The sequence below is a fragment of the Canis lupus genome, chromosome 37 (assembly GCF_003254725.2).
Source record: "Canis lupus dingo isolate Sandy chromosome 37, ASM325472v2, whole genome shotgun sequence".
Taxonomy (NCBI): Eukaryota; Metazoa; Chordata; class Mammalia; order Carnivora; family Canidae; genus Canis; species Canis lupus.
In genome coordinates this window covers 14,643,972-14,787,638 of record NC_064279.1, presented here as the reverse complement: position 1 = coordinate 14,787,638, position 143,667 = coordinate 14,643,972, and the positions used below count along the sequence as shown (strand labels likewise).

General features: G+C 48.2%; 1 protein-coding gene and 2 long non-coding RNA genes across 3 annotated transcripts; 2 read left to right on the top strand and 1 right to left on the bottom strand.

Annotated features, from left to right (window-relative positions):
* Nucleotides 1-26,835: 26,835 nt before the first annotated feature.
* On the bottom strand, nt 26,836-142,173 carry NRP2 (neuropilin 2). The gene is given in 19 exon segments (XM_049106453.1): nt 26,836-30,178; nt 32,221-32,271; nt 57,140-57,160; nt 58,363-58,459; nt 60,025-60,287; nt 71,566-71,706; nt 74,599-74,629; nt 74,631-74,717; nt 78,025-78,131; nt 78,970-79,114; nt 81,208-81,557; nt 82,655-82,799; nt 95,675-95,830; nt 97,656-97,825; nt 99,457-99,612; nt 101,200-101,430; nt 107,707-107,888; nt 127,038-127,215; nt 141,628-142,173. Coding segments are annotated over 19 exon segments (2,889 nt in total). The 5' UTR covers nt 141,701-142,173; the 3' UTR covers nt 26,836-29,873.
* On the top strand, nt 48,749-53,520 carry LOC112656695 (uncharacterized). The gene is made up of 3 exons (XR_007409015.1): nt 48,749-48,862; nt 50,174-50,438; nt 52,897-53,520. It is a non-coding gene; the product is annotated as an uncharacterized LOC112656695 (long non-coding RNA).
* On the top strand, nt 131,799-136,464 carry LOC112656696 (uncharacterized). The gene is made up of 4 exons (XR_003134587.3): nt 131,799-133,152; nt 133,303-133,443; nt 134,056-134,192; nt 136,329-136,464. It is a non-coding gene; the product is annotated as an uncharacterized LOC112656696 (long non-coding RNA).
* Nucleotides 142,174-143,667: the final 1,494 nt, after the last annotated feature.

Here is a 143,667-nt window from a genome sequence, read left to right as displayed (position 1 = left end):
TGCTGAGGACTTGTGGTGGCTTTTCATTAAAATAGTATCTGAGAGTTAAAAAAAAAAAAAAGAGGAGGGTTGGCTGAACAGATATCCAACCTCCCTTAATAGATGCATCTGAGCTTACATTTTTCCTCTCTGATGTGTCAGCTGGAGATTCTCTTCCATCTCCAACACACATGGGCACTGCTTAAATCACTCTGATTTCTCTCCCAGGCAGACTTCTGCCGAAGAAACTTTTCTCACCTTAAGATAATAAAGCCCCCAGTTGAGAGAGGTGGAAATGGCAACCGGCTTGAAATTTCAGGGGAGAAGACTAGGTCACTGCAGAGAAAGAAAGAACTTGCCAGCTCCGCGAAGCACAATGAGTACTTTGGAAGTATGATTTTTTTTTTGAATTCATTCTGTCTTTTTTTGGCCTTGGAGGTGTTAACAGCCTTGTGGGCCTCACTTTGCCTTTACTCCCATTCAGGGCGGCTGTAATGAGGGGGAAGGTTGGAGAAAGAGTGGGAGAGAAAGACTTTTGTGTCCAAATCACTTTGATTACATTGCTTGTTCCATCTTAAATTTATTCAAGGTGACAGTAAAAGTCTAGGGAGCAAGCCATTAATGGAACGGTGAATTATGTAACATGTATGGAAGTCTTGCTTCCCCAGGCCAGACTTAAGTGGAGTCAAGGCTTTTGTCATTTGATGGTGTCTGTCTCTAAGAACTCACTCCTTTTTCTTGTTTGGATTCCAGGCCTTAGAATCCTGTAGGTCAATGATGCCTCGAATGCTTTTTCTTTAAGTTTTGGTGTAGTTTTCTGTTCCTTTGAGCTGATTCGTGTTCGTTTTATTGCTGCTGCTGCTACTTTGGCAGCTGTTCAATGTCCTCAAATCTAGTGCCAGGACTCTCCTCTATTCCTCCAACTGGGAAGAAGTGGTCCCCGAAACTCCCACAAATAAAAGATTCATACTTTTTAAAGTCAACTTCAGATGGCTTGACATTCAAGTAAAGGCAGCTTGATATAGAATGTGGCAGAGACTAGCCAACCATTCACTTCACTGGTCTCCTTTTCCCCTTGGGCACACGGCCCCATTGCATTTCCCAGTCTCCTTTGCAGCCGTGAAATTTGCAATCAAATGACTCAGGCCTGACCAATAGAAGGTAGAAGCGGGGTTTGCTACTCCCAGGACTGGCCCATGAAATTCCTCCCGGGTCCTCCAGGTCCTCTCTCTTCCCTTGAGGGATGGTCAGATTTAAAACCTGCCACTGAGGATGTTGGGGGACCTACACACCTGAAAATGTGTAACCTGATAGCAAGCACTTTGTAACTGCCTTGGAACCCATTGATTCCATCTGCCACCCATTAGCAAAGCCCAGCTAAGTTTATAAACACACACTTTGATCTGTGTTTTCTACAATTAATAAGAGTTACCTTGAGTGAGTTGGGTCAACTTAGGTGGAGGACCTTTGCTCTAAAAAGTTATAAAAGTTGGTGGGAAAAGTATGGAGGAATTTTTGCCATTTAGGAGAACAGAAGCAAAAGGTCTTCTGTGTGGGGAAAGAGCTGTGATAGATTGGATTATAGCTCATAATTCTTTACTCTTTTCTTTGTCATTGTGTTTCATCATTCAATTTTTAAAATTATTCTTAATGCATTTATGTATTTCCATTTTTTTATCAAGGTGTGATTAACAAATCAAATCGTGCATGTTTGGGTTGTACAATATGATTTTTTAAAGAGGTGTACAATGTGATGATTTAATGCATGTATATACTGTGAAATGATTGCCACAATCAAGTTAATTAACACATTTGTCACCTCACGTATTTGCATTTGTGTGTGTGTGTTAAGACTTACTCTCTTGGAAATTTCAAATGCACAGTACGGTATTATTAACTATAATCACTATGCGATACATTAGATCCCCAGAACTTATTCATCAGATAACTGAAGGCTTGTACTTTTGACCACCATCTCCACATTTCCCCCACCCATAGCCCCTGGTGACCACTGTTCTAGTCTCTGGTTCTATGAATTCAACTTTTTCAGACTCCCCCTCCAAGTGAGATCATACAGTATTGGTCTTTTTGTGTTTGGTTTTTTAACTTAGCACAATGTCCTCTAGTTTCATCCGTGTCGTCTTTCAACTTTGCAGTTCCTTTCACCTAAGGGTGGGAGTGTGCCTCCCTGCCCTTGGTCCTCAAGCTCAGCTGTGTGACTTGCTTTGGCCAATGAAATGTTAATAGACACGTTATGCTGACCAAGGCTTTAGATATGTTCTAGTATTGGGTATGCCCTCTTGTGCTTCTGCTGTCACTATGAGAAGATGCTCTGCTTAGCTTACCAGTGTGAGGGGCCTGAGAGACGTGGGAGGCAGATTTGGCTCCAACTTGTACCCCAGAACAAAGCCCAGCCTAGCTCACACTCAATCACTTTATCCACAGATGACCTAGAGATAAATGACTGAGTATAAATGATTTTTTTAAATAAAGGTTTTGTTTTCTTTAAGTGATCTCTACACCCAGCAAGGGGCTCACACTTACAACCTAACATCAAGAGTTGCATGCTCCACCGACTGAGCCATCCCGGTGTCCCACGAAGGTTCTAATGTCTTTACATCCTCACAAACACTTCTTCTTCTTTTTTTCTTTCTTTCTTCCTTTCCCTCTCTCTCTTGCATTTTTAAAAAAGAATTTTTTACAGATAGCCATCTTACTGGGTACATAGTGGTATCTCACTGTGATTTTGATTAGCATTTCCTAATGACAATGATGTTGAACATCTTTTCATGTGCTTTTGGGTCATTTGTGTGTCTTCTGAGAGATATCTGTTTAAGTCCTCTGCCTATTTTTAAATTGAGTTGGTTGTTTTTGTTTGCTGTTGAATTTTAAGGGTTCTTTATATATTCTGGATACTAGGTTCTCATTAGATATGTGATTAGCAAATATTTTCTCTCATTCTGTGGGTTGCTTTTTCACTTTCTTATTTTTTTAAGATTTTATTTATTTATTCATGAGAGACACAGAGAGAGAGAGCCAGAGACATAGGCAGAGAGAGAAGCAGGCTTCCCGTGGGGAGCCCGATGCAGGACTTGATCCCAGGAACCCAGGATCATGACCTGAGCTAAAGGCAGACTCCCAACCACTGAGCCACCCAGGTGTCCTGATTTTTTCACTTTCTTGACAGTGGCCTTTGTTTGCACAAAAATTTACCCATTTTTTTTCTTCTGTCACTTGTAATTTTGGGGCATCATATGTAAGAATCCATTGCCAAATCCAAGGTCATGAAGATTCACTCATATGTTTTCTCTAAACTCTTTATAGTTTTAATTATTATAGGTGTGTCTTTGATCCATTTTGAGCTATTTTTTGTATATGGTATGAGGTAAGGGTCCAAATAATTTTTTTTTTAACATGCTGATATTCAGTTGTCCCAGCAAAGCTATTGGGTTTTGGGGTTATTTGTCACACAGCTTTGTTGTAGCAATAGCTAACTGATACAGAGTTTATTTTTTCCACTTCACATTTCACACATTCTTACTGCTGGCATATACCACATTCTGAAGTACTATGCTGAGTGCATGTTTTGGGGGCTCCTTACGGATGAGAAAGTGAGGTATAGTTGTCTTGACAATTCCCTCACATACCTCCTTATACATGTTATTTTTTTTTAAGGCTTTATTTATTTATTTGAGAGAGACAGAGAGGGAGAAGGAGAGAAAGAGAGAGAATGAGTGTCAAGGAGGGGCAGAGGGACAGGGAAAGGGAGAAGCAGACTCCCTACTGAGCAGGGAGCCTGACCCAGGGCTCAATTCCAGGACCCTGGGATCGTGACCTGAGCTGAAGGCAGACGCTTAACTGGCTGAGCCACCCAGGTGCCCCCTCATACATAATGATAATTATTGGATGCAAAAGCAGCTCTGTTACCTTTAGGTGAGTTTGCATCATATCTCTGGCCACTTGGATTCTCTTGCTTCCCCACATGCAGCCCAGAGCCCAGAACAGAAGTGAAGATGGTGGTGCCAGCCCTTCGTAAAGCTGGTGACTAACTGAAGCATCTTTGGGTATCTTCATCCACAGCTGAATAAAATTGGGCAAATTTCTCAATCATTTTAATCTCTTCACCTGTAGAATGGAAAGCATAATAGAACCTCCCTCAAGGGGACACTATGAGGATATGAGTTGGTATTTGAAGCACTTAGACAAGTGCCTGGCACAGAGCAAGACCCATGCAAATGTTTGTTAACTGAGCTTTAAAAAGTTTTGCGATAAGAAGTCATCTGCATTGAAGGGCCTGACTTGGCTTGAGTTTCATTTCCTAACTTGGTCCTCTTCATCCATAAACTTCTTCCATAGCCTTCCTGGTTCTTTCTGACTCCAGGAGACATTGGAGTAGTTCTTTTACCTATGGCCTTTTGTAATGAGTCCTGCATTATTTTGTCCCTGAGCCTTCCCTTCCTCTTTCAGTGGAGCTTAGGGAGCCAAGGTGACAGGTCCTTCCCAGTGGTTCTTTCACTGGAGCTGGGATGAGCCCATGCAGGTGCCTGAAGCACATCAGAGGGTTGGCATATGGCATTGTTGGAACCTGCAAAGTGAGTCAGATAAATCCCTTACCTGAGGGAAAAACAAAGGAAAGGTTTTCTTTAGAAATAAAATTAAGACACTGTTTTCTCCCCAGCTCATTCATTATGCAGTCTGTTTAGAGAACTACAAGGAAAGAAAACAAATGGTTCATCCCCCACTTTTTCCATTCCTTTTTTTTTTTTTTAATTGTCAAAGTTTAATACAGCTGCTTTGCTTTCCTATTCCAGGAGTGGCATCTGATTATGGCAGAACTGATTTATGGTGGGAAAATCTGGGGGTGAATTATTTATTCTCCTCATGTAAAGGATTAGCTATTTCTACTTTTAATGGATTTTTGTTGCAGTGTGTTTATGTATTTTTAGATGGATTAAGAAGTCCTCTGACCTCTGATATCATATCACACAAAGCTATTTGCAAATCACATTAAAAGTCTGAATTGAAACTGATGAAGGCAAAGGAATAAAGAGTTATAATATTGAGTCTGTGACCCAAGAGATTTCTCTTAATTTATACTCTTGTGTCTCAGAGGAAAACATAGATTTGAGAATAGGACTATAGCCCAATAGACTGTGTTAAGCTAGCTGACACAGGTGTCCAGTTTTCCAGGCACAGTGGTTCATCTCAAAGGCTGCATCATCCCTCAGTGGGTGAGGGAATAGCCTGGAGGATAGGGAACAGACTGGTCAAAATGTTGAACTTTCGGGGCATCAACTTCAACTCTAGAGCACTGGCAGATAAACATGCTCCTTAGATTGTTGTAAGACTAGGTTTTCTTTTTACTTGAAAGAAAGATGGGCTTATTGATCTATCTTGAATTGGTAATTTAAAGGTTTACAGTAAAAAGTTTTCCTTTCAATCCTTACCCTCCCCCCACCCGTCTAATTCTCCTTTTGCTGTCATGACAATTATTCTTCTCAGTTTCCTTCATACCCTTCCAGAGCTTCTTAATGTAGAACAAATGCAACTTATACCCCCATCACCACTTTAATACATTTGGAATGTTTTATACACTGTTATTCTGTGCCTTAAAAAAAAAAAAAAACTTAGCAATACATCTTGGAGATCTTCATGTAAAAGTACGCAGAAAATGTCCTCATTGAAAATTTCTTCATTACTAAATAATATTCAAATGCTATGTTTCTCCCAAAATTTATTTAATGAGTTCCCTATTGATGGATGTTTATTGTTTCCATTTTGAAATTTCAAACAAATCTGCAATGAACAATCTTGTACTTATCATAGGCCACATGGTTGTGAGTTAATCTATAGGATAAATTCTCCAATGTGACCTGTTGGGTTGAAAAGTATTTGTAACTTTGATAGATGTGTTAAAACTGCCTTCTGTAGGAGCTGTGCTGCTTACATTCCCATCAGTAGTGCTTGACAGACCGTACTGTGTGTGTGTGTGTGTGTGTGTGTGTGTGTGTGGTGGGAAAGGTGTGGTTTCAATTTCTTTGAAAGTTATGATATTATTTGAAAAACAAGGGTGGAGTGAGAGAAGGAAGTGAGAGAGGTTCTTCTGGCTTCCCAGATTGTAAACAAGGAACAACTGGGACTCAAGATAATAATAACAGCATTAACTGTGAATATTTTTATAGTGGTTACTGTGACAGTAAGTGCTTTACTATGTTCACTCATTATTGGATTAGGATGGTTCATTTTCATTTGATTTTTTTCTGATTTTTTTTAAACAAGTATTGAGTCTTTATCATGTGTAAGACATTCTGCTAGGTGTTAGTTGATGTAATGTTTGTTGACAGAAGTCCTGCCAAATGTCAACAGAAAGGAAATTTAGGGGCAAGCTCTTACCAACACCAACCAAGATTGTATGGAAAATACGGCGATCTTGTTTGGGGCACCATGTAATGTCTCCCAAAGGATGTTTGCCTTGGAAGCTACCACACAGGCAAGCTGTGTGGTTGACTCACCTGGTATAGGCCGAGACAGAGCAAATTCCAATAGTTGCTTTACAATGATGGGCACTGACGGTCTGCTTTGTTTCATGCCTCTGTGTAATAATTACAGTTTGGGGTCGGATGAGTAAGAAGAGGGAGGGAGGAAGAATTTGATTTTGTGTGAGTGAATAAGTATTTGTGTGTGTTGTAATACTAAACTAAGAAATAAATCCAGTTCAACTACATATCAGATTTAGTCGATAGCTGGCAGTTATAATTAGAACATGCAATGTATTACTTCAGAGGAATATTGAGAAGGAAAAAAAAACGCCTGAATGCATATAGATGGAAAATATCTTCCAGACCTGCAGGCAAATATTACTGGTACTGAGTGGCAAAAAATAAATAAAATCAGAAGTCAGATTTGATTAATATGGAGAGCTAGTGCATCTCGTTATTTTCTAGTTTTTCTCACTTTCTTTTCTCTGCCCTAGGCCACCTTCAAGATTACTCTAGAACTCTGTTGTTTTCACTCCTGCCCCTAGCTTCCGGAGACTGTCTCTTCACTTCAGCTGATCCACCTTTGTGGTTCCTAACCCAAGTTATCCTACCCTACCAGGAGATGATTAACCTTTGTTTGCACACCATGGGGCTATAATGCCAGTATTTCCCCTGTCTTCAGGGTGGATTTGAATAATGGAGGGAGTTTTGGGTAGACCATGATTAGAGTGTTAGGTGTTAGATAATAGTTTTAAGGATAGTACTTATAGCTAGGGAGAGTGTTTGGGAGTAGAAGAGCAGTCTTCTGGGGGTATCACTGCTATATGGAAATAAAAAAACAGGTGATTTAGTAGGAAAATAATTTACAGTAGTTGGAGATAATTTACGAGTCAGAAGCAGAGAATTGGGTTCTGATTCTAGAAAGCTGGGTTAAATACCATTTCAGTCAATGTCCATTCAGGTTCATGTAAACCACAGTAGCTACTTCAGCCAGTTGGAGACTTCATAGAGAGATATGGATACAAGTATCATATCTGGGAATAATTTACCTAAGCTTGGAACCAGCTACACCCTTTATTTTTAAAATTTTATTTATTTAATTTTTAAAAGTAGGCTCCATGCCCAGCATGGAGTCCAATGTGGGGCTTGAACTCATGACCCTGAGATCAAGGCCTGAGCTGAGATCAAGTGTTGGACACTCAACTGACTGAGCCAACCGGGAGTCCCCAACTACACCCTTTAGATAGGACATGTACTTTGCTGTATACCATAGTCCCTGCTTGGCCCATTTACTGAGTATAGGCTGGCTAGACCCCTGAGTTTGTGATCCGGATTATAGAGGAGTTTGTAGCAACAGAATCAGGATATGTTTCTTGGCTAAAAGCATTTTGCCTTGTTGATGTTTTTTAGACAGACAAAGATTACCTTTCAGTAGCTTTTGACAAGTGGGCCTCTGAATTCTTAGACCTGCACTTTACATGCCTTAAGAATAGGCCCAAGGCCCTCTCTTCTTCTGAGGCTTTTTGTCCCTAAGAAATCCCATTCATAGGATGGCTTCAATTGTACCAGGACTATTTTGTGCCTCTGGCATAGTCTTCTATTCTGAGCTCCAGTCCTCCTGGATGCTTCAAAGGTAACTCATTTAACACGTGTGAGACTGATCTCACCATGTCCCTACAAAATCTCATTTTCTCCCAGTGTTCTTCCAGGGACAGACATCACCATCCATCCAGTGCCTCAACCCAGAAACCTGACAGTCATCTATGACCTTACCTCATTTCCCCACATCTAATTCTTTGCAATATCCTCTTACTTTACCTCCTAAATATGTCCTGAGTCTGTCCTTTTCTCTCCATCTGCCCCTCCCACCCTAGTGTAAGCTACCATCCACTCCCTCCTGAAAAACTCAAATTGCCTCCTCACTGGTCTGTCTCCATCTATTTTGATTTCCCTCTAGTTAATTTTCCAACTGACTCTCGTGTGCTCTTTTCAAAGGCATATCTCATGCTAACATATTTTTCCCTCAGGGATGCTTTCTCTGCCCTTCACATCACTTATCACGGTGGCAATTTTGCAGTTCTGAGTGTGATTCCTCAATTACTGCCTGCCTTTCCCTGTGGACTATCAGCTTTTGGAGGATAGTGGCCATGTCTGTTTTTCTTTACTTTTCTGATGCTCCAGCCCCCAGTGTGATAGATAGAACATAGCAAGAACCCAGCAAATATTTTCTGTAATACTTAGCACAGAGTTTTATACTTAGTGCTCAGTTAATACTAGATATTTATAAATACCAGATATCAATTGAGCAAATTGACTTTCGGTTTCAAAGACGGATTGATAAGCAGTTATCAACCTATCTAGGAGTATAAAAGGAGGTCTGGTCTGTGAGCCTCTATTTTCCAAGGGTTATAAAGGAATACTTGTCAGGGAGTTTAGCCGCAAGTGACAGAAGCTGAGTCTGGCTGATTTGTTCCAAGGGTACAGAGGAGTTCATAAGGTCATCGGGAGAGCTGAAGAACCAGGGTAGAGGCTAAACCTCTAGAGAGATGCCTACAACTATGCTGTCAAAATGGTCTGTTGGGGAAGCCACTGCTGCCACTGCCATGCACTTGACACTATAATTTGCTCTCTTGCAACCTCTTTACCAGGATCTAGACTTGCCGCTCCCACCATTGCATCTGATTGGCAGAGCCTGGGCCACATGTCTGCAGATGTCTGCACTGTAGCTGCAAGGGAGATAGGGAAGTAAGACCTTCCCCAAACATGAGAAGCATGAGTGGGGCACCTGGATGGCTCAGTTGGTGGTGCATCTGATTTCAGCTCATGATCTTGGGGTCCTGAGATCCAGCTTAGAGTTGGGCTCCATGTTCAGTGGGGAGTCTCCTCCCTCTCCAACGCTCTGTCCCTCCCCCAATAGTGCCCTCTCTCTCTCTCTCTCTCTCTCAAATAAATAAAATCTTTTTTTTTAAAGAAGCATATGTGAAAGATGTCAGGCAGCCACCAACATGTCCAATGTCCTCTGCAAATGGACAGCCATAAAATAAAGCCGTCACTTGCTTCTAGCTCATAATTGTGTGTCTGGATGTTGGCATGTACCAATAAGCATAGTTACATAGATAAACAGTCAGAGCTTGACCCAGTGTACTCTAAATTCTTTTCCTACCTTTGCAGCTGATTTTGCCTTTCACCATTAGATGCTTTAGCTTAGCCATCTAGAAAATTAATGTAACACTATCTACCAAATGCTGAGAATCAGCAGTAATAGTAATGTATTTTGAGGTCCTTGGATAAAAAGCACTCCAAAGATTTGCTGTATCATTATTTAAAATAGATGATTTCTGATGAAAAAGCTAAGTTCAAAGGGCTCGATCGCTTCTCAGGATGCAAAATGGGCAATGCCTGGCACATTCACTTAATAAACCAGTCCCAGAGATGTGTGCCTGACTCTCCTTCCTGCTCCTCCATGGGTTTTCCAAGGCAGGAATATGCAGGAATGGTAATGGGCATAATCGGTCACAACACGTGAGCTTATTATATTGGCTGCTTGCACAGTTGGAGCCTTCTGAAACTAATCACAGCTTTTTTGCAAAGTTCAATGGGTTGGACTTCCTAACGCATCCTCATCTCAGGTAGGTTGAGAAGCAGAGAAACTCCAGATGAGGCCCCTGAGAGCACCATTTACTCATGTGTGATGCAGTACGAGAGAATCACACATGATAAACATATCTTTTCTTTCAGTTCTAATAGATCTGAAATCTCTTCCAACAGGATAGTATCAGCAGTTGAATTTCTTTTATGGCTCTCCTTCCTTTTCTTTTCTAGTTCTCCTCCTCCTCTTCCTCTTCCTCCTCCTTCTTCTATTTATTTTTAAATATTTTATTTATTTATTCGAGCAACAGATAGAGAGAGAGGCAGAGACACAGGCAGAGGGAGAAGCAGGCTCCATGCAGGGAGCCTGACACGGGACTCTATCCCGGGTCTCCAGGATCAGGCCCTGGGCTGAAGGTGGCGCTAAACCGCTGAGCCACCCAGGCTGCCCTTCTTCTTCTTTTAAAGCCTGGTAGTCTTAACTCCCTTCTTCCCTGAGACTGCCAGCCAGTTCTTTGTCATTGACTTTTCTGCAAAAAGTGGCTATTCTAGTTTCTTAATCCTTCCTAACCTCTTGCAGCCTACCTTCTTTGATACAATGCTCTCCACCCCAGAAATGCCTTCATGGATGCTCACCCTTCCCCTTAACACTCTTTCCTTCTTTTCTCATTCATTGGTGTAGTGTCCGTGGATTTCCAATTTAAGGTCCTGGTGCATCTATGCATCTCTTCTCTCTTCTGGCCTGCAGTGAGCCCTGGTCTTTCCCCCTTTACTATTTTCTCTCATCAGCCTGTTCTTCCTGTAATGACAATGGCCTCCATGTTATGGGGTGTCTTATGTGGACCGCAGCAGGTTCTCTTTGCTTGTCAATAACACGAGGCACATAGAAGGATAGATGCATTAGGTTCCTGTATCCTGTCTACCAGCTAAGCTGATCTCAGCCTAGGAACACTTTAGAGAGACTCTACCAACTCCAGTACACTCACACTTATTTGGTAGCAAGCTTTTTTGGAGTGAGAACAGCATCAAGAATTCCTTTTTTAGAGCAATCATTAGATGCAAGCACTAAAGAAAGGTTTTTTTGAGCTAAATCTGGCCTCTGATCAGTTGGTGATTGACTATGACAAGAGAGGGAAAGGCACAAAGCTTCCCCAAATGGCATACAAATTATAGTGGGGTGGCCATAGACTGAGAGGATGTTGGAGAAAGATTGAGTATTTATTAAAATATCTTTTGTCAGCCAGATTTATTTTCGTCTTTCTTCATAGGATGTGATAGTTTTGCATCAGCGCATCTAAATGAAATAATTTGCTAAAGGTCAAATGCAATTCCCTCCAGCCAGCTTTCATTTACCTTCTAATTAATAACTAAATGTTCACACATACATTAGCCTGAGGCTCATGCATAAAATAATAACTACTATTTATTGAACACCTATTATATCCCAGGATTTTGAATATATTATCTTAAATTCTCACAAACCCAGAAGGTAGGAATAGCCCTTTAATAGAGGAGGAAAATGATGCCTGGAGAGGCTAAGTAATTTGCTGTTGGTCATGCAAATTAATATCTGATGCCAAATGCTCAGTGCATTTTCATTCCACACTGTAGGGCAGTGGCTTCCTGCACAGATTTGATGTCTTGTGCAAGCTGCTGTTATTGATGAAAAGGAAGATGAGAGACTGGTATGGAAGACTGATTTTGTGAGTCACACTTCCCCACTGGAGGATGTCGTGTTGCCCAAAGCTTGTAGTCCTTGATGGTTGTCATGGTGCTAATAGCTGGGTAACTGAGGTAGGGACCTTGAGGGAAGGGCCAGAAATGATGAAAGCTTTAGGAAATGTGCTCTCTGACAAATCCTTGGCTCCACTGAGCCAGTATGGGCTGAACTTCTCTAAGAGAGGATGTGTCTTAGTATGTATTAGCTCATATTTCTTCTCTGGGTGAATGAGTGCCACGATGGGTCAATGAAAAACAGATCTTCCTCGCAGAACCCAGGTAAGAAGCCATTCTTCTTACTTTTCTATTGACCTATGGTGGCCATAGGCTTTCCACAAAGGGAAATTACAAAGGTTCCTGTATTAGGGCCACCCTCCCCTATGGACTTCTCATACTGATGGAAGAAGAGAAAGAAGGAGGTATGTGCATATTTGGGAAGGAAGAAATGCTGTTCTGGGCAGGGTGCTTTTACATTCAGTTCATTTTTTCCCCCCATGTCCTCTCAGTTGAAGGAAAGGTTCCAGTTAAATCAGAAGAACATGCTTTGTAGTGGTAAGGCAGTTTTGGACATGCCTCACCTGGAGAGGTAGGTTGATAGGTCAAAATGGAGATTTGCAGCCAAATGGTGACTTCTTAATGCAGACATTAACAATTTAGCTTGACGTGTATTATGAGGTCATTACTTCCAGAGAGACGCAGGTGGAACTGAAAAGTAGATAAAGCTTTTTTTTGTAGCTCTCCAGCCTGTTTCTTGACTCCTGTTTCCATGTGTCGTGGAATCCCAAACTCTACTATATATTAGCCATTTACAAATCTAGTGCTTTCTTTTCTTGCACATTACTTTTGGTATTGAACCAGTAAAAATCATCTGAATTCCTTATCATTCTCTTAATATTTTAAATTTGAACGAGCCAAGTAAGCTTTGAAATATTTATTGAGTCATTACTTGACTACATCACATTTAAATGACAAAATCACTACCTTCTGACCTCTCACAGCTCTCCTTTCCCTTATGCCTGTAATTTTGATAAATTTCCACCTGGTGGTGATTCTTTGCTTTAGCTGCCTCAATCCAGGACATTACCTGGTACATAAATCCTAAGAGTAGCTTCTCAATAGTGAGATGTAAATCCCTTGCATCAAATTACCTTGGGCTTATTTCCTGTCCTTTGTTAAAACACAAATTCCTGAGCCCCAACCTTTCATGTATCTAATTGGACTTTTTAGGGCCTTGGGTTCAGGAATCATCATTTCCCAAAAGCTTCCTTGTGATTCTGATGCAGATAAGTCTTGAGAATCACTCATTTTGAGAAAAATAGAAATGCAAATAGGAAAATCTCATTATAACTTTTTAAATAGTAAGAATAGTATAGAAAGTGACACTCAACTTCAAAAAGCATACAACTAGTATGCAGAAATCTACATGCAGCTTATGTTCTTTGTCTCACTAGACTTCAATTATCAAGCAGAGTTTGTGACTCTATTTTTCCTTCCTTCACTTTAAGTAAAACTTATCTATTTTCGATTATTCCCAGAGTGGTAGACCAATTCTCTGGTCTCCATAAGTTGCTGGCAATCTTCTTCATCCTATAGCTTTTACTAGATACCTTCAGTAATTTGGCCTCATCACCTGGCTGAGAGGTTCAACTAGTCTCTTTCCCAAGAAAGACTGGCTTTGGTTTTGCTAGTCTTATAGAAGTCCCCAAACTACTTTCTTCCTGTGCATTGTTCTGAAGAAAAAAAAAAAAAAAGACTGCATGGCAATTTGCATAAAATTAAGATTTTTTTTTTTTTAAATAAGGAAAATGTTCTTTTGGAAATCAAGCCACACCTTCCCATGTATAACTGGTTCCTCCAGATGTGGCAGAGGGATTTTTTTTTTTTTTTTGGCTTAGATGGATGATGGTTCTTCAACTAAATTAGCAACTACACAAATCCCAGCTGTTTTTATTTCCTTCCATACTACCTTGGGTATTGAATTTGTAAAACTCAGCCAAACCTCTTTTCTCTTAATATTTTACATTTGAACAAGCCAGACAAGATTTAAAGCATTTATCGAGTAGTTACTTGACAATATCACACAAATACATTTAGGCACTCAAGAGCAATGTATTAAGCTGATCTGCAAAATGTTCCTCTTTTACTATATTCAAGAGATTTTGTTTTCACTTTCCAATTCTTGATGAAGAAATTTGACATCGGTTCTGTTTCATCTCCAGCTTCTGCCTACTGGGAATAGAATTTCAGCAATTATCGCAAAGTGTCAATGGAATAAAAATCATTTGAATATTTTATCGGTTGGCTGCAGGGAGGGGTGGGATTGTTATCATGAGATATTTCTTGTCTAACCCATTTTAGGGGTTGACCGATGAGTCATTCATTCATTACTATTTCCACAAACATATATCAAGAACCTATCCTGTGTCCTGTAGTGTTTCAGGTGCTAAAATGTTATGCAAAATTGGCTTTTCCATTAAAGTCATCATGACAGTGGGATAAATGCAAGACAATATAGATGGTACAGGTATATATATATATATATTTCTCTTAAATAGATACTTGTTCCTGGTGTCCCAGGCAGTTCAGAAAGGGAGACATTCCCAAGGGAATGTTGGGGTTTGGTCCAACCTGTAAAATATTTTTACAGCCAATTTGAATTGAGTCCTGGAGTCTTCTTTTCTTCAGCTAAGGGATGCTAACATCTGCCTCTGATCTTCACCTTCTGTGACTCTGGATTATTTTACTGATTTATTTGTATTCTTGGAAGTAATTCCTCATCATGCTTCTTAACTGCCTTACCACTTATGTCACTTGGAGCACTTACGGGTAAGTCATGAGAGAGTTTCTCCCAAGAGGTGTCAAGTTGTCAAAATTTAAGCAATGTTTCCCAAAAAAGGGAAGTCCAGGGCTGTACTGAACATCGGCGTGAGGCTCAAACAATGGTGACCTGAGGGTTCATTTAACTTGATGGCGTGAAAGAATTCATAGCCAGATCTACCCAGGTGAAAGTAGGCAGCCTTTACTTCCAAAGTAACCCTATTGCGTCTGGATGGAAAATCCTGTTAAGTGGAACAGCTGAGAAGTATTATCACACTTTAGTTCGATATCACATAGATCATTTACATTGAATTTGGAGCTTCCCTCCTATGTGGTTAATGGTTAAGAGTGTGGGCTTTGGAGCTAGGATGTCTTTGTTCCAACTTGGTTCTATCCTTCACTCACAGGGTAATAGCAAGGAAATTACTGTTCCTCTTCAGACTTCAGTTTCCTTATCCACAAAATGAGAAAAAGAGTGGAATGTGCCTAGCTGGAAATCATGAGGATGAAATGAATAATTCATTTAGCACTTTATAGGTACTTGATATCTGTAAACTATGATGAGTATTTAGGGTTCAGGAGCATCTCAGTTTCCATTTATTTGGGTTGCACCATTCTAGAGACACATGGATGTGTCTTTTTAGTTAAAGACATATGTCCATTTTGTTATTACTGATTATTACTGTTATTACTGATAGATTCAACCAACCCATGCATTTGATGAGATTTGGAGTCCCTCTGCTCACAGGAGTAGCACTTATTAACCTGGAGGACACCTGTGAAAGTAAATGCTGATCCCGGTGCCCCAGGCCTATCAAAGTTCAGGAGGCCGAGGAACCCTCACAGACACTGCACATACAGAGATAGAGAAGGAGAGAGAGAGAGTGTGAGAGAGACATTTTCTATTTTATTTGGCTTCCAGAAGCCCGAGTCCAGTGGCAAGTGAGCGAGTGATGAGAGAGAGGACAGTTGTGGTTTTCGTCATTACAGTCGGATGCTGCTTTCTCTGAGCTTCTTCCCATTCCTGGGACTTCCACAGAGCAACATGGACTCACTGAGAAGTGTGAACGGAAACCTGTGTATTGCTTATAGTCCCTGTGGACTTTTGTAGAGCCCTGAAAACTTTTTCTTAATTATCTGAATTTTTGACTAGATAACTCATCCAGATGGCTCAAACATTAAAAAAATAGAAATAGTGGAAATTCTTTCCCTTTCTCCTAGTTCTCACTCACCTCTCAGTAGGTAAACCTTATTCCTTATTTAGTATTTCAGGTTCACCACATGATATCATACCAGCAGGACTGGTGATGTGGGTGTGGAGAATGCATGCGTAGTCACACAGGACCCTGGGTTCAGGAGGGCCCTGCCTTTGATTTAATGCTCTGCTATTGCTGTCTTGCAGTTCTTGGTAATTGTTGACTCCCCTGCCCCTCCATTTCATTTTGCACAGGGCCCTGCAATTTATATGGTCGGTATTGAATTCTTGACATGGTTCTTCAGTTTGCTTCTTGGCTTAACTATATGTCTTGAAGATCTTTTCATATTTATACATAAAGAACTGTCTTGCTGTTATGATTTTTTTTTACAACTGCCTAATAGTTTATCCTTGAGGATTAAAAATACAAGTGATATACATGGCTGCTTTAGAATCCCTGTGCCAGTATTCCAGTCCTTCGATGCTTCCAAACTTGGGAGAGAGCAAAAAGATTGATTGAGAGAAGTAGCAGAAAAATCTTCCCTCTGCCTGGACCCCTCGTTCCACCCGCCTGATTTTAGAAGCCCTCAGAAGCAACTCTCATTTCCTTACTAGCTTCCTGAGCAGCAGTGTCCCCCAGTCTCCAGGGCTCTTTCCCTGCCACCCCCCACCTCACTTTACCTTTCAATTCATGGTTTCTGAAATTCTTGACAAGAATCATCTGGGCTCCATCAGTCACGGAGAACTACTTCTGTCTTTGCCTCGATCTAGAGACAAATACTTTGGGCTGAAGGACATAGTGGTCACCAGAGACACACTTTTAAAACTCCCCTTCCATTTCTTCTTTATTCTTTCTAATCATTATTTCTGGATAAATCTGTGGTCATGGCCCAACAATGTGGCTGCTTTTCAGAAGACAGCCTAAGCCTTCCCTCCTAAGGAGTCTCCCAACTGTTGCAAGGCACCAGAGTAATGTCCTGAAGCCCATAACTCATTCTGAAACAGCCAATAGCTCTGGCTCCATTACAGACCTACATCCTTGAAGGTCTCCCTCAGAGTTCGATAGGACTGTTCGCTCATTCAGGAAACAATCCCCAGTAGTAGGAAGTGTACTGTGCCATAGCCGTTCCGAGCAGCCATCCCTTCGGAGGAGAACAGAGCTTTCTATGAAGTCCACATTCCCTGGAAGACTAGTGCCAGGGCCTTGGACATGAGCACATGTCCTGCCTGTCACTCCTCTTCTGGCCACGGCTTGGGTTTGAGGACCTGGATTTGGGTCGCTGTGCCAGGTTGAACTGTTCGGGTGTACAACTGTGCCAGCAGCATTTCTGCAGAGCTGCACAGAGTGCTGGCCACCCAAGGCCTGCAGTGGCCACCTAGGCCCTGGCTTGCACAAGAGCTGGATGGTGCACCCACTGGCATGCATTCACGTGGGGTGTAGACACATGGAAGGGAGCGGTGGAACAGGTGGGTGAGACAAAGGCCACAGTCTAGTTATGTTACCGCCTCCGTTCCTTACCAGGGAGGAGAAACCACAAACCACTCAATGGCTTACTGCTCCTTGTTTCAATCAAGCCATACCCTCGGCACCTGAAAGGAAGATTAACTAGATGCTAAAAATGCACTTTAGGAGTCCAATTCCACTGCCAGGGACAGCTTCCAGGTACCCTGAGACTCCACCGGGAGAAAACAAGGCTACACTTCCAATTAAACACCATATTGAGTACTTTGGTCTCGGCACATTCTATTTGTTTAGTTTATTTGAATATTTGATAAGAGGAGTGCTGGGGTGGCAAAAAATTAATTAAAATAAGAAAGGACGATCTTAAGAGAGAAAGGGGGCGGGGAATGCTAAGAAGCCGTAGATGGCTTCTCCCCACACCTGCCAGCAATTAATTAATCGCTAATCCGTTCATTATTTCCAACTTAGGAATCTCTGTCCCCTGGACAAAAAAAAAAAAAAAAAAAAAAAAAGGTTATTATGTTTTAAATGTCTAATTAAAACATGTAGAAAGAGAATCTTTGAAATGGGTTTGGCCACTGCTAATCACATCTGTGATATGGCTGGAAGTTGTTCATGTGCAGTCTTGGGGCTTTCTGGAATTGGAGAAATCCTTTCTCATCAAAACACTGAGCCCTTGAGGCCTCTTTTCCTTAAAGCTCACCGTGTGCTGCTTCTCAGCCCAGGTATCAGTGGGCAAGGACAGGCTTGACCATCAACAGCGAGATCTCTTCCGTCTTCCTTGCGGTAGGTGGAAGGGGAGGAGGGAGGATTTCTACCGCAGTCGTCGGGACAGCTGGTTGGAATCGATGTATTTATAATAGCGTTATGGAGACATTGACGCTCTCTAAAGTTCACCCTAGATTGTACTTTAACCCTCTGCAACTGACTCAGGACAGTGCTGTATCTGTGCTTGGTCTGAGGAGCGATGGATGGAGTTGTGAGTTTTGTGCATCTCTATCCAGGGCCGAGCCCAGCGTCTTTATCCCACAGCCCCAGGCCCACACAAGTGCTTGTCACCCTATTTTTCTATTACCCGCTCCCCCTTCTTCACTCTAGCAGCTGAGAATCTTTACCCAAGGTGATTTATAGCCGTGTGTGTCAGGACGGGTCTGACACTGATTGAGTCCCTTATCTCCCTCCTGTCCTCCCTGCTGACAGCCTCCCCCTCAAGTATCAATCAGGGCATCAGCTCCCTACTTCTGGGGGAGCCAGGGGCTGTCAGGGAGGCATTCTAGCTGTCATCTTCATCTGAACTGCCACCTGCCCTTCATGGCTTAAAGGTACACACGCTCTTCGCGACCAAGCTGCATGGCTGGGGAGGATTCCACGTGTTTTGGACAAATTTGGGGAATCTGGTGTCTAAGCGGCAGCACAGGGGACTTTTACTTGCATCAGCTGCTCAGCCTCTGAATCCCCGGCAGGGTGTTGATGGGGGTGGCGACAGCCTCACCTGGCAAGACCAGCATGTTGTCCTCCTGGCAGGCCCAGCCCAGGAGCCTGGTGAGTGCTGAGGCTGACGCTCTGGCAGAGTGCGGACGGGCGGAAGGGGTGGCCACCAACGCCAGGTGATCCAGGAACCAGGAACAGGCGTGGAGGTGCAGGCCCTGAGGACTTGGCTGGGGAGAAGAGCTCGGGGGGCCGGGGAGTGAAACAGAGCATCCCCTAGGCCTGGCTTTTGCATCGGCCCCAAATGCAGTGACATTTTCTTTCTTGGCTGCTTTGAAAAAGGAAGTGAGGTGAAAACGGGGACTCTGATGTTGAAGATGGATGGGGCTTAGCCCAACAGAACCGCTTGGAAGGGTCCCCGGCAGGAAAGGGCTGGGGCGCATGTCCTAAGAAAGCTGTGGAGAGATCGGGCAGCTTGAGCCTGGCCAGCGGGGAGCGCCCCGGCCTCATGGGCGTCGTCCTGGGGTGCCTGGGGCTCGCTGGGCCACCGCGGGGTGACGCTGGCAACAGGAGCCCCGGGAACCGGCTGGGCCGGGCTGCGGTGAGGAGCTCGGCGCAGGGGTGAGGCCAGGGTACCCTGCTCGGTGGTGGTGTGTGGGGGCACCCGCCTGGGCCAGAGCCTGTCTGTCCCTGGCCTGGCCTGGTGGCACATTTGACTTTAAAAGCCGATTCAGCGGGCTGGCCCCTCGGCACGTGAATGGCATCTGGAAGGAGCAGAAATCCCATTAAGGAAGAACTATTGACCCATCTGTCTGCGTGCTGTTGACTCTCCGCTAAGCTTCCATTTGTGACCTGTGATTCTTGCATGTGGGGAATGCTACTTGGAGAAGAGGGATTAGAGAGGAATTGGGCAGTGACTGTGTGTGACACCGGATGGCCAGGCCTTGAAGGCCGCTTGACCTGTTGAGTCCTCTTGGCCGTCGAAAAATGGAGACTCCCTGTTCCTGGTGCCCCAGAACTTGTTGGTCCAGAGGGGCCCCAAACACAGTGTGTCTTACTCACCTTGGTCATCCTGCTGGTCTCCTGCACAGGTTCTCTGGCACCTTCTAGCTCCTCACCGGTCTGTGTCTATGTCGGGAAAGGCTGGAAACGCAAGCAAACCAGGGGACCAGCAGGGACGATGGCCAGGCACATTTTTAGGGATGCAGGTGCACCCAGGATGAAAAGCAAATTATCTGACTGCCCCTCCTCCGAAAAAAAACCCACCCTCACCCTGTCTTTTTTTAAAAAATATTTTATTTATTTATTCAGGAGAGACACAGAGAGAGAGGCAGAGACATAGGCAGAAGGAGAAGCAGGTTCCATGCAGGGAACCTGATGTGGGACTCGATCCCAGGACCCCAGGATCACTACCGGAGCCAAAGGCAGATGCTCAACCGCTGAGCTGCCCAGGCGCCCCCTGACCCTATTTTAAGGCCATAGATAGGTGTCAGACACCGCAGTCATAGTTGGTGTTTCATGTAGCATGCAGGTCGAATCTGCTTCAATTGGCTGTGGCTGCCACCGCGGCCCCCCTTCTGATTAGTATTGCTGAATTAACTTCCCCGCCTTTGGGCTCTGCTCTCACCATGCAACACAAATTGCAATAGTGGGGTGGCAGGCAGTGGTGGTGGGGGCTGTGGTAGGGAGGGGAGCGCGGGGACCGTCCACCTTGTTAATGTAACGCTTCCTTATGTGATGGGAGCTGAGAGCAGCCTGTAATGAATTTCTCCTCTGGTAATCATTCACCAGTGCATTGTGACCCGTGTGTTTTTGCTGTGCTACACATTTCCAGACTTTCCGCAGTGACTTGTCAGCACCTAGTAAAAATGAATTGGACACGACCCATCTTCGTGAAATGCCCTCCCCAGCTGCCTTTCGTCTCGGTTGAGAGAAGGAGTAGGTGGGACCACCTGGAACGGCAGCCGTGGACTCCAGGGCTGTGGTCTGATTCCAGGCCCATCTCGCAGGCAGATTAATGCAGGCGTGCCAAGTCCGTGGGCGCTCTTGTTATACTGAGCCATGTTCTGTGGTCCAAATGGTTCCAAAGTGGCCTTTGCCTTTTGCACCTGTTGTTTCTTGCTGCATGATGAGCTGTGCAGGCAATTTCTTTCATCGAGAAGACATGGGTGCAAGCGGTGGTACAATTAGGCATCTGGGCACCCCATGGGTTCTTACCAACTCTGGTGTGAAGACGCATTGATGGCGGGGGACAAGGCCATCGTCTGAGTCATACGCTTGAGCGTCGCCATCTGCAACTGTAATTCTAGCCACGTGGTCAATCATAAGAAGGGGTTTACAACCAGCTTTTACTGCATTTGTAGATCGTGATGATTAAACAACAGATGGGAAACCCAACCAAGATTTTTAATCTCTACCTCTTCGCTGATGGAGCGACGGAGGGCTGAGGGAGTCACTCATGGCCTCTGTCTAGGGCTGAGTCTATAATTGTGGCAGGCATCCTCCTGATTTCCTGCGCCTATCTTGTACGCTCATTCTTATCAGACCACAAGCACAGAGTGTGGTTTTGAAACAATGGTCTCTGAATCCTGGGAAGGTTCTGGGAAGCTTATGGTGAAGATGAAGCCCCTCGATTAGGGTTGAGAGAGAATACAGGATACCCAGTTACACTGAAATTTCAGATAAACAGTAACTTTTCAGTTTAAGTATGTCCCAGGTATTAGACATTTAAAAAAAAATGAGACTTTTTAAAAAAGACAAGTTGCATTTTAAAATTGTGGTAAAATATACACAACATAAAATTTACTCTTTTAACCATCTGTAAGTGTACAATTCAGTGGCATTAAGTACATTCACAATGTTGTGCAACCATCACCACTATCCATCTCCAGAGCTTTTCAATCATCTCAAATCCTGTACCCGTAAAGCAGTAATTGCCTATGCTTCCTGCCTCCAGCCCTTGGTAACTTCTAATCTACTGTCTGTCTGTCTCTGGATTTGCCTGTTCTGGGTTCCTCATCTTAGTGGAATCGTATGATGTGTCCTTCTGTGTCTGACCTAGTTCACTTAGCACGGTATCTTCACGTGTCATCCCTGTTGTAACATGTATCAGAATGTCACTCCTTCTTAAGGCTGAACAGTGTCCTCCTGGATGGCTCTACTCAATTTTGCTTATTTACTTATCTGCTGATAGACATTGGGTTTGTTTCCACCTTTTGACTGTAGTGACTAATGCTGCTGTGAAGGTTGGTGCACAAGTATCTGATCCCCTGCTTTCCATTCTTTTGGGTAGAGGTGCTTAGACGTGGAATTGCTGGATCACGTGGGATTTCAATGTGTGACAGTTTGAGGAACTGCTATATTGTTTTTCCGCGGTGGCTGCATGGGATATTTTAATTTGTTAACTCTGGCAAGCGTCCGACTTTTTCAACAGCATTTTCATCTGAATATATTTAACCTAAATCATCATATTTAAATGGAAGCAGATAGTGCCCATCTCCATGGTGGAACTTGTGGGCATAATTTCTCAGGGCAGACTCTAGGAAACCTACTTTCAGGGCTTCCTCTAGAGTGAAGCATACATGGAAGTGAGGGGAAATGAAAACCGCTTAGCCTCTGGTCTGTACACACTGGGCAGCTTGAAGCCCATCACAAAGGAGAACGTATACACGTCATTCATTCATTCAGTGAACATTTCTTGTGTTTGTACAGTAAGTGCCAAGTATGAGTTGGAGGTCCTGATACAAAGGTGAACAAGACGCTTCTCACCCACCCCCCTTTTTCCCCCCTTCCCCCTGCCAGGTCTCCCTCTGGCTCTGAATCTCTGTGCATCCTGGCCCTTCATGCTCTCCCCCTGCCCTTCCCATTCATCTGACTCACCCTGAGGGCTCAGCTCCCAAGGGCCACAGTGCTCAGGCTTCCCTGACCCCTCACACACTCACGGCATTCCACGTGTCACTTCATAGCTCCTACCACACTTGTTCTGGTAGATTTGTGTGGCTATTTGATTCACTTGTGTCTTTCTAGACTGTAAGCTCCCTGAAGGCTGGGACCATGGCTGTTATGCTTATCATAGTCCCCAAGCACCTAGCAAGGCACATGGGAGGCATTTAATGTAAAATGTGTCAACCACATGCATGAATTCATGCATAAATTCTCTTCTCAAGAGCTAGTGGGGGACAAGCAAAGTACGTCCACGTCTATGTAAATTGCTGTGAGTGAGAGTGAGGGGCTCTGGCAAAGGGAGCACTTCTGCTGAGAGAGCTTGGAGCTGGGCCAGCTCCACAGCAGAATCAAGCCCAAGGATATGCTCCCCGCGCCTCTGCAGAGGGGAGCCGGCGAGAAGGTAGGGACAGGAGGCTCTGCAGAGCTTTACCCTGGCAGAGCTGTGTGATGCACATTCAGACAACCAAACAACTGTTCCACCGGCCAGGATGTCAGAGCTCGGGGCTCGGAGTTCCCTTAGCCGCAGTGCCCTCTTCCCAGATGTGAAAGCCAAAATGTGCATGACCTTCCCGAGGTCACAGAGCTAGAGGTGGAACTGAGGACCCTGGTCTCCCAAGCTCTGGGACCAGAGCTCTCGCTCCTCCTCGGCATGTCCATGTTCAAGGGGATAAGAGCCCTGCTGCTTTCGAACCCTCTAAAGGTTTTTTTGACCTCCCCGAGGATTTAAGCCTCGTTGGCTGGGAATGGAAATGTGAGTGCTCCGGAGACGGGAGGTGAGGGTTGGGGCTGGTGGGGGAAAGGTTGGGAAGAAGGGCAAATCTAGAAAGGCCGCCTGCCGTGGCTCTGGAGGCAAGGCCCTGCCAGGGCGGTTGTGTGTGAAGCTTGGCAGGCAGTGGGGCGGCCAGCGGGCGCTCGGAAAGGCTGCGCTTCAATTCCCAGGGGAGGCAGTCAAGGGCTTCAGGATGGAGATTTATTAGCAGGGCTGCGCTCCAAAGCAGGCCAACCTGGCCCTGCAGACAGCGCTGAGCAGCCTGGGGGCTGTGGAGGCTGCAGCCTGCACTTCGCAAGCACAACTGCTCGGGGTTCCAGGGGACTTGGTTTGAATGGGGGTGGAGGAGGGTCCACGCCGGACCAAAACCGCTGGGGCGTGCTGGTTTGGGGATGGCCCCAGGGCAGAGCACCCCAAATCTTCACGTCCCAGGTCCTTGGCCCGGAGCCTTACCTCTCCTCTGATGGAGGGTTTTCTGGCTCCCTCTGTGTGCACACGGGCCTGGATGGCCCTCAGGACCCCAGGGCCTTTGCACCCTGTGTAGGACCCGCTTGGGCCGGAGAGGGGGACCCTGCTAACCTGGTGCCACAGGGCCGGAGCGGGGATGAGGGAAGGCTCAGACCCCTGTGCCAGGGGGGGCATGAGGCCTCACTGGAAGGGTCTCTTTTTCTCATAGCTCTTGAAAGCTGGCTGTGACGGGAACTGTGCTCCTGCACACACGTGTCCTAAAGGGTTTTTGGAGGGGAAGAGAGAGGAAACAGGTGTCATTCTTTGGAGAAGTGGCAGAAACAACTGCAGAGCCTCCCTCCCAGGTCTCCGGCCCTGGTCTTCAGGAGAACACAGAAGGCACATGCCCTTTCTCCAGGAGCTCCTCTTAGAGTCCAAGGAAGAAAGAAAAAGGAGGCCCAGCCTTGCAGGCCTGGGATTCCTGAGAGGTGGGAATTCAGAAGCAAGCTGGGCCCCTGCCTCTCAGTCCTTAGGCTTCTCAGGGCCCTTCCCATTTTGTTGATGGGAACGAGAGTCACAGTTCCTGTGAAGCCCCCGGGTGGACCAGAGGAGTCTCTGAGGACCCCCGAAGGTGGCGATTCCTAGTCTGACTATCACCTCCTCATCTTTCGCTCAGTCCCCTGGCGGTGGGTGTGTGTCTGGTGGTGGAGGGGGCACATTCCCCCAGGAATTTGTTTAGTTCAGCCTGGGATTAGAGCCTGAAGTCTGCAAGACCTGGAATAGAGTCATCTTTCCATTTCTTCTTCAGGCTTCCCTCCCTCCCCCCATGGCTACCACCAACGTTGTAGAGACAAGGGCACCTCAGCATCCAGATGGGTCCTGTTTCCCTCAAGGATGGGCCTGTTCCAACTTCATTTCACTCCCTCCCCTGAGGATTGTATAAACATTTCCAGAAGGATGCAGATATGGAAAAAAAAAAAAAAAAGACCTTATGTAAACACTAGATGGCTAGGGACCAGGAGATATTATTAGTTTATTAGGGCTTTAAAAATCCCCAAAAGCTCAACTAAAGGAAAGTAAAAATTTGCTTTCATTTTAACCTCTGGTATGGTTGCTAGGGTCAGTAATGTGATAGAAGCAGGCATCTCAGGAGACACATGATACCGTAAAGATCACGGAGGGGCAGGGAGGGAAATTGCAGAAATTTGACTGCAGTGACCTTACTGGCCAGTGAGGAGTGGGAAGGGGGTGGGGTGGGCGGTGAGGGGCCTGGGTGGGGAGCTGTCTTTTCTATAAATTTTAAGGAATGCCAAGAGTGATAAAGATTAGAAAGTGCCTCCTCACTGTGCCTTAAAGGACCTTCCCCCACTCCCAGCTCCGTACCTTTCCCTTCTCGTGATCCTGCTTTAACCAACCACTGCTCTGCGTTCCTAGGGGCGCAGCTAACTCTCTCCCACAGTGGGGATCTCTCAATGCTGTTCCTTCAATTTGGAAAGCTTCTCCCAGGCACTTGGCTGAACCGACTCCTCCTTATCTCTTCAGGTTTTAGCTTAAATATTACCTCCTCAGAGAGGCCTTCTCTGATGAACCACTTTGTGGGAATGACCCTAATAATTCTTTTTAAAAGGAGTTTTCAAGAGCTCTACTGTATTAGATTTCAGATTCCTTAGGTTTCATTATGGTGAGCGTTGTTGACTACAGAAGACCTTGTATTTAATTACTGCAAATCCTATGACATCAGTAACCAAGAGCCGTGCTTTGCAAATACGAACTCAAGTAACACAAATATTACACCTTACTGTCTAGTAATTTTCCATCAGAGCTACCTGTTCACTGTCTTCATCACGTTTAAGTAACCAGTCCTTATTTTATGTGCTTGGCTGTTTGCTTTCCGTCCTCTTCACTGGAGTGTCCGCAAGCTCCGAGAGCTTACAGAATCAGGAAGTGCTCAAAAACATTTCCTGAGTAAATGATTGAACCAAATTTCTTTTCTGGGGTGAACAGAGCCCCAGAATGGGGGCAGATTTGGTTTGTTGAGACTCCTGTCTATGTGCGTCTGGGGGAAGTTCATAATAAAGCTGTTCCCTCCTCTTCCCTTGGGAACTTGTACTACCTAGAAATGAACTCGACCTCCTTCTGCTTTCCCTGGTCAAAGTCTAGTTTGTTTTGACTCCAAAAAACCCACAGGTGGAAAGATCCCTAACGGTTTTGTGAGGCCAGGCTACTTTTCCTTTCTCCTAGACCAGAAGTTCTTAAAACTTGAAAGTGTAAGGAAGGCTTACAGTGGAAGGCTTGTTAAAACACAGATCCCTAGGCCCTCCTCCCAGAGTTTTTGATTCAGTTGATCTGGAATGGAACCCAAGAATGTACAGACCTTAAAATCACCACAGATATTGATACACAAGTATTGGGACAGGAAAGAAGCAGTGAAGAGTCAAAAGTTGTAGGGCATTGGTGATGTCTTGGGAGGAAGAGGCTTTACAGGGATGACGATCTTGGAAATCTACCAGCAAGTCTTTGAGTTAAAATAGCCCACCTGGCCAGGTAGCCCAATCCCCATCCCCATCATATTTTCAATTTTATAAAAAGCCAGCCAGCCAATCAACCTACTAACTCCATAAGAAGTGTTAAGAAACATTGTCCCTGGGCAGCCTCGGTGGTGCAGCGGTTTAGCGCCGCCTGCAGCCTGGGGCGTGATCTTGGAGACTCTGGATCGAGTCCCACGTTGGGCTCTCTGCATGGAGCCTGCTTTTCCCTCTGCCTGTGTCTCCGCCTCTCTCTCTCTGTGTGTCTCTATGAATAAATAAAAATCTTAAAAAAAAAAAAAAAGAAAGAAACATTGTCCCTGGAGAATGACCAACCATCCTTGTTTGGCTGGGATTGTGGGGTTTCCAGGGACATAGGATTTTCAGCGCTAACACCCAGGAGAGTCTTGGGCAAACTGGGATGACTTAGTCATCCAATCATCCAAACTCTTTGTCTCCAATAAAAAACATGCAGAAAAATATCTCTGGTATAATGTTTATTTAAATAGCAATTTTAAAAAGGCTTTATACAAATCATATAAACACAGTTTGACCTTGTTGTTTATTTTTTACATTGAAGAATCACAGTAAAAGCTCTCAAGTTCCCGTGATCTGGCTCAGCCAGCGAATGGTCAAATACCTTTAACTGCAAACCCTGGAAAAGTTAACCTTCTGTGTGACAGTTTAACTTTTCCCCTTGTTTTCTTGCATTCATGCTCATTCCTCGGACCCTCATCCCTGTCAACTCCCCATCCCCACCGAAGAGAGAAAGCAACCCTGTGGCCCTGTTGACTGCCTAGTCCGGGAGAGCGTGGAGGTAATGTGTCATTCAATACAAGGCAAAAAAGGAGATCAATACTGTGAGTTGGGTTTCCCAAAGGGAACGACTCAAAGAGACGGGTCAGCTAGCCTACCTGCAGATAGAGACCACAAATGCACCAGGGTGCCCCCTGGCCGAGTTAGAACCAGGCCCCACTGTCTTTCTGTCTTCCAACAGACCAGCCTCCAGTGTTGGTGAGGTATCTACATGTAGCCCTGGGTAGTCTGCTTTTGTTTAGCAGGGCTCATCCAGGGCCTCAAGCCGGCCAATGGTGAGTTTGGATCGAGCACTGTCAGCGGGATGCGGGTTGGCTTGCGCGTAACTTAGAGGCGAACTGCAGGCTGAAGACAGGACTGGTCTTTGAGGAACTGTCAAAGGACCCATGGAGCATGAGAGGGCCAGGAGTCCCGGGGTAGGCTTTTGAACTTCCCTTCTTCTGCAGGCAACCTCTGGAAATCCCTAGGACTTGCTAGCTTCCTGAAAACTGAGCTACGTGGGAAGGCGAAGAGGAGAGTGGGCTAATTAATGACTTGGTTTCGATAAAGTGTAAAAACTTGCTTCTGCTGCATGCCCAGCTTGGGGGGGGTCCTAAAGCTAAGCCCTCGGGCTTGACAGCTTTACTTTTCACCTCTAACTACCACTGTGCCAACGAGTGCCGAGATCAGCAGTTACACTCGGGCCCTAGGTCAAAGTCACAACAACATCACGGAGTCCCACGTGACCATTCACATACACAGTAGATACAGAGAACTCAAAGGCTTGCAAAGACACACACACATATGAATAAATAGCTGTCGGTTTGGACTCTCCCTCTGCGCATACAAAACACTGTGACATTACCATTTGAACTAGCATTTCCATAAGTTAACATTTAAAGGAACCAGCCAGTCCCATTCACCTTTTTCCTTTCACCTGGGTATGAGACAAATGAACTTGTGGGTGACCATAGCAGCAAAAACCGTCTGACAGTTTACCACTGATAAGCGATGGGCTGGGCATCCTGGGTTTCAAATGTATTTCCAGCACCCAGGTGATCTTTAGGCATCACTACAAAATCAAGATTGGGATCTTGACGCGGACAATCTTAACCTTCACACAGCTGGATGCCTCCCCTCCTAGAGTAGCTGAGAGTCATCTAGGGCTATGACTACCTCTCCGGCAGCAGGGCTCAATCCATTAGTAGGATCAGTGATGAGCTGGGGAAACTGGCAGTGGAGTCACGGGGCTTAGGGAAGAAGCGATGCCTTACTTGTATGATACTCACTGATTTCTACATAGAGGGGAAAATACAGGTTTTCTTCATTGTTTCAAGGCACTTAATAAAAAACACATAAATTGTGTGTGTGTGCGCGTGTGTGTGCATGTGTGTGTAAGAACATAGGTCTCTCTGGGGTTGAAGCAGTGTTGTTAGTGTTTTGGTCCATAGTACTTGCACACTTGTGGTTAAGATCAGCTCGCGTACATCCTACTTGACTCTCCTGAAATACTGAGGTGGCGGCTGTAACCCCGAGGAGAACTCAACGTCTACCAGCCTGTCAAAGAGACTAATTCATCCAAATGTCTCTGTACTGTCAGCTTAGCCTGTGCCATGACGTGATCACAGAAGCTGGACTTCTTATTCCCTCTGCACTGCTCTCCTTTTAGGTCCACTGGTCACCAGTTACATCTCACTGGTGGAGAAGACCTACAAACAGCCTGTATTTGCACCCACCTTCCATCTTTGAGAATGTCAAACAGTGCTCGTCTTGGGGATCAGACACCTGACGGATGTGCGTGTGCGTATGTGTGTATGTTTTAGAAGAACAAGGGGGAGGGGAAAGAAAAAGCAAAACCACCACCAGAGGCCCCTTGAAGTAGCCTCACAGCCACAACTTCTGGGTCTAGATTTAATGAATGGCTCCTAGTCACGAAGCACATTAAGGCTTGTCCGCTTTTAACATGGAGGTGCTTCTGTGGATTTTGACGTGTGAAGTTTCCTTTCTGGTTTGTCTTACATCACATATAAGAAAGAGCTATTCATGCTGACCCTAAAATGGCAATTTTCCCCTGGATAAAAAAAGTTAAAGGCAACAACATCCTACTTAAATGCTAGGACTGGAAACGGCAGCTTGTAGGGTTGGCTGGTAGATTGGACACCACAGCAAATCCCGTAAGTCATAAGACGATCAGAGGACAGGAGAAGTTGGACGGCTTTTTTGTTTTGTTTTGTTTTGTTTTGTTTTTTTTAGGTTTTTTTTCCCCTAAAGATGAAAAGTCTGAAAAGACCTTTTGCTTCTCAAGTGTTGACTATCATGAGAAAGCAGAGTACCATGACCACTCCTCTGCTTCCAACTTGGAAAAGTCATTCTCTTCTTCCGCCTCTTGGAGTTGCTCACAGACCAAAGAAGTAAGATATAATAATAAGAACAAACTCACAAACAAAATAGAACTGTGACCCCAAAGAGATGAGCTCCCGTCTTAGTCCCAGCAACGACTCAGCCACGGTGCTCCCAGGTGGGTCCCAACACGCACCCCCCTCCCCGGGGCAGCCGCATCTCCCCACCTCCCTCTACTCGTCCGTCTGTTCTGTCCACACCTTCGGTATTCTGGATCGGTTTGATCGAGATTATGGCATTCAGTTCCCAAAGGGGAAAAAAAATGTAATCTTCCCTAGCCCCTCTTGCTGGAATGAAACGTCAGATGTGATTTGGGTGCAATCCGTCATGCTTCGGAGCAGCACTTCTGGTGGTTCATCTTGACCTTGTGCTTGAGGCCGTCGTAGAGCTCAAAGTTGTAGTTCTCCAGGGTGGTGCAGCTGCGGGAGCTCAGCCCTGAGTAGGAGCAGGTACAGTAGAGCAGAAGCCCCGCACACGTGGCCCCCAGGAGGACTCCCAGGGAGCTCATGGCGATAATGGTGATGAGGATGGGATCCAACGTGTAGAGCCAGCTCTTTTCTTTGTCGGCCGAAGGGGCTCCAGATCCTGAGGTTGGGGAAGAAGAGTTGGTCCAGTCCACCTCGTACTCATCTGTGACATAAAGCACATGAGAGATTGTGGGCGCTGCCTCTTTCAAGGTGATATAACTGAGTCTTCCCACATCATTGCTGTGCAACTAAGTTTATTTAACCCCCCTCGTCTCAGTCGTCTCCTCTATAAACCGGGGATACTGTTAAGTCTGCCTCACTGGGTTACTACAAGGATTAAATGAATTAACATTTGCAAAGTTCTTGGTGTCCAGCACACAGATGGTACAGTCTAAGTATTTGATATTTAAATAATTTGACTCCTACTAGGTAAGTTTGGATTTTGACAGAAACTTCGGGGTGTCTTTGGAGCACTGGGGTGGTCCCGTGTTCTGGGCACGCTTCTTTTTTGCCCCCTCATCCCCCACTTCCACTTGCTTCAAGTTACACCAAAGGATAGGCTGAGACTATTTTTATACGACAGGTTTCCGAATTTAGCATTCTTGGCTGTCGGAGCAGCAGACTTTTTTCGAACCACCACACCTCACTTGATACACATCTTACCTACTATTGTGGGTTGAATTGTGCCCCAAGGTTCATATGTTGACGTTCTAACCCTTAGTACCTTAGAATGTGACCTTATTTGGAGATAGGCTCTTTAGAGAAATAATCCACCTAAGGAGAGCTCATTATGGTGGGCCCTAATCCAACATTAAAAGGGGAAATTTGGAGACACACACAGATGGGAGATTGCCTTGAAAACATGGAGATAACCATCTATAAGCCTCATGGTCCTTGGGAGGAAGCAACCCTGCTGACACCTTGATCTCCAGGAAGGTGAGAAAATACATTTCTGTTGTTTATGACACCTAGTTTGCGGTACTTTGTTATGACAGCCCTAGCAGACTTATATACTTAGGTTTCCAGAGCGTGGCCAAAGCATGACCACATCCATAGCTCATTTTGTGGAATTTCCTAATAATCCCATGAAGAAGGCAGGGTGCTATTATAATTTTTTTTTTAAATAAATGAACAAACTCAGGTTTTTTTTTTTTTTTTTTTTTTTTTTAGAAATTAGGTGGCCAGGTAACTCACTCAAGGTCCCGGAGTTAGCAAGCAGTGAAACTAGGAGTAGGATTCAGGCTTTCCGCATCCTCGTGCCCTGCTCTCTGTCCCCATCTGCTTCTGCTGCTGCCTCTCCTTGTAGGCGAGTTCCACAGCTTTGCCCATAAAAGGAGCGTTAGCTGGGGCTTTGCAGGGAGAGTCTGAGCGGAGTTAACAAGGTGCTGTTTGGGTTAGTCACTCTGTTTCTATAACTACACTTGAAGTGTTTGATTAAGGTCAGGTTAAATACAGCTGGTTCTATAAACTGCTCTTCTTAAATGCATCAATCTTGGTCTGAAGTTGTTCTTTGAGGGAAACCTTGGTGATCTCTCTTGGAGATCAACTCTGGCACTCAGAGAAGCCCAGAGAGACCTGCGCTGCTCTGAGTTGATGGAAGAAATTCTATCTACGTGTTTGTTCAGCGGCCCTCCAGTTAGGGCTCTTGCTTTGGCCCCTTAAGTATGTGTATTTGAAGTAGAATAGAGCTTCTAATAAGTATGAGAATACAAGATGGGGATTGTAGCAAGGAAACCTAAATCTTGCAATGGGCCTCAACTTGGAGTCTTGGATAGTGTGAGAAAGGCTCTGTCCAAGCCAGGGAACAGGAAACCACAGAAAGCCTAGGAGAATATTCACGTTTATACTCATTGACTCAAGGTCTTTTTGGGAAGAGGTCAATGGGTTCAAGTAGCAACACATATAAGGGAACCTGGCTTTTACTTCTAAAGGGTTTATCCAGATTTGAAGTCCATCAATGTCGAAAGTTGCCTTAAGTAGGGGACCTGTTTCAGATTAGGCAGAAGCAACTCAATAAGCTTTCTAAATTTGACCCTGACAAAGCAATTGATGGTTCCTTCATTCCTCTCTAGATTCTTTTCTCTTATATTTCTGACTGGTAGTTCTAAATTCTGGCCTTCTAATACCCCAGGCATTATTTTTGTTGACGTCTTTATAACCAAACTTGAATTTCGTGATTATCTGCTAAATCATAGCAATACTCACCATCAATTTCATCTTCATAGCCTTCTCTCCCATGTATTTCTGGAATGTCCACTATAACGAAAAAGAAAACAAACAAATCAAGTTATAACGAATTTTATCGCTGTGGCTAACAGGCAGAGATGCAACTTTTCTCAGACTGACTCCCCGGTACAGTAGGCAGCAAAAGATTCACATCTGCTTCTAGATCATTTAGTATGTACATTACTGGATTCTTTCCCCTTCAGAAGATTTGTCTTTTATTTCCAATAGTGACCCAAAGAACAGAAACAAAAAAGGTCTTCAGCACCCATAAATCCTTGTGCCGTTGTAATGACTGTAGTTCGTTGCCAATATAGGTCTACGTTTATCCAAGGCAAAATGGATGGCATGCCCATCATCAGTTGCCATCACTGTGATATTTATCTAGGATAACTGACCCTCCTCATATGTGTGCATCTAAGTAGACATATACTGCGAGAGTTTGTCCTCTGGATTTCAAATAAACATATAGTAATTCAACAAAGTGATGTTTCATTATTTTATATTTTAATGTAGAACTGGAAAGAATGTCATAATAACCTGTCTACCTCCACGTATCTGTGCTAATATCTCTCATCTTTCCTTCTCAGCCTTTTTTTCCTATTGGCTTTCTTTACGGCTTAGAATAGGTCAAACATGGGCATCCAATCTGACTAGCCCAGGCTTGAATGGCGCTAAGTTAATTTACTGTGAATTTTCTCCAGCATTATCACTGTCTATCTTTTCTTTTTTTTATGATAATTTTTTGGGGGAGGTGGGAAAGACTGTCTTCCTATTCACGATGCTGTCCATCTTACAGAAATCAGAGCCAATGAAAACTTCCTGACTAAAATGGTAAAACATCAAAAAAGAGAATCAAATATGTACTGATTCATCATTTCTTTCTTTCTCACAAATTAATTATGCCTGCCCTGGCTGTCAGCTCAAGGTGGCGCCAGTGAATGTATGGGCCCTTTAGGAATTTTATTGAACCCCAAGTCAGGTGAACAACCTTGAGGTCAGCACTATAAATTGATAACCGAAAATCCAGGCTTAAGCCAAACCCAAATCCCAAAGAGCTAACACTCTCAAACAAGAGGAAAAAAAAAAAAAAAAAAAAGAACTTCGGACTGGCTGAACTTTTCCCTTATCAGCACTTCTCAGAGAAGATCTACTTGACCATGACCTGAACTGAGGACTGATCTATCACTGCCACACACAAAATTCAGTCCTTTCCTAGAGGCTGTGGTTTTAATCATGTTAGATAGAAGTCTTCCTCATTCCTGGCCAAGTGCTAAAGCACATTCTTATCCCCCTGGTCGCTAGAAGGGATACAACAAAACAACTTGCCAACACCCCACTTGAAAGGATCAACGCCATGTGGCACTGATTCGCCGTAAATCCAGCCTGTGTCTGGCATGTTTATAGCACAGCAACTGGCACCTGCAGGTCACACCAGCTTCCCCACCTCAATGCCCACCCCCTGCATTATTCTCCAGGCCCCTATGGCACAGGCTGTTTCCTTGGAATGAAGATGTGAATATGAATCAAAAAGAGGCAGGTGGTGTCTGTCATAGGGATCAAACTGAGCTTTTGAAAGGAAACCTGGAGATTTTTTTTTTTAACCTTATGAAACAACAACAACAACAACAAAAAAAAACAGAAGAAAACCATCACATTTCCAACAACTAATCGTTTTGGTGTGATGCTCATATATCTTAAGACCTTCATGGTTAAGAGATGCAGAACACTGGAAAAGAATATGTCTATCAGCCTAGCACAAAAACCGTGGGGCTCTTGCCAGTGACTTTTGGGCCAAATCCTCTTCTTGCTTTTAGGGATTTGGTCTCTGCCAAGGATGTGACAGATTCTTGGAGGCTAGAATGCCATTTTGCTCCATCTCACACCCTCAGGGAAGAACTCTTAGGACACTATTGATCACGGCTGGAAAGGGGGTGGATGTGGCATTGATCTTGAAAGAAAAAGGGTAAAAGGATGGTAATCAGTATTAGAACATTTTGCCCCAGGAGACCACACCCTCTAGTCTCTGGAGATAGAGGACTAGATGAGATGACCTCACAAGAACTGGTCCATTTCTAAGGTTCTCCGACATTGATTGGCCAGATGTGGCCGAGATTTCCGCACCTGGAGAACCAAAGGCTACTTGAGGTGAAGAAGAACACTTTAGAGGCTTGACTTGGCTTTTTGTGTAATCACTGCTCCCAGGAGTTTAGGTGAGTGGGAAGGGGTCGACAAAAGGATAAGTTAATCAACACTTTCAAAAGCGCATCTGTTCACCAAGCCTCAAAGAAAGAATGGCACACGGGGGAAAATCCAAATAAAGGGAACATTTGTACAAAAAGCAATTTACTTTGATAGCAATTTTCTCTGGTCCCCTTGCTAATATTATTGATACCTGTGTTTGATTAAAAGCTTTCTTTTTTAAAAGCCCCTTTGCCCTTCACGGGCCACTTTCCTTTCCTGTTAAGCTCAATAGGTAAACCTCAAGAGTGTTTCCTCAGGACGTTGGCAGGAAGGAGTGTGGTTCTCCCACCAGGTCCCTGTCATTCTAGAAAGAAAAGGCAAGAGTGGAGAGGAGGGAGAAATGATGAGCTCCAGACACAGTGGAGGCAGCACCTTCCTGATAGCAGAAGTTCTAGCAAAAGCATGGAGGGACCGGGGACTTGGAATTGAACTGAATTTTTCTTCTTTGTCAAGGACAAACTTGGAGAGGAACTTCCAGGACTCTGGGTCAGTGGGTGGGTGTGTCTCTAAGTGGGAGATGGATGAAGGAGAGTGGAATGGGCCACACCTATAGGATAATACAGATCAGGAATGGATCTTACCACCCACATGACTTCCACTTTCAACCTTTGTGCTCCCATGACCCTATTTCCTCTGGGATCCTGTGTGAACTCAATTTCAGGCCAGTTTGACTCCAAATCCTGAATTCTGACACTCTGTACTATGTTTCGGCCAGAGGAGACCTCCCACTGCCACCCCCACCCAGGTCTGCCTGCAAGTTCTCCGGGTGGAGGCAGGACACTGCAATTACCACCATATCATGACTACCTACCCTAACAGTAGGGATGGATCCTGGTTGACTGGATATACACTCTCTGGCTGTTTGCCTGCATTGCTGGCTCACCACTTGGATGGGAACTCATGAGGACTGCTCATGAATGTGAAAATATGATCTGAAATTTGAGGCTCATGGTTTCTGTGACAGCCATTGCTCAGAGGGGGAAGGCTGCTTTACCTCATTCTTCCAAGGGCAATCTTCATTCACCAACCAATCAACCAATCATCACTTATAAAGGGGATTCCCAAGGTGCCCAGGAACTGTACTGAGGACTATGAAAAATGGAGATGTATGGGACCAGGTGTCTACAGTCAAGGCCCTTCAGCATGGTTAGGAAGCAAAGACTAGTCCAAGCCAAAACAGCAGAAAAGAAAGTGGGGTATTATAGAAGGGACTCCAAGTGCTACTGATGTCCAGGGTAGGGATGGGGCACATGAGGCTGGGCCACTGCCAGGAAGGAAAACATGAGAGTGGGGAAGAGGATGCTTTGGAACTGAGGCAGCTTTGAGATGGGGGGTGGAGTTCTAGCTCCTTTATCTGATCCATAGGAATGGTTTCAAACATGGCACCTGAGCCTTTGTACTCATATACTGATCCCTTGGTTTTGGCTTGAATTCACTTTGATCTATTAAGGAATTCAAAGAGATTGCCACGGCTGGCTACAAATCTTCCACCTGGATTTCCCTACGTGAGAGTCAGCTGTCTGCTCCTCCCCTCTGGTGGAGGGGTGTGAACCAGCACCTCGAGAGGAAGTGAACTCATGCAGGACTGGAAAGGAGTCTAATAGTTTAAGTAATCTAGTGAGCAGAGTAGCCACTGCTTAAAAAACAAACAACTCAATTCAACAAAATCTGGTTGTTTTCATATCATCGTAGAAGCCTTAGGCTACAAAGTCCCATTTCCCCAGGAGTCCCTTCCTTTAGTATCATCAAGCAGTGGGTTAGGTACACAGTGAAGAGTGATTTAAGGTTCTACTCATGTCCTATAGTCCTGGTTTTTCAGGGCAAGAGGCCTGTAGGGGCTAGTTATTAAAACATTCACTCACTGTTCCAGGAACTCCCTCCACCCTAGAAGAGTCACAGATTTTCAAGTGTCAGTAAATTGCAACACTATGGCACGAAAGGTTAACGGCCATACCCAGTCACAAACCGAACCTACTCTAAGGAGATGTGTTTTCCCTGTGGGGTTTGGAACATTGCCTGTTCAGACCACACATGCTATGCAGGGGAAACACCCCCAATACTCCAACCTGCAGCCAGGAAATTCCCCACCGAGCATGATTTAAGTCTCAAATACGAAAGCTCTCTCTCAGTCTTTGCCCCTCAGTCTCTTGTCCCTGTCTTGTGTGTGTGTGTGTGTGTGTGTGTGTGCATGCACACACAAGCACAGGTGCACACGAGCCCATTATCTATCTTCCTCTCGTCCTCATTTTCTTCCATTTTTTTCCCTCTTAAATTAAGGCTCTTTGGGGTAAGGCTGCTTTTCTGCAGTTACTCATAGAAAACTTTCCACCTTCACTTTCAGCACTTCTGCTATGCTGTGGTCTCCTGCGAGTGTATTGGCACTGACATTGTTCTGTTTACTTTCTGCATCTTAAAAGGAACTTCACAAGATTGCTCAGAGAGTGAGAGGCCTGCCTCAGACCACTGGTTACTTTTAGATAAATTATTTAGGACAGCCCATTCCTGGGTCACTTGAACATAGATCATTTCAGGCTACCAACATACGCTGGTTTTCTATGGAGAGTCCCTTCCATGCCAATTCTGAGCAGTGGATTAAGAGGCCTGGTTGATGCTGATGACAAGTTCGCCAGCCAGAGTGTCAGCTCTGCTCTGTATCTGAAGGGAAGCAGCATGGGCTATGGAGCAGCACTGCACTGGGGATAGGCTGCCTATTTCTTGCTGAGTTTGGCTATCCACCCCAGGTGTGGGAGCCTGGGTGAGGCCTCCTGAGCCTCAGTTTGCTCCTCTGTAAAGTAACCACCAGCCTTCTTCCCTGCTCTAGTAGTCTTATGTCTTATAGGAAGAAAATGAGGAAAGTCAGAGGGCCTTTCCAATGAGGGCTCTCTCAGGTGGCTGCTGGTTGAAGTAGACAAGGTGACTCCCACAGAAAAGGGCCCCATACTACTCATTGCCCCAGCCTGCACCCCACACTACTTGTGTCCCGGGCGTTGCTCCCTGAAGGCAGCCATCTTAAGGTGTATATGGAAAGAGAAGACCACAAAAAGAACAGGTAAAGGGAAGCCATGAGGTTCTCTGTTTTCGATACTTGCTCATTTCCTTAGATACTAGCCCTGCTAACCTGCGATCAAGGAAGTATGGGGGTGTACTGTGCCCCAAGTTTTAAGCCTCTGCCTCACCTGATGCCAGCCTGATAAAACCAACCTAACATGGCCACTTAACCCACCAAACAGCAACCGGTCTTTAAAGCAAGGATTGAAGGGTCTCTTACGCACAGGAGATGGTCAAAGTCATTCATTTTCACAGGTACAAGTGTCATCGCTTCTACTTTAAAGAGGAGGAAATTGAGGAAGGAGGGGAGAAAAATGCAGTTAGTCATTGAACAAATCGGCGGTGAAGTGAGTAAGCCACATTTTCGACACCTTGTTTGGGGCTGTGATTTATGTGGGATAAGCTCTTGGCTACTTAGAACCCTTGCTGAATTTGATTCCAAGTTCCTGAAACCCCTGAGGCAGCTAAATCACTGGCCTGTTCAGATGGGAATAGTCTTCAGAAAATTCTCTCAGCCATTTTGTTTTGATCCCTGCAGGAGATATAACACCGAGACTGAAATAAATGAGAAATAATGAAGGACTAGGAGATACTTCTTGGCCTTTCAAAGTGTTTAATTCAGTTGAACATTTAGTATTGGCTGAAGATCCCCCCGCCCCATCACACTTAATTTCCCTAATTCAGTTTGTTCATCCCCAGTTGCTACAAGGAGCCAAGAGTTCAGATGTTGATGAAAACTTTGCCAAAGCTCCTCCATTAGAGAGTCAGGGTACTTGAGAGCCATTTATCCCTTGCTGGGTTTGGCTTCAGTTTAGAAACACCACCAGAAGATCCTTTATCATGGGTTTTTATCTCTTGGGCTGATAGCCAAATACATGCAAAGTCATGGAAAAATATTTTTTTGGAGTTTTCAAATGGTTTCAAGCTGGAAAACACAGGGGCCTTGGTTTGAGATATCTGGAGTCTGAACTTGAATTTAGCCAAAAAATTATTTTTAGTTGAATAACCAGGAGAAAATACTATAAGGGCCTGGAAATACCAACTGCAAACGAGGAGGCTGTGAAATGACCTAATAATATTTTCAAGTGTGGAGGCGGATGAGCAGCTGAGGCCAGAATGGCTCCACTGAGCCCCAACAATGGCGTGAAAATAAGAAAAATGCAGCCAGAGAAATATTTAGCTGTAAAGACAGGATTCACAATTGTGCAGGCTGGAAAAACCCAGCAGCGGTGATGGAGGAAAATTCTTGGATCTCTCCTCTACCCTCAGTCTTGGAAAAGTCAGAGCTAGTCTTCATGTCTATAAGTGGATATGTCACCAAGAAATAGGCTCTTCTTTTGTTGGCCACCTTCTTAGAGTAGGAAGGTGAGGAAACCAGGAAATTTCAGGGAAGAAGTGTCCCTCCCCATTCTTATCTTCTCCTGAGATAAAAGTCTTATATTTTTACATTTCAGAGAGCTCTGCCAGCAGGCTTTGACACTTCTCTCCTCCAATCCTGACTCAGTGAGTGTGCACACTGGGAACAGGACTGAGGTGGAGTAGTTTCCTATGACCTGGGTGAAAGGACGGAGTCAAAGAAAATGAAACTGCAACCACTCCCAATATGACAAAAGATGTCTTCTTAAAGCTCTCATCTTTTGTAAGTCCTTGAAAAAAAAAAAACACACACACAACCTATGTATCTCACCAAGGGACTCTGCTATACTTGAAAGCTGGGCTCTTCTTCAGAACACAAGAATGAACGACTCTGTGGGAAGATGTTAGGAGTTCCAAAAAGGTACCTCTCTCTAGCCATTCAAGAGGTGATTTCCCCCAGAAGCCTGCTGGTGACCAAGGACTGTAATTATCACTGAAGAGAACAATTTGGTGTCCAGTAAGAATGCAACTACTCGGAGGAAAGTAACCAATTGAGCTTTTGAGGGAATTTGCTCCACACTTTTCTGGAAAGGGGTTTGGTGAAGGTGTGAGAATGACAGAGGAGAGAAGGGGCCACCAGGAGAAGGGGATGATGCATAAAAGGGAGGCTGGAAGTTGGAGATGAACAATACCGGCACAAAGACAGAGGGGTGGAGACAGGGCCTGCTTGGGGAAAGAGGGGATGGCGGTCCTATATGGAGTCGCAAAGCCAGACGGCGATGGCGGGGTTGTGGGCCTGGACTTCCCGTGAAGGCTATTATTGAGCTTACACCCTTGGTCTACAGTTGGCCAAGGCTGGTGAGGACCCTGAGCGCTGCTTTTACAATCCATGTCAGCCCCTGTCTAGGTCCTAGTTCTTATCTCCCAACCTTCAGGCCAGCTGTTGAACTACTTAAGAAGACCTATGAGGAAGTCCACCTGGGGCCCTGGGGTCCTCATACCCCTTCTCCCAGCCCGTTGGTGGTAGTTAGGAAACACAAAGGGGCAAAATGATTTTTTAACATTCTGCTAAAATGCAGCCTCAATAACCAGCAGGCTGGCTGAGCATAGGACTTTGGTCAAGGCCACCTTTGGCTCAAAGCTTTCTCTGCACTCCCATCATTACTGGAGCTGGCTGCTGCTCTCTAGCAAGTAGAGAACTCTAGTCCAGGCATCGTGTTAATGAGTCCTGCTGCCTGACAAAGAAAGTGCTATTGCTGAAAGCCAAGACACGGTACACTATCATTCCCGCTCTGGATCGGAGCCCTTGCTTAGGGGTATGGTAGTTAACGATCTTTAAAGAGTTCAATTTTGCACAATTAGAAGACAAAACAAGGCTTGTGTGTGTGTGCGTGTGTTTGCAGTAACATATCACTAGCTCATTCATACCTTATGCTCATGCTGCTTTCTTTCTTGAGCCACTCACCCCGAGTTACCTATGTGAACCCCATGTCCAAGAGGCAGAAGTCCTGGATTTTTGGCAGGTTGGAGAAATATGCCCATAAAGCCCATATATGGCAGTGGACACTGTCCATTATACTCAAAGTCCTATTATTAAAACCCTTTGTCTTAGTGCATAGTAGACACCAGGGTAACACTCTTGGAAGAAATGGTGTTTTGAACAAACAGATCTCTTGGCTTCTCTTCCACTTGCCACTCCTTGCTGGAGCCACGTGGGGATAGCAGCTTGGCCTATGTATATAAACCTCCCACTAGACAACAACCTCACCTCCTGGTGACTTTCCTTGGGTCACATTGGCCCTGAACCCCCTCAGAAGAAAGCTGGATGACACCTTTTGGCCCAGAAAGCCTGTGTCTGCTCAAGGCCAGTGTGGGGGCTTTGGTCATAAAGCTCCGAGGATTGGAGACTTTCTTTTGGCATGTGGGCCTACTTGTGGCTGCTGGAATATTTTAGTCTGCAGCACAATACTGTGCACTGACCTTAAAGGATGTTTTTTACATGAATTTTTTAGTAGGAAACATAAATAAATAAGAGCAAGGCACAGCATAGTCACTCTTTGAAGAAACCAAGTGGAACTCATTAATCATGGAGAACAGGGCTGTGCCTACTGAACCCAGGGATGGAATTAACTCCTGGGCCACAGCGGCCACAGCTCCAGTGAGCTACCGCTTACAGCCAGGCCCACGTTCTCCACAAATTGACAGTTTGAAAAAAAAAAAAAAAAAAAAGTCCCCACAATTAAAATTCCCTTCTGTTAAAACTATCTAAAGTCTTCTCTTGCAAGTACTCCACCCACTTTAGGAAAGAGAGATAGGCACAGGGATTAAATGGCTTGTGCGGATGGGGCAGGGGAGAGAAACCAGGATATCCCTAGATATCCACCACCTCTCAAGGGGGGACAGGTTCACTGTGGAAGGTAAGCCTCAGCCATTTGCAGCACCTCTTAAAATGAAAACAGGCACCCCACTGGACCCAGGAATTCTCCTGGAGAGAAACGTGCACATGGAGGCAACTTCGGAGCTGTTCCTCACGGTATTGTTTATAATAGGGAAAATAATGAACTAGGCACAACCTGAATGCCCACCTGAATGCCACCAGTAGGGGAGCAGTTAATAAACTTGGGGATATCCACACAATATGGAATGCTATACAGGAGTGAAAAAGGGTGGGCTAAGTCTGGCAGTGTGTACGAAGTATCGTCAAGATTTTGTTAAAGGAAAAACAGGAGGCTGTCCAACAAAGGAGGAAAGGCGTGACGCCATTCACGCAGAACAAAACCGAACGGCAATCAATACAAGCCACACGACTGGACACAAACATCCTTGTTTGCAATGGTATAAAACAAGGCCTGGAAACAGATACCTCACACCGTTTCTCATGATTACTCTCTTTGGGGAAGAGAGTGGGACTTGTTAGCAATGAAATGGACTTCTGCTTCCTCTGTGTTATTTGCCCATTTCCAGGATGTAGTTGTGTATACCTTGTAAGTTTGAAAAAAGGGTTGGGGGGGAGAAACCCAACCAGTTATTATCCTAAAATTTCCCCAAAAACTTCTTTCAGGGTCAGTAACCACTCAGGTCATTAAGCCTCTAATACAAGATGTTTCCCTACTCAACCCCTCAGTCTGCCACCAGAATGTCCATGGCTGATTTTTCAAACAGCCTTTCTTATTTCTTGGTCTGATGCCTGCGGGTCTTTAGCTTTTTTGGGCTCTTGGAAGTCAGGGACAGCAAAGCCTAAGAACAATTACTTTGCCCAGAAGAGGGTGGAGTGATTCTGGATCTTTGCTCGCTGGGCTGGAGGCAAGATTGGTTTCTGCTGGTTGCCCGGAAGCACCTGGACTGTCCCTTGTGCCATACTATGCTAACGGGGGTTTTGTTCTTTGGCGGTCCTCCAAATCCTCTATCTGCAGGGTCTGGGGCCAGTCAGAACTCCACCGCATAGTTGGTGCAAGCGTACTCTGGCTGAGGCATGTGGCCCGACGCCTTCTAAGGGTGCAGGTCCCTGATTGTATCTAACCTCTAGACATACTCTAGGGCAACTGATCTATGTCAGGCTTAATTAAATCCTACACTAGTCCTAGCTTTTAATTTATTTATGTAAGGCGATTCTTTTCCCTGCCGATTGTAAGACCATCAGCTGGTGTTCCCCTCTCCCCTCCTTTTTCTCTGGCTGGATTTGTTTTGTGTTTTCTTTGGGCCATCATTGAAGTGGATGAAAGGCAAATTACAGCTGTGAGAGCCCCAGAGATGTGCACAATTAAAGAGAGAAAACAAGCTGTACCTACAGATCTGCAGTTTGGCTCAGATGTGTAGCCCACAACGCAGACAAATCAAAACTTAAAAACGAAGCTCTTTTCATCAAAGATTACAGAAAGGCCACAATGTTTGTGCAAAACAACTGCAAAGTCAGGGAAGAGGGGTGATGAAAACGAACGCAGCGCCACAGCAGATTGGCCGGGCTTGGGTTATCTGGGCTGGGAGGGTGGTATCTTGCTTCAACGGCGAGAACACACATTTAAACCATCATAAAGGGCCAGGTAGGAGCCAAAAAAGACATACTGGGCCTCGACATCTGGTATTTATGATCCATGGAAACACAATTTCTGTAACATTTATGCTTGGGCTCCCTCTGAAATACCACACTGATAACAGTGCTGTGTTGGACGCCTAAGATTAGAGTCCTAACAGTCTTTTGCCCTTTTGGGGAAGAGAGAATACTTCTAGAAAATGCCTTGGGACCAGAACCAAAGCAGGAAGAGCAACGATGAAATGCTCAAAGGTGGTTCCAAAAATGGTAATGCTAACGAAGCATAAGTGATGGCCAGTTTAATTTGGTCTGGCAAATGTGGATCCCAGGCCAGCTCAGGAAAATGTTGACTGAGCCTGGGTCTTTGCCTGAAATAAATACATTTGAGATGCTTTCAGTTTATCCTTTACTAAAGGGAACAAATGGCTTTGAGGAAAGCCAAAGGTTATTTAGACAAAATGGGTAATTAGGCTTGTCATTAGACTAACAAACAATGCTCTAATCATGGGCATTCTACTCTCTTCTCCTGCAGAGGGCAGACAGCGACATATATACCGCGCCATCTGTACTAACAGAGCTTCCTGTAAGATCTGAAAACCAAAAGCCTGCTTCCTTTCAGCACCACTTGGACACGTTTACGGATGTAAAAAGGTCTTCCTCCTGGATCTAGCTTTAGAGGGGAAAAGGCAGGACTCTGGTGGAAATAGGGTACCTGGAGACGTCCCCTTCCTTAGGACCTATAGAGATGGTTCTTGTAACCCCCAGAAAGGCTCACGGGTTGATGGAATGCCTAAAACACCCAACAAATGGGGGTGTGGCGGAAAATCCTTCCATCACTTCTTGACCACTATTTAGAAGCATTAAACAGCTGGCAGGTGGTGTTTCCTGTATTTCCCCCCCCAATCCTCCACCGATAGAAATATTTTATATAACGAATCATTAACTTCCCAAAAAGGAGAACCAAACAAAAATACATGTCAACACAATCAGGCTTTTCGAGGAAGTTTCCCCAAGCCCCTCTCAAAGTTTTTACAGAAAGTTCCTTTTACAAACTGTTCCAGCCTGATAGTTGCAGGTTCATAGTCATCATATAATTATCTTCATTATTTGCTCCAAAATGAAGTCTGGAATATTTTGGAGCCTTGAACATGCCATAAGTCCCCATTTTGTCTGGGAAAGTGCTCATAAACTAGAGATCAATGTCCCCATGGAAGAAATAATTTGGTAGGCGAGGGGTATGATGTCGCCGCTTCTTCTCCAAAGGAAGCTATCTGTCTCCATAGGGCCGAGTACATGATTCAGTTCCACTGGTCCCATTCCCCCTGGGGTCCCTTGAAAGTCGAGTCCAATCGCCAGGGATTTGCCATCAAGAGAAATTTTGTAGAATCACACTGAGCAATTTAGCACTTAGCAACTTTTGCAAAATCCCACACCAATCATAAAAGTTGGCTCAGCTGCACAAATTGGATAAAACTCCTAACAAGCAGTAATAAAAAATAAAAGAAGAAAAAGCTGGCATTTAGTTGCAAGGAGAAAACCCACCTACCTCCCACAGCAATGCCCTGTAGCTCAGAAGGCGATATGCAAACTTTGGGAAACATCAGTTTGTTCAAAGCCTACATTTCAACTTTGTTCTCATAGGCAAAAGGGAAAAAAAAGCCCAGATGTTTGTATAAAAATATCATCATTTTATTACATTCCACACAATACATTTTCAAATAGTTTCCAATGTCCACAAGTTATTTTGACACACAGGCAACTGAGCAATGCAAGAGATGTCACAGTTATAGGAAGAGGGAATAAGAATAGGAAGTAAAAATCTTTAAGTTTTCTCGTTTTGTTGTTGTTCTTTGGTAATTTTCGATTATTTAGGAGTTTGCTTGCCTGCTAGTTTCATTTTAAAGACAGGGTCTTTTTAAAGATAGGGTATCAATGTCAGAAATATCACTGGATTTCCTGTCCTATTCTGGCTTTAGTCCCAAAAATGTGGGATAAGGGAAAAGTCAATTTCACTTCACTTTATTTTCAGTGTCCTGTTTCGTCAATGGCGATGCTATGATTTTTTTTTTTTTCCTTTTTCTGCCTTCACCAGCAATTAGGGGAATAGCAATTGTGAGCATAATAGCAAGGAAGGGATTTTTTTTTTTTTTAACCCCAGAGATAAGGGTTTCCCTCCTGGAGCTGTTGATACGAAACCCCTACTAAGGCAAAAATGTTACCAGTCCCAGCTAGACCTTCAATTCATTCATTCATTCGTTTATATTTTAATAGTTGCTATCACCTCTTTGTCTTCTGAGAAGCAACTCTAAACACATGCATGCATGCATTCACCTGTCCAGTCTATTTTTCTTAGAAGAGAGTGATCCTTCCCCCCTCTATGAAATACAGAATTTTGCTTTCTAAAGCTGCAAAGCATGACTTTATGGAAGAGTTGCCCTTTGAGCATAGTACCTGGATAATACTATGAAAGTTGCTGGGCTAGAGAGAGAGAGAGAGAGAGAGAGAAATGTGACATCCCCAGCTGAACTGCATCGTGGGATTCACAAAGATTTGAGCAGCCTCATATTCTCAACTATGGCATGTACATAAAGATGATGCCACATGGGGCATCAGATAAAGACACAGCAAATGCACAAAGTTGTTGTCATCTTCTTTTAAAGAAGGGAAATCCTCAAGGGTATATAGTAACTCAGACAGTTTGCTACACTGGCTGGATTTTCCAGGTGTAATTTCCTGACACCATGCCTCCACGGGGCGCCTACAGGGATGTCAATCATTTTTGAGGCAACGGCTGGCCCCAAGCGCACAACTGGATGTGGACACCTGAGATAAAAAGCCCTTAGTGACTGGCATGGAATTCATCACACGGGATGCTGGGCTCTTGGCCCTCCTCCCTCTCCTGGCTGCTTTTTCCATCTTCAGCTGGGGTAGGACACTTGAAATCTCAAGGTGGCTCATGCTCTAGCCTTTCATCTTTTCTCTTCTTGGCAGGGCTGCTGTGGTTGAGACAGAGTAGCTCTTTGAAATAGAATAAGAGTGGGAGAGCACCTTCCTTTCAGAAGGATGAAACAAACCAGATGCGAAAGTGAGTGTGTGCTGGAGGGACCTGCGAGTACAATTCTGAAAGAATGCTAAAAGTCTCTCTCTCCCAAGCAGCCAAAAAAAAAAAAAAAAATAATAATAATATTTTGTTCTCAGAAGGTACCTGGAGGCTTTCAGCCCAGGCAACCATCTTTGGAGAGAATCTTATGCCTCCCCAGTGGGTTCCTAGCAGGAAGGTGAGAAATCAACACCCCCCAAGGCTGAGCCATGGTTCACTGAGCCTCTCATTAAAAATACGCATTTCCTATCAATGAAATCGACTCCATTATTGAATCTATCCTCTCTACAGTATCATTAGGCAGTTTATCTCCAACACCCCTCTCCGTGCGTTGCTTAGAGAAGACACATGGGCAGCAACAGATTTATTTTCATTATATCCTCTCCGATGCCGCAACATCTGGAAATGCCAGGCCAGCCTACGAGGGTGTATTTGCCAGATGCTACGAACGCTTTAAGGGGTAGCACACTGACACGTTACAAAAAAAAAAAAAAAAAAAATGACTACTTTTTGTTTATAATCTCATAATATTTAAATTAAGTCAGGTGGACAGTCTTATGTTTTAGCGGCTATAGATTCAGGCACACGTTAACACCACGAAAGGAAAGCAAACGATCCCCTTTCCCCCACATTTTACAAATGCGAATACAATGATCAATATAATACCAAAGAATGCGATTTTTAACCTTCTTACTCCATTCCATCCCAAGTCGGGCACAATAAACCCCGCCCCCCCGAGGGAGGAGACTTGTAAAAGACCCCACTTCTCAGTCCTTCCTTCTCCTCCCTCCTCTCCTTCACCTCCTGCTCCCAACTTAAAACAGGCTACTGCTTCTGCTACGCCAGTCTCAGATTTGTTATTCTCTATGACTTACTCCAAGATTGGACTTCACTGATCAAAGCTAAACATTCATTATGAGCTTCTCTTTTATAAGGCAACATGAGACAGATTTGCTTCAGGGCTGGAAGTCGAGATGGTTCTGCACGCACCCAATGGCTGCTATCTTGCTGCTTCAAAGACTCCAGGAGACGTGACAAGGGGTCACGTCTGAGTGCGTTGGGGGAACTTTCCTCTTGGGCCAGATGGGTTGGGAACGGGACAGGGACGGGAGGGGCCACATTTCATTTCACGTGGCCTCTAGTTTCTTAGGGACCTGGAGATGACAACGGTAGCCAACAGAAACCCAGCCAGAGCTAGATAAGGCAACAAAAAGCTTCAATCTCTTCTCCGAGTAAACAAAACTAGTACAGTATATTATTTTCTTGTAAAATGGACCCCCCCCCCCGGGGAAATAACACAAGAATTAAAGGGGGGGTCCTCTCTGAACACACCCACACACTCCCCCCCACAATGAACCAGGCTCTCTTTCTCACACTCCCCCCACCCCACCACCACACACAACATAGAGCTATTCACACGCAAGTGTATGTTATGTACAAACACACAGAGCCAGGTTTCCTCTCCAGTCTCCTGGCAGACTGCCCACCGGGGGGAGGCACGGGGTAAGGCCGGGGGAGAAACGGGGAACCAGTCTCTGCAAGGAAACCAGCTGAGCCTTCAGTTGTGAAGTGCTGAGGGGTGGATCTCTTCTCATAGTCCAAGATGCAGCATTAGAGTGGAGGGGTGGTGGGTTGGGAATCCACAAAGGAAAGGGGAAAAAAAAGAAAAGAAAAAGAAGGAAAGAAAGAAAAGAAAAGAAAAGAAAAGAAAAGAAAAGAAAAGAAAAGAAAAGAAAAGAACCCAAGGACTATGGTCAGGATGAAGCAAAGCACACAGGGTTCGGGCCCCGAGGGGGAGAGACACACACACACACACACAGAGAGGGAGAGAGAGAGGCGTCTGAGAGTTCACACAGAGACTAGGCGAGGAGAAAAAAGTGCAAAATCGAGGCAACGTGTTTGCAGTCTTTCTCGTTTGTTTTGGGTGCCGTCCTTGGCTTCGGCCCTCAGCAGCGCGAGCCGCGGTCTTGCTCTAGCTTAATGGTTAGGGTGGGCTCCACCGCCACAGGGGCCCCGTTGGTGTAGTGGGAGGTTTTGTAGGTGATGGAGTGATCGGTCTTCTTGGCCGCATAGCGGAACCGGTGGTAGTGGAGCACCAGGGCCAGCGCGACGGAGACCAGCACCAGCACGGCGCCCCCGGCGGCCATTACGTAATACCAGTAGGCTGGGATGGGCTGCACGGGCACCGTGTCCACTGTGGGCTCGGTCCCTGGTGGCAGGGTGCCCCCTGGTGGAGAGACACAGAAGAGTGTTGCTAGGCTCAGAGCATGCAGACGGATCCCAAAATTAATTAAAAAAAAAAAAAAAAAGATACACATACATGCTTTGGAGTGGAGGGGGCAGGGGACAGGGGGGTAAGATGGTACCGGGTCATCTCCTCGTGCCAAGCACTTTTAAAGGACTGTTATTTCCTACTCACAACCTCATGGGATGGGGGCCGTCGGACCCATTTCACAGATGCTGAGAGGTTAAGTGGACGCGCGGTGACGCAGCAAGTGGGCAGGTGAGTATGGGGTTGGGCCAAGAGCTGCAGGGTTTCGAGGCTCTCTACGTCTGCTAAAAACACAGTCACTCTCAAACAGCCAGAAGCGTCACCGTCCACACACGCGCGCACACACACACACACACACACACGCGCACACGAATGCACACAAGGAAGTGATGCTGAAGTGAGTTCCGGGGTTCCGCGAGGCTGATTCTCCGAATGGGCGGGAATCCTTGGTCGGGCTGGCCAGCATTCTCTTAAACAATGTGTTCATGAGGCTGGCTAGACGCGAAGGTGAGTTCCACTTTGGCTTGCCAAGGCCCCCGTGCCCATAGACATCAGCCTGGCCTTGTCTAAACAGGTCAGTTATCACTGTCAAGCCATGACTAACGCATCTTCATTTTTTTTTTTAATTGGACAGAGGGTCTTCAGAACCTGATTGGAAAGACGTTGCAACAACAACAAAAAAATGTGGGCACAAATGATAGTGGGGATGTAAGAGAGAGAGTAAGCGAGAGCCAAGGGAGGGAGATCATTCTTAATCACGGAAAAGACAGAGGAGGGAAGAGAAGCTAGCAGAGGATTTCGAAGGCAAACCACATTCACTGGCCGGCCTCTGGTTGCCATGGAGATGATATAGCAGATTTAAGCCCAGGGTAACTCTGGGGAAAGACTGGCTAGAGTCCCACTTGATGCAAAACAGTGCTACGACTTGATTCTCCCAAAGATTTACATCAGATGAGAATCTGGCCCAGAATGGGACTAGGAGCTTTGGAGCTTGCCAAAACCAGACATGATCTTTACTTCTGAAAAATGATGTATGCTTAACCTGTGAAAGCTTACATCCCTAGCTGCTTACATCAACTGGTGGTGGCCAGAAAGATGCCTCCTCTCTATCCCTGGGATCTCCTCAGGGGGGGCCACGGCTGGGAGGGGCCGCTGCCTTCTTCACCCATCACTGGTCCCACCCTGTGGGTGCATCGCTGCTCAAGATGCAGCCAGGGGGCGTTTATATTTTCATGCCTCCCCCAGGAGACCTGGAGCAGTGACTAAAAGACTTCCTGAGGTGAAGACTCCTCTACTTGTGGGTCAGTGTTGGCCAACCCCTCAGCCTGAACACCAGGGAATAGCTGAGGGGTGGATCAGACCTTCTGGTGTCTTCTCAGAAGTGGTAGAAAAATGGTAGCATTTTTTCTTGGAATATCTTTTAGAGCCTGCCCACCCTCCCAGCCTTCAATCACTGGCTCCCCCAGTTTGACGGATCCCTTTCCACTAACGTGTGGGGTCTGTAGGTGCCTCTTGGCCCTCAGGGGTGCCGCGGCCTTGGAAGAGCTTTGACAAGGATGTGTCACACCGCAGACACACTGGCAGCCACATCTACAGCCCCGCTATCTCCTTTCTACCTTGTCTTCTTCATTACCACCTACTCTATTTTTTATTTCCAAATCATTTCTATCTTTTAATAATTTCATTACTGTAGCTGAGAAAGCTCTTTATCTCCCTCTTTCTCTCCCTCCTCCTCCCCCTTCCTCTCCCCCCTCACTCTGTCAATCTTTGTGACCATATTGAAAATTATGCATAGAAACAGAAAGAGAAAGCAAGGCGCCGAAAACGGCTCCTTGAAATGGCCAGCTTGTGAGCCACAGTGAACCGGTGTCAACTCATTATTCAGGTCACCAAGAGTATCTGCTGCCTGGCAACCATCCTGCTGTTGGATTTTCATGTGGGCTCAGAAGAATGCACGAGAAACAGCAAAGTGTGTGGGGATGGGCCGAAGTTCCCCAGTGCCAACCACCTCTCCCCAAAGGGCATCCTTGGGTTTGCCTCTCATTTCGACTTGGTGCCACAGTGAGAGCCCTGCTCTAATGAGAAGAAAGGAAAGTGATACGTCCACAGGGTTAACCCTCCCACCTGAAGCACCCGAGCAGACCACAAAGGTAGGAGCACACATTTTTGCCAAGCAGAAAACAGTCACAACTGCCCACGTTCCCTCCAAACCATACAGTCTCAGGTTCAAAGGCTTGCTTTCCTTCAGTCAAAATGTTGGTTTTTGACATAAAATACACCCCACCCTCCTCACCAAGGCTCAGAGTGCCAGGGCTGGGCCTTAATGCTATTCCTAAAGTGTTTCATGTGATAGAGACAATATTGGGGCACAATGGGGAGGATCTAGGAGGCCCCCTGGAGGAATGGGAAACCACAATACGTGGATTACACATTCAGAGTCCGAGCTAGACCTCTGGTCTCAGAGTTCTGCTCTGCTCTGGAAGACACACTCCACGTGAGATGTAAGACCCGCCTCCCCTTTCCTACCAACGCTCTCCTCCCCCTGCATTATCAACACGAAGAAGATTTTTGGGACAAAAGCCATGTTATGGATGGTGATGGACTGCGCATTAGCTCCTTAGACCTTCTCCTTGGACATTTGTTTTGAGAAATGAGAAAACATGCTATGTTGAGTTTGTGTTTTCAATGTTAAGGGAGTTAGAAAAGAGAGGATCCATTTAACAGTTCTCCCCTCATGCCCCACAGGCAATTTTGGGTGACCCAGAGTTGGGGCCAGAGTTTCTCAGAACACTCTTCAGGGCTAAAGAGACTCAACTCTCACAGGCAGGTGGATTACTGGTTTGGAACCTGGCTTTGCAGTAGCCTTCAAGGGCTGTATACTAAGGCCCTGCTTTGCTAGATGGAGGAAGGAAAGTTGACAGATCGGTAGTGGTTAAACGCCCTTCCAAAGCACCATCCCAGACAATAGCAGCAATCCAACAAATGTCAGACAGATGGATGGATGTAAGTATGGGGGAACGTATTGGAAACAACATCCAGATTCCCTCGAAAACATTAATGACCCACTGGTACTTCATGTAACAGTTATCCTTGGAAAGTGCTAGTGATTTGGCTGACTCCTACTGCGCCTCTAGGTGAAGTTGCAAAAAAGGTGCCACCTTCAGACAGATGTCGCCAGCCCCAGGTGCCCAGGTTGGTGAGTGGCTCTTTTTTGGCCTCGCTTGTCCCCATATGGGGTGACTGGGCCATTGCTTTGCAACAAAGGAGCCTCCCCAACATGGGAGAAAGAGCGTGGGTAAGCCTTAAGCCTTGTCCAGAGCTGGCAGTGTGCTGACCCGAACGTTCCTTTTGACTGTATTAACTTTTATCACTTACTCACATCCCTCTTTTTTTTTTCCCTCCATTGGACCATGCTTTCAACTCTTGAACTATTTTCTTCATTAATTACCATCCTCTAATTCTCCACAAAGTTTTCTCATTGTGTGAGATAATGAGAAACAGATATTTGAATAGTCAATAACTCCAAGTGTATTTGCAAGGTTGAGCAGGCTTCCATCTGTAAAAGTTCTGAGCCCCCTGGAGAAAGGGGCAATGCGAAAGCAAAGAATCTGAATTGTGACAAACAGTAAATGTACAGGAGGGGACTAGGGGAAAAAAACGAGACAGTAGGCAGTGCTCCTCCCAGGCCTACTGGGTTATTGAATGAACGAGCCATCGGGAAATGTGGCCAGTGCAACAGCTACGGTGAGTGGTCATTTCCTGTGTGCTGCTTCTTGGGTCTGCATCACCTTATTTATGCGTTGGGACCCTCAGATGGGAGACTTGAGAATCTCAGAGGATAAGTGAATTTCTCCGGAGGAAAATTGAGGAAGAGGGCAGAGCAGTACGCAGTAAAACCCTGGAGATAACGCAGTGTCAGGGCCAGAAGCACGTGCACGGAATCCGCGGCCGGTGCTGGAACCCAGGGGTCAGCTAACCGCTCTAGCCCACAGCCTCTTTTATGTCCATTCTGGAACACAGCGACCCTTATTACCTGTTGCTTATGGCTACTTTGGTGCTGCAGGGTCTCATAAAGCCCAACGCATTGACCTTCTTGTCCTTCTATAGAAGAATTATGCAGACCCCTGTTCTAACCAAGCTGGGATGGCACAGAAGTGGTCCTCTCCCTTTCTGCCCAAACCTGTCCGAGGACTGTCTCAGTCAAGTTCCCACTGTAAAGAGAAAGCATCTCCCACAGCTGAGTTTATAAAATGTCCCCTGGACCTGGAGGAGTCACCCTAGTCTTCAAAAGAAATGTTTTGAAGGACACCAAAAAAAAAGAGAGGAAAAAAAAAAAAAGGCTCACTGCAAATAACTGTAGAGGCCTGGCCTATCTCAGAGTCTTCTCTGTACAGGTTGAAAATGAGGTGCTGCTGAAGGAGCATTTCAGATAAAAGGCTTGTTTAATTTGTGAGATTAAACGAACAACAACGAAAAAAAGGGTTGCCTCCTCTAGAAGAGTTTACAGAAGATAGTAGAAGAATGTGGTCACGCCTACAGATCTGTTTGGAAGAGGAATGTACAAGTACAAGATCTCCCTGAGAAATGACTCTTGGCTTTGCCTTACAGGCAGTGCACGGAGCTCCCTGGAAGGGTCCCCTGAGGCCTGCAGACCCGGCACTGGTGTCCCACATCTATCCCAGATGCCTCTAAATTCGGATCTGGGGCCGGCTGGAGTTTCGGACACTGCTCTTCAGCAGCCCTCTCCTCTTGGACAGAGGAAAAGTCGGTGAAAAAATTTTTCTTCTCCCCTTAGAGAAAACTGATGCTGGCAGCTGTTTAGATGAATGGCAAGCTTGCAGGGAGGGGGCGCGTCAGGCCCCTCTGTGACAGGAGAGGCAGCTTGCACAAGCAAACCTCACAAAGAATGCCTCAGTGTCCCCTTAGGCAAGCAATGGCAGCCAAGCAGTTCCACGGTTTACACACATCTGATCTCCATGCTTCCTTGCTCAGCAACACCTAGCCTCAATCTGGCAGCTGGAGACGGAAGGGGAGGGGGGCTATGGAGAAGGAGAAGGAGCCACACACCACAGCTGCCTATCTGGAACTCTGGCAGAGTTTAGGAATACTTCTCTGCCTTTCATCCTGCACCCCCTCTTGGAAGTGCTCCTGGGAAGGAGGAGTGGGGAAGCCCAGCAGAGAAGGAACTCGAGGTCAACCCCAGGTCCCCCTGGGATGGAGGGGCACTGCACTGGAACAGCTCTGGGAGGCAGCCCGTGGGGAATGAGGGTGGGGATCAAAGAGGGGAGGTGGCAATGGGAATTGGCAGAGATGGACCAGTTGGCACCCAATAAACAGAACTTAAAACCCGAGGCAAACCCCGGCCAGCTCTGTCGCTTCCCCAGAGTGGGTCTCTCGTAAGACTGCTCCTCTCTATGCCCAGGAGACTGACTGAGATGTTCAGTTTCTCCTTTTTACCTGGATGAAAATGGAACAGGACTGTGGAGAGTGAAACCCAGAGATGGGCCTCTGGCTCTCAGAACTGGTCCGACGCTTAGCACCCAAGCTCACAGCCATTGCGAGAGACGCTGATGTTCCTTCTAGCATCCATCAGTGGTAGACACAGCGGCTCTGAACCCTTTACCGTAACAACCACCCTCCCTGAGTGCACCAGTGCTAGCAATTTCCATGGGTCTCTAATGGGGAGGGAACCAGACCTAGTCTCTCTGCTCCTGCATCGTTTAAAGTCCCCAGCCCCTAATGTGAACAAAACCTCTTGCTTCTACTGTGAGCTGCTAAAAATAACCACCTGGACAACAAGTACAGAGCTCTGATCATGGGCTTTCCATATTTTTACTGGCTTCTTTCTTTTTCTTTTTTCTTTTATTGAAAAAAGACAGTATTGGTTAAGAGGAAATAATCCATCATCTTAATTATACCACTTTTTGGTTCTTTTTCTTTTCCTTTATATACTTTTTCATTTGTTAAAGCTCAAATTCTAGAAAAAGATACATGACTGGCACTATGTTTATAGCGGCTGCTAAAAAAAAAAAAAGAATGGAAGAAAAAAATGCACACCCAGGCCACATTGTTTAAAATGTGACTCATAACAACAACAACAAGCATCTTCTTACAAATCACATGACAATGCAGCTTATTCATTCTCTCTCTTTCTCTGCACATTCTCTTTTTCTCTATGGCTTGTTTCTCTTCATTAGGGACTCACCCCCTGGTTTACAATCAAAGTATACACGCTAAGCAGAAAACACAAGGTGATTGGAATCAAAAGAAAATGTTTCATGGCAAGAAATGCGTAAGAGACAGAGAATGAAAAGACACTTTCAAATATAAAAGATCAAGGATACCTCATAAGACCCAGCCCAGAGGCCACTTTTATTGCATTTCCTTAAAGATTTACCTAGTACACACTGATCTCTCCTAAAGAATGAGATTGCTTTTGTCTCATGGTTAATTTATAATAGAAAAGAAAAACAACCTGTATTCAAAAAAAAAAAAAAAAAAAAACCCCCCCCCCCAAAAAAAAAGTACTAACAATGTAACCGCCTATTGTCATTAGTGTTACACCATCGACTTTCCACATCCTGCCTGCCCAAACCTGATGTCTCTTTGTTTCCCTTTGGGAGTGAAAAGGCTGATTTCACCCCAGGACCCCCCACCCCCCACCAGGGCTGCGGCTGCCCCGACCAGGAGAGGAACCCTATGCCAGGCCCTAGGGGCGACAGAGCGAATGGTCATCGTCTTTCCTCTCCCCAGCGGAAGGCTTTGCTTGAGTCAAAACACAGAGTCACACGCTGAGGTCACAGGGGCCTCCGGCCAAGAGAAGACGGGCCCTGAGGTCATCTGCCTACCGACTCCCCGAGTTCCACGTAAAACTTGCCAATGTGATCGAAATGGTCCATTTTTCAATTCCAATCCTGCCCTGGCCTCTATGTTCCTTGGCCAAGTCTCTGCCCCTCATGACTTGGTCTCCTTCTTCCAAACTGCTCCTCATCTGCAGAGACAACAGCCGGGGCCCAGCCGGGCCAGCCGTGCGCTGCTTCTGCTTCACCCCCCGATCAGCCCATCGGGAGCGCGCGGGAGATGCTTACCTTCAAGTCACTAAGCCCTGTGTTTGTTTTGGCTAAATGAGCACTGCGGCTCTGATGATATTTTATTTATGTGTTTTTTTACAAGAGAACATGACTGGACTGTGAAGCCTCACGGCAGACACAGCATCAAGGAGAGCGCATGTGCCCTGGTTTGTTTGTTCTCTTACAGAAGCAAAGCACTTGGCCCCTGTGCTTGTCAGTCATGGACTCAGACACGCGTGCTCACACACAACTGTGTCTGTGGCCGCTGTTGTGTAAGCCTTTGGCCGGCCTTCCCGGGGGGCTTTGAGTCTTAATCAGCAGATTTGACTTGCCCACCAGAGACATTACCTTGGGTCCTGGAATTCCAAGAAGTTGAATTCAACTGTGATCCAAGCGACTCAGTTGGGATCTCAGCTTCCCTCCCCATACTTGGATCCGCATTAACATAAATCTCACACCCGAAGAGCACCAACACATGCGCACGAATACGCTTCATACTGGAAAATGTGCAGTGGGGAGCGGGGATGGCGTTCGGGAGGCCAGGAAGGGTGGGAGGGGAAGAAACTGTACTCTATGCTGGTCTGCCATTCTCTCTTTCTGCCACTTTCATCCCCCTGCTATGGTCTTAGAGGGTGACGGGTGGAAAATCAGGCCGGATGATTTGGAGTCAAAAGCGCATCTAGGTGGCAAACCGGGAATTCATCTCTTTCTAGCCGGGAGCTGGACAGATTCACGAGAGCGAAGATAACGAGTCTAGACCTCAGATATAAAAGTGACTTCCCTTATCTCTGGAATGCTGTCACCCGGGGTGAAGGCCCGCCAGCACAAGTAGGGCGCACCAGGCCTCGCAACTGTTCATATGGAAAACCCCAGCCGGCAGGTGAGGTGCAGTGGCGGGACTGTGCTCCATCACCCAGGCCAGCAGGGCGGGAGCCCTGAGGGTGGCTTCTCAGCACGGGGCACTGGAAAACTGGGTGGCAAGTTCACCAGTGACAAGTCCCCGGAGCGCAAGGAGGGCAGGAGAGGCCCGCTGCACCCTGCGCGCAGCACAGGCCTCACCACCACCCACGCTCGGCGCCGAGGCCAGCAGCCCACCTTCCCTCCTCTCTGCTCTGCTCTTTATTAGCGAAATAAATGTCCTGTTCTGGTCTTCAGTCCCGTATTCAAATGCTCTAACTCAGCAAATGCGCCTCCCTGTTCCCTTTACCAGACACCAGCTCCAGAATTCCGCAACTTTTCCTCCTCGGGATCATCAGTCCTTTTGTGCCTTTTCCCTAACTTTCGACCTCACAAGACCACCTGCCGCTGTACCTCCCTGAAGGTTCATTGAGACCGCTGCCTTGGAGCCCTGCGGCTGGAAAGAAACCATCTTCAGCCGAAAATAAATCATTGCCACCCCATTTCACTTGGAATTCTACTACTGATTTTTGTTGGTCAGTCTCCTCCACAGCCTCTCCTTTCTCACCACTCAGGCCATTTTCAGCCTCATTGCTCCCCGTTGGACAATGCAAGGCTGAAAGGTTTATCTGTAACCTATTTGTCTCTATTATAGGTTTCTAAACTTTAATTAAACAAGACACAGTGAAGATCTCAATCCTCCTTCCTGGAATCTACAGGTGTTGCTGGTGCCATCTAGTGGCGGGAAGGTGTGGCGTCTGTTTTCTCTCGAGGGATTTGTCAGGTTTGGAGGTTTCTTCCCCACACCAAATTCACATCACACGGGTGGTAGAAAAAGACATGCAAAAAAAAAAAATTTTTTTTTTTACCTTTAAAATTCTCACCTGCAAAAGCAGAGATGGGTTCTGGAAGAAAAAAAAAAGAAAAAAATACTGAGTTAGATAAGAGGAGGAAATAGTGGGGCAGGTATAGGGTGTGATGAAGAGGACTTCCAATAAGTTGCTTTTTTTTTTTTTTTTTTTTTTGGTAATACCCCATGGGAAGTGTCCCCATGTCCTCCTCATGCTGTAGACTGTGTCTAATACATCATCATGACAAGGGCCGGGTGGATGGGGAGAGATTCCCAAAGTCGCTTTGGAACCAAAGTCCTTTATGGAGCGATGCGTCCCTGAAGCATTGTAATCAGTCAGCTACCACTGATTACTTTCTCAGAGGCTGGATTACGTTTGGATGCCCAGGGCCTGAGAGCTGCCTGAAGGGACTGGGGTGGTCCCAGGTGCTTCTGACATCATCAGGCACACACATCCGGGACGCATGGGCCAAGAAAAGCACTCGGTGAGTGATGACAGTCGCTCTGGCGAGTAAAAGCAGGTCCTGTTCCTTCTCAGGATTCCCTCTTGCTTTTGGAAATGTGCATGGCTCTCCTGGGAGATGGTCAGGATACCCTTGGGGTGACCTGGGTAAAATGTGTGCATCTTCTCAGTGCGTCTGCTCAGCACTTCTGTCCAAAGGGACAGTCATGGTGTCCTTCCCATCTGGTCACCTGGCATGCAACGTTTAATCTTACAACTCTGGGATCTTGGGCACTGAAGGAATTAGCCTCGAAGCAAACTCTAAAATCTTACTTCCCCTGCCATAGTTTGCCCTTCAATTCATTCATGTAAAAGAACAACTTGGGTAATTGTGTTATCAGTCTGATATAACATATGTACTATTTTCGCTTCCCAGTGAAGGCTTCCATTAAAAACATCAAACCTTTGCAGCATGTAATTCTGACTGGCAGTTGCTCTCATCCTCTAGCATTTTCTTTGCTAAAAGCTGGAGTCTGATGATGGGGTCTTGGCACCCTGAGTCTCCATATACTTAATGCATGTCTATTTCTGAATGGGAACAGGAGATAGAAGACTTCACCTCATGTTACACTCCTCCCATCCTGAATGCAGCCTAAGACACGACGACATTCATACCTCATCTCCTTCACAGACTGCCGCTATTCTACCCATTGGGTGCAACTGGTTTTTAAAGGGCGCGCTTGTATATCGTCTGGTATATCCCTGCCCCTGGTGTCTTATTTGGAAGAGCTACGAAGAGACAGATATTCACGTACCCATACAGTTCTCCAGTGGGACGTCCGTGCTTATCCGAATGTCATCAATGGCAATTTCTCCTGAACGTCCTTTTCCTATGACTCCCTCAAACACAATCTGGAAGCCAGAAGAACAAGAGCCATGGTAAACCGAGCTCCTCCGTTCGAACAGTGCAAAGACTTCCAATTTTCTGTTAACTGCAGCTTAAAATGTGTGTGTGCGCACGCACACGTGCGCATGTTTCTGTACCTGGTAGCCATCTGTTGACCACATGGCTATGGGCTTGAAATCTTAATTTAAAAAGAGTTGGTTCAAATCAAATGCATATCTGAAGGAATTAAATATATATATATATAACAAGGTGATGGATACTGTTGTCCAGTAACTAACATGTACTGATTAAAAGGACCAGAATCGGGACATGTTTAAAGGAGGGTTGGAATGTCCCAAGCCATTTCTGTGGTTCCTTTCTCATAAATCTTTCAAATGCCCAATCCAGGCCTTTGGAAACTCAGAGGACAAAACAGGTGGGGGTAAGGTGAGCAACACAGTACACTGGGTCTGGATGGCCTTTGGCACAATAACATTGTCTTGCGGCTCCATTATTATAACGAGGAGGGAAAGGATTTTTTTCCTTCCCCAATACTTTACTGAACACCTACTACGTGTGCCAGGCACAGGGACAGTTACAAAATCTAGTAAGTAAGACCTTCTGCCCAGAGAATCTCACCAGGTGGCGGGTGAGACAAACACGCAAGCAGATACTTGCGATACAACGCATTAAGGTCTCTAGATGGGAATGCGGGCAGGGGTGGGGCAGGACGCAGGACAGCTCACAGCCGCCAGGGCGAACTGCAGGCTGCGCACAGAAGCCCCTCTGCTCTGGGCTCTTCAATCACTCCTCATTCTCTCCCTCCCTAGGTTCTCTCTGCAAACGAGCACATGTCCTCTGGCAAGCTGAGCGAGCAGTTGGCTGCCTCACCAGCCATCTGTTGCTGCCTCTCGTCTGGGGAGGAGCAGGTTAATGCCTTGGCTGGTTCTCAGTCACCTCTTCCACTGTGTGTCTACTCCTACCCAAGCCTCAGCCGCAGCTGTGCATACCCATCTGTGCCTCAGTCTTTCGCTCTGTGGGGCAGAGATAATAGAACTCAACTCCTGGAGCTGTTGGGAGAGAAGCCACTCCTTTAGGAGTCTTTGTGGTCTGCTGGCCACCGAGTGCAAACAGCACCCCTCCCCTTCCTGCGCTCACGGTCCCATTCCCGGGACAGGTCTGGCAGGATTTTCCCCTCTCCTTGGAGGGCGAGGAGGAGCTCAGCAGGCTTCCTCCCTCGCGTGTGGAGGCTGGTTTGTGTTTATTTCCCGGGCTTCTGTGTCCCTTTGTGCAGCCTACCTGATAGCAATCTAAACTAAAATGGAGAGAAGAAACATTTGTTGGGAAGATTTCAGCAATATAAAAGGCAATAGGAGGAACAAAGAACCAAGTCTGGGTGTAGAGATAGGCACATTTTGAATAACAAATAAGAGTGTCATTTAGTTGCCATGGCAATGTGAGAAACACAATGAAAACAGCAGCGCCGAACCACGTTCCCTAATGATGAATGGGCACGGCCCTTTGAAATATTGAAACACGGATCACAAAGATTCCCCTGGATCTCTGCACCCACCTGCTGGCCCCGCCCTACCTGATACTCCATGTCGTAGCTGGGCAAGATGATCCGCCCGTGTTTCCACTCATTGCCCTGGTCCTCGCGGATGACCCAGAGGAGCTTGCTCTCCTGGCTGGCTTCGCGCACCACCTGCAGCGCCAGCCCGCGGCCGCCCGTCGCTTGGTACTGGAATTCCATGCACACGGGGCTTCGCGGCAGGTGCACCGGAGGGCTGATGAGCCGCGCGTACTGGCCCTCCCTCCGGCCATCGCTCTGCAGCCGCAAGAAATTCCTGTCGTCTGTGGGAAAGACACCCAGAGGTTCCTGGTAAACACCTGGGGAAGAGCCACAGTTGGCGGCTGCAGCCCTCCCCTGCACCCCGAGTTTGGGGGTCTTGTTCATGCCTGTCCTTCTCCAGGCCCTGGGTTTCCTTCTCAAGGTTCTTTCAGACCTTGGCTCACGAGCTGCCTTTTCTGGACCTCAGGTGGGTCCTTCCTGCCTACTCCTCCGCATCAGTCTCTCTGTGCCTCTTCTACAGCTGGCACCTGGTGCGGCTGGCCTTGCGCTTGGCTGGCGGTGTCTGCGCTGGCCTTCCCCTCCCTAGATCCCAGGGTGCCAGACCCACGTCTTACTCACCGCTGGCTCACCCAAAGGGCCAGTGCAGCCTAATGAACTAAATAATAAGGGGATGAGGTGCTGCTGGACCGGGAGAGGATTCCAGCCAGGTGGTTTGTGCTTCACGTCTTTGTCATCTTGGCTGGGCACTGTCCAAACGGGAGACCTTTAAAACCGTCCGTCTCCACCAGTGCTAGCTACTAGGTGGGGCCTGGACTCGAGTGACTGTAACCCAGAAGCCAGCGTCAACCGCAAGCAGAAGAAGGGACGGTGGCCGTGTAGGGGTGAGTCAGCGGGCCTGACACCCTACTCTCTTTCCCGTCCGGCCTGCGGAGGCCAGAACTGGCCTTTTCCAGAAAGCCGGGCAAATGTCGCTGAGAACCGTCATCATCAGGAACGAAGGCGACGTGTTTAACAGCAAATATACACATGATGGGAAATTAAGGTCTCACCCACCCAAAGGCTGGGAGAATGGGCCTTCTGGCTGACGAGTTTTCAATTCCATCAGACACTATGCACAAGACTGAGTTCTTGTTGCCATTTGCGGAACTCATGCCCTGCAGACACGGGTATGGGGGCCCGTACCTGCAAACCCAACGTCCGCAGGAGATTCGTGGCTGCTTGTACAGAAAACAGGGTGGCATTTGAGAAGACAATCTCACTGCCTCCTTTTGGCCCTGAAATATCTTATGCTAAGCACTTCTGCAAGATGGCAGGGGCACTTTCACACCACACAGCCAGCACATCAGACACTTCAGGATCATGTTAATCTGAGACATGTGCACCCAGCGTTCTTACTCACCGGGGACTGTGAACATCCCGTGGTTGTCAGGGGAGAACAGGCAAGGAAGGGCTCCAGAGCCCTGAACCGACAGGTTACTCTCTGGACCACTGGTTTGCTGTTGCTACTCCTGCTGATATCATTGCTTTAGCAAGAATGAGCCTGTGATAGTCCTCCCATCACTGGCCCCCAACCAGCTCCTTCCTTCTTCCCCACCACCATCTCTCTCCCTCCTTCCTGGCTCCCGTAAGGCCTCCACTTAGATTCTCTAGGGTTACTGCTCCGGGAGCTACCCTCCCCTGAAGTCAAATGAGACCAGTTTAGGGCGCATGGTTGGGATTCCAGTTTGTCTCCTTAACCATCCAGAGCCAAAGTCTGTCTAATTCCCCCCCAACACGAGACCTCTTCAAGGCCAGATAACGAGGCAGCTGTTCACAGCAGACACTTTAAAGGTGGTGACCTGCCAAGGGAGGAGACCCTGGTGCCGCAGCCAGGCACTCCGAGATCCTCCACACCTACGCTCCTCCTATCAGATCTCATTACTCCCGCTAGTAATGATAATAATTATAAGTCGTATTTGCAGAATGCTTTGCAGGCTCCAAAGCACGTGCACATACGTTATTTCATCTAATCCTTCCTGAATGCTCGTGAGCTCTAGCTTCTGAATCTTATCTGCACAGGATGAAGAAACTGAGCTCAGAAAGGTTCAAGTGACTTGTCCAAAGCAGAGAGGGTAGCGAGTGGTACAGCTAGACCTGACATTAGGTTTTCCACCTTCCTGCGGTAGGGTCTCCACTTTAGCTGTGCCCCACAGCCGGGCGATCGGTCACACTCCATTCCAGGCAGACTGGGCTCCCCCCACCGCCCCTGCTCCCGCTTCTCCTTCCTGCCGCCCCTTGCTCCCCTCCCACTCCACCTCTCCCAGCGCTCTTGCCAGTTCTTCTCCTACCTACTCTGGCACATTTCTACTAATGCCTCTTTTCTCTCAACAGCTCCGACATTTACCAGCTGTACCACTGGTCCTACCTGGTTTTTAAAAAGACTCAAGGCCATTTCTCATGCATTTCAGCAGGTAACCACCCACTGCCTCGTGCTGTAATTGAACTGTTTTATGTGTGTTTTCCCCATCGCTCCGGTTAGGAGATAAGCGTCCCAGGCTTACACGTGTCAGGGTTACACCGCTTTTTCCCCCTGCCCCTAGACAGTGACATGTATATGCTGCTTCGCGAGAAATTTTTGTTCCCACAAATGAATGAATGACAAACACATGGATAAAGGAAGCATATGAGGCTCTATGCTCACAAGAGAGAAACCAGAACAGAGGGAGAAACAGCCAGTCTTTGGTAATCCCACAGATTCCGATCATCTCTGCACAATTCCCTCCCACTCTCCTGGGCCAACACCCCTTCCAAAGGCGAGGTGAGCGGATAATAACACGGTGGCCTGGGGACGCACCGTGGAGCCACCAGTGAGACCCCCCGCACCCCAGACGCTCCTGTGCTCCAGTAACTTCCAAGCCCTGACTGCTTCCACCTCAGATATAAAGGAAAGCAGATTTCAGAGACTTATTATTCAGCCTTCTTCCTTCGGTTTCACAAATAAGACCCACTTGCTGCTTGAAAATTGCTTGGCAGAAATACTGTCACTTGTGTGAATTTACATTCTTAAGCGGCAGGGGATTCATAGCATAATGGTTAGAATTTAGTAAGTAAAATGTGTGTGGAGGTGGAAAGAGCCGCGCTGGCTGGGTTTTACCCGGGTCTGTTCTGTTTACCCAGCCTGTTGCTAAAACTTTAGGCATCATCAGGCCAAAGGTCCCCAGGCTGCCACAGGCCCGACCCAGCCGCCCCCCCACCCCCTCGGCTCCCCTCGCCCCCTCCTCTGCGCGCTCGCTCTCTCACAATAAGACGATAATCGCTCCGCATGATGTAAAGGACCATTGGAAGACCGGGGAGTTAATGCTGGTGGCGTGCTAAGCACGAGCAGCTGAAGGATCATAATTCAGTGCTGACATCTAAGCTAATCCACTAGTTTGCAGAATCTCAAGACAAGCAGGCCTCTGAATTTCACTTAGTGAAATCATTTGTGCCCCACTTGTCTGTTAAGTGCTATGAGCTCGAGGGAAGAAAGATGATATGTAAATTTAAGGAATTAGCAGTAGACATCAGTCAGAGGGACGCTGAGCTGCAGAACGTCCCTGCCTGTCACGGAGAGGGGCCTGATTAGAACCAGGACGTCGCGAAGCAATGGCTTGGGCCAGGCAAGGTCCAGGGAGGGGATAGGAAGGGCCGGGGCAAGAGAACCGGTGTTTGCTGAGCACCTACTGTGTGCCAGCTGTCGCGCCAGAAGCCTTTTCTTACGTAACCTTCCCTGCGAGATCTAGGTCCGCGGAACAAGATCCGTTTTCTTCATTTTTACCAGAGAGGAAACGGAGGCTCAGGGAATTGAAGCCACGTGTCCGAGACGGCTGCTGGAATCATTACAGCAGCCCTGACCGGAGTGAGCAGGATTGCTGGGCATGGCCTCTCATCTGGGCTGGAGCCCTCATCTACTGCTCACTAATCACTTAATGCCTCAGTCTCCCCATCTGTAGCATGGATAGAATGAGGACGTTACTGGAGAGGGCTGTGAGAAGGAGCAAGCCATGCGAAATGCTTTGCCCAGTAACAGGGACGCAGTAAGTGCTCAATAAAAGCTATGATCTCGGCTACTACTACTATTGCGATACGCTCTGCTTCCTATGCTTTTTTTTTTTTTTTTTTTAAGAAAGAAAAAGGTCAGAAGACCACAATAACCTGGAAGACCAGTCCTAGATTCCCAAAGAAGTATGTTTTGGGCCAAGGGCAGTGAAGACGCTCTGTGGAGTAAGTCGGTTCCCCCATCCGTCCAAGCCCAGCAACCAGACAGCCCCTACTTGTGCATCATGCACTGTGTACCACGTCTTTCCTGTCACTGTACGGTAGATGAAATAAAATACTACACGGCTCTGGAATGAGAGTGGGACCTCAAGAGACAGTTTAGATCAGGTCAGTCCGGCTGCCCAGAGGAACCACACTGAGCACATCCCCAGAACAGCTGTCTCCCCTCTGCTTTAAATTCTCTAGAGAAGGAGCTTCCATAGGCCACATCGGCAATGCGTTTTCTGGGTCACAACCCGAACTGTCAGGAACTTCCTAAATTCAGTTTTAAGTTTTCCTGCTGTCATTTAGACACATGTCCTCCTTCCATCCCTGATGGAGCACAGCCAATTCCAGTCCTCTGACTTGGAAACATTTTCATTCGTGAAGAATTCAGACCCTCAGTCTTCCCTGTCTCAGGAAACCTGACCTTTGTCTCTTTAAATGTCCACTTGTTGGGCCTTTACTTATGGTGGTAGGTCTATACTAGCACTCCTCTAAGCTAAGTGCTTCAGTTCTTTTAAGTCATGGCACCCGTACATGTGCTGTGAGTGAAGCACATGTGCTGTAAGTGAAGTCTGTTCTCGTAGAATGTTCTAATTTATGGCCTATCACTGCCAAACAGAGAGGAAGTGGTAAGCACACAGTGGCTGTTGATTACTTGATAGAGCAAAGGGCTGGCATGGTGCGGGTGGACCACTTTAGCGATTTACTTTAGGGACTTTAAGGAAAAGCCCTTTGGGTTGTTAAGAGGTCCCCAAACATGACAACTGACCAGCCTAGTACCAGCTCTGCCTGCTGGAGACTGTCTTCTTGTTCTTGTAGCTGATGGCAACGATGCCGGCAATGGATGGCTTCCAACAAAAAGACAATAGAAAGGATATATGTTCAGTTGCTAAGAGAGAATGAAGAAATAATGTCCCAGAGATACAATCCCTCTCCTCCTGGACCTGACATATTTTGGAGGCATTTTGCTAGGTTCTTGACTCAAAACATCTGTTGTTGCCCATGACACGGGGAAAATAATCACATGGGAATCAACAACAAGAGTTCAAAAGGGCAAAGAGGACGTGCACAGGACAGTCGTTCAGGCATTTTAACCTGCTGCTGTCTCTAGAAAGAGTCTCTTGACATTTCACCTGGAGATTTACGGCCGCATCTGGCTTCAGCTGCATGAGTGCTGTGTGGACACATGACTGTGGTTGGGCCCAACAGCAATGGAATCGATTGTGTCCACACCTTACCAAACCCTGAAGTAAATCACCAGTCGGATCTTCCTGGCTATCGCAAAGCCAAACGCACCATCTGTCCAACACACACATCTCCTGGCTAGCATCTTGCCCTCCTACTAGAACAACCATCTGAAAGAATATTTAGTGCTGCAGGAGACGTAATCTCTTTGTATAGGTCATGCTTAAAACATGAGTCAGCCCCTCAGCTGGCCTCCCAAGGTCAGTCGAGCTCTGCTAAGGTCCTCAAATTAACAACCAGTTAAGGGAAACACTGACTTTGGATGAACTCAGCAGGATGTTCTCAAGGTTTACAATTGACCATTTTGTGGACATTTGAGGTTTCAGGTCTGGTCTGTGCAGGAGTCTTCCTAGAGCTGGTGTTGGGTTTTTTTTTTTTTTTGGTATGTCAGCTTTCATGAAGGTTTTGCAGTTGAGGCAGCTTTGCCATTATACTGCCTCTTCATTATCAATTTCCAGTTCCCCAGCCAATCATGACTTTCAGAAAAAAAAGGAAACAAAGCAGATGAACATAGGGGAAGGGAAGGAAAAACAAAATACGAGGAAAACAGAGAGGGAGACAAACCATAAGAGACTCTTAACCAGAGGAAACGTACTGAGGGTTGCAGGAAGAGATGGGAGGGGACGGGGATGGGGTAACTGGGTGATGGGCATTCAGGAGGGCACAGGATGTAATGAGCACTGGGTGTTGTATGCAACTGATGCATCAATGAATTCTACTTCTGAAACTAATAGTACACTCTATGTTAATTAAATGGAATTTAAATTAAAAATATTTTAAAAAGGAGTAAGAGCTTCTCTTTACTGCTGTCTTTTCTAGAAAGTCAGAGATATTTTCCTTCCTATTTTCTTTAAAGAAGAGTCTCTATGATTTCCTTTTCCAGTTAAAGGTATTCTTTGAATACTGGCTTTCTTTTAGCCAAGTTGCTCCTGGTCTTTAATTATCTACCATAGTCTAAGCCTAAGAAAGTCTCCTCTCTGTCTGTGCAGTGGCTGTGCCCCAGTCACACCACATCATCCTCCTTCCGAGGGCAACTCAAGCTAACGCCAGTAGAGTCTGGATCATTTGCTGCCAGTGGCCCACCTAGGCGGAGGTCTTCTGAGTTCAGAGAGAGTGGCTTTTTAATTCACAGAGTCACTACTCGTTCCCTGTCAAATATCAAGCCCATCACGAGCAAGTTCACTCATCACTTCTCTTCTGTAATTTCTTTGCAACCATCTGCACCCCGCCCCCTCACCACACACACACTTAATCTTCTTGTGTACATGTCCCCCTAGTGAATCATAGTTCTGGTCCTCTACTCTCATGGAGTTTATAAATGGCCCAAGCTGCATCAAAACAGCCCCATAGTACGTTAATAACCCTACCACTGACATTTGATGGAATAGCTACCATTAATAAAATTTGAGTATTTCAGAACATTGTATTCTTAGTCTGTCTTGAGCTTGTTTTTGAATCCAGAGTAATAGTTTTGTTTTCTCAATCCCATAAACATATAAGTGCCAAGCAACCAAAGTTCTGTCTTTTCATAATGGTATGACATTACAAAAAGGCATTTCCTGTTTCATTGTTTTCACTTCATTTTTATTTTATTATTATTTATTTATTTAATTTTAAGTAGGTTCCATGCCCAATGCGGGGCCTGAACCCAAGACCCCGAGACCAAGGGTCACATGCTCTAGCAACTGAGCCAGCCAGGTGCCCTACCTGTTTTCTTTGTACCACTTCCATGATTTGGAGTTACTGAAATGAAGTAATATCGTAACCATACCTCATGAAGTCAACAAACATATAAAAGAACACCCATTTAGGGAACCCACACCCTTGAGGATTCTGAAGCTGACCCGGAATGGTACGCTCTTTCTCTAGTCTTTTTGTCTCATTCTTGATAATAAGGATAATAATAACTATTGCTATTACTCTTATTGGCATTACTTAGTATTTACCTTTTCTTTTGATCCAGTGAAATAATTCCTACACTATCTAATGTTCTGCTACTTGCTTACTTTACTATGGTTGCTCACTGGGGTTGAATGATGCACTGACAAAAATAGCTGCCACTGGACACTCCCATCAAGGAACCACAGAGAAGGCACATCCACCTAATTACTTGCTTCTTGGTTTACACTGCCATCCATCCTCTCTGTGGGGAACCAGCATCAGCAAGGACCCCAGAGATCACACACGTATCAATGCCAAAAGATGCCTGAGCAGTCTGGCCAAGACAATTCTGTGACCATGGCCACGTTTTACATCTGTGCTGTCCAAAATATCATGGCCACCAAGCCCTTGAAATGAGGAACTAAAATTATAGCTGTATTTAATTGTAATTAACTAAAATTAAAATAGCTAGTGCCTACCATATTAAACAGTGCAGCGCTAGACACGTGGACTCACCATACCATCTCAGAGTTTTTACCTTGTCCCTTAAGCACATGAATCTGATCATCCTCAAAACTGGGTTTATGATCATCGCACTTGAGAATGTCTGTAAAAAATACCAAGGCTCCCACAAGGGAAGACATCTTCTGTGCCATTGTAGCTCCAGAAAAAAAAAAAGCAAAGTGGCTTCCCAGAGGACACGAGGCTGGCTCCTCTGCAACCAGCAGGGGTCACTGATTTCGGGACAGGGTCCTCAGGGGCTGTGGCATGAGCACACTCTGGGCTTCTAAGCCACAAGCAGAGAGCTAAAGGAAGGGATTCTGAGTGGCTCGAAAGATTATCTTGAAAAACAAAAACAGTGGCATGAAATCCATGGGTGTCTCATCAGCCTTAAGCAACCGTTACCACTGGCCAAAAGAACAGAACTAATTGCTGACTTAAAAGGAAAAGGAAAAAAAAAAAAAGACAAAACAAAACATGAGTAAAGAACTAAATCAGAAAATATCTACGGAATGTGAGTTGTTTCCACAGACGCTTCTCAGCAAACAGGCTGTGTATGATATTTCAACATGGCAATTCCGTTCTCCTTTTCCTCCCTGGTCTCTCCCAACGCCCTCCACCCTCAACGGAGACACCCCCTTTCCTACAGGCAATTGCTTTTGCTGAGCTATTCCGTAAGGGGATAAAACATATGGCACACTTCTCTTGAACAACGTCTCCTCTTTGTGGAGTGGTGAAGTGTGGGGGACACAGGGCTTTTGGGTTTGCCTGGGAAGGTCCAGCATCTGCCCTGCCCCTGATCAGGGACAGCTGTTTCCTCTCTTCCGAACGCTCCCCTCGGCCCCCAGCCTTTTTATTTTGAAGAAAGGACCACCCTGAACAGAGAGGGCTTTCTATCCTCCCCTGCTGAAAGCCACATCTCGAGCTTCGTAAGCAGGAGGGTGGCAAATACAGCAAGTGACTTTTAAAATCATCAGAGGATAAAGGAAGGGTTCTGAAAACAATAGTACGATTTTGTTTTCTGGAGACAGGTGACAAGTGCCACTTTTTCGAACTTCGGGGACTCCTCTCGAAGAAGAAAATGATTATTTTCCTTCTCAATATCTTCAGGGAGAAACAACATTAGATCTAGCAGTTCCTTATGGCCCTAATTTTCTTTCTGTCCCCATCCAGCCAGCCAACTGTTGGACTTTTGCCTGCTTCGCGAGCTTGCTCTGAAAAGCCCTCCCAAACCACAGGGTGTAATGAACCAACTGGAATGAGGACAAGAACTCGAATTTCCAACTGGTAGCCAGGGTGGCGGAAGGGGCACTCAGGTGAGGGCGAGGTCTGCGCCAGGAGGGGGCGGAGGTCAATGGGCAGAGGGACAGAGGTAGAGGCCAGGCTCAAATGCAGAGTAACAGAAGCTCTCGCCAAAGTGTCACTTGCTAATTGGTGGCCTTGTAGCCTGGACAGGGCTGGCCTCGGACATTCTTAGAGAAAATCTGCTCAGAGGACCACAAGGGAGAAGGCTGCATTTTTAGGGCCAACCTGAAGACAGTCTCTGAATAAGAGCCAGTAGACCTCCCGGCGCTGGGTCATCTGTATCCCTTCATTTAAAGTGTCTCTGCCAAGCTATCCCCTCGTCCCCACCCTCATGCAATGCTCACGCCCACGCCTGCGCGCAACTCATGCGTACAAACCACAAACACACTCCTCACATACACACACAAACATGCACAGAGGGTTCACATGTAAAACATGCATAAACACACACACATATTCACAGACACATCAACATCTATACGTGAAACGCAGGACATGTGCACGTACACACAAAACCCACAAACACTTTGAGAAAGAAACAGATGTGCTGACACACACATACACACATAACCCACAAGTACACATATGCACACACACACTTACGCATACCCCACAAACCCTCTTTATGTTCGGGTAAAGAGTGGAGGTTGGGAAAAACAACCAATTAATTGGGCCAAGTCTCAAAGGAGAGGAAATGAAATGAAAAATCCAAGCTGGGTTATAAAAATAAGTATTTTTTTTTTTTTGCAACGTGCAGGAGGCTCATTATATTAATTAAACATTATTGCAGTGAATGAGAGGGGGGAGGGTGATTAAGGCTGGGAGGAGGGTAAGTGTTCTCTCCTGTTGCCCGAGGCCGTGGTGATCTTCAGATATTAATCTCTCTGAGCACTCAAATGCTGAAGAGATAAACACTTGAAATATGAAAATGTTTTTCTCCAGAGCAGACGCTGTGACCCTCCAGGAAAGCAAGTGCAGGCTGTGTCAGGAGGCCAGCCCGTAAAGCTTTCCTGGCATCTGTCCCACTGCTGTCCCCTGGGGACAGAGGACACCTCCAGTCCTTGGGGTTGAGGGCAGCAGAGCAGCTCAGGGGCACCCGGAGGGGAGAAGGGGAGGCCCCGTCTCCCTTTTGTTCTCTAGTCAGGCAACATTTGATCTACTAATTTCCAGAACTGACCCCTTTCCTCTCAAATGCTTATGGGGCACCAAGGTCCAGGCCGGCAGTACAGAAAAATGAAAACCTAATGCGTGGCGTGCTACAGTCAACGTGTACTGGCTTGTGAGAGCCAGTTGTTAAATTTTCTGGAATTTTATAAGGCAGTAGTTAAGTGCAGTCATTATTAAAAATTAAATTACATAAAGTTACCATTAAACAGGTTACATTAAAAACAAAAGGTCATAAATTCTCAAAACTCAACACTTCCTAATTATTTGAATACATTTTGCCAGTATCTACGCTCCTGAAGTCATTCATACCTGTCCTGACTGTCTGACGGCAGAAAACTATGCGATGCTGTTACTGTACCTCCCAACTCCGCCTCTGGTCATGTCGGTAGCTTAACCACAGGGGGATTATTTACACCACCGACAGTGGCAACATTACAAGGCAGGGTTTCCCTCTTTTTCCTGGAGGTAAATCTTGGACCAGAACACCACGGGACACACGCACTGCCGTGGAGAGAGGAGACGCCTCTTGCTTCTACAGGTTTAGGAGGGCCCAGGGCCGACCCTCTCCGCCAACAGTGCCGGGAGAGCCTGCCCTCGGAAGGGGGAGCTGAGCAAGATGTCAAGGACCATCTTCCAGCAACACTCTTCCAGAAGCCGAGGGCCAGGAGGCTCTACTCGACCCCTGGTCACAGCAGCATTCTGGACTCTCAGCTTGGTTCGCTACCGACGTGATGATACTCTCCGAGAAGTATCAGTCAGGCTGGAGGCCGGTGGTCTCCCAAGGAGGCATTTCAGGAACAACAGCCAGCTCGGAGTTGACAAGAGGCTCTGTGATGTCGGCTGTGAGCGCTAGTTATGGTGACAAGGGGGCACTGACTCAACCCACCTCCTGAAACCTCCCAACTGCTCTTCCTTTCTTCCTTTTCTTTCTTTTCTCTTGGCCTGTCTTGCTCCCTCCCGGCTTCTGAGCTCTACTGTAATCACAAGACAGGGAGAGGAACCACCGGCCAGCTCTTCTGTAGGGTGACGTTGTGAGCAAAGACTGCAGTGGTTTGTGGGCGCAGAGCAGAGGATTGCTCTGTGGTGGGAAGTTATGACGCTTGTCAGGGAATCTGGGGCTGCAAGACGTGCGGCAGGCTAGCCTTAACTCTTTCCTCTCCGAATCTGCAGCTGGCTTACCTGGAAACGTCCGGTCGTTGGGGCTGGAGCTGCTGGTCCAGGTGCTTCTGAGCCACTTGGCATGGTCATACATCCAACCACAGGGCTCCTCGGGCAAATCAAAGTTGCAATTGAATCCTGAAGGGAGCTGCAAATCTTTGTCTGAAAGGGGGGAAAAATAACCCAAAGAAGGCAAATGAAATGGGTTCGGACAACAGCCACAGTGGTGCTATTGAAAGCGCTGGCAAGGCCTAAGTGGAGGGCAGAGAAAGAAGTGGCTCCCTGTGCTTATTCATTTAACTCATCTTGGCGATCGTTGGCTTTCGGGTCAGCCTTTGGTCTCATCCTTCCCAGGCATGAAAGCCAAGTCTGCCAGTGGTTCCCATAGTAAGCAATTATAAATGAGGCCACCAAATGGCTTCAGGCTCTAATCAGGCTCTTCTGTCCACCTCGGAGAGCAGACAAATGTGAAAATTGCTGTTCCCTAAGTGCCAGAGAAGAATGTCTCCCCAGTGCCTCAGTGGAAGGCTGGCTCCTGCCAACCTGGCTCTCACAAGTGATGGGGCACAGCCCATTAGCATCCAGAGAGGCTGACATGGTGGGGAGGTGCTGGCTAGGGAGGAGAGAGTGAGCTCCGAAACAAGGAAGGGCTTGTGTGTTCCCCTTCACCTCCTGTGACAGGTCTTTTGTTCGAGGACAGAGGGTCAGCTCGGCATCCCCACAGGGTGGCACTGACAGGTGGGCAGATTTGGCCTGGTAGGGCAAAACGAGGGGGCCAGGCCAGCCGGCCGCCTCACTCAGCGCTGACCAGGAGGAAAAGAAAGTAATTTTGCATGGCCCTGAGTGGCTGCAGGCCACGATCCCAGGGGCAGCAGAGGATGCCTTCCTCCGGGCAACGTCAGAAGCCACCGCACAATGGCTTGTCCCGTCTGCTTGGTTGCTCACCTGTCCAAGCTAGAAGACTGAACCCAAAGAGTTTCTTTGGAGGCTCCACTCAGCTCTAAAAATCTAATGTGAGCTGGTGCCAAATATGTGATTAAGTGGGGGTGGGTGTGGAGGTGGGGGAAAGAGGAAATGGGAATCCAAATTTGGATGCTTGCCGGCAGTGGCTGCAGAGACAGCGGAAAAGTGCTGGCTAATGCTAGTAGCAGGGAGGAAGTGGGGTCTTTGGCCTCCTCACTTCCCTTCTCAGGGTTCCCAGAGAGGAATTTCCGTGGGGAAGGCCTAGAATGCAGGTTAGGAAGTCTAAAGGGAACAACAGACTGGTGGAAACAAATTGCTCACACCATGGGGGCGAGGGGAAGGGCACTGCCGGCCACGGAGGCAGACTGCCACCAGGCCCTCCCTGGTTTGTCCCCGCTTCCCCAGGGAGGGCATTTCATGTTGCCCGCCCTTGGCCAAAGGCAGCTTGAATCAAAAAAACACATGGAATCTATTACAGAAGCATCAACCTGTGGCTTGGAAAAGTCAGCCCTTAGCCCTCACCCCCCTTCTCCCGACAATTTCTGAATTTCTATTTTTCCGTTAAAAAATACAGGAGTAATTCAATATACCATAATTCCTCTCTAATGTTTATGCGCATACTCTATCTCAGGAACCAAATTCCACAAAGAAACCTTTTGCAGGAAAAAAAAAATAGGGAGGAACCACCAAAGAAACCTCAAATGAAACACGCCACTATAAATGGGCAAATTACATTAAACTTCTGAAAGTTTACAGCAGAACTCTTAAATTTTCCTCTGGATTGCCATTTAGATAGAACCCCCTCCCTCCGGCCCTCCCCCAAGCTAACTCCACTAATCCGATACCATATATTAACTCCCTATGCATTCCACCCTGAGCTCACAAACTATCTTAAACATGTCTTGGAAGATCCTCCAAGTCTCTTTCTCCTCTTCATAAAACAAAAACAAGTTCATTAAAATGTCAGAATCCTGTATTCAACTAACCCTGACCAATAGTGTCCCCCTCGCCCACACAATACACAAAAGCACATTCCTAAAAGCATATGCATTAAATTATCATTTTTCAGGCACACAACTTCAGCATTTATTTTTGGCTTCCCTCCCATTCCCCTCTGTAGCCCTGCTCCGAAGCCGGCCACTCCATAGGTGCCGCATGGCCAAAGCTGATTGCGCCACCTACCTACCGAGTCAGCGCTACACCGGGTCTCCCCCACTCCCCAAGTCTCTCCACCAATCTTCCCTCATTTCGTTTAATGAACGTTTAATAAGGATCAGTAATTTACTGTAAGTGGAGGCTGTCAAGCCTGAAATTCTAGCCAAAAATGCCAGGTGCTCCAAAATTTGTGGTTTGTTAGGAATGTCCTCATACTTGGTAAGGTGACGTACTTTTGGGCTCTGCCAATTATTGTTTTTATCTCACTTGGATGCGTTTAGATGAGGAAAGGAAGGTGATACAGAGCTCCCATGTGAAGAGGCTGATCCCGAACCAGGAGGCCCTGGGATCTGAAGGTAGTGTTGAGGTGCCTTTGCACATCCCTGCCTTTGTCACTGACCTCTGCTCACCCCCCGCGCCCCCATGGAGGATGGGATGCACCATTTTATGGAGCCAAGATTATCACACTTTCTCAAGTAGCAGTGGGCAGAGACACAGGGAAATGCAATCACGGAATGGTAACTGCTGAGTTCACCTGACGGCCACGCTCCATGGGCCAAGTCACCCTCATGACCACCACATCTTCACCTGACTGGACAGTGGAGACACAGCCCAGTACAAAAAGGCTGAGGATTCTAATGATTCAAAGTGAGGGCTAGAAAGGGAGACTTCTCAAACGAGGGGTCCTCTCTGGACGGACCCTTATGTCAGCTGATGACCAGTAGGTTCACGCCTGTAGGCTGCACTGGTTGGTTTTGCTCCAATATCTGAATAGTTTCTAAGATTGCCTGTAAATGGCCAGTGCCCCAAGCCTTGACTACTCGCACCTCCCTGGCCTCTGACCGGGGGACGTCCAGGTCCCTGCCCCAGCCACAGGCCAGCTGCCTCTCATTGTCGGCACCGTGCCATCCGGGATGAACTCTGACCCCCTCTCACCATCTTCAAAGCTGCAGTTCTCCCCACACTCCTGTGGCCTCCTCATCGATGGGATACGGGGTGGTGGTCTCTTCGCTCTTCACAGTGGGTCCCAGTGTCTCTACAGGTGGGCTTCGAGTCTGCATAAAGGCAAAGGGTGGGGGGAAGTGAATGCTGCATGCAGCAGCCCGCATTGAAACCCAGTAGAAGATGCCCCAAATTCTCAAACTGTTTCCTTTCTAAGTGTGGGCTTTTAAAGGAGGAAGAAAAGACAATGAAAGAAGATAACACACACACACACACACACACACACACACACACCCCTGGAGTCACCTCTGTGTGCTGTCAATGAAGTCAGGAGCATTGCCTGAGCTGAATGAGAAGAGTCCCAAGCTGCGGGAACAGCCAGGACAGAAGCAGGGACACAAACCCAGGCCCTGTACTCCGCAGCAGAGGCCCTGGTGCCAGCCCAGAAGGCCACGTGGGGCCATAATGCATGTGGGCAAAGCTGACCCCAAGGCAGGCTAACCTTGGGTGTCCTGTTTGAGACAGAAGCGTGGGTGCTGCACACACACACACACACACACACACACACACAATGCCTGGTGTCCATCCAGAACGGTTTGAAAAAGTCTCAGTGCCTAATGAAGTGAGCTTCCTGTGCCCTGCCCCTGGGGTGGCTGCTGACGTGCCTTCCTGGCCGGCTCACCCCTGCTCTTACGTGGAAGAGACATTCTCTTTTCAGCCTTTTCTGACTCAGACAGAACTTTTTTGAACCAAAGCTAACTGACCTAGGGGGCCCACCTATCACAAGATAATCAGAAGCACAATAGCTGAAGCCAAGAGTGAAGCCAGACAGCTGCGGAGGTGTGACCCCAGACGTTGTTGTTCGTGTTTGCACAAAACTGGACAGAAAGGAATACGGGCTCAAAGGCACTCAGACTCCACTTGGCGGAAGTAACTGCAGCTGTGCCTCTAGGTCAGGGAGTGGCAAACTCAAATACTTCCTGGATGCAAGCAGCTAGTGCAAGCCAGGCGGCTGACGGGGGCTGGGGAGAGTGAAGTGTGGGATAGAGGGTGGCAGAGGGCACCTTGCGAGCCTGATTCCAGGGAGGCCACCAAGCCCGGCTCCAGCACACTGAAGGCCTGAGGAGAGGTGGCCCAGTGTGGCCAGATCTTGCAAAAAAAAAAAAGATGTTTTTCCAACACGAGGCCAATTCCATTCCCATGGAAGATCTCTAGACTTGTCAATGTTGGCAACTTAGTCGAAGTATTACAACAAGTAAAACTTGGCCGGGCCGGACCTGGCTGCAGGCAGTCACTTCTGCCCTGGGCTCCAGGTGATTCGTTCACTCATCCATTCACTCGTCTATTTGCTCACGCCACTCATTCATTCAGCAGCTACTTATGAAATGAATGAAACAATGAGTCAGGCCCTGGGTGGGGCGAGGAGGGGTTCTGGTAACTGGCGTTCAAGTCCGTGCCTCGTGGGGTGGGGTCTTCATCCCAGGGCTGCCCTCCAACCAGAGACTCCCCGAATGAGCTGGTGCATTGTTCCTCCCATTTCTATACGTGTTCCTTTGCGCTATTGTACGTGATTAGGCGCCTTTGTCAGGCACACTTCGGGAGACCATTTAATAAAGCCAGGAGCTGAAGGAAATTGCTAAATACGCTGAATAGCTTTTTCACGGTCGACTTCCCATCTTTCTGCTATTAAATACGACGCACATAACCTTTCATACTTCCCTTTGCCGTGTCTGCCTCTTGCTCACGGTAAATAGCAAATAACCTCGAAGCGTCCTAATTTGTAAGTTCAAATTTGTCACTGTGTCATAGGATCTCAAACTCAATTGTAAAGCAAACTATGGGCAGCAAAGCAAGAAGTAATCATTTGGAACACAAACAAACTAACAGGTGAAGCCGCCCTGTCGAATCAGGTGGCTGCAGTGACTCAGGCCAGCCCTATTAGTTTTCCGGCTCTCCTTTTGGGGTAGGGGCAGAGAGGAATTGGGAATCTGAAAAGCCAAAAAAAGCCACGTGGCCCACGAGAGCAGCTGCTGGGGCGGTTAGGTAGCGGGTTGGTAAAGATCACGTTAAATCCAGGGGCTCGGGGGGCTGACGAGGCAAGGAGAGGATGGGGCGCGAGAAGGACAGTGGGAAGGCAGGCTGGGCCGCTGCACCTTACTGGGAGCTCAGGGCTAACTGCCCATCAAACTGCAGCGCGCCCCTGCAATTAAAACCAGATGTCAGCCACTTCAAAGGGAAGGAGGCTGGGCGGAGGGTAAGAAGCCCCAACTCTGATCTTCCAAGGAATGGCCAGGCAGGACTTTGAAATGAGAAACCTGTTGCTGACCATCGCCAGGGTAATTTGGGCCAGGTTAGGGTCGGGGAGCAATAAGTGGAGAAGGACATTAGCAACTGTCCAGCCAGTCGTAAAGCGGGGCCGGCCCGGGAGAGGCAGGGCAGGGAGGGGGCCGAGCCCAGGAGAGAGGAGGTGGGAGTCGGCCCCCAGCGCGCTAAGCCACCCTAAGCCACCTCTGGCAAGTGGCTTCCTCTCTCTCTCTGGGACTCCGTTTCCCCATCTGTGATGGAGACTTGCACCTAGATCTGTGATTTTTTTTTTTTTTAAAGTGTGTGCCACACTCGTTAGTAGGTTGTGAATCGACGGGATGGGTCACGACCAGCAGTTTTGAATATGGACTGTAACCTGCCCGAGTGCGCTCCCAGGGGGAAAGTGAGCGCTGATCTGGGCACCTTTTGTTCCCGTTGCGTTTACTTATTATTACAGGTTTATTAGGTGCCAGGCAGCAGTCTAAGTACTTTATATCCATTATTACACTGAATCCTCCTAACAACCCTAGGGGAGTGAAGATATGTTATTATCATCCCCATTTTTCAGCTGAGATAACCGAGATGCTGAGAGGCTAAGTAACTTGTCTGAGGTCATGCAGCCAGCGATCGGCAGAGGCAGAGCTCATAGCTGGCAAGCTGTCTCCAGGGTCCAGCACTTAACAATATGCTATAACCTGGACACACGCACCATTGGGCTGTGCACTTGCAAGTCAAGTGGATTGTGATATAAATTTATTTTAAGTTGTGGATTATGGTCAAAAATGTTTGAAAGCCACTGGCCTAGAAGCTCCTGGGTCCCCTGCAGCTCTAACTCTTTGATTTCGAAGAGGCCGTAAACGAAGCCAGCTTGTATCACGGCTGGAGGGGCCGTTTTCTGCACCTGCAAGCAGGCAGGTGACTTCCATTCAGCAGGCTGCAGGGAAACTTGGCCTTTCCCCTACATGATGGGGAGTTAAGTATCTTCCCACTAAAACGTGTTCGCTGGGGCTGCCTTCAATCCAAACGTGAGCAAGGCTCATTTGGGCCCGATTTCCAGCCTGCATTCCTCCACGGGGCTCCTCCTCTGAGCCATCAGAGTCAGCACACAGGCAGCACTTTCCAGAAGCACTTCTCTGACATGCCCTTATTAATCCTCTGGCTACCCTGCTGGGTGAGCTGGTGTCGATGGGGCACAGACAGGAAAATGAAGATAACCTGGGGGCCTGGTGGGAAGAGGCAGGGCAGCTCTGTCTGTCTGCTGCTCCTGCTGACGCTGGCTTCAGGTGGTTCCCCTGAGCTCCTTCTGGAGGGCTGTGAGCCAGCTCCAGGTGAGATCTCGTGCCAGCTCTGCTGAAGGAGGTGCCCAGAGGGAGGGTGAGGCCTGACTCAGAAGGGTGCTTCCCAGAAACAGGGAGGGTGGGCATGAGCAGTGGGCCTTATCTGCATTCAGGGCAGTTAGAGGTTTTCCCTGGGCTGCCACGCCGAGGGGCAGTGGGGCCAAGGAATGAGCAAGACTCCTGCTGCGCCGGGGGAAGAAGTCCTATTCCCATCAGCTTCCCTACAACAGGGTCCCTCCTGAGCAAATAAATGCCTTTTACAGATGTGGCTTCGAAATGAAAATGAAGTCTCTTAGCCACTGACATCTGGAGGCCAGATTCAGACATAAACCGATTACTTTATTATCATGAGGGTTTTTTTTTCTTCCCTAAATCAACAGCCACAGCCTTCTGGCCCGAAAAGTCAGGGTCTAATTGAATTTGGGTGGGTGGTGTGTGGTTATGATTTGTTTTTGAGAGACCTGGGTTGGAGAACTGAAACGATCCTTTAAAAAAGACAAAGCACATCCCTTGAGAAACTGTCCCCTGTCCAGAGGCTGCAGGGCCTGTGGTCTGAGGCAAGAGAACATGGTGGGGCTTGGGGTGGGGAGGATTTCCAGCTCACAGAGCCTCCCCGGGGGAGGTTGCCGTCCACATCATGGTCTGACCACCTCCCGGGGTGTCCCAGGATGCCAGGGTCACACGACCACGTGAGTGAGATGTGGGGTGGGAGGGCAGGCCTTACCTGTCCAGTCACAGCCCAGCACCTCCAGCCGCATCCCAATCCCTGCTGGAGACCACCTCTCGGGGTACACCCGCACGTACTGCGCCGGAACAGGGTCGAATCTTCGGATGTCAGGGGTGTCATAGTGCATGTTCCCTTCAAACAGCTGCAGGGGAGACAGGCCACTCAGCCCTTCTTCTGTGGCCCCCCCTCCCTGCGCCTCCCCTTCCTTCCCCTTCCTTCCCCCTTCTTCCCCTTCCTTCCTCCTTCTTCCCCCTCCTTCCCCTTCCTTCCCCCTTCTTCCCCTTCCTTCCTTCTTCCCCCTCCCTCCCCTTCCTTCCCCCTCCTTCCCCTTCTCCTTCCTGTCCCTCACATCCCTCCAGAGGGCAGCCTCATAGTTGACTCGCTGGACATTACAACCCACAGGAGCTCTGTTCTCAGACCACGGTTTCGATTCATTTGGAAGATGGTTAGGCTAGATGGTTAGGATCCCAGAAACACAGAGAAGAGGGAAGCAGCTGAAAGCGGCAATTGCTAGGTTCTGTCTTCTATCCTGACTCGGGAAAGAATCAGGCTCTGAATGGACTTAGCTGGAGAGGAGAGAAGTGAATTTTAGGCCGCTTTGCCCATTGTCTTAAAAGTTCTCATTGTAATGCTTGAGAGTCTAGATGTAGACAGTCCTGGCTGACGGACACCTCCCAGGTTGCCGAGAGGCTGAGGGTTAGGTGACCACCCTCTTCTCTGGGCTGCTGACCACACCATCTCGCCATACATTGACAGCCTGAGACCGTGTTCCCCAAAGCTTTGTGTAGTGGAGCCAATTCTGTCAAAACAAAGTTTCCCTAGAGCCCCAGTATGTGAACTGAGGACAGCGCGGCTGCCCTGGTCGAGGCCGGGTGGGGCACCCAAGCCAGAGCACACTGGGCACCATTGACTTAGGGGATGCTGGTGGGGAGACGTGCCCGGGGCTGTGGCTGATCCGAACCAGGGATGCCCTGGGATGCAGGCTACCTCATTTGCAGGATGCCCACAATTCCAAAAGGGGGCACTGTCATGGGGAGGGCAGGCCCTGACACTGGCTAAGATCAGCTCCTTTCCCAGGATCCCAGAATGGTCAAGAGCCAGGGTCGGCTCTCTCCAGGAAGAGCCACGGACCAGCTTCTGCTCTGTCCACTGAAGGTTCCAGTCACCAAGGCCCCTCAACTGTGAGCACTGCAAAACCCCCAACCCAGCCCGTGCCTCTGCATTAAGAATGGAAACATTTGCTGCGCAAAGGGGACCAAAGAGACAGGAAATTGCCCTTTCCTTGGCAAAAGAGGCCTCCTCTTCTGAGGGAAACGAAGGTAACTCAGCCGTTAGGATGGGAACCCCTGACTCCCCCGAGCTGTCCTAGAGAGGAACAGGCACGCCATCTCTTCCCCTTGCTGGGGCTCGTCCACCCCCGGCGTCGAGAGCTGACCTTACACTCCCCAGTGGCAGGAGGGGAGGGCTGTGCTGGCCTGGAAAATTTCTCTTGCCTCTCCCAGCCTCAGCATGAGAGGTGGGAAAGATCGAGCAGAGGCAAGACTGGGAAAATACAAAGGAGTCCAGCGACATTCAAAACAACAGTTGATTTTGGAAGTGATCCCCCAGTTTCTATAGTTAAGCCTCCAAAAACCACATCTCCTTTGGACCGCTGGCCAGTTCCAAGGAAATGTCATCTGAAAGAGGGTGGAAAGGGTGTCAAACTTGACAGAAAGGCAGTGCTGGGTGGTGGGTAGGCGTCTGGGCCAGACCGTGTCTGAATCACGGCTTTCCACAGGTGCACACTGTGACCCCGGGGGGGACACCAAACCTCAGTTTTGTCATCTCTAACAGGGAGTGACAAAAGGCTCCTCCTCCTAGAGAGGTTGTAAGGATTAAAATACAGCATTTAGCACAGTGTCTGGCCCAGAGTGATCTCCCTGTTAATATTTGTTTTATTAGAATACAGGGGGTTGGGGCACCTGGGGGACTCAGCGGCTGAGCGTCTGCCTTGGGCTCAGGGTGTGATCCTGGAGACCTGGGATCGAGTCTCGCATTGGGCTCCCTGCATGGAGCCTGCTTCTCCCTCTGCCTCTCTCTCTGCGTTGCTCATGAATAAATAAATAAAAATCTTAAAAAAAAAAAAAAAAAGAATACGGGGCCTTGGTGGATGACTGTCTAGTTGGGAAGTCAGTACCCCCAAACGGAGCTTCCCTGTGTGGGGTAGGGTTAGGGAGTCTTCCAGGAATGGCCTACCTTCGGCTGCTGGGTCCTGGGGTCCTGGATGTATTCCCAGTCTCTGCCATTTAGGCTATAGGAGACTTTGAACTTGCGGACAAATGCCCTGGCTTCCACGGCAGTGATGCTGTCTCCCCCGCGGGCCCCCTGGATGATGACGCCCTTCACCGTCTTGGGCACTCCCAGGTCCACCTGCAGCCACTCCTCGCCCGGCTGGGCCTGCGGGATCCGGGGGAACCAGCCCGAGCGGCTGCTGACCAGGCGGGCGGCGCTGGGACTCCAGAGGTACTCGCGGGTGGAGGAGGCCGAGATCTGAGAATCCGGGATGAGGCCCGAGAGCATCCCCAGCATGTTGGAGCAGGGAGCGTCTGCGGAGGGAGGGAGACGCAAGGGCTCAGAGCTGGCACCTGCTCACCCGACCCCGCGTCCCAGTGCTAGGGAGCTGCGAGAAGCCAACCCGAATGCTGTAGGTCAGCACCGACTCCTTTGCATTTCGAGCGCTTGGGTTAAGAGTCCAGACCGGGAGCCCAAGCGCCCGGGTCCACTGTCTGCTTTGTCCCTTACTGGTGTCTGACCTTAGGCAAACGAGTCAACTGCTCTGTCCCTCAGTGTATCCAGGTCTGAAGGAGGGCTAGCGGCAGAGCTTACCTCCTGGGGCTTGTTGCAAGGCTTCCATCGGTTACTACGTAAGCAGGCGCAGCACAGTGCTAAGCATTAGCCAAGGACTCTCATATGCTGGCTGGTGACACCGGTGCCCACTGAGCCTCCCAGGGCGGTGAGCACAGGGGAGCTCAGCTGAGCCCCGAATTGCTTCCTGGATGATTGTTTTCCCAGCTGGATGGAAACTTTCCTGGGGTCAGGTCTTTGCTTACACATGTGTTACCACAGCTTGTCACTACCTTGTGTCCTTTGCACATGCTATTCCCGCCACTCCAAATGCTGTTGCCCTCCATCATCATCAGACCAACCTTTACTTAAGTATCACATCCCCAGGCTGTCCCCAGATTTCAGTCAGCAGTCAGTTACGTCCCCCTCACCACTCTTTCTCTGCGCACCCTGTCTTTTTCCTTTATACACACATCCTAGTTTATGACTATCCAGTACTTGGTCTGGTTATTATCTATGCTGCCCACCAGCCTGCAAGTTTCATGTGGTTAGAGACAACGTCCTCTCGTTCCCTTCCCCTGTCTACTTCCAATCCCAGTGTGGGCCCCGGCGCACAGCAGGCCTTCAAGAATGCAATTCATGCAGCCAATGAACGAGTGGCGAATGCATGGATAAATGGTATCCAGCAAGACAGGGTCTGCAGTCGGGGTGCCTTGGATACTGATAAACAGAGCTCCAGGTAAAAGCGAGTCTTCTGGAAAGGTCGCATGGTGCAATCAAGCTGTTTGCAGATGGGTGGAAGAGGGAGCAGAGCCCAGGACGCGATCAACTCCCCAGCCTCACCGGGGCACCCCCTCACCTGTGACCCGGCAGCCGAAGAGCTCCAGCCGCAGGGCGATGCCCGAGTGCCAGGTCTGGGGCCGGATCCTGACAAACCTGGTCAGCAGCGGCGTGTGCAGCTTGTTGAGAACCACCTCTGTTGCATCGTTGTTGGCTTGAAACACCTGTCGTGTAAGATGGGACACAGCTGTCAAAATCCCTGTTTGTAGTGTGGCCACTCACATAGCCTCTGAACGGGGTGCAATGTTCTGCTGGACCTTAGTTCCTCAAGCTTAAAAATAATCAGCGTGTTTGTTGTTTGGGGCTCCTTTAGAAGCACCATGGAAAAAAAGTTTAATTTCGCACACTGCTCTAACTTGAAAACAATAAATGGTCTTCGCAAAAACTTTTAGAGGAGAGGAAAATTTGGGGATCCCTGGGTGGCGCAGCAGTTTAGCGCCTGCCTTTGGCCCAGGGCGCGATCCTGGAGACCCGGGATCGAGTCCCACATCGGGCTCCCGGTGCATGGAGCCTGCTTCTCCCTCTGCCTGTGTCTCTGCCTCTCTCTCTTTCTCTCTCTGTGACTATCATAAATAAATAAATAAATAAAAATTAAAAAAAAAAAGGAGAGGGAAATTTGTCTCTGGGCTGAGAGACAACAGAAGAAGCAGAAATGGAGCAGAAAGATCATCTTTTAGGCTAGCGGACCTCACTAGCTTGACCTTGACTCTCCCCCTCCCTCCCAGCGCAGGCATATAGGAGTATTTGCAGGGTATTTTTATAAAGGGTTCACAGTTGTATTGTTAGTTACTTAGAGGCCTCCCTGCTCGGTGAAGGGGTGAGAGTGTGGAGGGCGCCATCTACCCCTCCCAGCCCCTGTGCCAGTCAACAGTTTCTTGGTTCTCTTTGGTCTTTGTTGGAGAGTCAGGGTTGCAGACAGTCTCTCAGAGTCCTGCTCTGGCTTCCTCTCACTATGGTACCACCCTGTAATGAAATCCATCCCTGTCCCCATCTGACCAATGTATCTCTGAGGGGAGGAAAGGCTTTTTGGAGTAGCTTCTAAGCCAACATGGTAGGAGCAAGTCCTAGTTTACCAGATGGCCCAAATCAATAACTGCCATATGGACCTTATGCTTTTCTGTGCTCTCCATTAAAAAAAAAAAAAAAAAAAAAAAAGTAGCTGGAGCAAGTATATGTGAGTTTCTTTTGGTTTCCTTGGTTAAGGGTGGAGGGAAAGACCCACTAACCAAGCATCCCTTCTAAATCACACCTGTCAGAGCTATAACAACCAGGAGACTCCTCAAATGTACTCACAGCCAACTCTGCTGGCAGTTTGTCCTAGGTTGAGGGGTTAGACCGCTCATGATCCCTGTAACATGCAGGGGTTTGGGCACTGACAGGGCTGGGACCAGGGGATGGGGAAACTGGTATGTTTGAGTACCCCTGAGCCAGACACAGTGTAAACACAATTACATCTATAATGCCTCGGGAAGTAAGTAGTATTATTCCTGCTTTATTGACGAGAAAACAGAGGCTCGGGGATGTCTGCCTGGATCCAGAGCCCCTGCCATGGTTTTAGGCTGCAGGCTTATGGTTTCCTACAGTGGCTCTCATCTTTTTGAACAAATTTGCAGCATTTTTATTGGTGGCTAGGAGTCTGGGAGTCCTTAAGGTCTCCGAGCCTGGGTTGAATGGAGGTGGAGTTGCTCTTTGGGGATGTGCGTTTATAATCCTGACTTCAGAAGCTCTGGGTAAGAGCAATGAGCTGCACGGCGGCTTAGAGCTAATTAACAATGTGGTCCTTTCTTTCCCATGAACTATAACTAGGAACGCTGCCATTTGGCAACCTTGAACCCTCTATATTTCCCACGTGCTGGGGTCAAAAGTTAGAGCCATTACATAGCACGCCACTGACGGCGGGGGTAAAGGGTAAGAGACATTACACCTTTTGCAGCCAGATAAGGGGAAGTGGCTTGCTTCAGGCAGATGCAGCAAAGGAGAGGAGACAACAGGTGTTTTACTGGCCCAACATATTCCATTTAAAGCCCTTGTTCCTGGTGCTAAGCCCACCGAAGCCAGGGGAGCTCCCACCCAGCCTGCCCGGTTTGCTGCACCCTCTCCTCACTAGGGAGCCCCCCCCCCCGCCCCATCTTAAGGCCAACTTTCTTCCTTTGCTGCCTTGCTAACTGCAGGGAGCAAGAGCAGACCTGCTTGACCACCCCTCTCTCCCAGGTCTAATCTGGCTCCTTCCTTCCCTACCCTTAAGGAAGGACAGAAAGACAAGATAAGGGAAGACAGACCAGGGAAATAGGAGGAAAGAGGGCTAGAGTCGGGCACCTGGGGGAAGGCTGATGGAGAAGCGAGGGCGAGATGTGCCCCAGCCCCTGTGATCTTAATGGTGAAGGACCCTGCCTGGCCATGCCCATTCCACGGCTTCTTGGGTGCTTATGAAGAGCCCTGTAGCTCGGAGGAAAGGAATGGAGGAACTGAATCCAAGGGAAAGAGATTAATTAGTTCTCTTAGAATTCAGCATGAGGCAGTGGCTTTTGTTTGTTTTTTGTTTTGTTTTGGCAAGGGAGAAGCAAATGCAGCACTTTGCTTATTTTGGGAGGGTGCTGTGAGCAGTGGGGGGTCACTGCTGGCCTGCTCCCTGAGGATGGTGACGGGGACTGTGTGTGGCCTCCATCAGGAGATGCTAAGGAGTTCATGTGGGGAGGGGAGCTTGATTTGTCACGTGAATACATAACTGGAGCGTTGAGTGGATTTGAACTTTAACACAGCTGCTAATCCACAGCACATACACCACGCTGGTACCGTTTAGAAACACAGCACGTCTTATGTGTTTTTAATATCCAATTTTATCTTATCTGACCCCTTCATTGCTCAGCCTGGGCAGGCAACGCTAAGAAGCCTTTCCTTCCCGCCCCTCAGTAAGGAAATGACTGTGTCCTTGGAAGGCCTTTGGGAAGCTGGCACGGGTGTGTGCGCACACACGTGTGTGTACCTGCCTGGTAAGGGAATTGGTCTTCCCATAGACGCACAGGTCACTCGCTTTGGGGAAGCTCCCGGGATCTTTTCTTCTTCTTTTTTAAAAAAGGTTTTATTTATTCATGAGTGACACAGACAAAGAGGCAGAGACAGACAGAGGGAGAAGCAGGCTCCCTGCGGGGAATCCGATGTGGGACTCGATCCCGGGACCCCGGGATCACGACCTGAGCCAAAGGCAGATGCTCAGCCACTCAGCCACCCAGGCCCCATCCCCACCCCGGATCTCTTCTGACACCAGTCAGAAAGGGAGCAGAGCACCTGGCACATGGTTTATCTACTTAGGCCACCTACCTGGCTGCTCCCCTTGAGCTTCATCCTGCCCTCCCGTTTTGCTCATTCTGCTCCCACCCTGGCCTGGAACCAAACGATCGCTCATTCAAAGTGGCCTCGAATTATCCTTTGAGTTTCTGAGCCTAGTTCCTTCTTGGCTTCTTGTTTGCTCTTGACTTTGCACTCATATCTGCCCCTGCACCCTTTGCTGAAGGAATACCAGCTTACCTGATCAAACTCCTTATACACCTCTCACTCTGAGTGTGGCTGAGTGGGGAAAAACCCCAAACACCACTGGACCAGATGTCGGGGCAGACAGTCTGCTGCTGATTAGCTAGCTCATCAGTGTGGGCAAATATGTCTACCTCCCCTAGGCCCCAATTTCCTCCTCTATTAAATGAGTTGATTTATAAGGTCCTTTCGGGCCCCCAGACTCTAAGCCTTTCTGCATAAGAGTTTCCAACTAGACCTGCCCCAGCAATGCCCATTTTGTAAAGGGCATTTTAGTTGTCCAGTGTCCCTTATCACCTAAGTGCTTTTGTGGATGAGGGATGTGGGTTTTAATACATTTCAAACAGTGCTCAGAACACACGGTGAGTGCCCCACTCAGAGGGAGCAGATACCTTGTTGATGTTTTTGCTCAATAACAGTTCAAATTATTAATAATGAAAAGTAATGAATAACAACACCTTAGTCCTTACATATTGTCTTTCACCCAAAGATATCAAAGTGCAATTTATGAAAATCCATTTTTAATGAAATATTAAGCAGTTTCTATTTCTCCGGACCCAATGGATTTACAAGGTTCTCTATTTTTTCTCCCTGCATCTTCCTATTTATAGCTGGGAAATGCTATCATATATTATACATCTTTATGACTTTCTCAATGCTTCTGTGGTTTCAGAATCACCCTTCATATGTTTTCTGATCAAATTCTCTGAGATGGATTCTTGGCTTCTAGTCTAGTCATTGCAAGGTAAGGGGTTGTGTGCATGGGAAATGATGCCAGGAAATTGGTTTTATTCCCTATTCCCTGCCGACTCACTGAATCACTATAGGCAAATCAATAATCCTTAGATACCTTGGTTTCTCCTTCAGGAAAATAAAGTCAGTAGCAGGCTTGCAGATAGAAGCTAAAGGCTACCAGCCCTCCTTGCTGGCTCCAATGCCTGCACAACACCCTGGACAGATGTGAGAGTAGAGGCTATGTCACAGGTGACACATGGAGCTCTGTTCATTGGGCAGGGTTCACGTTCTGAAAGCCACGGACTCCCAAGTCCCATCTCGAGGCCCCAAATTTTCAGGCCAAAGCTTGACAGTGGGGTGTCCATAATGCTAAGAAAACTCAGCTGATCGTCTGCGTATCGTACACCCAGATAAACGTATACTATACGTGATGATCGCGTTACAACATCTGCTTTAAAAGCTGGATGTCACAAATGGGATGCATTTTTATTAATTTCAAAAGAAAAATGCCAATATGGTTGCTTTATCACCCCAGAGAAAACCGGAAGTGTGTTTAAGGTGTCCCTAAGCCTTCTTAAGAGGTAAGGATAGTGTTGATTGATGTAATCATTAAATTAGATGTGTCTGCATGTACGTGTGTGTGTATGTGTGTGTTTATGTTGAAAACACAGATTTCTTCAAGTGCATCTCTGCAAACCAAGTTTAAAAAGCAGCTCAGGGCACAAAGTGGTTTGGATAATCCATTTGGTGCCTCGCTGAATTCTGAACATAATCCAACACTTTCCAATTGATTCTTGAGACCTTTGCTTTGTTTTCAGAAAGACCGAATCTGAAACCAGCAGCACTTCAAAGATTTTCTGATTTGCACCTCTGGGGGGAGGGGACATCTGCCAATTAACTTGGCTGCTGTCCAACATCCCAGCGTGGTTACTATCTCTATACCCCACCCAGGAAAAGGAAAAAACCAACATGTTTTGACCATGCCTAGGAGCTCCTATGGCACAGACTCTAATACTATGTAGAATAAAAGAAGATAATATATGTGATCTAAGAGGAAACATCTAGCCAGCGAGTAGCCCTGATGGTTTTGAGGTCATCTTTTCTCTATTTTTCACCCCATTTCCTGTCACAACCACCTTTCCCTGCTGCCCTGTCCTTAGGTCTTTTTTTTTTTTAAGAACATGCCATGGCCCTGGCACTGCTGAGAGCACAGAGAGTGCTGGCCTGCCTACCTTGGCGGGGTGGGGCAGGGGGGGTCTCCTGCCTGGCCTAAATCCCTCTCCTATACACCAGTAATCTGTGCCATCAGCGTTCAGGTTCCTAGGGTGGTGTGGGCAGGGTGGTGTAGATGCTCCACGACCACCCCAGTCTTTGAGCTCCCTGGCACAGAGATGCGGTGCAGGCTCGTGGTGGGAGCTGGCTGTAACCTTCCTTCACCAGGCGGGCCCTTCGACCGACAGATGCAGGCTCTCCTTATGCAGTCTGCACACGCCCGTCTCTTCATTACCTATGGTGTGACCTACGGTTTATTCCTATTTTGCTGTAAATATCTGAATGTGGCCAGCTCCAGGGACTGCAAAGAAAGCAGGAAATTTTTCAAAGATGATATAGTGCTGGAGCCCTGAGGTAGAAATTGTGCAGGAGACCTTCTTCTTCTTCTTCTTTTTTTCTAAAAAAATAAATATTTCTCTCCACTAATAAATGTTTCATTGCATCCAAAGTTCTCCTTTTCAATCTACTTGGCACAGACACTCAAGGAGGAGGAGACCAAAGCAGGCAGAAAAGAGAGGTGGCAGGAACGGAGGGTAGAAACTGGGGAAGCCAGTAGCACATTTAAAAAATTTCTCTCAGAAACAATTGAACTGACTCATCCTTACTGCAGAACCAAATGCCTGTCCTCGCTCTCTCTCACCCCCTTTCCCTTGCATTTTCTCTAAAACCAGCCATTGGGTCCACACATAAAAATAAATTGTTAATCAATGAATGCCATCCTGTTTAATTAATTTGTTGCACCAAACAGGCAAGGGGTAGGGGGCAGGGTAGGGGTGCTGTTGCACGCAGGGAAAATGATGTTAAGGTAATGGACTATTTTTTTTTTCTTTTTTGTAAATCCTGGCCCTGACATTTCTCTCTTAAAACTCCTCCTTAAAGACTATAAAAAAAATTTTTTTTAAAGCTGCTTTCATTCTAGTGGATGTGGGAACTTAGCCAGACAGAGTCAGAAGGGATGCGTCTCATATATATGCGTATACATATACATATATGAGAGAGAAGCGGGGGAGAATTTAAGGGAGGGTGAGGATGGGGGTAGGGCAGAGAAAGTTCTCTAACCACCAAATGCTCATTTATGACCATGATGCCCTCCTGTCTCCTGCTCCTCTACTTAGAGCTGTTTCTGTCATCAAGCAGTTCTGCTGCTGCGGAGGAGACAGAGGAGCAGGAGCATGTCATGGGGTATAGGGTGGGGGAGGCCGGCTTCTTCCTGGGGGTGGGGGGTGGAGGTGGGTGGGACGTGTGCATCCCATCTGTGTGTGCGTTGTGGGTCCCGTTAGATTTACTGCGGGATTATGTTACTCCCATCGAGACGTAGAGCCCTGGAACATAGCATACTAACAGGATTAGGGTTTCGGGACTGGAGACAGGAAAGCACCAGGGAGGAGAGAGCAGGAGGGGAGGGGAGCTCAGGGAGTCAGGGCTGGGGGAGAGAAGGGGGGAGGGAGGATGTGGCATCAGGGCAATGGAACCCAACGGTCAGTGTCCTCCTGTAAAGGTGGATCAGCAGGGTCCTCCGTACTGAGAACCTCCTGTGACGCTGTCACATTTTCTGAGGAGGCACCTGTGACTGGCAGGTGGTCAGAGGGGAGCACGAAAGGGCATGGGGAGTGAGGTTCCTGAGCCTATCTGCCACCTGCATTCCTCTTCGCTGTGGGGGCCTGGGGAATCTCAGGAAGTCACAGAGCAAGGACATGGGGACCGGTGGAGAACCCGACCGTCTACCAGATGAGGTGTTCACTCCAATGCTCCTCTAGGGATGCTGGGCTGGGCAAAAAGAGTTTCTCCAGCCCAAGCAAGATCACTATGCCCTTCTACATCCCCTGGCCGCTTGCTCTGTCCTGGCCTCAATGCACAGCAGTGAGATGGAAAGCACTGGGAATTTGGCATCAAGGCTGTAAGCGCCAGGGAGGCTGGCTTCAGCTCCCCGAGACAATTCAGCACCCATGGGAGTTGGGTGAAGCCAGCCACGGAGCCTGATTGAGAAAAGGTTCCAAGCTTATGTATAATGACATTTTCCCTTGGGCTTCCTAAGTGGAGAGGCTAAAGGTCTGAGCTCATCCCATGGCAAATGGATAAGGGACAAACTTAATTACCTAGGGCCCTGGATTCTTCTCAGTTATGACTGAGGGGGGCAGAAAAACTGGGAGATATGAATTTCAACAGGGCATCGGCCCTCTTCGGAATATACAGAACCCCCGTTCGACAGTGCGATCATCTGCGTGACTTCGGAAGTCTGATGCCCATTACCAGCTGACAGCTGGAGTCAGTGTTGTAATCTTATATACAAAAAACAAAACTGCAATGAAAAGGATAAGGGGAAACCAGTCATCCACCAGGAGGTTAAAAAAAAAAAAAGAACTTTTTGAAAACTCGAAGTTATTAATTGGGAGGAATAATTGCATCCCCAGCAGAAGAATGAAACTGAGAAGGGTAATGTTTATCTGAGGCAGCTCGAGTGCAGGACCCATCAGATGCAGGGAGAGGTCTGGATGACTTATCAGGTCCCTTCCAGACCTATGATTTTAAAAGAGGCAGATAAATATCCCATGGGGCCTTGTTACTTTTTAAATTGATAACTTGCTTCTGCTCAAGAAGAGCTTTGTGGGTCTAATACATTAATTATATCTGCAGAGAGCCTTCCATCTACGGATCCCACGGTGCTCTGCCAACACTAGCGGCGGCACCACTCCGTTTGGGCAAGCAGAAACACTGAGGCACAGAGCTATTAAGAGAAATTTCCAAGGTCACACGATGCATCATCTAAGAAGATCTGAAAATAGATGCCACATGGTTCTGTTAGCTGACTGACTTGGGGGGTTTGGTGTTTCTGACACCCGCTCCCTCTCCTCCTAAGTCTCTGATAATTTTGCAGAAGGTCTTAAATTCTCAAATGGCTTTCAAAGTGATTTGTTTTAATTTAGAAAATAAACATAGGACAGAGAATTTTTGAAGGGGGGTGTTTCTGTGTCTTGAAAGGATGCGGCCAAATCAAACGCAAAGCCACTTTTCTCAGCTCTACGTCCTTGGGGATTCTATGACGTTGCCCAAACCCCAAAATGATGAGCCTGGCTCGTTAGGCCGTCCTGTCCAAGCACAGCCTGCCTTCAGATCTCCGCAAGAACGGAGGTGCTCCAGGAAAATGCACACCTCCAGATGCCTAGACTGAACATCTCAGGAAGCCGATTTCCCTCTGGATGCAAGATGACAGCAAGGCCTGGATCAGATTGCTGGGAACATCTTCCTGGAGCTCAAAGCCCTGTGACCAGGTGCCTGTCATGGGGCCTCCACAGTTCCCCATATCCCTGGGGCAAATGACTCTAAGGGCTTCAATTCCAGTCTTTGAAACACTGTTAAATTCTGATGCCAGTGAGGTGGTACCTGGAGGTTCTCTGATCCCCTTGGGGGCCGTTGCTGCATTAATGTGATGAGCTTAGTGCATTTCTGCCCCTCATTACAGGGCAACTGTGAAAACTCCTGGACCTCATCCTGTCCTCACCCTCCCATCCTCAATCTGGCCATCTAGATATATTTAGCACCCCCGCAGACTCTCTCTTTGAGCCCAAATTTCTTCCAAATACATCAGAACAGCCAGCAACACCATGACTAAGAGTGAGGTAACCAGGGTTATATCAACAAGGAGATGCCCACATTTACCAAATAAGGGAGAAAGGAAGACAAGGGCTTTTGCCTAGATGAATAAGGGCAATGGCTTCTGTCCCCCTGTCTCGACATGGGTCTTGGCCTCATTCCACCCAGTGTACCCCATGGAATCAGCAATCTAGAGGTGAGCAGGGTCTTGGCCAAGGCCTTGAGCCTCCAGCTACTCCCATTTTTTCCATGCCCCTCCCTTGGCTTGTGTGTACATAACTGTGCCCATAATTATAGACACATACATGAACCTTCTAAGGCCGTATTTACAACACTGCGTCTATGTTTGGGGTGTTATTAATATAGCTGGTGAAACCCAAAGCAGTAGTTTTCTCCTTGTGGTTTCTGAAGAAATATATGTGAAGCAATTTGTATCATCTAAGGGAGCACATGGGCTGGATATGGGCTGTCTCAGGCCGACAAGCTCTCTGCCTTGTGGTTATGCCATAAATATGCATAAGGAGGGCCCACCCGATAGGAGAATCATAGGTTCCATATTTATGGCATGTGCAATTGGATGAGGTTTTGGGGATGTGCTTGCTGTACATGTGGCCTGTGTAAATGGGCCGTGTTTTGCCAGAAGGATGCTTGCAATACCCCCCACGTTAGTCAAATGCCTCTGTCACAGGCAACCTCACCATGACCTGTTGGGTAGAAAGAGACGAAGAAGAGGCTACTCACAGGCTGGGGGAAGCTGGAAAAGAACTCCTTAGGTCTTCCTCACTTCCTGACCACAAGAAGGAAAGCATTCCCGCCCCCCACCCCCCACCCCAGGCCCAGGCCTTGCCTCAGCCCGCCTGGGTCCGAATCATAAATTGTGTATTGCAAGGAAATAGCATAGCTATCCCCCGCCACCTTCAGCACTCATTAATCTTGTTTTTCTCCGATTTCCCCAATCCCTTGGTCTTTGGTACACAGCACTGGTGTTGACAGTGACCAGGGAGTTGAAATCAAGTTCCCACATTTCTGCCCCAAACAGCCCCATATCCCCTCTTCGCACCCTGTGCACGGATTTGCGTCTGCAAACCCTCCCCCTGCAGGAGTGGCGCAGGCTGCTGCCTCTACCTCCGCTCTGCTTTGCTCACAGGTCCTGCTGTCTGAATTGTGCTTTCAAGCCCACCACCTAGCACCCGTTAGCTTGGCCCGGCGCCCACCAGCCAGTGGCTACAAAGAGAAACTCAGTGGTTGCAAGCGGCATAGACGGCATGGACCAAGCCTCTCCCCCCAGCTGCCCCCAGCTCCCCTCCTCGGCCGCCTCCCCTTCGTGGCATCAAATCAAACTGCAGCAGACTTGACAAATCTATTTGGCACGGTTCACTCAACTACTTCAACCCGAACAGACCAGAGAGCTGCGCTGACGCTCCATGAACAGTGCGGGATCTGCACGTCAAATACAGACATCTGGGAGAGAGACCTGCTAATGCAGGAGCCCAGCACTCACCCCCCAGAGCGCACGGGCAGGTCCCCTTCTTCACCCACCACCCTCGCAGTGGGGCAAGGGAGCGTGGGGAGGGGGCGATGCCTAATTGGCAAGCTTTCCATCCTCCTGCCTCCATGTAGGTAGCCAGAGAATGAATATCTATTGGGGGGAGAGGGGTTTTTTCCTCTGCCCCAGGGCTTTTTATGTGAGTAGGACTGATTTGCTAAAAAGCCAAACAACAACCAAACAAAAATGAAATTACCTCTTGGCCACTGAGGAAGGGACTCTAGCCAAGGGCGAGAAGGGGAGGTGAGAGAGAGAGACAAAATGGTATTTCCAATATGAAAAAGTTGATAATGATTCCAAAGGAGCCCAGCAAGCTCAATTCAATTCTCAGGAATATCTTCCCTGCAGACCGAACACCAGGGATAAAGCCAGAGAGGACAGCATTCTGTCAAAATGTGCAGTGCTAAGGTATTTCCAAAAGCAGATTTCCTACAAATAGTGTTTTAAATAGCATCCCAGTCCATCTGCGTGCTTTTAAAATCAGCTTATGCTACAGTATCCCTCTGGCCAGCGCTGCTTAGTCATTGAGCCTGGACAGGGAGGCAGTCAGGTGAACCTCCTCCTTCTCCCCCAGGGCCCGCCCCTACTCAGCACCGGCCCTCGCCTGCCCTCCAGTTTCTTACTGAACAGGGTGGGTGGGGATACAAGGCATGGGCAAGAGTCGGGTGGGATGACGACCCAGTCCATGCTCCCAGCACCCAGTGCCAACCCAGGCTTGCCATTTCCAAGTGATATTTGCAACTGAAACAAAAGAAGTCAATGAGAAGCCAGACCCAGGTGAATATGTCAAGGTGGGGAGGTCTTTCAACTGCTACATACCTCACTTTCTTTATTTGTGAAGTGGAGGAAGTATGTGTGTGTGCATGTGCATGCATATGTGTGCATATGTGTGCATGTGTGAGTGAGAGAGAGAGAGATACCTGGTAATATCTAGAAGCCATGATTTTCAGCTGAATGGTGCCATGTTACTATGGCGATTTTAATAATAAAAAAAATCCACTGCTTTAAAAACTCACACTTCCCAAGTGAATCAGTGCTGACATTATGGTTCAGCATTTTCTCCATCCGATGTTTCCTGTGGTACCAGCGAGGCCAAGCAACCTCGGAGCAGTGGCAGGAGCCGAGGAGGATGTATTTGGAAAAGATCTCCAGCCTTTCTAGGTTTGGTCGCATGTGTCCCATTTTGGCAATTCACAACCCGACAGGTCAGGGGCTCGGTGGAACCACAGCACTAAAGAGGACAGTCCCTTTGCTGGACCCTGCTTCCATCCAGGAAAGGATGAGCACTCTCCTCCCACAGCTGAGAGCCAGCGCGAGACAGAGTTCTCCCCCTGCCCAGGCAAGACTACCAGCTGTTTCCAATAAGGCCCCCATATGCTGAGTGCACCTTATTTTTTTTTTTTTTAAGATTTATTTATTTGACAGAGAGATAGAAAGAGCCAGAGAGTGCAAGTGGGGGGGAGGGGCAGAGGGAGAGGGAGAAGTAGGCTCCCGCTGAGCAGGGAGCCCGATATAGGGCCCCGTCCCAGGACCCCGGGTCATGACCTGAGCCGGAGGCTGACGCTGAACCGACTGAGCCACCCAGGCCCCCTCCCCCGAGGGCACCCCATGACCGGGACTGCCAGTGACGGCTGCGGCCTGCTCACCGCCAGAATGCCATGTGTCTTAAGAAAGCCGAGCGCCAGACATCCATCCCTGTGTACAACAAAAGCCCCACATGGCCCCCACGGACACACCTCCGGGAGCCACAGCCACTGAAGACACCAGCCGAGAGAACTCAATGCCTTGCTGCCAAGCGTGATTGCCAGTTCAGATCCCATCCCTGACAAACTGAATTCCTCCTCAGTATTTATTGTCCTCTTTCTTCTTTGGGACATTGTGATTCCCTCTCAGGATTTGTGCCCTTTCATTTCCAGACCTCGGTAACTCCTGAACTACAGTTTCATGTGGTTTTGTGATTGTTAACCCAGCATGTGGAAGGGACTCAGGCCATAAATGCTCAATGAATCCTGTATGGGGAGGCGCGGACTGGGGACACATTTTCCCCTTCATTTGCAGTCAGAGAGCACTCTGCAAGCTCACGCTCGCTCTCTCGCTCGCGCGCTCTCTCTCTCTGCGGTGCAACACGCCACGGCAGCCAGGCTGTCGGAGAAATGGTGTTTTCCAATCGCTTTAGCATAAGAAAGAATATTTTCAGGGCCACCGCCTCCTGTGCCTCCATCAATTATTTGAGCCTCACCGAACAAGGCCTCCGCCCCTCTGTGGGGTCCACTCGAAGCTCCTCTTGTCCCCAGGCTCCTGCGCCACCCCAGCAGCATGTCTTTGGGGACAGGAGTGGGTGGAGGTGGGGTGGGAGAATGGGTTTACCTTGTGGTTTTTGCCATGCCGGTACACCATCCAGTCTTCCCCATTCGTGCTGACTTCCAGCTTGTAGGATTTGACATAGTAGCCGTTTTGGGTTTCCCTGGAAATCGCTCCCTGCGTGGCAATGGCTGTGAGCATGGTTAGGAAGCGTAGGTCCACCTGAGGAAGAGCGGAGGAGGAATCAGGGCCCCGTGGCTCCTGACTGGAGGGCAGCCTTTGCTTTTCAGCTTCAAAGGATAAAACCGTAATACTTAGCTTACAACTCGTGTCTGTGATCCCCCAGCATCAGTGTGATCCGTATCAGCCCACAATTCCAGTCTGGATGGTTAAACTCAATGTATTAGACACTAGATTGGACACCTTTGAAACTGTAACTTGACTCTTTTTATTTTTTATTTTTTTTTCTTTTTTGCAAACCCGAACGGGACAAACCGTTCAGTTTACCTTAAAGGGATCCCTGAACATCTAGAACTGTGACCTCTTCTTACTGAACTACAACCTGCTTTGTGTAGTAAAAATAGATGCTGTTTAAAGGAACAATGGCTAAATCCACTCCAGTCCACTCCAATCCACTTAGGACGCGCTAGTTGCAAGGTCTCAGCTCAGGGCTACCTCACCTCCCCTCCCCTCGGTCCCTCACTCTTTTGTGTATTTAGTCACTCAGGTCACTCAAGGGTCAAAGGGCATCCAGAGTCTGCCCAAGCAATTAGGCTTATGCACCAAGTCCTGACCTTTTGCCAACATTTTGAGGCACCTCTCTTCCCACAACACCAAACCCATTTGGAAATTGCTGGATGTCATTCCTTTGTTGGCTGCAGTGTTTCTTAATGGCAACCTCTGTGTGATCAAAATTTAGCCAACACTCACTGGTGAAATTTGATTCGGGAAGCATTTATTGGTACTTAATATGTGTTCAGCATATTATGCAATTCAAAAGAAGTAAGCAGTGCTGTATAAACAGCTGGATAGCAATAAGAGAGAGCTTATGACTGAGGACCAAAAATAAGGAGTAAAATCAATGGAACATTGATTATAAAGGAGAACGTTCTGGAATCTCTGCAGGATGAGAAGCGTTTTTGGAGGGGCAGAGAAGAGATAGTGACAAATGGCTTTAGGGTTGTGCTGTTAGAACCTCTGTGGACTCCCTGGAAGTTTCTAAGTGGTACTTGTCCCTGTCCTGTTGTCTGCTCTGCAACGTCCTCCTCAGAGCAGAGGTCACCGTGTCACATCAGAACTAGGACAGGCTTGTCAATGGGTCACAAGGCTGTCTGGTGTGTGTCATAAAAGCAGTCATTGCTCTAGCACGGGTCTAGCAGCTTGCTCTTCCCCAAGGGATGAGAACTGGACCAGTCTATAGTGTCAGGGGGGGATTATTCAACATAAACTGCAAGTCTTATTCAGAAGCAAAGCAAACAATAGTCTGAAAAGATGCTGCAGAGCATCTGGGTGACTAGAGTTTCATTCCCGGTAGGGACATTTTCTCATGTGTTCTTCCGATAGCTATGTGCAGAAACTTCCTGGCAGGGCTCCCTCCAAACAGCAAAGATCACGAGAAGCTGCCATGCTCAGCTAGCAACTAACAAGTCTGCCCTTAGGAAAAAGCCCTCCCCCGACCAAGTCTCTGATGCCTCCCTGTGCCAAGAATGAGGAAGATCTGGAACTGTTTATAGAATGTTCCTTGGATATCTATATTGAGAGGCAAACAGCACCCAGGCCAAATAACTTCTCCAAGGCCTGGTAGTCTTCACAAGGGCAGTGACAGTGTCTGTCTTACTCATCGTTTTGTCCCAGCAGTTAGCACAGTGCCTCGCTAAGTCTATTTGGGCCTGGTGTATGTGTTTGTTTGGATGGATGAATGAATGGAGCTCTCAAGCACGCTGTGTTTGTTTTCTTTGTGTCCTCTGTCCACTCCAGCCGAGGAACTGCCTCCCTTGCCCACCACAACGCTCACACTCTGCCCACCCTCCGATATCTGAGTAAGTACCTGGAGGTACTCCTTGCTGGAGTCCAAGTTGGGTGTCCAGCCATTGTCATCGCCATGGAGCCGGCTTTGTTGAGGTGTCCACCTTTCATCAGAGTAGGTGGATGAGGCACTAATCTGTTCATTGGCAATCCGGCCAGATTCCATTCCCAGAGGGACATTGCACTGAAAGTCTAGGGAAGGGAGACGATCAAGGGCAGAGTTAGACCTCTCAATCTCAAACTCCTGAGACCCTGAAAATGTTGCTCCCTTCTAGGGACAAGTCTTTGCAGGAACTCCCTCATCTTAGAGACCTAATTATACACTCCCATTTAAAAAACATCTCTGCCAAGTCATAGAGCTTGACAACCCCTCTGGGTCTGAAAGAAACTAAATTGGACCTAAAAGAAGTCAGGCTGTGGGTAAATAAGAATCATCATACAAATTAAAAATACAATCTAAAGCACAAGAACTGTTGGTGCTGCAGGCTACGGATGCTCACAGATGCCAGATGCACCGTTATTGAAATACAGGTAAACGTGTGATAGACTCGTGGCAATCTGGGTGGGCTGATACATCGTGGGAAGCCTGCTTTCTTAATAAACACCCAGGAGGCACTTTTGCTTCGTTCTTTCACTCAACTGTCTCAATTTCTGGCGCAGAAGACCGACATTACAAAGCAGTAAATACCTGTCTTTGGGATACTTTCTATGGGCACATGCATGTCACTCTCTTCTCCTGCACCTGTCTGGGCAAATGGACCCAGAAGTCACTGACTTTGGCTATAAGTTCAATTGCTGTCCTTCCCATGCAGGCTGCAGACACTGGTTAATTTCTGCACGTGTAGGTGTCTGATAAAGACCAGCAATTTTTTCAGGTATCAAACCCATTCTTGAGCTCTGTGACTGTCCTGGCCAACTGCAGAACCTGGTGCAATTTGCAATGCAATTTCCCTGTTACTCAATCTTCATGAGCTCTTTGAAGAAGAACAAAAGCAAAACCCAGCGCAAAACCCATCACCTTTCCAGCAGGCCGGGCTGCCATGTCTGTAGCTGTGCACGTGGTAAGCTGTCCACAACCCATGGCAGGATTTCCCCAGCTCTAGTCATCCTTAAAGTATTTCTTTACTACTTAAAGTTATCATTTGGGTTTCTAAGTGGAAATGGCAGTACATCTGAAGCACATGTCCTAGAGGAGCTGATCTGAAGATGAAATTCAGAGTAGATGTGGGCGTTGGCAGGAGACTCACGGTCTCGATGGGCAGTTCCAGGATACCGGGGTCAGAGCTACACTCTATGCTTTGCACAGTACCTGGCACACAGTAGAAGCTTGGAAACTGCGTATATTGAAGCATGAAGTGAGAATCCAAGCATGTGCCAGCTAGTTGGAGAAACCTTCCCAGGGCTGGAGATGTTTAATGTAAAATATATATACAAGAAAAGTTTAAAAATTGCTCAATTTTCTGACCATGGCCACAGAAGCTTAGAGAGGGAGAGAAGACTCAAAAAATGTTAGAATAGAGCAGGGAATTGATGTAGATCTCCTTTCATTCACAGATGAGAAAAGTGAAGTGTGAGATGGTCCTGTGACTTACGCTGGGAATAACTAATTCTTGGTGCAAGACCTGAATACCCAGCTGACACTTGTTTGACTTGTATTGGTCTCTGCCTAGCAAGAGGATACAGCCCCCCTTCCCTGAACTCAGAGGCTGCAACAAATTCTGGAGAATTTCCCTCTCCTCTCCCAGAGGCTGGCCTCTCTTCACCGCACATCCTCAAAGGCCTGATGGAAGGACAGGACAGAGGTTCCCAACTGGCCAACTCACTCTCTGGTGGGTCTTGGTGGACCAGGTAGTAGCGTGCAGAGAAGCCATCCTTGGCCACCGCCATGTCTGTATGGAAGGTCAGGGAGAGGATCCCCGTCGACGAGCGGAGTTCAGATGGTGTTTTAGTCCCACAGTACTTCCCAATCAGAGGGCCGACTGGACACACAAGACAAAGACAGGGCCATAGAAATGGAAATGTCAAACTCATTTTCAATACATTCACCCTGGCCACAATTGCAGGTCACTTCACAGGGCATCCTTTGGGTATGCCTTGGCATAAAAGAACGCCCAAAGATAGACTTAAAGAATAATATCTAATATTTTCCCTGCACATTAAAAGGTACAGTTGACCCTTGAACAATTCGGGTTTGAAGCATGTGGCCCACTTATACATGGATTGTTTTCGACAAATACAGTACTGTGAATGTATTTTCTCTTCCTTATGGTTTTCTTTTCTTTTTTTTTTTTTTAATTTTTTATTTATTTACTTATGATAGTCACAGAGAGAGAGAGAGGCAGAGACACAGGCAGAGGGAGAAGCAGGCTCCATGCATCGGGAGCCTGATATGGGATTCGATCCCGGGTCTCCAGGATCGCGCCCTGGGCCAAAGGCAGGCGCCAAACCGCTGCGCCACCCAGGGATCCCTCCTTATGGTTTTCTTAATACCATTTTCTTTTCTCCAGCTTACTTTATTGTAAGAATACAGTATAGATAACATACAGAATATGTGTTAATTGATTATTTATGTCATTGGTCGGGCTTCCAGTCAACAGTAGGCCATTAGCACTTACATTTCTGGGGAGTCCGAAGTCCTATGCGGATTTTCAGCTGCATGGGCAACTAGCCCCCTTAACCTTTGTGTTATTGAAGGGACAGCTGTATTTTTCTTGACCTGGCCTCATTCTCTTCTCTTGCTCTGTTCTGGGGACGGGCCAGAAAGCTATCATAATGTCTGTCTTAGAGAAGAATAAACTGAAGTTCGGAGTGGTCACATGACTTTTCCGTGTTCATACAGTTAGGAAATAACTGAGCTGAGACTCACTCCCAAGTTTTCTGACCTAGTCTTATGCTTTTCTTGGGAAATCAAGCTGCTTAGCCATCAAGCCTCCCTCACAGTGCAAAACGGTGTGGCTGACGACAAAAGTGAACGATTGGTTTTCTCACTTTCTTACGAACTACGTTGGTCTCCACCTGAGAAGTACTGGTTCCTTTGGGCCTTGAGTGATACTCCTTTTTGACATCTATTACTCTAATAATTATAGAAAAATCACAGTAATAATAACGATGATGAAAGCAGCTTATTTATATGGATAAGACACAGGGTTTAAGTGACCTGCCCAGGGTTGCAGAGCTACTTATAGCAGAGCCAGCATCCCAATCTAGTCATCCTGGCTCTCGCATCCTATTTGGGCAGAGAGGGTGGTCACTGAGTCACTTTCTGTGGAAATCCTGACAACCCAGGGCAGAAAAGAACATTACCGATAGTTTCTCTCCTCCTTATCCAAGTATCTACTCAGTCTCCTCCTATGCTTCTCCAAAGAAATCTTTCCAAGAAAGGAAGCTGCCTTCCTGCAATTTCTCTGAAATCATCCTCGGTGAAGAATAAAGAAAGTCATCATGGGTCATACACAAACCCTAAGGAGCTTTGAAGTCTTTGTTCTCTTTTTTTTATTGTTACCAAAGCAATTCACAGGCAAAGACGAAGCTACCGAGAAGCGCCTCGTGACAGCGACATCACTCACCATGCGGAATGCCGTCCCAAATGTCCAGCCAATCGTATTTGCAGTCTCCCTCTCCCACCTGCAAAGGGTCGTGCTCCAAGTCAAAGGTCAGGAACTGCAGGATGATCTCCATCTTGGGTTTGGCCAGGATGGTAAAGGTGCAATCCAAGTTGTGTGGGTACTTCTCAGGAAACCCAGGGGATTCGATGGTCCCATTGGGGCTTGTGAAGTTTTTTGAACAGTCTTCAGAGCCTGTATGTAAAAGAGATTAAGCAAGGAAAAGATGCCTTTCTTTGCCGCCTCCGTCACATGGGTTAGTTGGACGCGTGAGTCCCAATCCCCCTACTCATAAGGTTTTTGTTTCCACTGGAGTGGCCCTTGAAGCAACATACTCTTCACATCCACGCCTCAAGCCTTTGAGCCAGACTCTCTTTAGGAGAGAAATTAGGGGAGGAGAGCTGGTTTGCTCTACATAATAGAGTAAGAAGAGCAGCAATTGAGGAGTTGTGGGGGGGTAGGGTGGAGGGGGGTCAGAAAGAAGTGTGTGAATCACAGAGAGAGAGAGAGAAAGGGGGGGAGAGAGAGAGAGAGAGAGAGAGAGAGAGAGAGAGAGAGAAAGGGAGAGATTCTCTTGAAAAGAGGAACAGAGTCTTCTTTCTCAATTACTCAGCTGCCTGCTCCAGAAATGTAAGTTATTTCAATCCTTAAGGAAGGCTTGCTGATTGCCAGCAGGGCAAACAATGTTACCCCTTATTTATCGCTGACCTCAACACTAGCCCCCATTGTACCAGAGCCAACCAAGTGCCCCCTTCTCCCTCCAAGATGCAAGGTGCCTCAGGGGAGGGGCAAAGGGGAGCTTGGGTCTCATTCATGTCATGACTATATTAAAACGAGCTGCTCTGTAGTGGCCAGACAATTAACAATCGACTTTTGTAGCTGGTGGATCACAGCAGGGCGTTGGGGATGTTAAAGGCCGCTCCAGCAGCAAGTTTGGAAAAATGCGGCAGTGTATTGACATTTGGAAGGCTTCTGGTCGCTTTGTGGCAGGGATGGCCTTGTTTCTCTCCGAAGCTCCTGCGTCTGCTTTCTTGGGACTCATGGAGGCGTTCTTATTAAATGCGGCCCACATTCACACCCGGTGCAGGCTTGGACGGCAGTGGGAGCTCTAAGAGGATTACAGCCACCAGATCTGCTAATGCCTCGAGGTGGAGTCACGTTAAAAGGGCCCTCCTGTGCTTTCACCCAGCCACCATTTGCCAGCACGGTTGGGCCCCAGGCAGGTCCCGGGACACTGCGGCCCAGGCCACGGGCGCACGGAGCAGCCCAGGGCCAGAGGCCACGCCAGTCACTGCAGCGAATGGATAAAGGCTGGGCAATCACAACTGATTTCACTACATTCTGATTTTATTTCATTCCATTTACTTATTTTTAAAAGATTTTATTTATTCACGACAGACACAGAAAGAGAGGCAGAGACACAGGCAGAAGCAGGTTCCATGCAGGGAACCTTCTGGATGTGGGACTCGATCCTGGATCCCAGGATCACGCCCTGGGCCAAAGGCAGACACTCAACTGCTGAGCCACCCAGGCGTCCCTACATTCTGATTTTAAAATTAAAAAGGTCGCAGGATTTATGAGGAGGATAATAAGCACTCTAAGCATGAAGAAAAAATACAGAAATACTCGATAAACCAGGTGTTTACTGGCAGGAAGTGTCCTCTAGGGATCCCACTGAAATATAACTGTGTGATGTCAATACACTGATCTTAGCCCGCAGCGATGTCTTTATCGGCGCCTCCTGCAGCAGGCCCCTCCGCGAGGCTCTTTATTGACGACGGCTTTCTGGAAAGTGCACACGTCTGACTTGGAAAAGGTGCCATGCAAATAAGCGGGCGAAGGAGGACCGGGACTTCCTTTAGCAGCAGATGGGAAATTCCGACATCCCTACCTGCCCATCCATCACCTCTGCTCTTCCGACCAGACCAGTGCTCTGCCCTGGGTCCCCGGATCCTGGGGGAGCCAACCTCTTCAGGATTCTGAACATTCTCCAGGTGCCCCACGCCTGAGGCTCTGCACCGATCAGGGGCAGGGCGGCCCAGTGGGCAGCCAGGTCCAGAGGGCTGAGCTGGGGAGGCCTTTTCCCAGTTTGTTTACCACCGAATCCCCAGCTTTGTTTACTGTCAAGCCCCACGCTCCGGGGGGGCCTCCTCAATGGTCCCAGGATGAGGCGGTCTGGCAAAGCCAAGCCAGCTGGCAGGTCTTTGGGGGGCTGAGAGGAATCTTGAAAAGGTTAGTGTTTATTGCCATTGTGCAGCCTTCTCCATGTGGGTCACTCAGCCAGAGGAAATTAACTCTCTATCCACGACTTGCTTTCAGAGCTAGAAAAGGCATCCTGACATTCCCTCCCCGAGTTCGCTCTCTTGTCATTCCTGCTCAAGGCAAGGGGAATCCCCATCCTCCTGAGAGTGAGGAATTTCTGGTGCAATCTTTCTTTGGTTCTTCCCCTCCATGGGAGACAAAGTCTTCCACAACAGACACCCAGGGAGCTCAAGAGAGGCCTAGGGAATGTGAGATTCTTAAGTACCCACAGTTTCCAGGGTTCCCAGGTCCTGCATTTGGTCAGAATTTTTTAATACGACATTTGTAAGGTCGACACACACAAAAACCCACCCAAAAAGAGCATGTATTGGTCTCTCTCTCTCTCTCTCTGACATATGGATATACATGGGTATGTCCCCTGGCTTATTTTAAAAGAGGAAGGAAAAACAGTTTTATCCTTTCTCTGCGGAACAAACTCGTGCATTACAGTGGTGCCTTCGTCTGTAAATGTGCCGCTCATAGTTTGGACTGTGGTCAAAGGGTCAGAAAGCAGGAAAGCTGAACAGTAACTGTGGAGAGGAGATCTCAGAAGAGGGTGACCATCTTGGGACAAGGCTGGAATCTTGTAGACACCTAACCCAAGATCCTTGTCTGCAATGTGTTAGAAGAATCTCAGGTTAAAAAAAAAAACAAAAAAAAAAACGCTCAATCAACAAATACTTCAGTTCACTCAATGCGGAGATTGTCCACACAAGCTGGGGGGATTTCGGCTGCAGTGAATGATTCATACCAAAGGACTCTGGTGTGAAAAATGCGCACTCCGTGTTTTTCCAGTGTCAATTTTACAATAACTCTGCAAGCAGAAGAACCTGCATGCACAGAGCTATTTAAAACGTGGTGGATTTATCCCAAAGGAGCTCAGCCTGACCTCCAAAGGTATTTTCGGTTCAGGGAGTAGGAGTGGGGGGGGGGGGTGCACACTGAGGTTTCTCTACTTGTGAATGACCCCAGGGCGTTCAGTTTCTGAAATGTCGCCGGGACACCAGGAAAGCCAACTTAATCTTGAACTTGGGTCAAAAGTATCAGAAAACGAACAAACAAAACAAAACAAAAAAACCACATTTTCCCGTGATTCAGTGTCCAATGTTACTTTTAAAATTCCTTTGTCTGTTCTGCTCATGATTTGGCAATCTGAGATCCTTTATGTTTGTGAGCTGTCTTGGTTTGCTCTTTAACATGTGGATGGTCTGGTATTATATAGACTCTTTTATAAACCACTTCATTCAGGGTAGACATGAACCTCCCACCCCAGCCACACGCCCGCCCCTGCCCCCCTCTGTCTACACCCGAACTGAGGGTTTGTGTCTGTCGGTGGCATTCCGAGGCCGGGGCTCGCCAGGGCAATGTGCCGCTGCAGACTTCCACGGTCCTCCGTACGGTTATTTTGTGTATCTGTGTTTACAGTCCCCCCCCTTCTCTTTATGAATCTGACTAGCAAACGTAGCTGTGTTTGTTTGGATTTCTTCAGCATGTTCACGAATTTCTTTCATGTTCTGTGGGTGACGTAAACTTTGTGTATTTTCTTTCAGAACTCCGATAGTGGAAATGTGGGTGCAGGGAGAGGAGGGCACCTGGAGAAATGCTCATCCTCCCAGACTTCTCAGCGTTGAACTCTGTAGCCTGCACACGTATGTGTTTTATATAGGGTTGGCTTTCATGCCAAGATCTGCTCTCTTGGACAAGCATGATGGCAGGAGACAGCGCCATCCCCCCAGAAGACCACTGGGTTCCCATTTTCTCTCTTATGTTCCCCAGAAATTTGGCTGTTGTTGGCGGGGTTCTCTCTCCCACCGCAAGAATCTCTTTCCTCTTTCCTTGGGCAATCCTAGTAATTGAAGTAGGCTGCCCCATTGCTCCACGCCCAAGCCAACGGCATGGCTGGCGCTCCTGTGTCTGGGCATCCCCAGACTGGCTGTCCTCAAGACAGCAGCGCTCCATGATGCTACCCTCTTGTGCGTTTTAACTTTTAACCTCATCCCTTCGAAGGTGCATAATGGATAGGGTTAGCATTCACTCTTTCTGTGGCTTTCCAGAGAATGTGGCACCATCCTTGGTGAAAAGGGAAGCATCAAACAGATGAGCTTTAGTGGTCCTGCTCACCCTTGTTGTGACTTCCCGTGGCCAGCTCCCTGGAAGACCCCGCTTGGAGCTGCTTTCCTTTCCCAGTCAGCACAGTGGAGCCGAGTGACAGCTTTAGCACTGGGGACCTTGCTATCTAACTGACCACCCAAGTCCACTCAGCAGAGCCCTCATTTTCAAAGCCAGAGCACATTGGGATCCCTGGGTGGCTCAGCGGTTTAGCGCCTGCCTTTGGCCCAAGGTGTGATCCTGGAGACCCGGGATTGAATCCCACATCGGGCTCCCTGCATGGAGCCTGCTTCTCTCCCTCTGCCTGTGTCTCTGCCTCTCTCTCTCTCTGTGTCTCTCATGAATAAATAAAATCTTTAAAAAAAAACAAAAACAAAAAACACCAGAGCACATTAATCATACCCTTCCTTAGTGCTGACTCCCACTGGCACATATTATAGTTTTCCTTTCAATTTATGTAGCTATTGATCTATGTTCATGCAACGACATCCACGTACGTCTGTTATGTGTGAGGGTTTACACATCTGTTTGTCCTCTTCTAGTATTTTACTCCTTTCTACCTTCTCTCTCCCCATTGCTCCCCAGTTGAAGAGGGCATGATGAATGTTCCAGGGGTGACTGATCTGGATCTTGAGCAAGACGCTAGGGAATATGGATCGAAGTATTCAGGAGCCTCACACCAGCCCCCGTGACACTGGACACACAGATTGTCAGTCCCTATGACCTCATGTGGTTGGGAGCATGATGACCCATGGCAGATGGGCCTTCTTGGGACCCGTGCCCTGGGATGGTCTGTGCTCCCACTCTGGCTTAATGACGCCCTGATACAGTTTCCTTGGCCCGCCCCGTCATTGGATTCTACATCTTGCTCTCAGGCAGACAAATCTGACAAATATTTAGACAGAGTGGATATAAAAAGTGCTTTCAGCAGCTACCACTTCCTTTCAAGAACTGTTTAGTGAAAAGAAAATATATATGAATAGGTCCCCTTACACTGAACTCAGTAGGCGCCTGACTTGGGCCTCTCGATGACAAGACGGACAGCCTCCCTTTGCACCAGACTCCCTCCACAAGCTGTAAAACACAGGCTCGGAGGGGCTACACCAGCAGACGGGGTAGGAGCCTGTAGGTGGGGGAGTGGGCTGGGGCGAAGGGAGATCTGGAGGGGGCACTTCGCTTAGCCTCAAGATAGGGAGCTGTTACACTGAGGGGAAGGACACACGGCCTGAGCGCTTAAGGGTAGATACTGGACCAGCACCTTGCGAATAAAGGTTGGCTCACTCCCGTTATGGAAATAAGGATGCCCAGAGCCTAAAGTCATCTAAGGGGGGGCCTCATGGAAAGCAAGGAAGTCAACTTAAAAGAAGGGCAGTGGTCTTTCTTCCTATCTTTTTGGTTGCTTTTCAGGAGGCGGCTCCATTGGCGTTTAGGAAGTTGACGTTCAACAGGTGGAAGTGGTAAAATGGATCGGCCACAGGGACGTCCTACAGGCCACATCTGAATTTAAAAGCTCCTGTATGACCCCACAGGTAAGATCTTAGAGACTCTGAACACCAAAAAAGATTATGTCCTTCTGCCCATGAAATTCCAGATAAAGGCGACATTAAACCATGGAGTAAATAGGAGGGAAGCTCAACGAAGTTTTGCTTTTCTCCCACGAAGAGGATTGTGAATTTGAAAAACACACAAAAATAAATTTCTTTGCAGAAGCGTTTCTCGGTTTACTTGACGCTGCCCTCTTGGGGTGCCGCGAACTAAGCCCGTCTGCCCAGTGGGCAGCACCCAGCACTAACCTTGCGACGACTGCACCCTCTCAGGTCGCAGCAGGAGTTAAACTGGCTTTTTGTCGCCGGCTATGGCCGGGTCACCCTGAGCCTCCGTTCCAGCTCCGAAAACGTTTGTAAGCCTCCCTGCCTGCCTCCCTGGGGGCATCCCTGCGCCCGTAACTATCCCCTTGCACAGCGCCCCACGGCCGGCACCCAGGGCGGCGCGGCCTCCCGGGGATGCCCAGCGCCCCACTCCGCCCGTGACCCTGACCGTGACCCTGACCATGGCACTGACCTGTCTTGAAGATCTCGTAGCGCAGAGAGAAGCCTGCCCCCTGCCGGGCGTAGTCGGAGGTGAACTTGATGTAGAGCACGGAGCCGGAGGAGATGATGGTGGGGGGGGCGATGTTCCCACAGTGCTTTCCCAGGAGGTCTGCGGATTCACTGTCCCCATCCCGGATCTCGATGAAGTCGTACCTACGTGAGGACGGTACAAAGGGGCACGTATGAGCCAAGATCACTCTCAGGAGAGGAAAGGGATCGTCGTCTCGCTCCGGCCGCCCTTTCTAGATGGATGCTCAGGTGTTTCCGAGTGATAAACAAGGGACTCGGTGTGCTTGCACAGACCGGCCGCCCTAGATCTAGGAGCTGCATCGCCTTATTGAAGCCACGGAGAGAACGGGTGTCCCAGTGGATGGCTAGATTTTAAGGCCTTCTCTCCTGCCCACGTAAGAGCGGTAGCACCCCTCTATCAAAGATCTCCGAGCAAGTGTTTTTCCTTCTTTCCATAGCACCATTTTTACGTCCACCACGATCTCCCTGAATCTTAGTCTTTTTTTCTTAGCTCTGCGTCACTGCAGGCTACTTAACCCCTCTGAGATCAATTTCTTCATCTGTAAGATGAGGATAAAAATATCCAGTTCAGAGGGCTGGGATGGAGATGAAATGAAAAATATAAGTAAGGTGCTAGGCCCCGAGCCGGGCACACTGGGGACGTTCCTGAGATATCTGCTTACTCCCCTCCCCCTCCCCCGTGTTTCAGTTTCCTCCTGGGTCATCCCCTCTTCCCTTATCTTTAATTGTTAGTGACAAAGACTTCCATGCTCAGGCCCCCTCTCTCCTGGAGATGACTCTGCAAAGCTCCCATCAGCAGCAGTGTCTAGTCAACAACACGTTTTTAAAAGGAATCAGCATCATATTAGATAAGGCAATAAAAACCTTTCTCCAAAAGCAGGGGGGTGAGTCCCCGGGGACCCAGCGTCTATGAGCACAGAACTCTTAGCCTCAGCAAGAGGCAGGTTCGGCCCTGCGCTCAGGCTTGAGCTCATTTCAAACAGGATCAACCTGGCCCCAGGTTAGGGAAGACAAGTCAAAGACAGACATCCTTGGCTTGGTTCACGGGATGCCAATCTGCACAGGCACACATTTTGAGCCTTGGTGGTGCTCGGGCAGTCTTCCCTGTGCACCTCTGGGCTCCTTCTCTGGGCTCCCAGGGACTCCCGCTGTCTCAGCTGCTGAGGTCCTTTCCTCCCTGCAAATTTCCTCCCTGCAAATTGCTGGTCACTGTGCCACTATTTACCGACAAGCATCCATTTCCTTCTCCCTCCCTGTTTATTTATTTTGCATCAACCTGTTAAAACAACAGGTAAGAAATGTCTCTCTTTGGGGTAAAGAGAGGGGCCTGGGATGTGCCTGCAGGCTCCTGCCACACACACCGGGTCTGTGAGAGCTGGCTGCCTGCAGAAGTGGCTTATTTGAGCCAGAGCAGCCCGAGGCCTCACGACAGCCCCCAGGAGCCATATTTCAGATTGTGCAGCCACTTATGAAAAACAGGACCGTGAAGGAAGTATAAGGAACCGACGGGGATTAGTTCAATCTTAGACCCCAGAGCCCTAGAAACCTACAGTCCAAAGAATCACAGAAGCTGGTTAGTCTGGAGAAGACAAGATGGCAGGGTTTCCCCTCAGGAGCTCTGGGGACACAGCCACAGATTGAGAAAGGCAGTGGAGGTTTGGGGGGGGATCTGTGATTTCAGTTTGGGAGATGATGCCGAGTTTAAAAGTGTGCTTCCTCACTTCCAAAAACCAAAGTGAAAAGACACTTAGTTTGTTCTCAAAGGAAATTCCCCAAACCTTCTGGAAAATCCCTCCTTAGTATTTCCACACTGGGGTAAGCACCCTGGGCAATCACTCTGGGCTGAGTAATGGTGATGCAGGGTGCACAACTGTTGAGAAGCCAGCTGTGTTCAGTAAGCACACATTCGCCAGTTCACAGGGAGTAATGAATTATGAACCTGCATGGGGGAGCCCTGTCCATCCCCCCACCTGTACCCCCTGCCATGCCCTGGCCAATGCCAAAAGTAGAACTGGATTTGGATCCTTATTAGCTGGGTGACCTCAGGTAAGTTACTCAACCTTTCTGATCCTTGGCAATGGGGAAAATGATAGTAAAATAGGGATATTAGAACCTTTCTCCTAGGGTTGTTGTGAGATTTAAGTGACCAACATAATCTATATAGTGTCAGTGCTCAGCCTGGTAGGTAGTGTTTGGTTAACAGTGATTTGTTTTATTCTCATACCCATTTCTGAGGCGAAGCGATAGAGCAAGCGCATCGAGGTACAGTGTAAGTGGAATAAACATCTGTTAAAACATTTTGGAGCGCATTTTGGCAGAAATGTGACAAATCCTTTAATCCAGCAATTCCACTGCTAGGAATTTTTCCTAATAATCAGGTAATTGTGCAAGATGTATATGCATCTTGGTGAGCGTAGATATAATTTAAAAAGCATAGATAGAATTTAAATTAAGAAAAGTGAAAAGATGCTTTTTTTTTTTTTATAAACAGCATATCTAAATGTCCAACAATGGAGGTGGGTAAATCAATTTTGGTATATTTATAAAATGGAATATTCCACCACTGAAGTAGATAGGGAGTGCTATAGGTCTAGATATTTTGTTTTTATGGGAAAAATGGCCATGATATATATCCTGATAGTTTAAAAAATAGATTTTTAAAAAATGTGTTAAAATACATATACATACATACATTCTTGCATACACAAACAAAAAAGTCTGAAAGACTACATACTAAAATGTTAACAGTACTGAGATATACAGGTGGTAGAAACTGGAAATTTCTACTTCCTTCTTTGTTCTTTCCTATTCTCTGAATCACTTACAATGATCTTGCATTTCTTAATAAGCCACAAATATATAAAATAAAGCTGCTTCCATTAAGAATTTTTTTTTTTTTCAAAAAAAAAAAAAAAAAAAAAGAATTTTTTTTTTCACCGTGACAGATGGTAACTGCACCGTCGTGGTGAGCATTGCGGAATGTATCCAATTGTCAAATCACTATGTCACACACCTGAAACTAATATAACCTTGTATGTCAACCATACTTCAACAACACATAAAATACGCCATAAAATAAAAGAAAAAAAAAAGACTAAAAAAAGAATTTTTTTTCAAAGTAGGAGAGCTGAGAATGTAGCAGATGAAAGCGTAAGTACCATCCTCATCGTCACCATCCGTCTCACAGAACTGTCCTGAGGACTAAATAACTCACAGTGTTGGGGCACCTAAAACAGTGCCAGGGGTCGTGGCCCACATTCAGTAACTACTTAAACATTTTTTCTTTTTTTTTTTTTTAAAGATAACCAGATATCTCCAGTCTGTGTTGCCAATTTCTCCGGAAAGGACAAAAAGACGCCCAGACATCCCAATGGCTGGATGACCAGAAGGGGAGGTTCTATCTGGTTGCCTAATCATGCATGGAGTAATTTAGGGGATTAACAAAATCAGCGATGAAGCAGGGCTCCCCAGCAAATGCCATAGCTGTAAGCTTGCCTCAATTTACTCAGTGGATATAATGACCCCAAATCCTTTTTTCTTGTCATGCTGGCAGCTACAAATACATCTTTACAGGGGCAGCCTAGGTGGCTCAGCGGTTTAACGCTGTCTTCAGCCCAGGGCGTGATCCTGGGGTCCCGGGATCGAGTCCCATGTTGGGCTCCCTGCATGGAGCCTGCTTCTGTCTCTGCCTCTCTGTCTCTGTGTCTCTCATGAATAAATAAATAAAATCTTAAAAAAAAAAAAACACATCTTTACATACTTACCTACACATACAGTGAAGGGATGCATTTTTGAAAAAGGTTCATATACATCAATCGTATTATAAATTTTCTCTCTGACCTTGTTATTTAAAAGGATTTCGGTGAATCCTTTTGTGAAGCAAATAATCAGCCCTCACTGAAACTTCTCAGAGAAACTGGATTTTCCCATCAGGTTTGCTTGAAGGGAAAGGGGCACAGAGTCCCCACTGGGTGATGAACCCCCCTCCCTCCAGTGCCCGGGCTCCGCCGTGTGGACAAGCTGGGCCTCTGGCTGGCCTTCTCCTATAAAGGGCACACACCAAATGACACGCTCACTTCCCACAGAATGTCTCATTTACGTCCTGTGTGACTGACTCATTTGGGGAACTTTTTTATTATTAGGGATTTGCTACAGCTGGCGTAAATCTCCTTAGAAATTTCAGTGCTGTCAGGTTCATTTGGAAGAGCTTGCAGGAGATTAGGAAGTTTGTGGCCTTGGAATAAACACGGCCCTCATCTAGCGCCTGAGAGCCAGCATTTGTTTGGTGAAGGAATCTGGGGTCCAACCTCGAGGCTCACCCCAACCACAGTCAAGGAGGATAACCTACAAAGCCGGTCCTCTTGGAACACATTATGCATTTTCTGGAAGAAAACATAAACCAGCTAACGGACATACTAAGTACTGTGTTTGCATTTCATTATTCATAATCTCCCTCAAATGAAAAAAATTCCTTCCAAGCTTTAACACTACCTTTTGTTATTTTATTCATCTATTTACTTTCCTAAGCTGAAGTAGCCATTTCCACTCCTTACCTTTTTTTCCCTTTTCTCTCCAAAGTGGTTCCCGGGTGCCTTTTTACTTTTCTCCTCACAGATTCCGACATCTGCATGTCGAGCATTTGTCTAGAGAACGCTTTCTGTACGTTCTTCCTCGACTTCAAAGTCTTAATTTCTCTCCCCAAACCCACATTTGGGGCGTGGGAATCTTGACGGTGGAATTAATTTTCAGAGTCCACGGGAGAGGTATGAAAAAGCAACAGTCTCATCTCTTCCTCTCATCACTAGGCAAACATGAAAAGAGGCTTTCTAGTTTCCATAACTCTATCCACGCTTGACACTTCCCAGCAGGCCCCGAAGGCTGGGTTAGACAACAGAGCCTGTGCTAGAGGATCCACTACGCCGAGGCCCTTCTTAAATGGCCAGATGGTGTCCGGCCCCTGCCAGGGTCCACCTGGAGGGATGCGCTTAGAACTGCTTGTGAAGAGATTTCTCTGTCACAGGTGGAGTACTTGGGTACACTGGGGAAGAGTGCTGTGCCCATTTGATGATACTTGGGTCTACACATCACCACCCAAGTCCCGAAGCCATAACCTTGGCCAACCAATCAATGTCTCCTTTTATGCTACCGTGTCATAAATTTTTAAGACCTCACGCTTTGCGCATGGCGAGCTCTTTCCGGCCACTGGGCCTTTGCACTTGCTCTTCCCTCTGCCTGTGATACTCTGTTACCTTCTTCGGTGGCTGATGCCATCTCCTTTTTCTATGTGCAAATGTCACCTCCTCAGAGAAGCCTGTCTTGACCACCCTATTTCAGACGGCATGCCCTCATTCTCCGCCACGCCATCCTCTTACCGCCTTTATATAGCGTTATAATCTGCAAAAGGTCAATATACGTGTTTATCTGTTTGGAATCTGTGTCCTCACTACACAGCAAGCACCACGAGGGCAAGGACCTCGCCTTTTTGCTGCTGAATTGGTAGCACCTGCATGGTGCCCGGCACAGCCCAGGGCTCACTATGTTTTGTGGCGCGAGTAAATGAACGAGGGGCTCGCGGTTGGTAAGTCCAGGAATAATTTCCTCTGTGATGATGTTTCCCAAGGGGTTGGATACATTTGGTCCATTTTATACCCTTTGCCTTTGTGATCCAGCGCATTCACTGAGCTATTCTGGTTTTATCTGGAAACCGAAATGTTGCCTCATGACTCGAAAACATGAAATATAACATTTTGAGTGGAAGAAACATCTCAAATCATGCTGACAGCATTTTCACTATTAGCGGCAAACAAATCAACTATAATTAAAATGCTGTCAAAGTGATTTGAGATTTTTCTCACACTTTCAAAGTTCCATATTTCATGAGTAGATTATGGAGGCCAGAGAATTTACCACCTCCTGGAGTGCCTTTCTTCCGGGAAGCTCAAAGACATCTACACACACTGTCTTATTAATCCTTACATTAAAACCTGCAGGGAAAATAGGAGGAAAAAACAACACTGTCATGTACAACTTCCCCATGAAGAAGCTGCCTGCGACACAAAGGGGCTGCGGGCAGGTCTGCACGAGGCCAAAGTCTCTGGTCCAGTCAAGCCCAAAGCCAGGTCACCTGATCTCTGGCTCAATAGTGAAATCCAGCCTTTATGGAGGAATCAGATCAGATCAGATCAGGTCTTTTAAGAAACAAATTTCATTTTCTTGAATTTCTCCCTTTCATTGGGGCCATCCATTTGAGAACTTGGAACATTCCCAGGAATATCAGTGAGAAGAAATATCAATCATCTACTGAGCATTTGTTATAGGCTAGACCCCCGTTTAGATATTACTTCGTTTAGTCCTCATTGAATACACGCCACGCCCTGTTAGGCTCCCACCCATTTACAGATGCAGAAACTGGGGTTCCAAGAGTCTAAGTGACCTGCCTAAAGTCCCGTGAGAAGGACAGGTCAGAGGCGGGCTTCAGACCCAGGTGGTCTCACTCCTGGGCATATAGGCCTCACCACCATCCTATCAGAACATCCGACCGCCAAAGCACAATAGCATTAGAAGGTACCGGGCGTAAAGAAACTGCTTGGTTTCCGTTAGAGACTTACCAGAATCTTGCTCTTTTTTATTTAGCTGTTTTGTTTAAACAAAGCCTATAAGACTTGCCAAAATTAATAGACAAATCACCAATAGAAGCAGTGAGCAGATTTGGAATTCATGGTTTCAAGATTCACCCTGTTGAAATTTAGCTTTTAAGTGTTCAGATGGGATAACATATTAATGTTTGCAAGTGAAGTATTTTTATAAGCACATATATGCCCATATGTGAACATATGGTCCATCGAGTGAGAAAACAGTATCCTGTGTATTTATAAGCTCTTACAGTATCATCTAGAGCACATATTCCTAAACGTCTGGATTTCCAGTAGGGTCCACAGATGAATTTCAGTAGGTGAGGGGACCCCTATAGTCACACGCAGAAATTTTTGCGATTGTGTAGATGCACATTTTCCTAGGTCTGTGACACACACACAAAAATCTTAAATTACTGTTATACAGAAACATATCTGTCTATATGTGCGTGTGTGTGCTGAGAAGTGTGGCGCACGGGCTTTGCAGGCAGATCCAGCTGTTTCCAGCACTCGTTAGTGGCATGAGTGCAGGCAAGGCATCGAACCTCTCTGAGTCTCAGTTCTTTTACCTATAAAATGCAAATAATAAGGGGCCCCACCTGTAGGATTGGTGGAAGGACTGCAAAAATACATACGAGCCCAGGAGAGTGCTAGATGCCCATGAAAGTCACTGGGAGACGCTCGCTATTTTTCCTATTACTCGTGTTTTTACAAAGCAGGGTGGCAGACTTGGGGGAGAGAAGGGTTACCTCCACATGAACTGAACACGTGAAGAAGGAATGAAAAGCCACAAAGTTAGAGACAGTCTCGATGCCCTCCCCAACCTCAATGCTAGGGACGGTGGTTTCTAAAAATCCTCCCCCTGTACAAATCCATCAATAGTAGTTCAATCACTTGCGTTTTGGGGATTCCCTTTCCATCTTATGTTTCTGAGCCCTGGCTCTGGAACCAGCCTGCCACGCCGGATTCAGAACAGTCTGTGCCTTCTCGCCCCCTGCCCCTGCCCCGCCGCCCCCACCCCTACTCCCACCGCTTCGTGGGCCCTGAACTACGTACTGGACCCCCTTCAGTGTGGGGAGTTAATGCATGTCAACACCTCAGTGCAGCGCCTGGCACATAGGAAGTATTCAATAAATAAATGTTAGTCATTGTTACTATTATTCCTGTTGTTATTGTTATTACTTGTTAAATAACCGCAAGGACTGCAACGGAGCCAAGACTCTGCATCTGTTTGTGTATCCATGTTGGTGCCACTGCTTTTTTTTAATAGTGACTGAAGGCAGTTTCCTTTTCTTCCTTCATTTCTTCCCGCCACCAACCGCTGGTATCTGGAGCCTAGCCGCAATCCCCGCCCCTGCCAGGGTCATCGCAGCTCTTCAGAAAGGAGGAAATCTGACCACCCAGCAAAGGAAGTATGCGAAGAAAATAACCCAAAACAAACCGAAGGAATTATTCCAAAAAACCTTGAAGGCAAGAAAATGGAAATACAAATAACATCTATTTATAATTGCTGGTTGTTTTCCTGCAGAAGCCCTGGGATGATGGAGAGGGCCCTGCCGATCTCATTGTTCCTGATGGAGCAGGCTGCCAAGAACGCCTGCACGACGTGAGGAAGGAGGCCGCTCCAGACAGGGGGTCTGAGAAGTCTCGCTGTGGATGAACTTGCAGAGAATGAAGGGCACTCAACAAAGCCTCCAGCACTTCTCCCCGGCCCCCTAGCTGGACGCCGCTTCCCCCACTGACCTGGCTCCCCAGCAAGGCGCATTCTTGGGGCTGGATGGCCACGGATCCGGTCCACTCCTGGACCAGCGAGCGCGCTGGAGGCCGCCTTGGATGGAACGTGTTTGCTTATGTAAGGAATGATTTTCTAGGCAACCAGGGCCAATGTGAAGTTTAAGGCTACTGGGCGGGCTGTTTTCAGCGTGAAGGTTGGGTCTTTTTCCTGTCTGCTGTACACGTCTATAAAATCCTCACTCTCTGCAGTTAGCTCAAAGGGCCCCTTGTTAGCAAGGGACACCGGAGCAGGAGGTAGGCGAGAGTAACCCGTATTTTATGTCTGTTCTCCAGCAGGCTGGCACTGGGATGTGAAGGTGAGCCCCACCCAACAAGGCCAGACTGGCTGGGGTCAATCAAGCTTGCATGCCTCGGTTTGCCTCATCTCATAAATGGGAACAGGAACCATGCCTCTGTGCCTCCCGGGGCTGGTTGGAAGGGGCAGAAAGCGATCCACTAAGGGGAAATCAGAGTACACCATCCCAGGGCCTGGTGTGCTGGCAGCAGCCCCGCACTTGGCCGGGCGAACGGTTCCCTCTGGAACGGGCGCTCGCTAACCCTGGCTCCCAGAGGGTCTAATTGTGAGAGCAAATCATAACCTTCCCATCTGTCCGAAAAATGGGAGCCTGCTGGGAATGAGGCATACGAGGCACCAGGGAATCAATCACTGTATCGGAAAAATGTTTTTCTAGGGGTTTAGGCTCCCAATCGTTTTTCTGTCCCCTTCTGCTGGCAATCAGCCTCAGTAACAAAACGTAGAAAATACAAAACTTGCCTGAAAAATGTACCACGCAGAAATCCTAGCAGGGGACAGTCTGGGAGTACGGGGCTGGGGTGATGGGCCCTTGTCCTTGGATTTCATTCACTGCAAGCTGCAGCTTACAGAGCTCAGAGCTTCTCCTGGCTTCAGGGGCCGACTTATCAGAATCGTGCAAAAAGCACCTTGGTGTGGAGGTGACGGGCCTGCACTAATGTCCAGGCAGGAAGGGCCGCTGCCATAGCCGGGGTGGAGATTCTGAATACAGCACTCAGGGGCCCAGTCGGCTGCAACGGCTTCCCTCTCCAGCCACCGCTGGGTGACTGCTTTCCTCGACGGCGGGGCGGTGCGGGCACCGTGTGAGCACTGGGAGCCAAAGCGGCCTGGCCCACCCAGGGCATCTTAGGGCACCTGCCTCTCCCCAGGCGCAGAAGTGGCCCTGGGTTCTGAAAGAAGTGGCCAGCGTGTGTCGGGGGTGGAAGCAGCGAATGTTCGGGAATATGGGCTTCTCTTGGCTAGAGGTTGCATAAGACTAGAAGAAATAGGTCTGGGAAGGACAGCAGCTTCTACAAGAAAGGGAACCAGATTGCAGGAAGTCTCCTAGCAGGATGGGAGCAGTGGGAGTCAGACCCCGAAGGACCTCTCTACACCTCACAGCATCGCAGACTGCTTGCTCTGTGCACGGAGCTGCTGGCTGCCAGGCTGCACAGCTAGCGGACTGCAGGGCCCCCAGGCCCCTGGCCTCCCGGGAGGGAGCACTAGTGCCAGGGAGGAGCTGTGAGGGCCACACAAGTGTCAGGGCCCTGGTGGGCAAGGGCTGTCAGTAACCCAGCACTTGACCCAGCTGCCTGCCCCAAGGCTTAGGCCGAATCACCCATCTGCTTGGACCTCAGTTTCCCAGCAGATAAGACCAAAAAAAAAAAAAAAAAAAAGAAAAGAAAAAAAAACTTTCTTACCCTCCTACCACTCTCAAAGGGATGACACATAGATAAATCACTTTGAACTTTTAGATGAAAGGTGCTCTCTATAAACTCGAGGTCTCATCAACCGTAATTGTTACGGTAATTATTTTAATGATAATAATGATGATAATGGGAGAAGGGGGGGCAGGGTGAGGACGAAACCTCCTACCTTGAGACAAAGAAAAACTCTTCCATTAAAACCTGCATCACGATGCCTTCTGCTCCTTGCTCTCAACCATCTCTTTCAAACTGCCAATTCCCGGGCTGAAATATTATTTACTCCTCTCCTTCCCAATAAAACAATTATTTGTTCCACCGTTCTCCCTCTCGCTCACTCTCTGGCGTGTCTAGCTTCGCCCTGACAGCTCAGCCATGGACTGTTTACATGTCTCGCTCACCTCCAAGACTCTGGTTCAGCTCCATTGACACTGAAGGCAGGAGAATTCTGTGTGTGTGAGGAATCAATTACTTCCGCTGACACTCTATTACTGGCCCTCACATCTTCAGATTCCAGCTGCAGAGTGAGGCGGTGGGGGGATGGCAGGGAATGTGAAGAGGATGGCGAGGGGGGCCGGAGGGGACTGGGGAGTAGGGGGCGGATGACAGGGAGGCAGTCGGAGACTATCGATGGAGAGTCACAGAAAGATCTCTCTCTCCTTGACTGCCCTGCTGGCATCCGGAGGTGACCGCATGGCAGGAAGAGGCGAAGAAAAGGGGTAAGAAACCGAAGAGGAAAAGAAAAGACTTGTCAAGGATATCTAAGGGATGTCTAAGGGAATCAGAGGCCTCAAATACCTGAGCATGGGGACAGTGGGTGACAACTCTAGGTACATGGACACAGGTATATAAAGGCAGCTTTGGGTGGCGGGCTTCAAATCCCAGCCCTACCACTACCATCTCCCAGATGGGAGATCTCTCTCATACTGTACCTACCTGTTAAATGGGAATAACAGGAGTACCTAGGAGTACCTATATATAAATATATATATAACTACAGAGAGAGAAGGACTGCCAAGATGCTTGGATACCAAAGGTAGGAAAAAAAGCATAAAAAATCATGTGGATTTCTTTCATCATGTGAAGTCCTTGGTAGCTTCCCAAACCTAAGCCCAGTTCACATGTTTTTCTCTCTTCTTCTTTTTAAAAATTTTATTCTGACCCAGCTAACATTTTTCAGGGATTTTCCTTCTAGGAAAAAGAAAATGCTGATTATGTAAATTAAATACAACCATCTACTCTGCAATCACTGAGATGAGTTGTGAGGCCCTAGGTCTTATAATGAAGGTCGATTATGGAAGCTCCTTTCTGGAAGGAAAGACAAGGGCAGCTAATATGTATATATTTTTTTTCTGGGATGATTTATCCAGGCAGAAGTAGATGAATGGAATTAAATTATCTATTGAGTTTCTCTTAATCCAAAGGTTTCAATCCCCCTGCTGTTACAAAGGACAAAACAAAGAGCATATATTATTTTCTATAGGACTCATGACTATAGGAAAATACACAAATCTCTTTTTAAGAAAAATCTAATTTCTTTACTTGGCCTCTTTCCTTCTCTTCTTTATACCCTCCACACCCTGAACTCCCACTGAATTTCAGAAGACAGACTCTCACCCAGCGTAATTAGCTGGGAGAATTACACACAGTTACATGGGGTAAGATGCTGGCCCTCTGGGACCTCCAGGTTCAGAGAAGGTGCCAGGCTTGAGAGGCAGAACAAGTGAGATTGTGTATTAGAAAACCTCAAGTGATTTTCTCAATCAGGAGATAAAATGCATTGTTAAGAAGGACATCCACAGCAAAGCTTGCATTTGGAGAGTTGCGATTGCAACATCGCAGATTTAAAAACAAACTGCCAAAAATAACCGTTGTCCCAACCGCTCTTTAACCTTGGTAGGAGGAGGAGAACAATCTGTGATGTTTTTTCCCACTTGTTCAGCAAGCTAAGTTGCTGGGTGGAGTCCCTGGTCAAGGTTGGTGAGCTGGGGTCGGCTGCCAGCTGAGCTGGAGTCCGTAGGACTGTTCCACTTTATTGTACCAAGTACCTGCAGGGGGATCTGTTTCTGTCATTAGCAGGGTCGTTGCAATACAGAAAAATATTGCTGCTCATCGGTTCCTTGGGGGAATCAGAATATTTCTGTGGTTGGGCAGGCAGTAAATCTATAATAATGTCATGAGTAATCAACCTGAGGCTCTCTCCTGAGTGCATGACACTCTCTAGAACCAAGAACTTACACTCTACTTCAATTTTCAGAGGCTCAGTGGACACCAGCTGAAGCCACCCCTCCACGTGGGCAATGTGGCCTCCTGCTCTCTAGTCTTAGGAAAGAAACATGTGTTCAGAGAGAGGGTCCTGTGTAGGAAGGAATAAACTGACAGGTGGAGGTTAATCCAGTGTTACCTGGATTTTTCCAGGCCCAAGTTCAGGCATTCACCTCCCCTGGTGGCAGTGGGATGGGGTTTGTCCCTGGACATAGGATACGAAATTGTAGAGACCCTGGTCAGAGAGGGTGGTTGCAGCAAAGAGTCCTTAAAATCCTAGTCTTTCCTGCTTCCTGACTACAGCCCCTCTCTAAGATGGTGAAGTCGCCTGGCCAGGAAACAAAATTCAATAGCATGGCTCAGGTACCTCTTCACTGAAAAGAACTTTTGTTGATCAGCAAGTCACAAGGATGGCCTTTCAATTACTGTGGTTCCCTAAGACATCAAATTATTTCTCCTTCCTTGCCTTTGATGTGATGCTCTCCACCTGGACCACCAGAGATATATACTCCCCCTGTCTGGCTAACTTCTTTGGGATTGATTCAGGCATCACTTCTTCCAGGAAGCCTTCCTTGGTCTCCCCAGCCTAGGCTCAATCTCCGTGCTGTGGGCTCACATAACATGCCCATGTTAGATCCCCGGTTGGCATGCACAGTGCCGGGGGAGGCCACAGAGCACAAGAGTAAAGAGTACAGGTTGCAAAGGAGGGCATTCTGGCTTCAAATCTCTTCTCTGCCATTTCTACGAGTGGGACCTGGGGCCAGAAGTTATTTCTGAAGGCCAAGTTTCTTCATCTGCAAAACGGGAAGAGTAACAATGACTTTGCATTTTTCTGATTCCAGGATCAATGAGATGATATATGTGAAGCACTTAGCAAAGTGCTGGGCTCGGAGGTGATGCTCTAGATATGGTAGCTTTATCATCAATAACCATGTATTTTTAACATTTTTTTATTTTATTTTACTTTTTTAGAGAGAAAGTGTGTGTGAATATGGGGGCGGGGAGAGGAGAGGGAGAGAGAAAGAATCTTAGGCAGGCTCCATGCTCAGTGAGGAGCCCAACACAGGGCTTGATCTCAGGATCCTGAGATTACGACCTGAGCCGAAATCAAGAGTCAGATGCTTAACTGATTGAGCTACCCAGATGCCCCAATAACCATATTTTTAACTTGCTGCCAAACTCCTAGTTCCATGAAGACAAGGAATTTACTCACCACTGTATTCCCAATACCATCATCACGGGTAGCACACAGTAGGTGTTTAGTAATTATGAATGAATGCGTGGTCCATTGCCATTTTGTTGGTGAAAGGCCAAGTCACAGAGAGCTTCGGGACTTCCACAAGCCTGTCTCACCCTCTTGCTGTCATTATATCATATCACAAGATGGATGAATAGGGAAGACAGCTGTGTCTGCTTCCAGTGCAGGTTCATGCCATGTGACCTATGTCCTGGCATCTCAAATGTAAAAATATCACTGAAACAATCACGTGCATGCACCTGCTTAGTACTCTAAGACCAGGTGCCCTGGGGGTATAGAAATGAAATATGTAGTCCATGCCCTTAGAGAATTTGCACGCTCAGAACACAACACTGACCACACATGAACTAAAGGCAAGCCAGCAAATCAAGGCAATACACAATGCCCTGGGAGTTCGGCATTGGGACCCACAGAAGAGAAACAGAAGAATCAAGGAAACAGAAGGGAGCAGGAGTATGCAGCTGGTCACTATGGAGGGGCGAGGGAGGAGGGTCCAAGCACTGGGTACTCAGAGGATTTCATGCAGGTACAAGGTGGTGTTGGGCTGTTTGACTGAAATGGAGGATGCTCACTGTTCGTTGGATGGGGAGGGGCTAGATTATTGAGGTCCGGTCTGTTCCCTCTATTGACGGTGGTCATTTTACCAACCTGGGAAGCTGTTACCTCTCTAAGATATCATCCCCTACTCTGGGAGAAATAGACACATCTTCTAAGATTTAGGGAGCTCCTCTGGCCATAAATACAAGAGCACTTTGTTTATCTAGGACACTTAGCTAGAGGCCAAATATCCCTAAACCTTCAATATCTAGAACATGGGTGGGCTTTGGGGGGATGGTTTCAGAAGAAAAGACCTTGAGTACCTCAATTAATGCCAGGGACTCCGTGCACCGATGCTCTTTCCACTCTGTCCCTGGGGGTGTGCCCCACCCCCCACACACCCCGTGCCTGGTGTGCCATGAGCTTGGCTGAGCCGACATGGTGGCCCTGGGATCACATTGGTTTGGGAGCCGACACCCCAGATCCATAATTTTCTAATGGACAGCAAGACCTCCTGAAGCGAAGTCCATGCAACACAATAAAGGTTTAAAACAAATCAGAAGAGGAAGGCTCCAGGAGGCAGGCATACACCTAACAGGAAGTGACAGCAAGAGTACTGCTAGAAAGAAGTCCCAAACTTGGGGTGCCTGGGTGGCTCAGTGGTTAAGCCTCTGCCTTCAACTCAGGTCATGATCTCAGGGTCCTGGGATCAAGCCCTGCATGGGCTCCCTGCTTATCAGGGAGTCTGCTTCTCCCTCTGCCCCTCCCCCCACTCGTACACATGCTTTCTCTCTCTAATAAATTAATAAAATCTTAAAAAAAAAAACAAACCAAAATCACAATGCAAACTTTCCCAAGACAAAGGACAAAGATGCTAATGTGGTTGCTAATTGATCATGTGTATCCACATAAACAATCAGCAATCTTGCAAAGTACTTATTATCAGTTTTGCAGGTAAGGAAACTGAGGCCTGGAAGTTTAAAAGGTGAACAAAAACTCCACTCTCAACCTCTCTGATCCAAACAGGATTATCAACCGGTCTTAGTCACCAAAAGCGAAGTTTAAAATTAGAGCCTGAATCATCAAGGAAAAGTTGACTCCCCTCAGCATTGGTTTTAAGAAGACAAGGAAGTGTGGCGCATGATTTAGAATGTTTTTTTTTTTTTTTAAGATTTTATTTATTTATTTATTCATGAGAGACACAGACAGGGAGGCGGAGACACTGGCAGAGGGAGAAGCAGGCTCCTCGCAGGGAGCCAGATGTGAGACTTGATCCCTGAACCTAAGGGACTCCTGGGTGGCTCAGTGGTTGAGTGTCTGCCTTTAGCTCAGGGCATGACCCCGGGGTCTCCGGATCGAGTCCCACATGGGGTTCCCTGCCTGGAGCCTGCTTCTCCCTCTGCCTGTGTCTCTGCCCCTCTCTCTCTGCCTCTCATGAATAAATAAATTAAATCTTAAAAAAAAAAAAAAGAAATCTGTTCAAAAAAGGACTTTGGAACTCTAAAGGAGTAGGTCTGGGTATCTAAAAATTTCACTTGGATGGAGCGCGGTTTTTCCGTGCCTCGTGGTGAACGAGATGACGCTGCACTGAATGCACACATAAAATCATTCGTATCAACTTCATGTGCATATTTTAGCCCAAGAACTGTTCTTTTAGTCTTCCTAGTGGTTTGTGCACTTTGTGAAGCACGTTTTCCAAGACACCCATCTGGGAATGACCAATTCTTAACAGGGCCCAGACTCTGGGTTTTGGTTTTACTTGGGCCTCCAGGGTTGGGGGGGCGGGGGATGCCTGTTTGAGGACTCGTGAATAAGCTGTGTGTCATACGCAGGCGGCTGTTCTTAACAACACGGACGTATCTTCAATTTCAGAAGCGGGAAAAGATTCAAGTGTGGCTGTGGGTGTTCGTCACACCTGCGATCATGACCTGAGCCACCGGGCACCCTAGCGCCGTGACGCAGGTGGGGAGCAGGAGCAGCCCCGCCGCAGCAGGGCCCGGGGGCTTCGCCCTGTTGCTCAGGTGGCCCTGAGCCCTGCCCCTGGGTCCCTGGGAGGTGGCAGGGGTTTCGGAGCAGCGGCGGGAGCTGGGGGTGCGGAGGCCCGCTCGCAGCCCGCGGGGGGCGTCGAGGGGAGTCGAGGGGTGTCGAGGAGCCCCGCACGAGGCCGTGGCTCAGGCCGGGCCCGAGCGAAAGTTTCCCAGCTGACAGCAGGCTCTCGGGCAACAAAATGAACGAGCGGCCGTTAAGGAGGGAAAGGTCTGTCTGGGGTTTTATTCTTCAACGGGCTCCACCTGTGCGTTGTCGGATCGCAAGGACTGGAGAGCCAAGGGCCTGTGTCTGGGTGTCTGGGTGTCTGGGTGTCTGGGTGGCCGGCGGGGTGGCAGCCCCTGCAGGGCCTCCCATCGTCGGGAGCACGGGGAGGAGACGCGAGGGCAGGTGCTGGCCCGGCGCTGGCTCTGCTCGGGGTGCTGCTTGGGCGCTGGGGGGGGCCCTGTCCTGCGGTTCGCTCCCCATTAAGGATCCCCCATAAGGATCCCCGCTGGGGGCCTGCAGAGCCAAGTGCAATTCCAAACAGGCACCGGAAATGAAAGGAGAAAGGAGTCTAATTTCCTTCGGTAGTAAGTGCTTTCCAAAGCCAGGAGCTCCGCTGGAACGAAGGAGGAGAGGTGGGGAGAGAGGAGGAACCACCCAGAACTTCGAGGACCTGCATTAGGTTAATTGTTCCTCTGCCAGCGCGGGTCGAGCGGCCGGGGAGCAGCTCAGTTACTGCGAATGCAAGTGGCCGGGGAAGAATGTTAAAGATACTTGCAGAGCAAGGGATGGAGAGAACCCGATGGGTGTTTCTAAATACAAAAATAAGCAGGAAGGACAGAGAAATGGGGAACAGAGGGGAAAGGGGGCGGCGGGAGGGAGAGAGATCCACGGGTGAGGTTGAAGTAGTGGAGGCTGGACCCCACCAGAGCCTTTCTGACAATCTGGCCCTGCGGAAAAGAGACCCCAGAAAGATTTTTCTTTTCTGACCCTCCAGACCTTTTCAGCTCAAGCGAGAAGCATCCATGGGGGAGCGGGGAGGAAAACAGGAAGCTACTTAGTGAGGATGATGAGCCAGGAGAGAACCGGACCCCCGACCGCTTCCCCTAATCCAAGTCCAGCAAGAGGCAACATCCTAGTCCCCTTCTGCTGCCGGAGACGCCAGCAACCTGAGTTCTCTGCAGCCCTGGGGCTCAGTCCTATGAGGGGAAGGCGGACCCCGTAGCCCCAACCGGGGCAGGAGCATGTCCTCCTGGCCTTTCATACTGCCTGACACGTGTTAAGCCAGGCTCACTGGCTCCCTGAGTTTTTCCTTCCGAAAGCCATGCCTTCTCCTCCTGCCACTATGAATATACATAAGATGACCTCTTAGCAATTTCCCCGGGAGATCTGCTGGCATCAGCATAACAGAATTTGGCCCTCAGTCGACAGAGGTGCTTAGTCAAATTTCTCTGAGCTCAGACCCGAGCTCTCTGTGCATTACGCTTCGGTGTGTGCCAACCTTCTGCAGCCCAGCCAAAGGGACTAGGAGCAAAAACACCCAATATAGGAGCTCTTCCAACAGAAACTCTTGCTGAAGTCCACTGCGGGGAATCAGCAGGCCCGAGATGCTGTGCAAGTGTATCAGGCTGCGCGTTTCACTCAGACAAAGAGGAACTGATGAGCTACCCTATGTCATCCACCGAGTCAAGAGCAGATCTGGGATTAGAAAATCCGTCTTATGACTCTTCGTCACATGAGGCATCCATCCTGGAAACCCTCCAGTTTTCAGTGAAGACTACCTCTTGTTAGGAGAAAACCATTATGTAAGTGTGAAGTAGCCCTAGGAGGGTAACAGTGACATTCACTGCCTCCCGGGCTAGCCCTGGTTAAAACGGGGCCTTGTCTCCCCCACATGGATGAGCCAGCCTAAAGGGAGGTCTGCTCCCTTGCACTTTCTCGCCAGCTGGCCCCTTTATTAATTTTTCCGTTCTTGCAACACCTTGGCCACAAGGAATGTCCAGACTGTTGATGAATCATAAGGGGATACCAAACACCCATCAGAGCAACGGCACGGTGTAAGTGCACACTGGGAGCAGGACACGATCACTGGTACGTTCTTCGCTGCACAGAAAACTCACACTACTGTTTCAATAAGCAGATTTCCAGAGCCCACAGGTGGTACAAAGCACATTCATTCTTGACATTACAACGTTACCTGCTCCTTCGCCTTAATTTAAGGGACCTTGGCGTCAAGAAGGCATTTCTAAAGCTCTCACAGATGTCTAAGTGCCCACTTGGTCTCTACACATTTCCAAGATGGCAGGACTGGTGTTATGAGCCCAACTGAGCCTCCCTGGGTGACAAGTGCTCTGGGGCTTTGGTTTTCTCATCTGCAAAATGGAAGTCCTGACAGCACCAACTTCCCCAGAGCCACCGTGGGCCCTGGATGGATTGATATTTGTAAAGTAATTAGAACGGTGTCGGTGAAATAAATCCATGACACCAGCTTTAGGGACTCCAACCTGTGCAGCCCAGGTAACAAGAATCGATATGAATCTGACACCCACCAGTGTAGACTCAGATTTTTAACTCCCTTTCCTTAAGGAAACCAGCTGCTGGTTCATAAAATAACAGCTTGATCCTCTGGGGCTGGATGCAGAGAGGTCTCCACTTGGGGATCTGGCTACTAGTTTAGTAGGGAAGCTGGTGGGGTTTCCACATGCGGTGGCAGTGGTGGAAATGGAGAGCTCTCCAAGGGGAAAGTGAGTCCCAAAGTCAAGAGCTGGCATATTGTACTCCACCTCATGCCCCTAGGATAGACTTCTCCTCCACTGCCCACTTTGAATACAGGGTACTATTCCCTACCCTCTTCACTCAAGAAGGCTCTTCCCTCTATACTATGGGATCCACTGGGCCTTTATTTCCCTTGAAAGAGAACATCATCTTGAGGTTTCCCTGTGGGGCCCCTATTCAGCAGGTCCTGGGTTATGGGGGCTGCCATCAGGTGGCATAAGTGGCAGGAGCCCAGGGACGTGGGTGGGAGTGTGTGTCCCGTTGGATATACAATTAGTTGCTTACTTGCAGTCGTGCTTCTCGATCTCGAAGTGAGGGTTGAAGTTGAGGACAATCTTCTGGTTGGGTTCGGGGGCGTAAACAATCCACTCGCAGTTCTGGTGGGATGGGTAATCCTGGGGGTAACCTGGGGAGGTGATGTAGCCAGCATCTTTGGAATTCAAACGACCTCCACAGGGTGAGTCTGAAAGAGAAGGCAAAGAACCCAAAGAACTTCAAATATGCTACAGCCTTTTTTTTTCCTCCTCTCCTTGTTTCTCTTCCTTACCAGTGGCTGATTAAAACTGTTTTACAGACCTTTTATGGCAGTCCAGAAGACTAACCTACTTACTCATTCGGTGGAAGAGATTATTTCAGCTCATCCCCCCAACCCCGACTCACCCAACTGAACACACACACACACACAGATGTGTGCACAATCATACACACTCCCAAATTAAAATATTCCAGAAAGTGGTCATAAATATTCCCAATTACATGGTCTGAGATGAAAAAAACACAAGAGCGTAGCAAACATAACATGCCCCCCCTCCCCCCGCCTGCCTTTTCCTGTCTCCTCTCCTTGGTGCATCTTCCTTTTGCTCAAACCTCTCATCTCTATCTTTATCTCATAAATCCTTCATTGCATTCGGTGTCTCCCAGCCCAGCCCAGGCAGCCAGAAGTAACGGCTCCGGGAACTGACAATAGTGGTTTTGTGGTGCCGACCCACAAGCGAGCCTGGTAACAATTACATGTGATGCGGAGGAAGCACTTTCAGCTTTGGGCCAGAACAGGCCCTGGAGGGTGATTTTAGCTTCTTCTTCTTCTCTCTCTCTCTCTTTTTTTTTTTAAGAAAGAAAAAAAGCAAAACCCCAAACATTTAATTCCACATACACCACAAATTTGATTTATTATTTCATTATACACCGAGTGGAAAAATCTGCATTGGAGAATTCATGGGCTCTGACCTCAGAGTTTCGACAAAAGTGCTTTGTGTTTTTCTCTTGCTTTCTACCCACTGTCCCTCCTGCCTGGTCACCACCACCAGAGTGTGCTGCTGCTTTGTCCAGCAGCGACCAGTAACCAGCCATTTGAAAGGCCACTGCAGGGGAGTAGCTGCCCCCCCCTCCTTCCCAGCAGTGCCTGGCTGGAGGTAAACAGCTTCATGTGGGCCAGGAGGCAAGGGGGAGACTTCAAAGGCAGAAAAGGTGGGTGATGACATTTGAAGAATATCATATATTTGGGAGTGAAGTTCTGTAATCCCCAGGAGGGGTTCCTGGGAAATGGGGGGTTTTGCTTAATACCACAGTAGAACAGAAGATAGGAAGGCACGAGAGACCTGGAAATATTCAGAAGCCTCCCGGAGACCTTCCTGAGATGTGCGCCTCTCTTAGCATCAATCACGATTTAATATCGCCATCTGCATGGAGCAGCATGGGCCCGTGAATTATGTATTACGGCTCAGCAGCCACCCTACAGGACGGGGTCTTTCTCCTGTGTTCAGTCTTTGAGGGAAAGGGTCATGCATTTTTTAACTCTACAGGTGCACTTTACTATTCCCCATGTCTGTTGGCATTACTGTCTCCAGACCTCTGCTTTAGATTACCAGCCTGACAGGCTTTAAATGCATAAAAGATGGGCATGCTGCACAATGGTGGTTGGGACACACAAATCCACACAAGTAGCCTTTTAGGCATCGTGCCTCCAAGAGCTCAAACTGTGCCGTGTTGAACTGCCCAGAATCTAATGGATTCAGGTTCCATTTCCTACTGGGTGGAAAACAAAAGCAAGCCATTTCCTCCGGCTAGCAGAGACCACATCATCCTCTAACTAATGACCCTGCACCCTCCCCAGTCCAGCAGGACAATGGGCCCAGCCCTCCCGCAGAGAGAGGGGAGGCCAGCAGAGGCCCCGTGCCGCCCCTGTCCCCTGCAGCCAGCGCCCCTGCCCACACCACTGCCATGCTGGGCGCCCGGCACCTTCCAGCAAGTCAGACTGTGGCCTGTTGGTGCTGGCTCCTGCGTGTGAAATGGGGCCGAGAAGGAACCTCGGAGAAAGCGGAGGTGTGGGGGCTCAGATGGCCAGCTGCTCTCACCAGGCTAGCAGGAGAGGGGATTACTCTCCTGGGTACAGCTCCTCTGCCAGCTGTTTGGCTGGAAACTGCAGCCCCACTGCACACTCACCCCAAACCACACTGTTCGCCTTGGAACTCATCAGAGGGGATCAGAGTTGAGCTCCTGTTTAGTAATTGTTGTGGCTTCTACATCATCCACACTCTCTCCCTCCTTCTCCGAGCCCTGCTCAGCTTCTCTCCAGCCACTCCTCCCCAAAAGGAGAACTTCTCAATTCCCTGCACCCCCAAAGTTCGAGCTTTTAGGAATCAGACCAGGCACACATAATCAGCAATAAAGACAGGAAACTTCCTCACAGGAAGGTTTCATTTCTCATCCACACCAGGAGTGATCACTTCCCCACTCAAAAAAAATTGGAGACTATATATAATCCATGGCTAATGGTCTATTTTCCGTGGTAAAAACTCAACGGAAAGAAAAAGGGGCAACTCATTTCTTTTTTTTCTGTCCTGTTTTTATCTGAGGAAAATCAAGGCTCTTTATGAAAATTTTTGAAAACTCATTAAAACATCTGCTTTGCTTTTGTGTAGTTAACCCCTTCCATACCCAAACATTTGTGAACTCCCATGCTTGTTCGGATGGCACTCACACTCAGAAGCACACGCAAACATAGATACGGAGCGTGCGTCGGGTACATACACATATTGGAAAGTCACACTTCGGCCCCATACACGCTTTCACACCCTCTCGTAAAATATCACACATCATTTACACAGACGTATATCCACCAAGATAAATACCACAATTTCTGTTTCTATCTTTCTTGGAGAGCACCGAATTCTTGAAATATATCCATAAAACTCATAAAGAAAACACAATCCTTCTACTACACCTCTTCTTGATCACTGATATTTCATTCCCAGGTTGGAGGAGCCTTCATTTCTTGAATACAGACATGTCCCCAATAGAAATGAACTAGACTTTCTTCTGAAGAGCTACACCGTCCATTCCTTTGGAGGCCTGTATTGTGTCCCAGCAGGCACAGCATAAATGCTCTCTGTCCTGTGGTCAGAGGAGCCCAGCTCAGCCAAAGCGAGTTGAACTCAAGGGCAAACCCCTTTAGGCCAATCTCCATAGACACAAGGAAAGCTGGCCATGTAGAAGTTTGAGCTACCGAGCCTGTTTGGTGAGTTGACAAGGGACTTCTTTCTCCAGCTATTTTGCAAATACCTTTCACCTGGGGCAAATTCATTTCCCAAAGAGAAGCAGGCAAACCCAGGCTGTTCAGAGAGGTTTTCATCGGAGAGGGCAGCCTGAGGGATGAGCCAGCTCAGGCCAGATGAAGACCTCTGAGGCCCAAGAATAAAAGGATTAAAGTGACACCACTAGACGTAATTGGAAAGAAAGGGAATAGTAAGTCCTAAAGTCATAAAGGTCTGATTTTTTCCCCCCATGATGAGTATTTAGGTGTTTTTATTTGACAGGTGAAATGTCAGATTATTTCTGGCATTTATATCTTTCTGTCTCTCTTTGTGCTGTTTTTATTTTTGTTTTTCTCCTCCTCAGATGGGCTCGTTTTTGTTGGTGGCCTAAGCAGCATCTGATGCTCCCTGGAGGTAACCTGGTTGTGGGTAAGGTAAAGGGATTTTGTATCCATCCACTTACAATTCTAAGGCATTTTGCCAGCTCCAGAAGGACCTTACCCTTCTACAGAACCCAGTTTAAGACAAACCACTAGTTTCTTGGTCATATGTGATTTTTAGGAAGTAATAAGTAGAAGAAAATCTTTTGAAAAATCTGGTCTGCCTTCTAAGGAAATTCAGCTGGAGGGGTCTTAAAGGAACACGGTCTGGCCTGAACTTGACAATAATATTCACCAAAAAGAAGCCTGACTGCTGTGAATACTTTTAAATAATTAGAATTACAATGGCTCACTCCAGGACAGGCAGAGGCACCAGGTGACACCAGGCAACAGCCTGCTGGCAGTCCCCCGTCCCGTCCCGTCCCCCCCCCTCCCCTGCAAAACAACAATCAGATCACTTGGTTTAGCTGAACCGAAGGAAAAAGTCCTTGGCAAAACCAGGGAAATGTAGGACTGGCTGAACGTTGGATTGGAGAGTCAGGTTGTTGTCAAAGGTGGGTCTGGGATAATGGGAGCAAGTTACTAGGTAGGGGGCAGGGTGGTCCCATAGTAGCAAGAAGAGGGCATGCAGCTGCCTGGCTTTTCACTTGGGGACCTTCCCGGTCTCAGCTTCCTACACTGCAACTCAATGAGTGGATTAAATCAAGTGTGTAGTTTTCAAAATTCTTCTTAGAAGTGTTTGTTTGCTCTTGGAACAGAACTCCAGTGTCCAAAGCAGACAGAAGCAGAAGTGGAGCTCTCTTGGGTGCAGGAGGTAGGGCAGCAAGAAGGGGTGTAGAGTCTGGGCCTCACAGTTCCCCATCACCTCTGAGGGGCTTTGGGGAACACAGTCTGAAACCCACTGAAGAGATCTCAGTTCCCTTGTTACTTTAAAGTGCCTTGTAAAAGGGAAGTGGAAGGATTAGGAGACATCTATTTCTTGCATATACCTAAGGGTCATGTACACCATATACCTGGTGGAGAAGAGCAGTGGATCCTGAAAGAGGATTTCTCCTGAAAACAATATACTTTATTTAAAGCATAATTTATCCTTTATCCACAGCATAATCCCATCCTGTTCCTACTTCCACAGCTAGCTAGCTAGCTTGTTCTTTCTTTTCTTTTCTTTTTTTAAGATTTTATTTATTCATTTGAGAGAGGGAGAAAGAGCCACAGTGAGAGAAAGCAGGGAGGGGCGGGGCTCCATCCCAGGATCCCTGAATCATGACCCGAGGACCTGAGAGGAAGGCAGACACAATGCTGTGCCCCCCACAGCACTGCTTTCATTTCATGATTAGTGGCAAGGCAAAGAAGCTCTTTCTCCTATTGCAAAAGAGAGACGGTTGTCACCTTGCCACGTCACTAGCAAGAAATCTTGTCTTCAATATGGTCTCACCACTGGCAGGCTGTGTGACCTTGGGTAAGTCTGGAGACACCTCTACGACTTTGTTTTCTCACCTAGAAAGTGAGAGGGGGTGATTCTAAAGGTCAGTTCCAGTTTTCTAATCCAAAGCCTATAGGATGAGGTGGGGGGAAAGGATCCTGTAACCCAAAGATTGAACGGAAAATTAAAAAGATTTCCTCTTCTCCTAGAGAACAAGGTGTCACTCCTGTTTCATCGGTGTGGTAAGCTTTGAAACAACCTCTAGGATTTTTCCGAGGAGCATGCCTGTCTTGCATTACGGAGGGTTCGGATGTCTCTTTCAATCACATTAGCTCTACTGACGTGGGTTTCTTTCCTTAACCGAGTCTATGGCTGCATATTGATAAACATTGTGGATGTGTAGTTGTGTGTGTGATCATGTCAGCAACAGTGATGCATAAAAAGGAAGACCAGAAAGAGTTTCTTCAAATCCCTTGCCTGAATCATCTAAGTCCTCTGCTCAGGGTTTTAACCAAATTTTGCTCACTAACCCCGGATAAGCTGCTTTTTAAAAGTTATTTCTGTGAGCTGAGGCTGGATTTTGTTTTATTCAAAGCGACTTCAGTCTGTCACAAGACAGTCTCATAAAATCTGTATCTTGGCTTAAGCTGGGAAGAAATGAGCCAATCCATCAGCCCAGGAATGTGGCTGTTTGACCACTTCCTAAGGCAACCGGGAAGGGATGCAATCTATTCAATTTATGGGGCCGGGTGGCAGTGAATGATGCACTCCTGAAGGCACAGCAAATGGAAATCCCTGTGAACTTTTGCAGTGATAAAGTTCAAAATCTGAATAAAAGAACCTCTGGGAGGGCAACAAGGAGGGGATGAGAGGGCGGGAGTGGAAGCCAGCACATAAGCATAGCAAGAAAGGAGTCAGGAACCAGGCAAGCTCCCTCTTCAGAAACACCTCCAAAGGATTCACCAAGGACAGAACTGGGAGTTGGGTCTGGAAATGGGACCTTCGCAAAGTCTTTTCCCCCTCATCTGGATTCTAAAAATGAACCTTCATTTAATCGTTAAAATGTAAGTTTGATGTGATTACCTCCTCTGACCTCGAATCATGCCACCTGTGGTAACCTTGTTATTTGTCATCTTATATCATAAACAAATGCAATTCCAATAGGGCAGCCAATATAATATCATTAGTTTATATTTATGTCCACTCTTTTCCAGCCCTCTTTGCAAATGCAATTTTGATGCCATTGATGAGAGATCTGGGATTACAATTCCTGACCATGTCAACAGACATTTGGGGAAGGAAATAGAGGAAGAATAATTCTGAAGTCTCTCCAAAAACCAAAGGAGAAAAAAAAGGTAATATGATTTTTGTTTCATTTATTTTGATTAACTGAAGGCTCATGTTAAAACGTCAGTGGCGCCCCATTGGTTAGTGAATGGAATCCAAACCCCTTGGCCTAGCAATGGGGCCTTGCATTTAGCCTAAGGAATCATTTCTGTGTGCAATCCTTATTTGCAATTCTTTCCCTCCACCTATTTTAAACTGCAGCTTCTGAGTGTTCCCCAAATAAACCCAGTGTCCACTTCTCTGCTCTCATCTTCCCCTGATACCCATTTTCCAGCTCTAAAGCCCATCCATCTTCTCAGGCTAACATACCACCTCCACCCTCCCTAGACTCCCACACCAAGAGCACTCTTCCAGCCTCCGTATCTCAAACCTCGAACCTCGGAGATGGAAGCTTTTTTTTTTTAAATTTTTTTTTATTTATTTATGATAGTCACAGAGAGAGAGAGAGAGAGAGAGAGAGAGAGAGGCAGAGACACAGGCAGAGGGAGAAGCAGGCTCCATGCACCGGGAGCCCGATGTGGGACTCGATCCCGGGTCTCCAGGATCGCGCCCTGGGCCAAAGGCAGGCGCCAAACTGCTGCACCACCCAGGGATCCCAAAGCTTTTTAATGTCTTCTAAGGTGTGCAAGAGCTCGGGACAGCCTGATCCATTCCGCTGGACCACTGCAACTTGAGAGTATGACTCCTTCCTCATTCGTCTTTGGTGAACTTCATAGGATAAAACCCAGAGCCTTCCCCAAAAGTCCGACTCAGTGAGGTATGATGAATTCACCAGTTACTAGTTGACTAACATAAGGCCAAAAGAATCACTAGCTAGCCCAAACTCGAGGAAGCCTTATCACAAATTGTCCTGCTTCCCTAGTACTACCCTTCCTTCCCAACCCACAGCTGCTATTAAATGTGAAGATTTTTTTTTTTTTTCATTGTGAGCTATGAGTTGCAGTTAACTTGTTTGGGATCATAATAACTGGTCATGAGTTAAGGTTGAGTTATGTGAATCATGTCTCCAAAGACACTCTAAACCTTGGATAATAATGATGATGCAGTTCAAAGGGATATTTACACATTTTAATCCTAGTGATGGTAAAAATAATTTATCTGAGGGTTTCTTTGCCCCATCCCTCCCTCACTCTTCCAAAGGTGAGTTCTAGATATCTGTTACTGGTAGCACCAGGAAGACGCACACTTGCTGCTTCATCACAAGACTGTTTGCTGGTAATAGATGATCTCTTGCTGGGTTTCAGGCCCCTTCTCTCTACCTATCCCTTCCCATCTCCCTTCTCCCAATATGCCTTTGGGGCACATCTGTTTTATTTATTTTTCCCCTTTATCAAAACAATTATTATTATTACTAGTGCTCGGCCCAGTAGTTCACAGTTCCCTTTATCTTCTCTGCTGAAAGACTGGCCAGAGCCCAGATCATTGGTTATCAGGATCTTTGGAGGCGGTGAGCAGGGATTCACTGCATATGTGCATTAAGCTGGCCAGCAGCCCCATCCACTGCGCGCTACTGGGGAGAGCTTTCCTTTTGTTATTCCCAACCCCCTCCCTTTTTCCTGGATTAGATCATGCCTCTTTTATGAAGACCCAGAGGGAAATGGGATTATTAAGAGTCTTGCTGGGTAAAAGCTATTTTGTCTTTATGATGACTTTCTTGAGTTCAGCTGCTGAGGGGCCTTAACGCCGGAGTAGAAGTTATTGCACGTTCGGGGGAGCACCTTCCACACAGTGCTCCCTGCTGAGCATACTTGCAGTGATGAAGGATGGACGAGGAGAAAAGGAAAGGAAAGGGGGAGAGATTAAAAAAAAGAGATGAGATGTAGAGATGAGAACACTGAAAGCAGAAGAACAAGGGGAGAGGGAGAAAAAAAAAAACGCAACAAGGAGGCGTAAATCTAAGTTGAAAACCCAGCAAAGAATATTGCTCTCTGAAGAACAGTGTGCTGAGAGAGCATCTGAAGCTTATAAAACACAGACAAACGTTCAGTGGGGTAAGAGCTGAGAATGACCATTATTTACTTATTACAAACATGCATAAAAATAACATAAACTTACCACAATGGTTATAATGTACTTTCTATGATCATGAGATACAGTTCAACCTCACTGAAGCTCTTCTGAAGATAAATACCTTCGGAATTGGACCAAACAGTAGTCTATGTAACCTGCCATAGCACCAAAAAAACCCCCACAAAACCTAGGGAGTAGGTATTACTACCAAACACACTTTCCAGAGAAAGAAATGAGTTACAGAATGATGAAGTGTTCTGGACCCCAGAGCCGGCAAATGGCTGAGCTGGATCTTAAACCTAGGCAGTCTGGCTTCGATGCTTCAGAAGCTGGGAAGCCCAAGGCAGGGCTCCCCAAAACTTCTATGTGACAAACTTATGTAGTGGCATTTAGAGAAAGAAAAATGTTTTGCCTGTGTGAACTCTCCCTTTGCTTTTCCCGTGCCAGTAATCCTTCCGTGTGAACAATGAGAGATGTGTTCGGGGCTGGGGTGTGGGGAGGGCTGGAAGCACTTAACACCTTCTCCCCTCCCTGCACACATTGGCACCCTGCTCCTTGTCCTCCTGGCCCTCTTTCCTGTGTACTGGAAACCGAGGTGCGTCTCTCTGGGGGAGGGAGGGTGGTGTGGATAGGATGTTCGGGTCTGAAACCATGTGTCACAACATTGAGGGTTTTTTGCTGGCAACTCCCATTTCTCTCCTTACTCCTCAACCCCACTCATCCCTATCCCAAATGCCACATTGTTATTGTTCTACTGGATAGAAGCAGCATTTTCAGAAATGGGGGATTTATTTTTATAGCACAGCTGGTCTGCCAAAGGTCACATAATTTGGCAACGTTCCCAGTGGTTAAAAATTAATTTCTTCTTATTAATACAACCAAGGTCCCAAAGGATCGGAGCTCAGCCTTATCTAAACTTGACAGCTTCCTAAACCTTCAGAAGATGCTTTCTCCTGGAGGGCCAGCCACACTACAAGGCCTCGGTGTCCAGGAATCCAGCCTCATCGAATCCTGTTAGGTAATGAAACCATTAAGCCCCTTGGCCATTTCTCATCAAGGCTGATAAAGCTTTGAAAAAAACGCTGTAGGCTCCCCCTAGGTCAAACTCATCCTGTGTCTTCCAGGAATGGGTTAATAAAAAAAAAAAAAAAAAAAAAAGTGAATTCCTTACCTGGAAGGAAAGGTACCAAGACTAACTTCAGGGGATCAAACTCATGTCTGCCACTCAAGGAGGGTGCTTCAAAGATCACACAGTGGCAAATAACGGTCAGACGATAAAATACTTCAAATACGTTAATGACAACATAAACTACCGCCCAGATGTCACGTCTCAAGTCCTTTCTCAACAGTGCAAGAAATTAAAAGGTATCATGCTTCTGCACCATTTTCTAAAAAAGGAAAAAATCTCATCTCTGTTTCCTAGACTTTCCCAGCTGGACTTTTGGGGAATATGTTCTGAAAACCCTTATGAATAAGCCTGGCTCTGAATCCTATCAACCAAGAACTGTCCCACACTCTGATCACCCAAAGTCAGGTCATTCTCTTGATTACTGTAATGAGCAGTTGAATGACATGAAAAACACCAAGCAGGGGCCTCAGAATCATCTAGTCCAAGGCATTTCTCTCCGCGGATGCCCCGAGACCCCTCCCAGCCCTTGTTTACATTCATGCCCCATTGCATATGAAATGGCATTTGGATTCCTCTAACTTTTTCTATACTAGGAAGATAGGAGCTGACCTTTCTGGTTACAGAATGTGGACTTTCACATTCAACAGCAGGGGATGAGAGCCATTTGGTAGACAGCAGGGGTCCTGTCTAGATAGCCTGGGGTTCCAGTCACTGCAGCCTCCCAACCTTACATTTCGCCAGTTGGGTGCTCCGTGACTTAATCTGAAGGCTCCGCAGAATGAACAAACAGTCCAAACCTGCAGTGTGCCCGGGCATTCACAGCCCTAGCAGGCACATCCTGGACAAGAAGGCGCTTGCCTGGAGCTCGCACGGGGAGCTCTCCTCTTCCCACTGTTTTTGCACTGTGTGCTCTGTTGGCAATTGGTAACAGTTTCACTACCTCCGGTGGCTGCTTATGGGGTAAAGTTTACTGGGCAAGCTCCGAATGTGGGCATGAGACCAGTCCGGAGAGCCTAGAGCAGGCCAGGCTGTCGGTACACAACCTAGGAGTTGGTTTTGCTGGCAAATCATTATACCTGCGCCGAGTCCTCCAGCATGTTGGGGAGAGAGGCTAAAAAAGAATCCCTTATCAGGCTCCTAGAACATCATTGCCTCTCCTTTCGGATTTATTTGAACCCAGACCTGTCTCCCACAGACAATTTACACCTCTTATCTGATCATCCACTCCAGACGCAAGGTTGATTGACCGCGTCTGCCCGTGTCCATGGCAATGGTGTTTAAACCCAAGCATAGATCAAAGCTCTGGGGGCGGCGGGGATGGGGGGGGCGGGCGTGGAGGGGGAGGCAGGTTGTGGGTTATACGGTCCGGGTTCTTTCGGGCCCCAAGCGGTGTGTCCCGGAGGTGGAGACGTTTGGGCGGGGAATTGCCACCCTCTGAAAAAAACCCATTGTCAGGGCCTGAATAATTTCCTGAGCAAAGCCCAGACCACCCCCCCTCCCCATTAACTCTTGCAAAGGGGAGCTTCGAGGCCGGGCGCGGACCAGGGGGCTCTGCGCTCAGCCTGCAGCCCTTACGAAGGGGGGCGGGGGAGGGCGGGGGAGGGCGGAGGGGGGTGGCGGGCCGAGCAGCGCCGGGGAAGCGGGGCTCGGTCCCCTCCCCTTCCAGAGAAATTCAACCGGAGCCGCAGAAGCTGCGACACGGACCAGCCGAATCCCCTAAGCTTTGCCAGGAAAGCGGATTCCCACCCCGCCCCCACGGTTCCCAGAGGAGAGACCGGTTCATCCCCCCACCCCCCACCCCGGCCATGCCCCTGCCAGTCCCGGGACCGCGGCTCCGCGGGTGCCCCCCACCCAGCCCCCGGGCGCCCGGGACCCGGCTGGAGAAGCTGCGACGCAGTCAGCCCGCCCGAGCAAAGGGGGGGGGGGGGGGGCGGGACAGTCGTTTAATCACAGCTCGCCTCGCCTCCATTAACTCGTGTGCATATTAAAAAGAAATCAATCAGTGAAAAATGAAGCGTTGGCCGTGCAGATTTCTTTTTCTCACGTGGAAAAAGCAAGGGGCGAGGGGGCGGGGGGGGGGGGAGGGGAGGCGGACCGCGCCGCGACTGCAGAGGTTCCTCCCCAGCCGAGAACCCTCTGCGCAGCGGAGACTCAACTTTCTGGCCGCGGACCGCGCGGAGGAAATGCCGCAGGCCTGTCCCTGGGGGTGTCCGGAGTCGGGGGGAGGAGGAGGGGGGCGGCCCGGAGGAGTTGGAGGCGGCCAACGTCCCCCGGCCCCGAGCCTTGCTTTTGCTCTCGCTGGGGATCTCTTTGCCCTAATAGAATGTTTATGGATCGCTGGGCTCCAATTCTGCCGCGGAGCCCACACAAATCGATGCGGGGCGTTAGAGACCGCGCGGAGGGGGGCGGGGGCCCCCACGGCCCCACCACGTGGACGCCCGCGCGCCGCGAGCTCCTCACCTGCCCGGGCGGGCGCACGGGGGGCGCGGGGCAGGTTGCGCGCATCCCCGGGGCTGCAGCCGCCTCCTCTCCGCCCCCGGCCCGGCTCCCCGCCACCCGCTCGGGCCAGCGCGGGGCTCCCCAGCTCCGCCGGCTCTCCGGGGGCGCCAAGGGCAGTTCGGCGGCAGAGCCGAGCGCGGGAGGCGGGAGGCGGGAGGCGGGAGGCGGGAGGGGGCGCTCAGCGCAGGGCCCGCCCGGCGGCCCCGAACCCCGAGCCCGCGAACCCAGGCCGGGGGGAGGCAGCAGGCGGCGGGGCGCGGGGCGGGGAGCTGGTTCGCGCCGCGCGTGGGCCTCCCTGCCGCCGCGGCCCTGGGGCTGTCCGCGCAGCCGCCCCCCTGCTGCACCCTCCGCCTCCCTTTGCTCTGCCTCCCCGGAACCCCCCACCCCCGGCGGGCGCGCCCCGGGTGAGTCACGGGTCTAGTGGGGCCTCGCCCTTTGCCCCCCCGCTGCCAGCCTCCCGCGTGCCGGTCGGTGCTCCGACGGCCAGCCCGAGCTCCCCGCGGTCTGCGGTCGCCTTTTGGAGGGGCTGGAGAGGATCCACCCCGGGCGGGTCCCGGATGCGCGTCCCACAAGGGGTCCCACCCCGGGTGCGGGGCTGCCTGCGGCGAGAGCTGCAGCGGGTGACCTGCCCCGCGCGCGGCGCCTCCGGGCTTCTGGAGAAGTGACGCAGCGCCGCCCGGGGCTGGGGGGGGGTGGGGGTGGGGGTGGGGGGCTCTGCGGAGGGCGCCCCAGGCAGGTGGCGGCCGGGACTGGGTTCGAGCGGCCGTAGCGCGCACACGTACGCTCCGCGCAGCGCTCGGGGACAGATGTGCGAACATCTGGGGTAGGAGATGGCCCCGGAGTCTTCACGACCCCTCCCGCTCCGCAAAGCACACAGAACCTGAAGTTGGGTGTGTGTGTGTGTGTGTGTGTCTGCGAGCGCGCGTGCCGGCGTGTGCCCCAGTGTGCGCGCGCTCGCCGGGGCCTGCTGGAGTCCGCGCCTGAATACACCATATACCGTGGGCATCCTCTCCGCGCGCGCGCGCACACACACACACACACACACACACACAGCGGATCACACAAACATACATAATTTATGCAGCATCTAGGTCTGTGGGAGGTAATTTAATTTCGCTTCAAGCTGGGAACTTAGAATTAAGGCAAGAGGGCTCGGGGAGACACAGGAAATCTCCCCAAGCGGGACCTGGCGCCCATCTCTTTGATACGATTTGCAGCTGCCCTGAAGCCCGGCTACCGCAGAGGGGGGGCGGCAGCAAACGTGTGCACGTAGATGGCAAAGGCACTCCTCAGTCCTGCTTCCCCTCAGGTAGACGCTCAAACTGAAATGGGGGGTGCCGGCGGTGAGAACCAGAGCACCCGGCGCCCAGCTTCCCCTTTGGGCTCCCACGGAACCCCCAGGCCGCTGTGATGGAGGGAGGGTGCCCAGGGAGCTGCAAGGGGTTAGCCCTGCCACTGCGGCAGGAGCCTTCCGGGAAGGGCACTTCAGGAAGCCCGTACCTCCTCTTTCCCCTGTTTCCTCCACAGATGGTTTCCCCATTCTCAATCACCTGTAGCAGCTTCCAAGAGTTTTGTCAGATTCCCGACACTGTTCTCCGAGGGGAGAAGAGGCTCACTCTGGAGAGTGGCGTGGGCAAGGAAGGACAAGCCCCACTGGATTCCCTGCGCCCAGAAAGCCCTTCTCGGGCGGGGTGCCCCTTGCCAGCCCTCCTCCCGCTGCCAAATACTGGCCCCACACTGTTCTGGGCCTTGCAGTCCTTATCTCTGCAGTCTGTCCACACACCCTTTTTGGCAGTGGTTGAGAACAAATTCCACTCAAAAGTTTCTAACCACTTCACAAGAGTAAGAGACCTTCGAAGGCCACGCAGTCTGTTTTATCTAATAATAATTTTTAAAAGAACATGATTTACTTTCCCAGAAAACACATGGATGCAGGAAAGAGAGCGGGGTCCACCAGCCGCCTTGGTTGCCAGCAGCGCCCAGCCCCAAGCCCCTAGCTCAGCTGCAGGCCAACTTGCTCCATCAAGCCTGAGCCCTGTGGTTCTGAGGCGTATCCACACATTCTGCAATGAATCCACAGCGCTGGAAAACCAAAACTAGACTCTTGTGTTTCCCAAGCCCTTCAGTTAACATTGCTCAATGCAGCTAAGTGGAGAGAATGCAAATGATTTATATTTCACTGGCTAGGTTGAAGAAACTCAAGGGAGATGTGTTCTGCTTCAAGACAGGGGGAAAAAAAATCCCAAAAACTGTAATGCAAAGGCTTTGTAGTATTTTTAAACCTTTGATTCAGTCCATATGTGACATCTGAACACCGCCAAATTCTGTCTGTGTTTCAAAACACACACACACACTCGTAACAGGAGAGAAAAGTTGGGTTTTAGGAGCCGTGGTGGTGCAGGGAGGACCGGCTGGGATCCCTCTTGAAATTATTTAGTATAGAAGGAGCCTCCTTCTATGCCATTCCGTGTGGCCCATATGAGCAGTTGCTTATTAAAAGGAAAAGCATGCTGAAATGAACAGGAAAAAAAAAAAAAAACTTTCAGGGGCTTACCTGGTTGGCCTCTTACTTCGCATCCTGAAAAGTAGAGAGCTAAGACGACCCAGGTGAGAGGAAACATATCCATTTTGGAGAAGGAGGCTTTCTCCAGAGCTGGATTCGCAGATTTCTTGTATGATTTTAAGTCTTTGTGTTTTTCTTTCCCTTAGGTTCTTCCTTACAGTATCTTCTGCAAAGGTTTGCACCGGTCAGTGTCCCCCCTCCTGGGTCCTGGCGGCCCGTCTTCACCTTTATTCCTGCTGGATCCTCACCTCCCCAGGAGGAGGGTGGCTCTCGGAATCAGCAGAGCGGGGGCAAGCCGGGAAGAGGGGACGCACGGCTTTCCAATCTTAAGAAGAAAACGCATCTATGTCCTCTCCAGTTCCTCAAAGTATCATTTCCTTTCTCCTACAACATCACGGAGATTTCCCGAAAGCCAAGCGTAAAGAAAAAGAATATGTATGTCTATAAAATAATAATAATAATAATAATAAAAAGGAAAGCCCAGACTTGCCTCGGGCATCCCCCGGTCCCCCAGGCAGCTGCGATCTCAGAGGCGGAGGCTGACGCGCATCCCCGGCCCCCGGGACCCCGCGCGGGCGGAGGCGCCCACGGCCGGACGGCCCGAGCGGGAGGCGGCCGCGCGGCTCTGCCCTCGCCGGGTCCCCCTGGCGGGAGCGTCCCCAGCGGCTACGCGCGCCCGGCCAGCCTGGCGAGGGGAGGCTCCGCGGAGAGGCGGCGGCGGCGGCGGCGGCTGCGGGCGGCGGGCGGCGGGGCGCGGCGGCGGGGCGCGGCGGGCAGGCAGCGAGCCGCCCTCACCTCCACCTCGCCGGGCGCCGGGCCGGGCTCTGCGCGCCGGAGGATGTGCCGCGGGCGGGCTGCGGGCCGGTGCCTCGCTCGCCGCCTGTGCGTCCCCGCCGGCTCCCCCCAGCCTTTTCAGGCCGAGCAGCATGTGGATGTCAGCGCCGCGGCACCGCGATCCGATTACGCGCCGGCTCAGGGCCCGCCCCCTCTGTGTTCCTGATTAAAGAGGCAGCCGCGGAGGCGCGCGGCGCACGGCGCGGCGGCTCCCGGCCCGGGCGGGGCGGCGGCGCCCCCTCCCCCCTCCCCCCGCACCCCCGCACCCCCGGGGCCGCGGCCCGATCAAAGTTGAGGCGGCTCCCGTGCGGCTCCGTGCTCGCCCACCCGGGCACCTCCGCGCCTGGCTGCGCCCTCCGCCCGTGCGCAAAGCCCGGGAGAGGGAGCGCCCCGGGGCGCGCTGCCCTGGGCCGCGGGGTCCCCGCCCGTGCGAGGCTCCGCGGGGGCGCCCCCCAGGCCCCTGCTCCCAGGCCACACGCGTGGAGCCCCGCGCAGCGCCACGCGCAATGGCGTTAGGAGAGGAGTCGGGGGTTCGGTGCAGGCGAGCGGGCGTCCGCACGGGCGGCGGCGCCGAGGAGGACCCCGAACCCCCGTGCGCTTCCTCCCCGGGGCCTTTGTTGTGTCGCCCTCCTCGCGGGGCCAGGGTGTAGTCCTCCCCGCGCACCCAACTTGTAACAGGAGAGACACTTTGTGCAAAGAATTTCTCCAGGTAATTCAATTGCATCCCCCCCACCCCCGCCCCGGCCCAAGCCTCCCCAAAAGTACGGGTCGGTGAAGGCTTCTCCTCCAAATGCTACTGTAACCACTTCTATTCACCTCTCCCCCGCCCCCCCCATGGAAATGTGGTCACGGCGCGCAGAGAAAGAAAACAGCATTATGCCAACTATTTTTAAATGGAGGTGTGAAAACTGTTTAGAGGGAGTTGTAAGCTAACAGCTGGGGAAACACTTGTATCTTTGTTTCCGAGGATGGCTTTGTGGATTCCAAACTGTCTTGCTTCACTAAGCACCCATTACTGCATTATCCTAAAGACTCCCAACAAGAACAGTCTAAATAACACTCCGCGTATACCTCCTCTGCCACTCCGCCGATGAAGAAAAATAAAGTTTCGGTGACAAGAAGCACACGCACATCTGACTGTCCCATTTATTTCTTTGCTTGTACTTGTGGATTCTTCTGGGTGGTTTTCCTCCTTAT